This window comes from Sipha flava, unplaced genomic scaffold, assembly GCF_003268045.1.
Source record: "Sipha flava isolate LNK unplaced genomic scaffold, YSA_version1 47_pilon_pilon, whole genome shotgun sequence".
Lineage (NCBI taxonomy): Eukaryota > Metazoa > Arthropoda > Insecta > Hemiptera > Aphididae > Sipha > Sipha flava.
Genome location: NW_020273276.1, coordinates 137,164 through 281,342, shown reverse-complemented (window position 1 = coordinate 281,342; position 144,179 = coordinate 137,164).

The window sequence follows — 144,179 nt, the reverse complement described above, 5'->3', positions numbered from 1 at the left end:
TTCTGAACTTAATTTACCGTATAGAGTACGTATTCTAATACCGTTCTAACTAAAGAGCCATAAAGCGCTGAAAAACATTTTGGGAATTTAAAATTCGAAATAATGGCGCCTTATCAAACCAATTAGTACACGGAACGCTTTGTCAACGACAAAATTAATGCGAGGTCGAACACCAAAAGAGGGGAATAATAATAGTAATATTGCACAGTTACATAAAATATATTGACAACGTTAACAATATTAGTTTTAAATATATTTTTTTAGAATCATACTTACGTGGTGGAGAAATCTATTGAGATAGGTACGTCAAATGATGTCGAGCTTGAATGATATCGCTGAATTCATTAGCGTTCGAGAAAACTGATAGACTGGTCCACACTATGGTCCGTTTAACAATTGTTTAACGCGACCCGGGTAGTTATGCCACTGCCGCGCATGATTGAAAATATAATTTAAACCTCTTTTACCTTAATAGCATCACTGTAATGTTATGGTACACATTTTTTTTATTTTATCTGACGTTTTGTAATATATTGTTTATGTTTCCATTGATTTTACAGTAGAACTGTTCTATTAAACGACTTATTTATTTTATTCCTCTATACCAACGCATACATTTATCGTGCTCAAACAATCATGGATCGGATAATGCTAATGATATTGTCATATTATATGTGTTACGAAACACTTGTTACACATACACAGACATATGTAAAACGGTCCTTCTCAGGACCAACAAACAACAAAAACAAATATCAGCCAATCACAGGCCGTTATTAGAAAAACACTAAAAAACAACACTAAAGTACAAATTACGGTGAAGGGGGTGATATCAATGGATAGGTAAGGAATATACCTATCCAGGGACACCACCAAATTCGCCGAAGAAGAAGAATACTGCGACTAACATAAGGCGGAGGATACAAGACGGACCGAGGGAGAGGAAAGGAAGAAAAGAACGGCGAGGACATAAAATAACGAGATCGGAGGTAGCAACATCGGATAAAGGATGAAAATACTTATCCATAGACATCACTCACGATCTAATAAAAACAAGGAAAAAGAAGATACCACCAGACGTGACCAGACACCGGATGAACCGATTACGCGAACAGTTCACTAGTTGGTACGATAATATGTTTAGATATCGATGCCCCACCGCCGAAAAATTCAACTTCTTTGACTTCCACATCAACTCTCAAGACATCAATCAAACCATACAAAAAGACTGAATTGAATTTTGAGAAGGAAGACTTACGAAGATACCAGCAGCCGTGACCATCTTACAAGTGGTCCAGTCAATCAGAGTTCCGGAACCGCCGCCGCAACTGAAAACCCAACACACCGCAGCCACGATTACAAGCATCGTCCGCAACGGAAGCAGATAGTGCCTACCGACCACACGCCGACTACAACGAACTTGTACGGCCTGCCACCGCGATCACTCGTGACGGTATATTGTATACACGTCACACCGCACGGTGTCGTCTCCCGGATTACACCTCTCAGGACTATCTAAATAACACTATTTAACGAACGTCCTCGAAGTGCAATCGTGGTTGACAATACACAATGATCCAAGTACCCTCTCGGTAGGTCTCAAAGACCGAACGCGGAGTAAAGTCGGAGTTGGCGATCGAAGACTCGGGAAACCCGGCCAATTGAGAGATCATAAACAAAGCATTACGGAACAAAGGAGTCCCGGAGTATTTTTTACATATTTTACGAAGCTATCTGAAAACAGAAATTAAATATACAGCGACGAAAACAACAAAAAGATAAAGTGCAGGATACCACAGGGATCAGTTCTCGGACCGACCCTATGGAATATTATGATCTCTTTAACATGGACCTTGACACAAATCTGCTAGGTCTACCGGGAAATTCGTCGGCCTCCCTAATAGCATTCGCTGATAATATGGCACTTAATCACCTAAGTGAACAAGCGACAGAGATTTTAGAAGAAAGGACTAACGAGGCGATGGAAAAGGTATCGGCATGGATGAAGGAGAACGACCTAAGATTAGCTGCTGAGAAAACGGAATGCGTGGTTCTAACCAAAAAGAGAAGTTACAGGAAACCAATGTTTAAAATCAATAACATTAGGGTGGAACCGAAGGAGAAGCTTAAGTATTTGGGTAAAGAGCTCAGTAAAAAACTCGGGAACGGAACGTATATTAGATCTGCAGCGGTTAGGGCAGAGAAAACAACTAGTGCCATAGAAATGATTTGACCAAACGTGAGAGGAGCCAGACAAGACAAAAGGAAAATAATAGCATCTACTGTTCAAATCCAGCTACTCTACAAAGCACCGACATGGGTAGAAGCTCTAAAATTTCAGAACAATATAAATACGTTACTAGGGCCACAGAGAAAAATAGCTTTGCGCATAGCAATGGCATATCGGACGATGTCGACGCCAGCAGTACCGGTGGTGGTAGGGATAATTCCGGCACACCTCATGGCTAGGGAAATACAGACGAATCCAAAGTGGCATAGAAGTAAATAAGTAGGAATTACGGGAAATTACATACAGGGAATGGCAAAAAAAATGGAAAGTCAGAGAAGGGAAGATGGACGAGAAGACTCATTGAGGATGTAAATAAATGGACAAAGAGAGGCTTTGGAAATGTAGACTTCCATCTAACCTAAATGCTTACCGGGCACGGATGCTTCGGATCCTACCTGAACAAATACAAAGTGCGCGCAAGTTCAGAATGCGTAGATTGTCAAGTCCCGGTCGATAATGCGGAACACACGTTTTTCGGATGTGATAGATGGTGGCGAGATAAAAGGAACCTCGAAGTCAATGTAGAAAGCGATATCAGATCGGAATCAATCATACCAATCATGTTGTAGTCCAAGAAGAATTGGCTGACGGTGAAAACATTCGTCGCGCAAATCCTTGGTACGAAAGAAGAAGAAGAGAGGCAATCGGAAAGAATGTTGAATATGATTATAACAGTTTAGTTATATAAGTATAATAATGTGCACCGAAGGTGAAAGTAGAAGGGATAGAGCCCTTTAATATTTGTTAACCTTAACTATTGTTGATGTTTTTTTGTTTAATAACGGATGTGGATAGATTAAAGGGAAGGTTCACGACTCGGTTGAGTGCGGTTTCCCTCTAATTCTAGCGCCATGATTTACGACAAAAAAAAAAAAAAAGACCCGGGAAGCGCAGCCGCTACCCGTACAACGTGGTACGGACTACCTATGGCCAGTGAACACCAGACCGCCCGGAAATACCGCCAGCCATCCGATCGAACGGATCCATAGGAATTATTCTAGCACCTACGACGATTGGACCAACAATCGGCCGCAACTCGTCGTCGCCAAAACAGCACTTTTCAGCGCTCCCAAAATACCAAGGCACTTAATCAAATTGACCTCCCCGGATTCGGCTTGTCCCCCGGGTACCGCTTGATTAAGTCTGTACCGGCGACGGTCAATCCCCAGACCCATAACTGTATACAACGCATGACACACCCGATATTGTAATATTAGGGCCCGGCTAACACTCACAAGCAACACTCACCATCTGTTCCGACCCACTTTTCCTAGTCTGGTCAGGATACGCCGACGCTTTACTAAGCCCTTTATATTGTACGTTTATTTATGTATTATACCAGAATAGAGGAATGTGATTACCTATTACTACGTGCATTCATATTCTTTCACGATACGGAACGTCACCTCGGACGCTACGTTTCATATGCGTTTACAATCGCTGATTGATCGACGACGGTTTCGAAACGTCCGAACGTGCAACAGTATAACGATCGTTGACGATACAGTAATATAATATACTAATTATAATACATCATATGCTCACATTATTTGCTGTATAGGTTTAGAGAAACCAGTTCTGTCATCTGTCCTACACCTATTCCACGCGCGCGCGCGCGCACACACACACACACACACACACACACACGCGCGCGCGCGCGCGCGCACGCACGTCTCAGACTGTGCAAGTCACGTAAGCCATCATTGCATTATATTAATATGTGTGTATATGTAAAGCGTATACGCGTGCTCAGTGTACACAATGACAACGAAAACTGTATTCAATACACATACATTTGTATGTGTATATAATCACATGACTTTCTTATACACATTCGCTTAAATTATTATTATCATCACCGTCGTACCGTACGTGCAGTCGTTTTGTTTATTAATATATTATTTCAATAATGAATATACCTCGCCGTTATCGCGGACTATAGGAGTGCGTTACACGCATAATATGAATATATAATGTACATACGAGCTCAGTGCCGGGATGACGAATACGCCGCCTGGGGGCAGATTTTAAAATGCAGCCCTTTACAAACCTATTGTACCGTTGTACTCATTGTAAAAAATTAATTGATTAATTAAATAACAACAGGATGGAAATTGTTTAATTTATCAATATTTATAAAAATATCGTAACATCGACATTTTTAATACAATTGAACTATTTGTTTTTTTGAGTTTCTTTATTTAGTATAAGTATTCAGCACCACTTAACTTTATCCGACTTCTACTCATATTAATCGAAGAAAAACCGCTGTTGGGAAATATTAAGCAGGTTTGTTTTTCAATCAATGTGATTCGACAGTTGACGAGACTACGGCTACGGTGTACGGCACTCGAAAAACGAATAGACCATAAAATAATAAAAACAATCGCTAGGTAATGTACAAATAAATCATTTTAAATTATTAATATCATATTAATAATCTGATGGTTAAAAATTATAATACAGTTATACAGGTATACAACAAACACGTTTATGTGTATGTATCTTTATTGTTGTAAACATATTGTATACAATTTTTACTCGGAAATAATACGATAATACGAAAGAAAATAGAAAATTCTGAACGATATAATAATAAAATGCTCTTAATAGTAATACATTGGACGTTCGTTCACCTGAAAATTTTAGGTGAACATAATATTATGTTACTATTATTATTAGAAGTACACATTTTTCAATGATTCGAAACAGTTCTTCCAAAAATGTTTATAGCATTAGAAGAGTTCAACATTTTAGAAATTGCCGCCGGATGCAATTTCCCCCTTTATCCTTTGCTTGACAAAAGCACTGTACAAGCTTTATGAATGTTTAACAAATCCAAATAAGCTTATAACATTCGTTTTTCAAGTTATTTCGCTAAATCGTGCATTGGTCAAATCGATTTTTAATCAGAAATAAATAAGGACATAATATTAGTACATAAATAAAGGACATAAGGTGGATAATGGTAATCGAGTCGCAATCGTCTAAACTGGTACGCAAACTATTATCATATATTATTATCGTTATAATCATAGGCGCATTTAAGGTAAAAATTTAGGAAAGAGGGGCTATTGTCTATATTATATTACATTATTATAGACTCTATAACAAAATAAAGTGTTTTATAGCGGAAATGTAATGTTAATATATATTAATTATATATTAAAACATATATTCATTTATACCTTTAGATCAGTAAAATGATAAATGTATTGGTTTTACCATGGTGTGTATTTTTTTTTGTTTATGTACATGATTTTGTTCAAAATGCGCCTTTATGTATTTTTAATAATTAAATATAACAATTATTAGATATTAATTTCAACATTTGCTTTTACGTTGACATTTTTAATAATTATATGTTATAAGCTATAGGTTATCTGACTAAAATTGTTCATGTTTTTTGTCAACCTTAATTCTTAGTATATTAATTAATGTTATTAATGTTAAGTTGCAGTTTTGTGACAAATGTTGTTAACATATCTTTACGATATTTTTATCATTTAGGTTGTCAAAGGCAGTGAAAGATAATAAAAAAAGTGATAACTTATAAATAATATGGTATTTTTAATTTTTTTGAACTGGGATAGTTCTGAGTGTTTTGAATAATTGCAATCAATGTTCTTGTTTTGTCTAATTATAATTTAATTCCACCCCAAGTACGTATTGTATTTTCTCTATACGTATGCCTGTAATTACACTGCCAACATGTTACTACACCGAACTTCTGGACACCACAAGCGATCAATAGCAGTGCGAACAACTACAACTCTGAAGAATATTATAAATATTTATAAGTGTATTGCGCACACGCGTAGCGGTGAGTACGTAAGATATTTAAGTCTAATCATGAACTCGCATTTCCATCGATAAACATCAAACGTACGTGTGGACGCGGCGCATCGAATACCTCACCACATAGATTAAAGTGATTAAAGAAAAATAAATAAATTGCATGTGCGATCGTAACCCGACTGACACAGTCGACCAGTGGTGAAAGCAAACGGTTACGGTAAATGGTATATACAACAAAATATTGTAACAGCTGTATTATACTGGGCGGATGGCTTGCTAAAATCTCTTGCACACACGCGCCCACGCACGACTAGTTTCATTTTTACAAGTGTACATAGTTCACTCGCTAAATGTGCATACGTGTTGTACGTGATACCCATGGAAGTGGGTGCCCCCCACGGAGAAGTTGATCCACCTTCGATTTGGGAGTATTGTTTGAGGACTAAAAAAAAAAAAATTCCGTACCACATGTAATCTCAAATGAAAAATCGTCTACTGCAGTCACACAGAGTACATATAAATTAAGATTAATAAAAATAAATAATATATGCATACAAATAATAAATAAAATATGAAAATAATTATGTTTGAAATAAAGCGTCGTTATTTTTATAGCATAATCGTTAATTTATTTTCGTTTCATTAGTTTTTATTTTGTTTGACTGGGACAGTTTTTGAGCCGTGCAACTTTTTTTTTCATGTCTCAAATTTATTACTTATGTAAAATAATTTCACTCATAAGCCGACGAACTTTAATCGAGTAAACCTAAACCTATATTGCAATAAATGTTGATCAACATTATTTTAATGTTCCGAGATCTGATGTAATTTAGAACTGTTGGACAAAAACTGTTAGATGTGATTCATATGTTATGAACCATAACTAATAAATACGGTGTTAATTGTTTTAATCGCGTTTTAACGGGAAGTGATAACTTACACGGTGACGAATTATTAGAATGTTTCACCAGGAGTTTAAAAATGTTTGAATATTAATGGAGAAATAGAAAATATTTTATTATTTTTTGAAGGAATATGATACCGTTTATTTTTCAACGAGTTAGTTGTTTAAAAATGTCTCTGATTATTTGATGGAGAAATTTGATAATTTGAATATGTACGAGTAATTATATTACATCATGCTAGGTGTTGAGCGTACCTCTGGAGTTAACATCCACGACAGATATGCTGCATCCACGATGTCCTACACAGTATTTTGAAGTAGAAATCGATCCATTAATCAGTGGCGATGGTTAAAAGTTTCACGAGATCGAACCTATCATAACGGCATGAACACGCATTGGTAAATATATTTCGTTCGGTCGAGATTGTACCGTAAGACTTTCAAATATCAAACGTTGTTACGCGCATATTAAACACTTATATGTATTTATTTTTTTTTTACGATCAAAGCCAATCGAACGTATCAATACACCTTAATGTGTATAATTAAATTTATTCTGTCCAGAAGCGAATATGTCTAAATATCACTACTACAGGTAACCGTATGCCATTATTAACATAAACTGCACCATATAATAACTAAACGAACACAGCGTATTGATTTATTGATTCTACCGAATTCACCGTCGCTGTATTGTAATAATACGTAAATACGGTTTAAAATAACGAACCAAACAAAACGTAAGTTTAAAATGGCCGAATTTCATTGTCGATAAAGAACGCGATTATGTTTTAAGTACAATTAAATATTTCTAAAACAATGGGAAGCAAGTAGGTTTTTATTATAATAATATAACAAATGTATAGAGAACTATAGGAATAGGAGTGCCACAATCGGCATAAAATTCATGAGGAAAATACAACTGAAGTGTGACAATGTAATGAATATTATACAATATCTTTATGACTAACGTGCAGTCGCTGACAACTACTGTGTTCGAGGCCGCCGCCGTAGTCGGAACAGACGCAACAATAGGGTTGGGTCGAGGTGTTGTTATTTTATTTTTCATTTGCTCCTTCTAGTAATGATAATTATTACACGGACGATTGTGTTGGCAGTCTATATTATTTCCGATGTACCCACAGAAACGACGTGCAAGCAAGTAGATAGAATTTTATTTTGAGGGCCTAAAAATTTCACTATCTTCGTTCAAAATTAATACCCTTTACGTTTGTAAATACATTTTTGTATAATTTTTAACATTTAAGATAAAAATAAAACTTTAATCATCAATTATCTTTCAAACGAAAAGAATTGTATTTATAATCAAATTATAAATGATTATCATTGATGGACAGGAATGGAAAAATGAGGATGGTCAATTACCGCAAAAAAGAAAGGTTTATGACCACGAATTTGCATTAATGCCCTAAAGCACTGTAAAAATTAAGAACTAACGAACATGTATTAAAATACGCTCATGGAATTCGAAATTATAAAATTAGCTTCCTTAAGCCTTGAGATCAGTTTCAATTAGATTCTAAGAATTTGATATTATTGGAGAAGCCTAATTTTTATAACATGATATCTTATTAAACATTGTTTTATAACAATTGTTTTAAAGAAAAAATAACGTAAACGAAGTTACGCCTATCAGTTTAAAATCTTGTCTGAAACCCAAAATAGTTCAATATTTTTTGTTTACATAGTGAATTGTGTAGGTTGATTTTCGAATTTAACTACAATATGATGTTGGAAATTATAAACGTTTGACAATGACGATCGATTCATTTTTATTTAGTGAAAAATGACTAAAAAAAAAAAAAAAACATTAAATAATACTAATGGTTCTACACAATATACTACATGGTTTCTGTATCACGTACAATACAACAATATTGTTATATTATACAACACGTAATAAAAAAATTAAATTCAAACGCGCATGTTTACTACTAGACCATAAACTTCTTAGGTAACGAGCATTCACAACGTGTAAATATAGGCATTTTTTGAAAACAATTGTTGTGAATTTTTCTCAAGGTGTGCCGAATAGTTTTAGTAGAGGTTTTTTATCCTAATACAACCCGGTAAAATAAATATTATCCATCAAAATATTATAACAATCAGAATTTATTTTATAATTATTAATATTTAGACATTGTTTTTTATTTTTTTATTTTTTTTTTGTAGAGTGTGTCGTCAACTACACATCCTGCATACCTCGTGAGCACGTCTATGCGTATGCAAGGTAAATTTAGATTAAACTCGCCTATAGAAGATGAAAGGGATATTAAATAAGAACCAGTATTAATTATGTTAATTATGTCTATAGCCTTTGAGAACCTACCTCGCACACAGCAGCGGTTCCCGTTTAATAATGCTTCCCGTTGATGCGTAGCGCACGTTGACAGTTTAACCCTTGAACTCATAACCCGTCATAATAACTTACAGTAGCTAACAACCAACAACTGCAATACCCAATAATTAATTAATTTTCGAAGAAGCAGAAGAAAAATCAATGCAACACCTATCTGCGAAACGTTACGATTCGTAACAGCTTCAAAATTAATTAGTTTATAAAACTACGTATTTATAAATGTATAGGCAATAACGAAACCGACGGTTTTTCAACAACAAAACGTATTTATTACGATAAATATTTACGTATTCTCAGTGCTGGAATTGGGGGGGGGGGGCGCAGGGGGTGGGGCTCCTCTACTTTTTTTTTTTTTTTTGCGTACCCCAACTATATTTTTTCACCAGAACGGGGGGACGCCACGTTCATTCTAATTGATGTCCAAAATAATTTGTATGTGAATTTCAATTTACGTCAATTGGAAAATGAATTTTACGATTTATAATATTAAAACTATTTTTACAATTAAAGATTATATGGTGGTTATGATAAGGGACAACGTCGTCATTTCTGAAAAAATATAAATAGTAATGTCTGTGAATTTGGTGATAATATTTTATAAATTGTACAATTTGTTATTAATATTGGCGATCGACGATATCGTCATTTAGGAAAAAAATAAATGCCTTTCACCTCGACCTTAGACCAGGGGTCGGCAACCCGAGGCCCGCGGGCCACATGTGGCCCGCGAAGCAATTTTCTATGGCCCGCACAAAGCTGGTTAATTTTTGTGTTTTATTTTTGTTCAATAAAATTTTTCATACAATTTTCAATACTATTCAATTCTTTATTTCTTTATAAATTAAATCTAATCTAATCGTTAATAGTTTATGTTTATTCTATATAGTTATATAGTCAGTTTAATCTATGAAATTATTATTATTATTTAATCGGAGTTGAAGATAATGATGGCTGCACTTCTCAGTCATAGAATAAATTAAATATACTTATATATATTTAAAAATTAAAATTTTAAATATATTTAATCTATGTATTTAATACATATGTATCAAATATATCTAATCTATGGTTATAGTTACTTTGCGTTTGTAGCAATTAGTACTACGCTCGTACGTGTGACTGTTTGCGTTTGTAATAGTTTCATTTTAAAAGTAAATCCAAACATTATGGCGACTAAAAAAAGAAAAATTTGTGATGAGCATCGTTTTTATAATAATTCTTGGGTTGATTTATACTTTTTCGTCGAAAATAAAGGTAAGCCATCATGTTTAATTTGTCAAAAAATTAAATTTTTTCTCAAAAGCAATTTTTTTCCAGTAACATTCATGTTTTTTACACTCATATTTTTATGTAAAATAATCAAATATAATAGGAATACAACTATTAGTATATATCATATGTAAAAAAAAATTTTAATGTGGCACTTGATAAACATTTGAAAAAAAAAATATGGCCCGCGTGGTTCAAAAGGTTGCCGACCCCTGCCTTAGACTAATCTTCTAAGGCCGTGGCCCGCATTAAAGAGTAAAAGTAAATAAAAACAATAACCAAATATATGATTATATCATTCGATTCATGAGACTGCCTGATCGCCTACAATTACCTATGTTAATTATTATTTTATTTTTATTTTCTATTGCAACATATAGGATGTTGGTATTGCTATCAAAATGTATTATATTTGGAATTTAAATATTTGTTTAGCTAAAAAGTGGTATTCAAAATATATTTAAGGTCGGTGGAGGGGGCGGAGAAGGACGAAGCCCCCCACGGGTCTTTGTCAAATAATTGTGCACGTGGAACGTGGTTTTCAAATCGTTGGACTGAGCTCCTCTACTTAATTTTTCCCAATTTGAACACTGCGTATTCTATTAAAATAGTAGAAGGTGCTTCTATTTCCTTACCGTAATGTGTTCACACGAAACATCTAAAGAGACGTAGACGGGCGGCGAGGAAACGTCGAAAAAAAACCAATTACAATACACTAACGTTTTCCCGGATACATTATTATGTTTTTCCATCGTTTATCGCAGTTGCCGATGAAGTTCACTTGAATGTATGAAACGAATAATAAATTGTTTCGGAACGTACGTTCGTATAAACGCGTACATGTATGTGGTACACAAAAGCAAACCGTAAAATCTGCTGAACAACACGCCTACGCACGTTGTTGTAGCGTAAATAACGATTGAAGTGTTATAGTCGCGACTCCGGTACGTATTATTATACCGTTTTCTTTTTTTCTTCTTTTTTTTTTTTTTTTTGCCGTAACGTGCAGCCGTGGTACACTGCCGGCGTGTGTATACACCGCGTACGAAAACCGCAGAAACTCGTGACGTTTCGCGTTTCTACAAGTGCACACGTACAATAATGTACAAATAATAATATTATAATAATACGTGAGCGGAAGAATGTGTAATGTTCTGCAAATCATCTCAGCGACTCGCTTCGAGCAAAACGCCATTGGGAACATCGATGATGGAGTAATGATTTACACGCACGCACACATCTCCACCGCCACCACCACCACCACCACCACCACCGATCTGGCATCAGGAGGTAATCGGAATCAGGCGCGTAGCTAGACGTTTCTGAGGGCGGATGTTATTCGAAATTAATTGACAAAATTGGTCACTTTACGTATGTTTAAATTTTCACACACACATATATATATATATTATTATAATCAATACAAAAAAAAAAAAAAATCATTTTTAATTAAATTAACTTAATGCGTCTACTTTTTAAAGCTAGAGTATCCATTATTTCGTCGGTGGTTACGACTAAATCCCGATGAATATTCATAATTGCTAAACCGTTCAACCGATTTTCACTAGTTGTGTTCCTCAAATATGTTTTTAAGCGCCGTAAAGAGGAAAAATATCTTTCACTGCTTGCAATGGTTACTGGTAAAGTAATCAATATTTTTAAAAGTCGATGAACAGTAGGAAATATTTATTATTGTCTAATGCCGAAAGTACAACAGTCTACGAGTAGCCGACTACAACGTTTTGTTTCGGAGTTTAGAGATACATTTACATCCGATTAGGTTACACGTTTAGGAACACGTTTTATTTTGTGTACTATGTGGTAATATTTTTTTTTAAATGCATATAAATGCATATTATAATACATATTTTAATGATTTTAGAAACATACTAGCATGCATATTTGTGTATCTTTTAGAACTATAAGTCCCTAAGCCTAGTAATTACTAATTAATGCCGGTGTTTTACATTATTGTTATCGTAATATATATTTCATTTTGATAAATAAGTGTGAACCACGGCTTATGATGTATCTTTATCTTGATAAAACATATTAAGTATACCACGGCTGAGGTAGGGGGTGTTACTACACCTGTAACACCCCCCTGGCTACGCGCCTGATCGGAGTCCACTACTGTAAATGTTCACGTAGCTATGCGTAGGCAACACACGCGTGTCCGTTGACCGTACTCAGGGGCTATACAATATGTATTTATCGAACTTTTGTAGTAACTCGTACGCGCGAACATCATATGTATTTATGTGCGAATGTTTTATAGCGTTTTTCGTCCTCCGCGCCCTGCGACCCCGTTGATCGATTACCGTTTATACGTGGCCGCCCTGTGGCAACATTGTACGTATACCTACGTGGTGTTCGGGCATTGCACCAGCGGTGTACGATATACGCGCACAGCGAACGCCGCCGCCGCCGCCGCAATCCTCTTCGGAAAACATTACTTTGCGTACGGGTACACACCGACGGATATTATCGTCTTCATGTCCGGTACGTGGTAGTTTTTTACTTGCACAGTCCGGTCCTCAACTTACGGAACATACCCAAACGTACGCGCGCGTCCTACGTGTACGTTATATTATTATACAGTAATGCATACGGTGGACTACCGGTGGTGCATACTCAAAAATCGTGGTAGCATACTGAATGGAAAAATACCATCCACGCGTCCAGTCACTTTCAAGAACAGACCCGCGGGACCTTTGCCCCCACACACCCCTAAATAGTGTTGTATAACCTTGTTGATGATTATAACTATAATAATTATTCAACTTAATCAACATGATATTAAAATATTGAACATTAATGTCAATAAAATATAAGCTCTTGGCTAATTATTAAATATAATTATATTTAAATGTATGTAATACAAATAAAATGTATGCAAAAACTAATATTTTTATTATTATTGTTATTGTTTACTAATTACATTAATTTACAATTGGACTTAGTAATAAACTTTTGTAAACGAATGGAAATCAGCATAATAAAGAATTTTCCTTATGTTGCTAATTATGCTAATTATGCTGCTGTTATTGGTAAATATCTTCAATTATCTGTAGAGTTTCGGATGATAAAATACTCATTAATATTTAGTCAGTTAACCCTTTATAAGCTAACAGGCTAATGGCTATATCAATCTATAGTTTATTTTTAATAGTTTTTTACGTACCTAGTAGAATAGTAATTTAGATATTTTGAGGCCAATGATCCAACCAACCACCAAAAAAAATTAAGGGTAGCAGCTGTTACCCTTGAACCTTTTAGTGTGCACCTTTGCGGACTGCTATGTATACTGATTTTAATTATAATTATTTTTTTTTATTTTTTTTTTTTTTTACCAATAATCACATTAAAATAGCGTTGCGACGACGTAAGCGTTTCACAATTATGCGTCCATGGACGTATAATAATGTCTTAACAGCACATTCAAATGTAATTGATCTTTTAACAATACTGCATAATCTTTTTTCGATTGTCCAATGATGTAGCGAGATTTGAGACGAGGCATGATTCGATAAATAAAACATGAATAATACACGTAACACACAAGTGCCAGGATATATTCGAAAAAATTCAAATATACACTAATGGAAAAGAAAACAATTTGCAGTACGTCTATAATGGTTATAATATACTATTTGTATTTTTAGTTTACTAAAATTTATACTTGCAAAGATTTGAAGTGTTTACCGAATACTCACGTCCCCGTTTTCTAGAGGTCTATAGGCAACTTGTGGAACCCATCCCGTATCCGCTAATATTGCCTTCCTTAACTTAGTGCTAAGTCTTAGAAAAGTATAATATATACTATTTGCAACATTGACTGGAATTCACGGAGTGTATAGGTGAGTGAGTGGCCAACCGTACGATTTTGCATGTCAAGAGCCGTCACAATATTATTTGATTATCTTAATGTAATACTTTTTTTTTCTCATATATATATATATATATGATATATAAATCAAAAAAGATTAAATATAAGATGCGTTAATAACTGTCCTATTAATTAAAGTGGCTTTGTAGTAATAGTTTGTATAAATAAAGATGAATCTAGTACGACGTGCGGGTGCCGTAATTCTCTAAAAATTATGAAATATATTAAAAACAATAATTAAATAATTAAAAAACACAGATATAACGATTGCATGATTTGTATTTAAAAATTTGATATTCATGTAAGGAAAAGTTTAAAATATTTAAAAATCAGTAAATAGCTGTTATTAAGACCCCATCGTATTAATAAATGAAATTTCACTTGATGACTACCTAATACAAGTAAGTTTCGTTTTATTATCCATAGACGGAAATCCACAAGGACCTAATATCGGTAAAAGAGAGCCTTCCCTGGAGGAGGACAATGGTACATATGTCCAAAGCCTCACGTTTACCTTACATGTTTTTACAGGCCCCAGTGGGTTTTAGTGAACACATTTTTAATAAAACATTGTCCAGGGCCACAAGAATCCTTGCGCCGGTACTGAGGTAATATTCCCAATATTGTTTTCCTCGTATTATTTTATAACAATTCCATATGTAACCTATGATTAAGCTTATAAAGTATCAGCGTTATTATGGTCATTTAGTAGAGATTACAATTATGATTGGGGTTAGTAAATTATGTAAATATTATGTATTACTTAGAATATAAACTTTGCGAACATTTCAATTTGTTCAATTATTTTGTTCAACATCAACCCAATCACGTTTAATACCAATAGCGGATATCAACTGTCAATAATTGATAAGAAACAGATCGGAAACGATAATTTGGTGTGTGTGGGTGTCCGTCAATCACACATATCGCGGCACTGAGATTTAGACGTTTTCTACTTCTACCGTATACACCAATCGATCAATTGATGCAATACGAGTTTTGAAAACCTATTTATTTTCGTCACCATATCGCCATTGAACCATATTTTATTGTATACGATTGCATGTCAATCGAGTGGGCCCGATTTTATTTACACAAAAGTACCTTTAGTTATTACCACGTGATACAATAATACCTATGTAATATATTATTTATGGTACACGTGGGATTTGACGTGTTTGAAAGGAAATCTAATGGTTTCGGTCCAAATGTCCGCGAACGATTGCGTCGCGTTTATTTTATAATATTTACTTTGCATCGCAACTAGTACCTATGTGATCATACGCATACACATACGTGTGTGTACGAATAGAGAACTGGTTTAGCAAAATAATGACGTTATAATGGCAAAACGGGAGTTAAAACGTTCAACAGATGCAATCGCCGTGTTGGATTTCATTACGTATGCGATGTTGTTTTTTTTTTATTTTATTCATTTCCACTAACATCTTTTTCGCTGCGAATGCAATTGTCGGGTTGCGGAATCGTGTCACGTCTAATCACAGTGTACGAACCCAGAACAGTGTTCTTCTCAACGACGGAATCGAGTTCAGACCTACACTAGTTACCCAGATCTATTTATACCGTTACCATATAGATAATATAACCGTGACTGAATCGCAGCATCTCACACGGTTGCAGTGAATTCACTTTTATCGACCCCATAGTGGGCATGTGAATAAATTACAAATAAATGCAATAACATGATATAATTGATTGTAGAATATTTATTTTATGCTTATTCTATAACCAATGATGATATGTACAGCGAAAGCTCCTTATAACTGACTCCGCACTAGACAGACGGAAATATATGATTTTAAAATGGAATTTTTTTCGTGATTGGAATAATAATTAAAATCTTTGACCGATGTTTCAAATGCTGTTATTAAAATCAACAATTGAAAATGTGCCGCCCATAATCATTGAAAACGAATAAATGTTAGAATTAATTTTTCTTTTTCACTATAAATGTATAAAAGCATATTGAAATAAAAATATATTTAGTTTTCATGCAACTAAGTGACTATGATTATTAATTTACACACATACATACGTTGCGTTTTGAATATTATGAAAGTCTCCCTACAACGGAAACCGAAAAATCAGTTAATACCTTAGCAATTTTGATATGAAAAGATTTTATTATATTATACGCGAATAGATGTAGAAAAAAAAAAAAAATCAAAAAAATTTGCACGAATCATCATTGTTTGGGGGTTGGTAAAAAAAGCGTAGTAGGTTGTATGGTAATAATGATATATTACACGTGTGCGTACAGAACTATGCAGACAGTTTTGTGTGCGTGTGTGTGTGATTTTTAATGCATATCAAATATACAATAGATCTGCAATGAGTACAGTTAATTAATAAACATAAAACATCAGTGATCGAAGCTATTCCGTGATATACTCGGTACACGAATGTGGGGCCCGCGAAACAGAAGGAAAAATATATATACTTATGTTTGTCAATTTATTTTTTACCGGAAATTCGTTTTGACTTGGAGTACAGTCATTTTTTTCGTCCATTATTCATGATGACAAAACATTTTTTCTCCCCTCTGAGTTTTCTTAGAGACATACTAAGGTACACATACCGATGAAAAAGTCGTCGTCGCGTCGTGACATTATTGTCAGTCCACCCAAGACCAATACACTAAGATACCACACAACTGGACCGTCAAACTGGGTTGTTGTGTTAATTGTTATGTTGTCAGTATATATATATATATGTACTCGTATAGGCGTGTAAGGCGTTCGACGAGGGAAATGAAATTAATTTTCAACGTGCCGGACGCGTCTGTCATTCTACAGGAAAATCAAAAGGTTTTAACATCCCTCTTCAGTCAATAAGTATAATCAGTAAGATATCACCTTACGCGATGCGATTGTGTGCGGTAATGGTGGCGATGGTGGTGATGGTTAACACTTAATACATATATAGTGTGGTTTTTGCGCGTTATCTGTAGATTGAGAATAAAATTCGATATCCTGTCCAAAGACCCTTAACAAACAGCTGCAATACTGAATGGGACCAACAAATGTACATAAATGACAAACCTAAGATATTTTCCAATTCGATTTTTTTTTTATGTTTTCGTATTATTCCCCTTGAACGTAATTTTTTCTTCGATCTAAATTCTACACAGAATATAATATTTAGAACCTTTAAAAATAAATAAATAATTACAGTCTATAGAAAAATCTGTGCCTACAATAATAAACATTGAATCTATATTTTAAAATATATTCAAGACAACGAATTTCATAAGATAAAGTTTTATTATTTTCATAAACAATTGTTCAGTAAAAATAAATATAAATATAAAACTGAATAATAAACTTAAAATAAATAGATAAATTAGTACAGTAATCAGAAAAAATGATTAATCGTCTAGAAATAGAAATATATGTGCTCTTAGAATAAACATTTAAAAACAATAAATAAATATTGTAAGGTTAAGTTGTATTTTAAGTTGGATTTTTTCTACAAAATAATCGGAGTACTAATTAACTGTAAGATATAATGGCATAGAAACTAACAAAACAAAAATAATAAATTATTTTAAATTATATTCTAAACATTTCATTGACTTTACTAATCTAAAAGATGGATTTTATTTAAACAATTATATTTTTATACGCTTACACAATGGTACATAAATACATTGTGGTTTTTAACATTCCTAGTAATTATTTGATAAAATAATTAATAAAACAAACAATTATTTTATTGAATAACGACCGAGGAGTAAGTGTAATACAGTAAGTGTATACAGAAAGTTCTTATGATAGAACATAATAAAGATAACTAATATTACAAACATTAAACTATAATAAAGAAAAAAAAACATTTTAATACATGATAACTAGAAATAATATAAATTTAACAATGACTTTTAAAAATATAAACTACACAGGTGAAGGAAAAATGCGTAAGTATAGGTAAAATTACCTAGTAAAAATTTAAAGTCCTATGCCGAAGTTTAGACTTACAGTTAGGGACGGCTTAGGCTTTGGAGGGGCTCATAGGCATGGTTAGATTTTTTTATGGGCATAACATGCCTATAGGTAGCTAAATCGTAGAGACCCATTTAATAGGCCAAAAAAAATTGAATGAAACAAATACCCAGTAATGCAAAGAGCCTTACCTAGCCTAACCTTACCTTAACTGGTCGAGCAGGTTTCATTCACCTGCTACCAACAAGCAAATATATCAAGGTCTGTCAGTACGCTTAAACTGCGCACGGGTGCGTCTTCGGACATGGAAGCCTCATATCGAATACTGGAAACAGTATACCAAGCCCCGGACGAAAGGCTTACCTGGAAACTGAACTGGCGGACAGTAGACGGAGACAAGGTGATAGGATAAGTAAACTAGGACTTGCAGGACAGTAAATTTGTGTTGCGTCGTGTGGGAACAGTGTCCTTGTTCGGTCAGTCGGCTCAAGGGACGCTAAGGACTTATGGCCACCGTCGTCTGTTGAAACAACTATATACTACTCGGAATAAAGGAACGAGCGTGTATTACACCTGCGTTCACGAAAGATTAAGTGGAATGAAAAATCTGTCGATTGGCCTTTGGTAACTAGATAAGTTATATGAGACGATCTGACGAAAGGGGACCGTCCCGTTTAAGTTGACGCCTCAGATAACCGGATAAGTGATGTAAACGCATGTAAACTGTTACAAACCCGTAACATACAAATTTTTGGAACATAAAAGTTGTCCGATTACATCATTATAATGCAGTAAGAGAATCAACATGAGCATTATTAAAATGTTATATGTTGTTTTAATTAGAATATATTATCATTGGATACAATTTATCTAATCCATTAGCTTTACTCAAATATTTAAAAAAAAATTAAATCTATCAATGTATTTTTGAATGTAATTGAATCAAAAGTATTCATGATTTGTAAATTTTAAGCATAAATAACGATGTTTTTGGTTTATTATCATATTGTTTTACAATACTTTTTTAATGTTTAAAAACATTTATTTTTTTATTTTTTCAAAATGTTTAAATGCGATAATGGAAAATAATAAATTCTACACAGTGCCCAGAAAAGCTGTGAGGTGATATATTAAGTATTGATATCCCAATAGTCAGATAAAATATTATTTAATATATTTTAATAATCGAAAAAAATAATAATGTGTCACTATTACTCGTATTACGTGCTCCCCGGCTTTGGTAATTTCATACCAAAACTTTTTATTTTGCTTCAAAACCGCTTTTACGTGCCCAATAATAGTAATTGCCCTTCGATCAAAATACAGATGATTCATAATATATATTTATATATATATATATATATATATTTGAAACTTTTGTAATTAAACTGGAATATATATATATATATATATATATAAATGTGGTCACGTCGAACGGACGTGGTTTTCTATCAATGCCTTTGCCAACTTAAATTGCTTTTAAAGAAACCTAAAAATACTCTTCGAACTTTCGTTTTGTTTTCGTTTTCATGAATAATTCATCCACGCCCAAAACGTTGTAGCTATTTCTCTCAGTACGAGAAAATATAGTCCTTATTATATTATAGTCGACCGAAACCTAGGCGCACACTCACACTTTTTAGATTATCAGTTCGTCAGCAGTATCGCAACTACAAAATGTGCATGATGTGCATGCACATCGGACCCCATTCCAATATAGGTCCCTAAATCAATGTGTTGAAATTAATTTTAAAGATGTGATTGTAGAAAATTGAAGTAAAATGAAGAATAAAAAAACAATTTTGATCGTATTATTAAATATTTGTAATTGTAATCACATCAAAAATCAAAACTGTTCACTTGTTGGTAATGTCCAAAATTTAGTTATATTTAATGTAATACTAATTTTTAGAACAGAAATAACAGTGAATAATGCAGGTCTGTGGTCTGTTGAAAAATTACTGTAAACGTTGAGGGTATTTAATCGTATATAAAAATAGATTATTGATACAGACACATAATGTTCTACTGAATTTTTAATTTTTGTGCGTACGATATCGGAATATCCGAAAACCTAAATTTATTATTACATCATTCGTTGCTAGACGTTATTAATTGTTCGTGGTTTTTCTTGTAAAACTAATATTTCGTGTAATTGTATACCTTGTACGAATCAAGGATTAATAAGTAACTTGTCACGTGGTCACATCGCCCATATTCAAATGTCGTGACCTCTACCGCCACCCTTTGTAAGTAACGATACGAATGTCGATACGAGTTTTTAATTGAAGACGAGTTCGGTAAAAACTCGACGTAAGTCGTTCCATATTTCCTTAAGTTATCTGTTCCGAAGATCGGTTATTATTATAAATATTTTGTCGCGGAGCAGAAATAATCATCTTCCACTCAACATAAATCATTGTTCAACTGTGGCCGAGTGGGATAAATAAATCATCTTAATCAATAAATATTATTTAATATATAGGTTTTTTTATTTTATGGTAATTGCTCGTCGGGTGTGAGTTAGGTCGGCTCTCATTTGAAATTAAGTTCTGACTATTATTATTAATTTCTTATCGCTAATCAAGTCTTATGCCATAACAATAATATGCCTTATTTGGTGACAAATGAAATTATCTTTGTTAATATAATAATAATCGATGAATATATATTTATATATATTTTACTTTCACTAGTTTTAACATTAATAGATGCCATGCCCTCTGGTCTTTTAACTTGGTTATAGGTTGGCGGCTCTCTCCACATAGCACGGGTTGCGTTACACGACATTCGGCGTACAAACGTTCAGGAAATCATAGTTGAATTTCCAAAGCAAACGAAATAAATTATTTAAAACAAATTTTAAATAATTTTTTATGGTTAAATATCGTATAAAAAATAAGTTATAGTTGTGCAAATTCACAAAATTGAAAATATGATAAAAAACACGTGTGTATATATATTTGTATGTATGTGTGTGTGTATGTGTGTGCGCGTGCGTGCGTGCACCTTAAATATAGATGCAGGATAGGAGAAGAAGGAAGATCTGATACATCAGAATGTTTCTTATCTTAGCATATTTCCATCTTTATCCTACAAAAACTTTAAATTTTAGAAGTTGGTTTTTATGAGGTTTGCTTTTTTGTTGCAGACAAACGAATACAGAAAACATACTTTGCAATAACTGCAGCTAGTGCAAAAACATAAAATATAATAAATGAACTATATACCAGATGTAGAGTATTTATCACATTGGTTCTATAAACATAATACGATAATTCATTGTGGGTGGTTGTAACATTCTAATAGATACTTGAAAAATGAATTGATCCAGACAAATTAATTCAAATTAAATAATATCACATTTACTAACTTCGTCCGAGATTGTTTGGTTATATAGCGTATAACAAAGAATATGTCTACGCGATACATACAATACAATAATAATATTGTATTTACACGTCCGTATATCATTAGAAATTCATTAATTTAGACTTGATAACTAGACGGAAACAACAAATAATATATTAACTTGATAAATCATTTTTTATAGTTATGTAGTGCGTTAAATAAACAATGTTGCATAAAATGTTAATTTTTATTTCATGAATACATCCAACTGCATAATCGCAAGTGTAACGGAATTCATTATTTGAAATCGCGTGTAAATAATTTGTTTGCCTAAAACAGGACGAATTCAGTAGAGTATTACAATAATGTAGGTACACCCGGGCCACGGCATAAGTTTTAAATTTAATTTTTTCCAAACGCACCGAGCGAAAAGTGTATATATTGTAGTTCAGAAGCATGCAAAATCTATTATGAGTTCAAATGTTCAATTAGGTCATTTCAATTAAAAACAAAACCATTATTCCTACATAATATCCTGTTTTGTGTTTTATTTTTCATTTATTTTTCGTATAAATGCGTCCAATAATGGACAACCGAGTCAACCTATAATCAGACATGTCCATTTACAACACGAGCACACCAAATGGATAATTGAAAAATAAATCTAATAAAAAATCCTTTGTTTTTCCCCTCACACACATTTACACACAAACACCAACTACCGTTTAATAAGTGTTCGTATTGTATTCATTATAATTACTTTTTTTTTCTCTTTCGGTCTTTTATTACTCGTGTACGCCATGTATAATAGTTGTGTGGTAGTTGTATATAAAGAATACAATTTCACTAGTTCGCATCCATCGCTCGAGCCCCATTCGATAATTTACACACTACGTAGTCACGTTTGGTCACAAACATTCTGGTCGATTACAAAACACACAATATAAAATTATAGTCACGGTTACGAAATCAACTTTTATTCGCGTTTGATTATGCAAATTATGCTAGGATGATGAGACCCTATGCTGGTATGCTTTTAATTTTTTTTTTCATTCGAATTAAATTGAATTTAAGAAACCACGAAGAAACTCAGCATGGATAGTTTAGCGACTAAATCACATAAAATTAAAAACAAAATAGGAAAAGGTTTTTTTATTATTATTATTATTTTTTTTTAATAAAAAAATTAGCTTTACATAAATATTGAAAGGATTTTTAAATTAAATACGCTTCGTTCCAATTTAATTTATGAAATATTACTTTAATGTTTTAGACGTCATATCCCACAGTACTCGTTTAACTTTTATTTCCAAATTATTATAAGTGACTCATATTTGACTAATGAAATATGCTTATTTATAATTTAATTAAAAAGAAAGAAAATACAAAATGTATCTTCTTCTTTTGGGTTTTAAAAGCCATTGAGCCCATTACCGTAACACAAATCGGTTTTCACCTGTCTCTACCCTGTGTTACTGTTTCTGCATCGTGTATTCCAATTTCTTCTAAAATCTTTTTTTTACTTTGTCTATTCAACTTTGTTTAGTCCTGCCTAGTGGTATTTTTCCAATTGGTTTTAATGCCATTTTAATACCGTTTTCATTATTCTATTTAACCTCTATGCATGGCTAGCTCATACGATTCTTCTATAATATAATACTGTTACTATGTCCGAATCTTTATATAACTGTTGTAATATTATGCTACTTCTTATTTTATATTGTTGTACAATAATATTTCTTTTTTTTTCTATGTATTCTTCTTAGTATTCCTCTTTCAAAGATTGCTATTTTATTTTCATCTCCTTTGGTTGTTGGCCATGTTTCACAAGTATACAAAATAACTGGTCTGATAATTTTTGACTAGATCGATACTTGTTTTGATTTAAGTATGCTCGTTAACTCATAATAGCATTATGCTGCAGTAGTTCTTATTTTAATTGCTTCGCGATTATTATTTTTGCTATTTATTGTAACACCCAGGTATTTAACACTATGTACTCTTTCAAACTTAAAATTCTTAACTTCCAAATGTTGCCCATTATTTTCTTTTTTTGATAATACCATATTTAGTCTTTGATTCGTTGATTTGTAATCCGATATCTTTACTATTTGTTATATTGAGCTCCTTGGTACCCGTTTTTATTTCTTGCCTATTTGATACTTGATCCTAATATGATAATATCATCTGCATACGCTAGTATTTCACATTGCCTCTTGTTATCTTCGAAGTTTAAACCATCATACTTGCTCTTAGTTTTCTTGACTAGGTACCGTTTCTCGTGCTATATTAAAGAGTACTGGGGATAATAAATTTCCATGTCGGAGTCCAGTCTTAACTATGAATTCATTTAACATGTTGGTTGAATTTAACTTTACATCTCGTTTTATCCATACATAGTTTGATGATTTTCACTATTTTGGCTGATATTCCAAAGGTTATAAATGCATTCAATAACACTTTTTTTATTAACTAAGTTATATATACCTGTTCATAATGAACAAACAACAAAGATAAGTCCTTGTCGAATTTATAATGCTTCTCAACTAATTGTTTAATAGTGAAAATGTGGTCTATGGTTAATTTTGCGCTCATGAAACTACATTGGTAGTCTCCAATAATGTCTTTTGTGTAAGACGTAATCCTATTTAATATGATGTCTGATAATATTTTATACATTATATTTAACAGCGATATTCCTCGGTGATTTTGATAACTTGAGGCACCCTTATTTTTACATTTTGGAAAAATTATTACTAATTTCCATTATTTTAGTATTTCATCTTTATGCCACAGATGACAGATTCACATGATTAGTTTTCGTATTTCATTTATCAATTCTTCACCATCGTATGTCTAAGAGTTCTGCAGCTAAACCATCTTCATCCGGTGATTTGTTAATTTTTAGAGCATTTATAACTGTATTAATTTCTTCGTCTGTTGCATCCATATCTTTGGGTTCTACAGTATACCTTAGTATTGGGTGATGGGGATTTTAATTTCCCTACGCGAAAATGAAAAAATGATTCAGATTAAAAAGTTAAAGTTAAAAACCTAATAAACTTTTGCTGGTAATTTATTAATACAAATGAATAAGAAAAAATACGGTATTGTTTAATTTATTTATATTCTTTTTTGAATGTTCAATCAAGCGAAAATCACATTATAAAAATTATTTTCTAAAACTTAATAAGATTAATATTGATTAAAAGTTTTTTAAAAAAAAACCCACGTCTTTTGTTTTATTTTGAACTCATTAAATTATTTCTTACAAAAATAAAAATGGATTTCTTGTTTTATATTCTTATTTAGAGGGATTTGAAAAAAATGTCATCAATAATTTAAATACTTTCAGTACTTATTATCATTACAATAGATTAGAGGTTTCATCTGAAGTACAGGCTACAGTTCATAAGTATGTTTATATTTCATTAAAACAAAAAAAAAAACAAATTGGTAAATAACAATATTATATATTAGTCTCATTATAACAACTATTATAAATGTTGATTTCTTTGTAATTATTCTATTTTTGTGATGAGTTTCAACATTATTTGATCTTCTTACCCGTTCAAATTGTATAATTTAAAATAATTTTAATTTCCAGAGTAAACATTATACATTTAATAAAAATATATTCAGCAGGTAGAAGTAATTAATTTAAATATTAATTTTGTATGCGCTACCATGTATAAATTTATATTCTTAAAACATGCAAGCAAAATATAATAAGATTTTATTTGTATAATAATTATAGTGGTACGAAACCTCGTTATTTTAACGTACCTATAATTTTAATATTTAAAAAGCCGTTTATGAAAACATATATTATTTAAATAATGTGATAATTCGCTTCTTTAATAACTACATGATGAATTTATTTATTTCGAATTTGATTGAAAAATATAAAATTTATATGACTGCTTTAAACGTATACATTTCGTAATACGTAAAAAAAGATGTGTAGGTGCACTGGTTTATTTTTTATCCAACTGACGATCCATAAATATTTTATTGAGTTTCGGATGAACAAAATAATTATGAAGCGAATTTTGTCCGTTATTGTAAAAAACAAAATTACCATGCCGATGTTCCCGTAGGTAACATTCTGATCTATTTTTGGATACTACGGTTACCGAATTGCACAAAACCAATTGAATGATGCCACTTTTGAAATGACATATAAGATACAGTTTTACATTAGTCTACGTCATCGTTCGTCCCGTATCCATACGAATTTACGTGCTGGTGACAAATTAAATTTCAAATAAGTTTTTGTTTTACCCGAGCCCTGTGGAATAGGTACTCAAGGTTTAATATACATTCTAAATACAAAAAAAACGACTCAATAAACTAGATATTAATCAATGTTCTTTGTTTCACTCGTTTTTGAAAGAGAACGTTTTCGTTGAACCGAACATCTGACAGTTACGTAATATTATGATAAATTAACAGTGATAATATAAATAATTGTTAAAAAAAAAAACCATATCAAATACTGAAACTCTATAATAGTATAATATTAAATAAGAAAATTGGAGCCAGGATATATGTCAGGTTGGTCCAAGTGGCCGAGTTTATCGAAGAAAAATAAAAAGAGTTAAATATGAATAAAACCTTAGATATTATGAAGAAACTCGGTAATTCTATAAGATATCTTTCGTTTCCGTTGCAAATTAACAAATCATAAAACAACCATTTAGTTGACACAATATTATCGTATATTAAGATTTCTTGTTTATTATGTTCACTGAAAAATACTTATTGCGATTCCGAAACTATTACATAATGTATTTTTAACTACTTTATTATGTTGCTTATTATTTTTAAATTGCTTCTTTTTCTTTTTTTGTACGTTTAAAATAATAATTGTGTAAGGGGTGTATTCGTTAAAACGTTTGAAGACGGTACAATAATAATGAAACCAGTAATAAAATATTGCAATCGTCATGAAAATTAATTAATTGACACTGTGAAATGAATAAGTTTTAATTAAAAAAAGAAAAAAATAACTGTTTGTTTGATTAAAATAATATAATTTGTACTGAAGAAAAGAAAACGTTCCATGTATGCAATTGATTCGAAAATGTATTTAATATAAACAGAATATTAATAAATAATTTATAATATAAATTAAAAAACAAAAAACAAATAAGACGATTTGTTGATTAGATGATTTGTGTCCGAGGATAATTTGACAAATTAAATAAAATATTAGTTCTCACGTTTGAAATAATAATTGAAAAATAAATAAATAATGTATGTAATATAGTGTACTGTTCTAATAGCTCATATATTCATATTTATTTAAAGGTTTGCGCCTGAAATTCCAGCTTCATTGATCCTTCAAACCAAAAATATCCATGCAATTATTGAATAATGCAATGTTATATATATATTTTTTTTTGTAGTTAAATTTTTTTTACATGAGCTTTCATTGATATTAGTATATGAATATTTTCCAAAATTATTATATTTGTTCCTTAAATTTAGTTATAGATACTCAAGCAAACAATAATAAAAAAAGAAAACTATTAATTGTATTTTATTATATTTTGTAAAATATAATTTAGAACTATTTGTTTTTTTTTTAATAAAATATAATAAAATATTAATCATTCTAATTTTTTTTTTTTTTTTTATTATTATTTTATTATAAATCTTAAAAATTACTTGTTTTGTATAATATTTATTTGACATTAGAATATGTTGGTTGTGATGACTGATTCCTTTCAGGGAACTTTTCAAGGTATAAACGAGAAGTTCTCAATGTACTCCACCACTGTCATTTAACACCCTAAGCATATCAGAATAATTCAGTGTACTATAAATAATAAAAATATTTTAAAAATATTTTTAAAAAAAAGAACAAAAGAAAAATAAAACAACAAATGTTATACAAATTGTTAAAGTATACAATTTAATACCTATTGGTTCAATTTAATAAGGAATACAAGTATAAACTAACAAATTGTGAATTTTTCATTGTTATATTATTGTTTAGAAAAGTAAGCAAGATTAAAATTTTAAAAAAGTTTATAGTTTTTTCATGGTTTTCATTCCTATTTTAAGAAAAAATAAGTTGCAACTATGTTAGTTGGAAGGGCCCCAAGTGTTTTGGCCCATCCTTTTTCTTATATGTGATCAATATGAAAAATTTCAATTAATTCTTTATTTTTTACTTGATACTAATTTTTTAAAGACCTCTCCTCTGGATCTAATACTAATATCAATGATATGTTGTACAATAGTCAAAGGACAAAAAAAAATTGGATTTCTAACATTAATCAATTTTTTTTTTTAATCGACCCTATTAATTTTACTAACTAAAAATATAATAGCATTTACTGACGGGTTGCATAATGCAGAGTACTTTTATAAATCTTAATATATTTTAGTGATCAAAAAAATAAATCCAAAAATTGAAAAAAAAACATTCATTGAGTAATCTTAAAATTAATATGATGAAAATGGTAATTAATAAACAGGACTTGGATTTTATTGCATTAATATATGGGATGAAAATGGGAAAATAGTACAGTCCCACTACGTTCTCGTGGTTTATACATTAATGAATTTAAATTATTTAAAAAGTATATCGCAAATGTATAAAGTTGTGTGGCTTTTTCTCATTTTAATAAAAAAATATGTATAAATTTTTTTTTTTAATTTCTAAATTTTAAGGTTATATTAGGCATTTAGAAATATTGCTATAAAAACTTGGCCTTTTAAATATTTAATACAATAATATATCAATACGTTAACATATTAAAATCTAAAATAGTCAGTAGTCAGAAAATGTATACAAAAGCAGTATACTTATAGTTTTGTTTATTTTGATGTGTACTTTTTCCATTATTCATTAAAATAATTTAGTTTTATATTTTGTGTACACTTAATTGGCCCTATAAATTATAAGATTTTAATTTAAAAATAACTTAATCGCATATTATTAGATTACCAATTTTTTACTGTAAAAATGAATCATATTTTAATATATTATACACACTTATACCTACTAAATTAAAAAAAAAAACACATTTAATAATACATAAACAATGTTCCATCTGTTCTTTTTTTTGACATTCAATACACACTCGTATCTTATATCTGTCACTGATACAACATAAATATATTTTTGAAATATTATTAATACCTATTTCACTAAATATTATATTGGTATCTAGAAGTATATTTTTAATATTTATTGTACTTACACAAATTTATGTAATTTAATGAGAATTCAATAATGATTTGTTTCTTGCTGTTTATAAGTACGATAGTCCACTAATTATAGCCAATCTGTCGATATTTTTCAATAAGATGTAATTTTTTAGGTTATACATTGTTTCAATAAATGATGAAAAAAATTCAAATTTTATTTCCAATATGATATAAGATAAATATCATACAATATAATGTGACATTTATAAACTGCATGAGTAGGTTTTCTCTCCATCTCTGCGATTTCACACAAGAATAATCGACGAGTGTATCAATAAATCTAGAATATAAAAAAAATTGTGATCCAAGTGATCTAAATTATATTATAAATACTAATCAAATTAAAAGTAAAAATCACACTCAATTTTAATTTCGGTTATGAATTAGCAAATTTAAATTGCCTACTGAGGCTATCTGGTTATATTTATTATTCATACACTACCTGCTTATGTTAATTACCTCGGGTAATAGTGATAAATATCAATTTATAATTAAAGATGGTAAGATAATAGCAACAAATGATGACAAAAATCGTGGAATAAATATAATTTCGATCAATCATTATACAATAATTTAGGTTATAATAATTATGTGATACACAATGATATTGTTAACTTTTTTACAAATTTAAAAAATTATAGAAAATTAATAGATCTACCTTTGTTGGAGTTTTTAACACCAGTATTTTTTTTAAAAATCCTATTTACAAAATGGCTATTTTGGATTTTTTTTTAAACTATAAAATAAAATTTCAAATTTTCAAATTTTAGTTCTTAAAATTAAAAAATCTTTTAATACAATTTTGTTGTAGGACTTATGTATTATTAAAAAAAAAAAAATGTGTTTAATAATAATAAGCAGAATAAGGATTATAGCATTTTTTGAATTATCCTGGGTCACTCTGTATATATACAATTAACTTAATATGCACCTTTTAGATAATACATTCGAAGCACTTACGATTAAATTTTTTGAAGTACAATGATAAATAAACTTTTGCTTGTACGGCGTATCGGGGTTTCGTTTATAATAATATACAAAAACCATTTTGCTAAAGTATTTTCTACATCTATTAAATTTGATTTAAATGTATATTTCAAAAATCTCCTTATAATTATTGCAAAACTAATTCTACACGCAAGTGTAAAATAATGTATCATAAATAACATATATTTCAATGCGAAATTAAAAAAAAGGACTGTGTTACTAGACATAACAAAACTAAAACGATTAATAATAAATAAGTATCTTCGTATTTTAAGTTTTTATGATTGCCCATACATTATTATTGTGATAAACGTGTACAAGGATATGTTTTTTTTAATTTGAAGTAATATAATATCATAACCAACTCAATTAGTAAAAAATATTTAAAATTCTGAATTGAAAAACATTATAATTCCTTTGAGAAAAATGTATAAACAAAGAGTTTTTAAACAAAATAATTTTTCATATTCAAAAAAAAAGTCCGTCCAGATACAAAACTCAATTATTTGTTAGTTTGTTTCACACCTTGTTAGTTTTATCGACGATAATAAACTAAAATTCAGTATTTCACCGTCATTTTCGAATATCAATTGTGAACAGAGGCTCATATTAGATATAATATATATAAATTAATATCGAACATCACTGAACATCTTAATAAAATGTTTCAATAAAGTCATAACTCTAAAATCTCACGCAATAGATGTATGCTTGAATGATAATATCAAGTCTAAGACAAAAAATGAAGTACCCACTTAATTTATCTAAAATAAGTATAACAAAAGACACACTTAAAGATTAAAAAGAAAAATAATCATCAATATTCTTGAATGTAATACCTACTATAAGTAATATTATACTTTAGACTTAAAAGCCTATATAAAAAAATAAGTAAGAGGCCAACTCTCGTGGTTTATTATTAGTCAGCTTTTCGTTATTGTTAGAAAATTTATAGAGGTACCATTGCAAAAAAATGTGTTTAATTTTCGATTTTTTAAGATACGCAAGTGATCAAGTGACAATTTTTTACCCTAAAAATGTAAAAAGTGTTAGTTGAAAAAATAATATTCTTTTAGATATTGTTGAGAATATCATTCAGATTTTATGGATAAATAATATGATCCTTCATTTAAATATGTTGTCTTTTTGATTCTATTGAGAGATTACACGAAGTGATTAGTTTAAATAAAGGAAACAAATAAAGTAACTAAACCATCAAAACCTTTCTACACCTGAAATTATCTAATAAAAATGTCGTAAGTCAAACACACATCTCATTATTTTGTCAACTTAATAAATAAAAGACAATAGACAACACTCGTATCTGTAACATAGTACAAAAATATATATATTTTTATTTTCTCAATTTAATGAAGTGACGCAAGGGAAAAAGAACAAACGTCAACACCTAATTCGAAATAGATGAAAATTCTATATATTTTAGAATTAATTAGTTGAGAAATTGGAGACAAAGCACTGTTGTGAGTGTGAAAAGTAGCATGTTACAAATTCTGTTTTACAGCTGCTAAATGAGTGAAGTCCACAGAATTATATAATTTTAAATAGGTATTCTAAGATAATTTTAAAATATCTTTGTACAGACTCTGAAGCCAAGTATACTAGCTATTAAGACGTAAATGTATATTTGTCGAATTTATAGACGCAAAATAAATTAATAATTCAAAATAATTAAAATTTACTCATTTTATTTTTTAAATAGTCTTATATTAATCTCAAATTAATTAATTCATTCAAAATAAATAATATCTCCTACCACAAAAAAAAAAAAAAATGATCGATAAATTATTTTATAGACCTTCGTTCTTAATTGAAATAACAGTTCACTCAAATGTTCAAATCGTGATTCGTTAAAACTTAAATATTTATACTGTTTAAGTGTAGGCTTATGCAAGAATGTTATGGACGTATATGTAGTGTGATTTTATATAAAATATTTTAAATAATGAAATGGAAAAATGAAGTACTCTGATATATTCAATATTCTTATGTTATTCTAAATATATTCTTTCATTTAAATGAAGGATATTAGAAGTTTTCATTTCCCGAAAGTCATTATTTATTCACATTCCACATTTATTGTAACTTATAATTAGAAACTAAATTTATGTAAGAAATTTTAAATTCGATTTTCTGATTACGTGGAAAATAAAACATGATATTTTCTTGATGATATTTAAAATGAAAAAAATGGTAAATTACTATAAATGAATAATATTAATAATAATATGAAATAATAATATGAAAGATGGTAGTATGATTTATAAATCATTTGGTTTGTGATTAAATTATTATCTTATGATTGACTTTTATTCTTTTTATTTTAATATTTTAGTTATTATAGACTTCTAATCAGTATATAATGTGTATGCACAATACTAATTATAGTATTTATTAATGAACAAGCGGATGCAACTGAAAACTACTAGACAATAAATAATGTGATGTACACACACGTGTAAGTAGTCGAAGGTAGGAACGAAATCGTGGTAGAGTTTGAACTACAGCACTATGTAACAGTGGTGGTTAGACATGGTGTTTAAAGGGAGGGCGTGAAAATAAAGCCAAACCTCCCGTCCCATAAAATTTTTATGTATATATTTTATACATATAAAATATACAAAAAGATTAGAGGTATAAATGTATTGACTTATAAAATGTAACTTATAATAATTATATAAAATTTGCACCAAATGGGGAGGGCGATTTACCTATCTCTCCCCTCCCCTTATAACCGTCACTGCTATGTAAAGATTAAACTCAGCAGTGTCAACACTTTTCGGGGTAGGATTTGATCTTCATCCCTTATACTCGTATGTGTTTATCAATGTACTTATAATGTACAGTGATACATCGGCTGGTACTAGGCAAAAAGGGCTAAGTGACAATTTTACTATTTTTCAGGTGACCAAAAACAAAATTTTCATATTTTCTTAACTTTGGCATTGGCGGTTCGGTATTTATATATGCATTAAGAATACGGTTATTATATATTTTCATTCTATTACATACTACGTAGTTTACTACTTAGGTACCTTGCTGGTTTGACATTAATTACATTATAATATTAAGTACATTTTTTATCATAACGAATTAAACTAAAACTTACATTTTTTGGCGTTTAACTCTAATTTTTATTATTATTTTTTTTTTTTTTTTTGTGATAAATTGTGCTTATAAAATAGTTCAGTAGAGTAGACTTGTAACAATTTTATACCTAATATGTACACCTAGTACGTACAAACAAATTTACTCATATTACCACTTATATCAATATAAAAAATGGTTAGATACTCATAAGTCATATTAATATTATTATGAAAGTTGATAAGCGACAATCATAGGGGCTAATCGTCATGAATTTGTCATTTAGCCCATACAATTTTCAATAGTATCGCTTATACCCTTAAAAAAGGCGCTTGTCCTCTACTTTTATAACAGTTATGTCGCTTATCCCAAAAAATCTTAATACTTATACTTACTAAATCTCATTACTAAATGGACGGAACAACACTAGCGCTAGTACGATCGAAAGAGATAATCGACGGTTACCCCGTAGTATACATCGTATCACTTAGCCCCTTTTGCCTTTTACCAGTCGATATGTATTTATTATATTTTTTTAGAAAGCGGATTTCGTTGTACCCTAACAAAATACTTGATAAACCAAAAATGATTATGTATTGAGTAAAGACACGAGTATCAGTATCAAATAGCACGAACATAATGTTATATAAAATAATCGCAGATAATGTTTGTACACACGTATAGAAATATTAAAAATATGAATACGTCCATAAAATAAATTATGGATTTCGACATAGAAATGATTACACTTTTTTTAGCGGTTCAATATTTAGTTTTAAAATCTCAAATTTAATATTTTATATTTATTCCTTAATACTTAATACTTGTAAAAACGTGTACATTATTTAATATTAAATCAAAAATTCAACTGTCACGAAACCTTAGAGCAACGTATTCAATATTGTATTGGGGGTTCTGACCTCCACCCCCCCCCCTCATGGATACGCCACTGTTGTATATACTTTAGATCATACGAATATACCGAAAAGCTACCGAATACAGTAAACATCGTATCGAAACGAAACGAAAAGTCACGCGTTTTTAAGTCGTACGTCATCGTTGTAGCATATGTTATTGATACACGGACGCAACTTTCCGCATCCAGGGCCGAGGTGGTTGCTCCATCGGGACGCGGGCTCTACGTCACTCACCTGTGTACATGACACGGCTGGGGTCGCTGAAAGAAAGACCTTGGCCCGAGAGTGGTTCAAAATGTTGAACCGCCCATCGTTAGCCTCATCGTGGTAGAGCTGTGCCAAATATTCGGGCCCGGGAAAGGATCACCCACCCTACCCTCAGCCAAAAACCCTTGTACGTTTTGGCCGATCGGTATTGTTATGAAACGTACTGCGGTTCTTCGTATGTTGACGGCCCGCGAGAACCGTCCGCGGCCCTCGAAAAATATCGATCGACGACCCCCCCTCCCATGGTGAGACCAAACGGGGAAAAAAACCGGTGAAATCGCTACAGTTCGCGATTTCACGGGGGGCCGCCCGGTACGCAAAAGGATGAAACCGAAGCGCGGGTTCCAAATCCTTCACGTGGGGCTCCGCTCGGTCCGAACTTGGCGCACGTCTCCGGTGTCCGCTTTTTCCGGGCCAGGGAGCACGATGTGGACATCACGCACGCGTTTTCCAGTCCACCCGCAACACCCGAACACCACAATAATAGCGATAATAGGTAATAACAGTAACCGAGATAATGATAATGGTAAATAATAACAACAATAGCAATAACGTTTCGCGTATTCCGGCAACCGCGCTCCGGGTTCAACGCACTGCGACACACACCGCGCGCGTCCGTCCGTGAGAGACGCTTTCACTACAGCCCGGCCGGTCCGATAGTGAGCGCGAGCGGTGCGGTGCACGCGAAACGGCCTAACCTAATTTCTAGCCGGCCGGCCGGTTCCCTTGACCACTGCCTCTCACTCTATCACTCTCCGTCTCTCGCTCTCTCGCTCTATCTCTCTCTATCTCCGTCTCTTGAACGCGCGCAACAGTTATAAAAATAATAACGACGACGACGATCGTAATACACCGCACGTGTTGCAAAACCGTACACGTATTGTACAACGCGCGCGTTGCATTGCGCGCGCTACAGTTAATTTTCGTAAAAACGCGGTACGATACGCGGTAGAGACGTGCGCGCGCGCGCGCCCGATCGGTAAACCCGCGAACAAATCGAAACGTACGACCCGGCGGCAAGGGGGTGCCGAGAGGTGCCCACGGCCCGGGAGCGATTCCTGCGAGAACCCGAAAATCTTGCGTTTAACGTTTAAAACTACAACGGTCAATGCGCGTGTATTTCGTTTACAAAATCTTTAAACGTCCTTCGTGTTGATCGAAGCGATCGTCGAGAACGACGTCGAATAAGCGTAATATTTTTAAATTGAAAACACGTAAGGGCGCGTTATGAAGTTTCGCCCCCCCCCCCCCCCCGGGCGCAATGTGCGGTTGCTGCTTGCGACACGTCCGATCTAGCTGCGCGCGTCGTTCCGACGTGACCGATCCCGATACCGAGTGATCGGAACCAAAACGTGGTCGGTACCCGCGATGCCGATTTTTTTCCATAACCTTCGAGTTCCGAAGGTACGGAAAAAGATTTTCTTGTTTGACGGCCGTTCCTGAGTTCGAGCGACGACCCCGCACGGCGGCTGCAAAAAATATTCATATATTATTCGAGGAACAACAAACGTTTAATTCGGAGGCGTATAATTACCGTGTATAGAGTTCGGTCAACATATTTATTGTCCGTTAAATAGTTAAATCGTTAAATAGTCGAGCGACGTGCGCGTATCAACGACAAATACTGTCCGTTTACCGTGCAGTCCTTGTGTTACGAACCTAATTACCGTTATGCGATGGAAGTAGAAAACGCAGAAAGTCATTAGTTCTCGTTGTAATTACCGTATACAAAAACCGTCGACGGTAAAATGTAATGTTCAATTACCTCTAAGATATCGTTTTGTGTGTAAATATCATTGTTGATAAAATCTCGCATATTATTGCACATAATTATTCAATAATTTATTAATCAAAATAATGTATTCCTCGGCAACTAAAATGTCATTTGCACAACTTTGATGTAACCAACGTAATTCATTTTATGTACAGATTTACTAAATCGTAAATCATAGAGTTTCAACTTTAAACATTGAGTACGGTTTTGTAGAGAGTATCATTTTGACGTACCGACCATTGACATCAAAGCGCTATATTGATTTTGTTGGTTACTTGGTAACGGTTAACTGGTAAAGACGTATTTTGATTAAAAGCGTAAGTTATTATTAGACTTATGAAAATAAACAAAAAGTATAAAAAAAACATAATAATGGTTTTAATAGAAATGCCACGGTTGTCAAGCGCTGTTAGCAATAGGTTACGACAACGATGGATATTCATTTCCAGTTAAGCGATCAACTCATTTTTAACATTTTTTCAAAAAAATATCCGTACGAGATCTGCAAAAGTTTTGTGCGATTGATCAATAAAGACGAATGTGTGCTTTTAATCTAAATTAAGAACTCACATCATATCAGCTTGGTATTTGTGGTCTCGCATTTCTCCATTTTATGTGCATTCTACATCGTGAACAGCTTATGCTCGCTGCACGTATATAAAATTGTGTCAGGGTTGTTAAATTTTATGGTTTTGTTTTTTATATTTTAATCAAAATCTATTATTTTGAACAACATAAAAGATGTTTTTTTTTTTATTAATTCAAAACATTCTATATACGGAGCATTACGATTATATACTATATAGCCAATAGCATATTAAGGATTTTTCAAATATAGTAGGAGGTAATAATATTTTTGATCAACATTTAAGGCGTTAAATTATGAAAGCTATTTTTTTATACGACATTCATATTAATCAATTTATTTACCAATTTTATTCACCTAACCTACAGTATAATGTTTAATTAAAAAAAAAAAAAAGCTAAAAATCATAAAACACGCAAACGTACTCGTAATATAATACGTATACAAAAAGTATATAGCTGTACAAGTGTATTACACCGAATTAATGCGCAGGTATTATAGGTCGGTATCGAAATCAGCGAATTGCCGAAATTTATTTTTTAACACGTCCGTTATCAACAACGTAACGTCACGTTTTGTCTGTTTTCTTTATAACACTGACTATAGTATACATTATAATTTATAATGTATATATCAATTTAAGCGTAAACATTATCCTATCGTAATTGAGTGAAAATTCGTTCCGATATACCTGTCGCAGTTTCACCATCGCACTACACAATGCGCTACAGATTAATTTCAATCCACGAGTTCCTAATAATGTATAATACATATTTTTATAATATATACGTCCTTATTGTTAAATAATGTGTTATATATTAATATTATCATTATACTATAATTGTAGTAACGACACATTGAAAATACGTACTTCAATACTCAAGATATTGTAACTGGTTCAATCAGTTTTCGTTGTTCTCACATCGAGTTCAATATTTTTGTATTTCTAGAGTTTTTGTATTTCATATGGGAAATATATACATAAAAAGTTTCACAATTTCAAGAAATTAGTGTGCAATGTAGTTTAACTTGTGCAGATAGTTTGAACAATAGACAGTAGTTAAAATTAGCTTACGCTGCACTTGAAATGATATTAATAGCAAATAGATTACGGTGTTTCTAAAAATGAGAAAAAAAAATCCGAACATCAAGACTTTTTTGATTAATTTGCATTTTAAATAAATCATATGTCGTATTTACAGCAATCTTAATTATATCAACGTAAAATAAAGGGAGTTATATTTATCCTCAATTATTTTTAAAATAATTTACTAATATTTGATTAATATTGGTCTCTCGAATCAGACAAATACGTATTGTTATAACTTAACTTAAGCAGTTTAACGGATCAAGACATTTTATTGTTAAACTTGACCTATGTGTTTATGTATATCGTTTAGCTTTCATTAAAGGTTTAGTTGTGATTCCATAAATTCAAGAGACCTATGAGAAGTATAGATATAAGAAGGTTCCCTTATTATATTCTTAAAATATTTTTTATAAAATTTAGATTTATTGTACAACAAATGCTATTTTTAATGAAACGGTTATGTATATTATTTCAAAAAATTCCATTGAAAATAATTTTAGCTCATAAAAAAGGCTATGTCCTAAAGTATCTAATAGTTCGTTAATTAAATAGATCTTATGGATTGAGCGGTTTGATGTCTCAAATTGTTGTTGTTTTGTAATTATAATACTAATAAGTACATAGGCGCAACTAGGGGGGTGCTTGGAGGTGCTATAGCACCCCTAGGCTTAAATTTAGCACCCTCACTTAAAAAATAAGTAATTGAATAAATGTGTGAAAAAATAGCGTTTTTCTTATTTCATGTAGTTTCATTTAGTTTTATTTAATGTTTTCATCAGAAAGATGAATTGTTCATGATTATTAGTTAATTACATAGTCAGAAATACTTGAAAAATAAAATATTCCACTAGTCATCGCAAGATAATACTAGTGTAGATATTATATGCTGTAAATTGTATAATATTTTTTTAATTTGTGTATTTCTTAGTATTGTATGACCTGAATAAAATATAATATAATGAAATAAATAGGTATGTAACAATTTATGTTTGTTAATATTTATAAATTAAAATATTAATGTAAGTATGTATGTTGTTATGGTACATTTAATGATTAAATTGAGATATGATATTTGGGGTTAGTGTGAGCTACGTAATTTCAGCACCCCCAATATTTGGGATCTAGTTGTGCCTATGAATAAGTACAAGTCTTGTAAGAACAAGTATTTAAGTATGATTAACTGTATATACCATTCACCAGTAGGTTTTCTGTTGAGAAATTTTACTGTATCTAATAGTCAGTGACGGTGTTAGAATTTGCGAGGCCCTGGGCAAAATTAATGTTGGGTCTTATAATTTATATAAATGAAATATTTTAAGTTCAGTTAAAACAAAACCGCGGGGCCTTAATTATAATTTAAGGCGCGGGGCCTTGGTAAACTGCCCCTATTGCCCATCTTCTCAAGCCGTCCCTGCTAATAGTATTTTGTTAATTGATAGTAATGTGAAAATAGATTTCAAAATCGTGGTTCTATCGTCAACACTAAAATATATTATTCCTGTTAACATTTTAACTTCATGACGAGTATATTTTATATAATCGAAAATATCTAACAATTGAATTTTCGTAATATGTGCTATGCTCGTAAGTCAAAAACTTATTAGATTTGTTTACGTAATATGTTAATAATGCTAAATATGATACGTTAAAAAAAGTACATATTTACATTAAAAAGTAAATATGCTACATAAAATTAAAAAATACTCACAGTTGAATATATTAGAATAATATATGAACGAGATAAAATATCTTAAATCATCTGAACTAAAAACATAACATAAAATTATTTTAAGAAAGTTGCATAACAATTTTTTCAAATTATTTTGAGTTATTATTTATGTACGTATGTATTTTTCATTGAATTAGAACACGCATAGTCATTTGTACTTAACTTAAAATGATTAACGTAAACCGATTAATAATGTAATACTGCAAATAATATTAAGCACTACGCAGATATGATGTGAGAAATAATTTATCTGTGAAATATTATGAAATAAATAAACACAAGCATTATATTTTTGTAAAACAGTCAAACCTTGACTCTTTGGTAAGATACCCCATGGATTATGTGTATAAAATAATGTTTGATTAGGTTGTACGAAATTAGTTTAAAATTCGTATCTAAATTTGTTCATAATATTTGTTAATTTTTTTTTTTTCGTTCTATACAATCGTCACTCATCGGTTTATCCGACAATGCGTATGTAGTGCGTCAAAATAAAAAACCTTTTTATAATATATTTTACGATGTGTGAAAGCACATAATATAATAACGTACAACTGTATGTTATGTGAAAAAACACCGGAAAGATGGATATTCGCCAAGTTGTTTATTTCTAGATTTTTAAATAGTGTATACGTTTCTACAGCATATAATTGTTTATTATTTGTTAATCCGTCGACGTATCTAAAATTATATTTTTATCTTAACAAAACCCGAGAAATTTTTTTTTTTTTAATTATTATTGAGTTTATGAGACTGTGAGGTCAGAGAAAACGTTTAAACACAATCCGCCATATCTCATAATAATATCTTATAATCGTGTTCTATAGAACTTTTATGGGATAAAAAAAAAATTAAAAAAATAATAACTCTAATAAATGTTTTAATATTGAATATGTTGTGTAACGTTTAATTGCCAATACAAACTATTAATAATAAATTGCTGGATTTTTTTTTATTACTACAAATATTATTGTTATGTATTTTTTTTTTGTAAAAATAATCTAAAATTATAACAAAAGCATCTTTTAATTTTAATACAATACTACTAATACGACAAGATTCGTTTAATTTTTTTTTTTCTGTTAACAATTTGTTTAGAAAATGAGCTTCTAACTTGTTTTAAAAGTTGTTAAAAAGTTTTAAACTTGTTTAGAACAGTTGATTTGTGATTTAAAAACTGATAAATCATATTGTTTTAGGCTCAATATAACATTTAAAATTGAGAAGAGTCGGTAGAGAACAGTTTTTAGGCTTCATCACATGGTTACAAATCATTTGGTCAATTATATATATAAAACAGCCAAATATTTTTTCGAAATTTTATATTTTATCATAATTCAACAAATTCCTGAAAATTGCTGATTCAAAATAATAATTAATTTGTAATAAACTAAATTTTGAAGAAATTAATCTTTTTCTATAGATGACATTATGGCAAAGCTTTTAACTTGACTTAAGTTTGAACTTAACATAAATTACATAGATACACCAATATAGATTTTATAGGTTCATAAAAAATAAATAAATAAGGAAATGGGCTCTTAAGATGCAGTTGATGATTCAAGATAAAATTGACGAAGATCGCAAATAAAATATCGTGAGAGATATAGCCCTGATGAGTTAATTTGAAAAAGAATATAATATTGCGAGGATGGAAAATAAAAGGACAGATAAATAGAATATGAAACGAAAAAACTTTAGTGCTAAAATACAGAGTTTATATTTATTCTCTAAATACAAACAAAACAATACGATAAATATGTTTGAAACCTCCGAATTTCGATATGAAATTATTTTCAAACTTTTTTTTTTCTCAAAACTCTTAGCAATGCTTTCTGAGCGTGGACGTTTAACAAACCTTTGATCATTGCGTTGATTTTTATACATTTATTCATTATTACGCATTCTGGTTATTTACGAAGAACGGTATTATTTTATTGCGCTAAAAATAAACAGAAGACAAATTGATTAAATGTAAGATACATTTGTGTAAATTATTAATGTTCGTTAAACAAAATAAGTTAGAACGTTACAATAGAATTTAAATTGAAAACAAAGAGTTCCTTTGAATTGATGACGTATGGACATTGTGAATGTACTTACGAATAATAAAGAGCGAATTGTGTTAATTTTAAGTACTAAAATAAACAAAAATCATGGAAATAAATGTACTTAATTAATGTATTACAATTATGTATGAAAGAAAAACGATTAAAAACAGAGTGAACTTTAAAGCACGGTACGTGTTTCAGCTAAACATCTCTATCTTCTGCGTGAGTTGCCTTTACAATAAAATCGTTCTTAATAGATATATGCATAATCTTACACGTAATTAACATTGGACAGTAATTGACCATATGCTAATGCAATGAATTTGTACGCAAACAAAGTCAAACATACTTAAAATTCAAAATCTCCCTTCTCTACACTACCATCAATTAAATAAAGTTTCCAATCGATTAACTTTGATTTACATAAAACTTTCAGAGCATTATTCCTACTAAAATAAAAAAAGAGCATCATCAACAATAAAAACATAACTACCAGATATATATTGTAAATCATCAACGGCAATGGATCATTCACTTCGTTCAAAACGTAATGAAAAATTCTTACACAAATTCGAAAAAATTACAAAAAATAAAATAATATAATATCTAAAAGACCATGAACACAAAATATGTTTAACCTTTCATGAATTTCGACTTCACGGAAAATTAAATGGATTTCCTTTTTATAGCATATGATTCTATATTATTACGTAAATATTTTCAAACTGCTGCACAAAAAAACATTTTAACACTCTGCATGATTCTCTCAAACATATAAATACACCTCTGATTTTAAAATATTCAATGTATTTGAACATATTTATAGATAATTGAAAAATAATTAATTGCAATTTTGCAATGAGTAGCATAGGCAATATTAATATATATGTAGTTGTTTTATTATTAACTCAAAACAATTAGGAATAATTTCATAACGAAAATTATTTTATTTAAAACATAAAGCATAAAACTAAAATATATAATAATATATAATAATATTAAAAAAAAAAAAAAAAAACAACCTTTTGATTTAGTAAAAATTATAAATATAAATGAATTGGTTTTGTGATTAAAACTCTTAAAATAATAATCAAGTATTGTTAAATATTTCTGAAAATATCAATTTAAGTTATTTATTTATTTAATTAACCATTGTTATTAAATTTAACGGATTTAATACTTTAATATTCCTTTGCGTTCTTGAAAACCATTTTAATCATTTAAGTTTTTCATCGCCTAAATTCACATTTCAATTTAATACTATATTTACTGAATAATAATTATAATAATTTATCTTCTTGTGTTTTGCACTAACTAACTGATCCGAATATAATTCAATTTGATTTAAACTAAAGAATATTTAACTTTATTTACTTAGGAATTAAAAGTATATCAGTGTTGCTGTTTCAGAAATGTTTAAGTGGAAAATATAAAATTGCAATAAACTTAGTAAAATTATTAACAGGCACGTGTTAGAAAATAAATTTACATCATTACTTTTTAATGGCATCAAAACTTAAATCATCACACCATGTTGGTTTCGATGGAGGTAACTAGAAAATAATTTAAAAATATTAAATTATATTTTAACAACAACGTAGTTACCAAGTATACGTTTATTTTTACATTTTTCGTATTAAAAAATATATTAATATTTGCTTTTATCAAAATATAAAATTATTCAGAATACATATTAACTAATAACTATTAACTACGTTGTTTGTATTTATTTTTCTTACTTTATTTTTGTATTTTATTTTTTCTCTTAAATTTAAATTCTATTTTATTATGCTATAAGTCTATGAGTATTTTTTGAAACCTTATTTTCATTAGATAATTAATTTCGATGTTAAACTAACTTCTATATTCCTATAGTCAAACAATATAATATATTGTTAATATATTTTATTAATATTTTTATACCTATTGTGACTTTTGATAATCTACATGGTGGGAAGTCCGCTTAAATAAAGATGTGATTATATAATAAATAATATTTAAGTAATATGGTACGTTTTAATTCTTGCTAAACGTAAACGTGTATTTTGTGAAATCGTTTCAGTGAGTTAACAATATTTAATTTTAGAGTCTTCTAACTGAGAATAATAAGTCATGTATGTATTCAACTTTTGAACGAGCAGTATGTGAAATACATTAGTCTGATAAAACTATTATATAAAGTTGTTTTTTTTTTTACTGATACCAAAATATCAAAATATGTGTTGGCGTATGTTTACAAATCACAAAAGATACGATAATATTATAAAAGCAAATTAATATTGTAATAATATGTTGTATATACGTTTATATCAGTTCATACTGTATTATTTTAATCATCATTGACATTTAAATTTATCGAAAAATACATAACAATATTTTCTTTTACTATTTATTACTATTATGTCCATGTTTCCTTGTTTCGATAATTATTTAAATAATAACAAATATACTTCCTAAGTCACATAACATTACACTACACTGCGTTATCAACTAACCTGTGATTGTGGTTAATTCATTGAACTTTTTTTTTTTTTTTTATAAAGCTTTAAACACGAAACAAAATCGTCTCATTTACACACGATCTAAAACAAAGATTAAATGTTATTGTTCATAAAAATCGTTTAAATTACTGAACGATTCTGATTTTCATATCTTCTGTTGAAATCATTTATTTCAACAATATTTCACAATTTATGTACAAAACCGTAAATTTATATAAAACGAATAAGTACATATCATCAATTGTATTTTTTGTTGCTCCATTTAAAATCTAGTATTATTTTCATTATTCGCAATAACTGGTCTTAGAATAAAGTGAGTAGAGTCAATTTGCTCTTCTTAACACGATAGCACTTAAATTTGATTAAATTAAATTCCAACATGGAAGTTAATGTTCAGCATTTTACTGATAACTGTAATGAAATGTTTGATATTTCATCCAAGTATAAGGTTCTTTGTTCAGGAAAAAAATCCACTAATAATTAAAAAAAAACGACTTTAAATACAAGTTCCATGAAAACCAAATTGCAGTTCAGCTTGGGGAAATTATATATGTATTTATTAATTTCATTCATTCTTCCCATTGTTAATAATGACTAAGACTCTCAAAATAAACTTTCTAATCTTTTCGGTCAAATTTTTTTAATTCCCTTAATTCTTTTTCCCGTTATGTTTAGATTACAAGTTACTGCCATCAATTAAATCTACTAACGAAAGTATTAAAACAAATTTCATATTTCATGTAAATGTGGTATTCAATATCTAATCATTTAATAATAACACTATAAGCGTTTATGATGTATTTAATTTAATTTTATATTTTATGTTATTCATCGGTAGTTATTTTTTACTACATTATCAAATTCAATAGTTCCATGACCATAAATTTAGTTGCAATGGATGCAATATAACGAATATAAAACGATAAAAAGATGATTAACTTAAATTGGTTATGTCTTAGCTCACTGATTAATGTTTAAGATATGTTGAAGCGAAACATTTGGTTTAAAGTCGTTGATAGAAAATAGATAAAATAAAATAAATCAGTAAGGTCAGAATATCTGATTATAACTGTATAAAAAAAACCAATAAAACGTTATATTGTTTTTATTATAAAAAACAATGACATTTTACTTATATGTAAATAGTTTTAATTATTGCAATAAGCCACACAGAATTAAGCTTGTAATATTATTATTATTATAATTATAATTTCTAAATAATATAAATATTAACTCTAATAATACTTATTTATCTATATATCTATTGTATAAATATACGCAAAACGATAGCAAATGTTAAGCGCACTAACTTCATTAGTCTTATGTTTAAGGAAATTATTTTTAGCTCATCATGAATATTATGTTTTGATTATAAAAATGCATACATGTTTTTTTTTTTTTTGATAAGCTCGCATATCGACGTGTGATATGTTACGAATATAAATTGTAGTAATTTTAAAATAAAATAAATCTCACAAAAAACAAGCATTTGTTTTTCTTGCTCGAATGATATGCTACAAACATGAAAGCCGTAAAAAAAATCTCTTATTTTGATTATTTTATTAAATCTCCGGAAGTATAATATGTTATAGTAATATCCCCGTAATCTCAGTCATTTTACACCACATTGATCCGCTTACCGTAAGACTCAGGTCAAACGCCCTTCCATATATCCATTACGCGTTTTCCTCTCATCCACTTTAATCTGCGTCATTTTATCCTTTACAAATCGCGTGGCTGCTCTCGTTCGGATTAATCGTGCACCCCAGTTTTTCTCCGTTAAATTTTCTCGTTCGCCATTCTTTTTTTTCCTTTCATACTACGTATTAATACCGAAAGATTCCAATATGTACACGACCCTTCTCATAGCAATCAAGTGTATTCGTGATTAAATATTGTACCGGATCGCTCAGTTCTCGAATAAATTTTAATAACCTTACTGTAGATGCAGTTGATTGCAATTTTATTGTACATTTTAATTTTTTTTTCCGCTTTTTGTTTAAGATTGTTTAAAAAATTAAACAATATATATATTTCAACGAGTTTTTTTTTAGATCCAATCAATTATAAATTTAATTTAATCGCAACAGTTATTGACAGAATCTCTTAATTGACATCTATGTGTCATCTATATTGTTAACGGCAATAATGTGTATAATCGCGGTATTTTGTACAACGACTTAGAATTCTATATTATACCAAATATAGTCGAAAATCGATATGATCATTTATAGTCGATTAATTTATTTAAATTATCATATAAGCATTATAATAAATTCCGAATACTGTAAAGATAATGTGTTAAATGCATCTAATTGATATTACTGATGCAACTAAACACTTGGGGGCCCTAAAGTCAAATATAAAATGGGGCCTTGAAACCATAAATGTAAATGGTATTAAAAATCTCCAATTCCTCCTCTCCCATTAGATAATCTAAACCATTGTTTCGTTAAAAATTTCATAAAATCTAAAACAATCACTTGCATTATCAATGGGCCCCAAAGTTTTACTTTGCCACCTTACCCGCTAGTTGCGCCACTGATCGATATCTATTGTAGTGATCTGCATTTACTTGGTTGTATCGATAAGTTTAACGAGGGCTCGGCTATAGAAAGGTATCGTCCATTATTCATTACATGTGTTCTCTCTTTATTCGTAATTTTCACGTTTCACTATTTTCGTGTTATACAAAATGCCGTGCGTGAAGAATATAGTGCGCGAAATGTAATATGTTTTTAATAAATAGAAATGAAAGTAACCATGCGATGTGAAAAACAGTGTGTATTTAACTGATGAACGATAAATAAATTAATACAATACTATTATAGTGCTAAATCGAAAAAAACCTCTGATCATTTTTTCGTTAAAAAATATAATATTTTTAGTGTGTAACAATATGTGACATAGAAGACGAAATAAAATTTTGTATGAAATTAATAGTAAATTTAAAAATAACACACACTTTGAAAAAGATCTTTATATCTCATTTTATGAACCGTGTAAATTAAAAAAATAATTAAATGTGAAACTCTAAATTTTCAATAAATGTTATAACTGTTGTCAAATTGATTTCATTAAATTTTAGTCAAATGTTGATAAAATTTTGAAATTTACAATCGTATATCAAGACCAATTATCTGAGTTTCTCATTAAAAGAACATGAAGAAAATAAACTTCTGAAAAACATCGTTTTTAACATAATATTAATATCAATATTTTCAACCAGTACTAATTAAATATATATTTTCATTTTTTATTATTTTTGTTTCATTTGTAGGAATGCATATTCTGTAATATTTGATACTTTGTAATATATTTATTTTTGTACCAATAAAATAGATTATCATTGGTTTAATATCATTAATATTATTTATAATAAGCAAATAGATTTTCCTGTTATGCATATTGCCATTTTTTTTAAATATATAATTATTATATGAAGTGGTTAGGAAATATGTGTGAAAAAAAAATTATACAATTATTGAAAAAAGGCTTTGTATCTTGGTACTGTATAGAATTCTTAATAATTACATAAAATGCCATAATTATACACATTGCCGCTAATATGCTAATATGTCATATATTTCTATTAAAAAAAAAAAAAAAAACACATTGGTAGTTATGTGATCAAATGAGCATAGTTGTGTGAACAGGAAAAAATATAATTACATGTTCATTTACATTTTCAAATAATTTACAACGTTTGTATAAGATGTCGTAACATAAAAGTATAAAACTTTTAAATGAAAATCTAATAAATGTTTCTTATTTTGTTTAAGGTACAAATTTAAAAAACGAATTTGTTTCATTGCCCATTCAATTGATCAGCATTTGTCGGAAGTGATTCGATTTATTATTGGCGTAGAAACATTAAAAATTATTACAAACCAAGAATAGGCAGTATGATCATCGATTTACAAGGTTTTGTACGAAAACGATTATTTGTGAAAAGAGGTCTTATTTTTGGATTCCTAAGCTGAGACTCTAAAACATATTGGTAGTTTCGCTACATAAGCCACAAGAATTTAAAGTTGTGAAATTGGCTCTCTAGCAACATGTGCTGGTCACGATCGGTTCAAAAAGCCCAATGTTTGTATGATCTCAGATGTTGTTCTCCTAAAAACTTTGAACCTGTTGGCAGGTTATACTCGCATTCTTTTTCGGCACCAACAACGAACACGAATTGAAAATAATTCGATACAAAATGTATTAACACACACACATACACACATATACACAATCGTTTATCATTACGATAATATGGGCACACATTCAGCTGCCGAATTCATCTTCCGATAGTCTCTCGTCGCGACGAGCTTATTAACTCGGCGATTGTTTTTCAATCACATCCCCGATACCACAGTCAACCGCAGCAGCGTGTCTCCAATATACGTTATATACATATTAAATGGTTTGAAATGATTGGTATGTTTGTGTGATTCGCATTGATCGTCTGTTCGCTGTGTTCCCAAACATGACGCGCAATCCGTCCAAAGTGTAGAGTAGATTTAGATTTTTGTGAACACTCCTCGCGAACCCCAGTTGCAAGGCAGTGATTAGTCCGAATGAGTTAGTTACCGAGAGTTTTTTTTTTTAATAATAAGCCTACTTTAATTAAAAGCCGCAGTATTCAAATTTCAATTTATTCGACAAGTTGTATCGATACGAATCACCCGCAATAATAATGAGTGATGGCGGGGATGTTTTGGTGGTGACTTTACCAATAAACTTCAAAACATATTCATCGGCGAATTCAAATCCAATAATACCTTCCGTTCTCAAATAATGAAAATGCACAGTAAATTTAAAGAAAACGCGCGTACACAATTCACGTAAATATTCGTCCGCGGACCTAGTGAACACGGGGGAATTCGATAACCTGTCCGGGTCGATAAAATTATAAAATTTGATGGTACTATATCATCAGCGAACAATATGAACACCGTGCACATTGCACTCGGTGCGTTCAAGGTTTTCGGAAAAATTTTTACGCGCGGCCACGTTCGGTTGGTTTGTCGTGCACGCGAGTTCTCGATGTTCGCGCGTAGTCTCGATGCTCTCGACCGCCGTTCGCCGCGGAGTACGGCCCCGTGAAACACGATCGTGTTTTAAAATAACATTACCCATACCATCATCGTACCACAATGACATTATTGTACTACGGTCGACCGGCATTTGGTAACCGTTTCTGTAATCGTAAACGTGTTAAATGCAATTAACGGAAACCAGATGAAACGTTAAACGGACGCCGTTGTCGTTTTCGCGCTCGCAACGCATCGACGCAGATCAGATCGTATCGTCGTAGCAGTCGTATAAGTGTGCGCAACAGCTTATGCTAAAAAAACACGCGTAGGCTTGTTGTCGCTGTGCCTGTGGCCGTCGCGCCCGTCAGCGATCATCCTGCCGCGATGGCGAAATCACGCGACGGTCGTTGACTTCATAAACGCGCGACTGCGTTCACTCGCAACACCTTCACCCGGATCGTCGGGTCTCTCCTTCATCTCCCTCTCATCCACCCGTCGTCACTGTCGCGGTCCTACGGTTTGTTTGTGTTTTTTTTTTTTTTTTTTCGGCAAAACCACGTGTCTCGCAACACGTAATCACTGTGTATCCGTTTACCAGCGAAACGTCCGAGCATCGATCAGGGGCGTATTTAGACTTACTTCTAGGGGAAGGACGACTCAAATTTTTCTTTAATTCAGGCTCAAAATTTACAAATAAAATTTTTGGTAATATTCAAGTCAGGTGAATCTTTAATATTTGTGTTTTTTTATTTTTTTTTTTAACTAGCAGGATACACTTAGAATGGACTTTTGTTATTTTTTAACACCTGTCTGTGTTTTGAAAGTTTCGCTTGTGTTTTATTTGATTTTTCACCAAGTATGGACCAGGGCTTAAATCAAAATAATATATATTGTTTACCGTTATGGGACATTTAAACGTTATATGCAATTGAGCGTTTAACGCTATAAATAATTTAAACGTTATTAAATTTAAGTGTTTGAACGTTATACAAATTTAAAGTTTAAAAAATTTTCTGTTTTTTCGTTATTTAATAATTGTTTATAAACGTTTTGGTGCCCTGTTATGGACACTAAGTATCGTTATAAAATGATCCACATTAAAAAAATTTGAAATGTTTATCTCACATATGATCGATCCAGAGGGTAGAAGATCGCCCCCATCGTCCCCCCTAAAATACACCCCTAGCACCGATCGACATAACGTATGCACGCGTGCACAAGTACGTGCCCAGGTCATAACGTTATTTTGATTCCACCCGAATCGCACAACGACGCCGTACGACGGAACCGAACGCGATGGTGCACAAATATCGGGCGAACATACAGGTGAGTCGACGTCGTTTGTGCTCACCCGGTCAGCTTTGCAACCCGATTTTCTAATGACCAACTGACAGCGTTGCGAAAAGCGACGAGCCTACGAACGTAAGACCATCGTCGATTCTGTGGCAGGTAAGTCCGATGTCCGCACGAACTCGCAATAACCGTCATCGTGCACCTGACCGTTGAGTTCAACATAAATTACAATAAAACATCACCAATCGTACTATTTTTTGATTTTCCGTGTGTTAAATATTTATATAAACTCGTATTACTTTCACTAATAAATGGAAAACAAAATTAAGTATTCATTATTAATTATCGTTATTAATTAAGGATGATAATGGAAATCAATAAAGCTGATCACAACCTGTTTTGATCGAAGTTAATCGTAACGGGAATGTTTGTTCCGACTTGGTTCGAACACGATTGCACACTTGTGGCCCATATACGTGACCATATTATACCGCATCGGATGTGCACGGTAGAATCGTAACCTTGCAGGTAAATTATTATCCGTGTGTTCGAGAGGAAATTTGTAAGTACCTAACCATATTGGTATGATACGTGTAACAATTAAAATTCACTATACATTTTACGCTCTATTGTAAAATAGAAGTATTTGGATTGTTAAAAGGTCTTTGAAACGTTGAACCTTATGTTGCCTATATGAATTTATTTACAATAAAAATGAATCGATTGTTGGTCGCTCATGAATAACGCTTTATATCTTAATACGCGAATAAATATTGAATCCTTAAACGATTAAATGTGTAAAAAAAATCTTGGAACAATCACAAGGCATCACTCATTTTCATCTTATCGAACATACAACTTTGTGGAACGAACTATTTATTAAAAGTTTTGCAACATACCTGTTTATTGATTATTCAATATTGATATTAATTCAAAGCCCAGATCCTATAAAATTTGCATATTGTTCCTAGAGCTTACGGAAAAGTAGCACAGACACTATAATATTTATTTATTTATTTATGTTGTATATTAACGGGTATATACCCTTTTACAAATTATATAAAGGAAACATATCAGATAAAAACTAAAAACTAAATAAGTGTAGTAAAACCTAACAAAAAAAAAAACAGATAAAATAATATAAAAAATAACTCTGAATTAAAAGTAATAAACTAAAAATTATAGTTACATTATAAACATTTTTTTTTTTACATATCAATCAATCAATATTTTTTAATAATAACATAGATTTAGATTTAAATCATTCGCGTGAGAGAAAAAAATATGTCGAAATGTATACAAATTTTATTAGCTAACATTAATAATATTGTGATGCACATTCGTTTCTAAGCGCTATCTTGCGGTCGTCGAGCTCGACATAATTTTATTTCGTATATTCTTGCACATTTCGCCAATACATATTAACCGTTTTTGTGTTAAGCAATTTGTAATTTTGACTTATTTCCAAACTTTGAACGTTGTTTCGGGTTTAAATACCGAAACACTAATTATTATACGAAATCATCGAATTATCTCTCAACTACTAATGGGACTATAACTTAAAAATAATAAATTGTTTATCATCATACTGTTGGACGTGTTAGACGCATCTCAGTATGATAAAGGTCGCGTGGCATAAAAACGTTTAAGTAACTTTTGGTGCAGTAAAATCTGTATTGTGCACATGGTCGGTCAGAAATAGTTGTGTTATAAATATGCTTGTTAAATTACCCGACTTGGATATATTTATATCCGTAGTTCTACATCTGAAACCGTTTAGGTAAATTGTGCAAGTATCCAGTTTATGAATATATGATATCTGTGGGGGAGGGTCACATAACACAAACACACACAGATATTCAAAAACACACGTGTAATAGATCCACAAACATGTAGACTGGCATTCCAAGGACGATTCACGGGATATAATAATAATTAGCTGTAACGAGGCATCATTAATCTTCTCTCTAAACCGTATACGATACATTGATACCGGCAATGAAATACGAGATTTGTACTATAATTTAAAATGCAGTGTGTGTGTGTTATGTATATACATAATACACACACATATATATATATATATATATGTGTGAATATGTATGTTTTTGCTACAAAAACTGTTCATCAACGTGGTCGCAATGTCATCTGTTCGAATCACTGTGACGTATTTAGGCGCAAAATATATGTAGAAAGTAAGATATTTGTTAATAAGTTGATAATTAAAACAAAACAAAAAATTAAATGCTTAAACTACAGCCAAATGAACTAATTAGATTATTTCAAAAATAAATCAAGGAAGTTTTTAAACAATCACAATGTTTCGTTTCAAATACTTAATATTCAGTCATATAATAACAATTATATACATACATAGTAGGTAGAATCCGTTAAATACGCTCTCCTAGGGACCGGTTAAATATAATGTACTAAACGGAAAATCGTGTTATACGGGAAGAAGGGAGAATTATAAAAAAAAGATTGTACACATAGGTACTATGTGAATTACTTTTAGTGTAAAGGAAGTCCTCAATTTTATTAAGATTTATTAACGTTTCGTTTGCATATAGAGCGCATTATCCAAAGCCAATTACAAGTTAAATGTTATCAAAATCAAGGGACTAATGAAAATGTGAGTATTTAGCAGAAACATTTTAAACGTATTCTAATATATATATATATATATATTATATACTCGTGTAGTAAATTATCAAGTATACTATATAATTACTTTTAAACTAATATTCGCACTAAGTAAACGTAATTTAATGATAAAATAAATATAAACGGGTCACTGATTATTCCTGCTTATGGACGTTATTTCGTTTTCAGTCGCTCTATTAAAATATATTATTACACACGTATTCGAAAGCTTGACGGCAAACAAGTTTTGAATCGAATTGTAAATAAGAAGCCGCCAAATCGGAGTATTTAATTTAAAACCATAAGCACTTGGTCCTAATGTGATTGTCATCAAATTCTACTGTATGTTATCGTTGTACCGGAAACAAATGTGTTTTGTTTTGTTTGATTTTTTTTATTTTTATTTTTTTTTTTTTTTTTTTTTTTTTGGTGGGCAGATTGGTTTTTGGCTTAATAGAAAAACCAATTTAAAAAAATTTAAATTCAAATAAGGTCTCGGATTGTTCGCGAAATTCATTACTTCGGCGACAATCGGTAAAAATAATGATACCTGAAAAAAACCGGCAAATTTAATCTTGTCGTTTTCAAAACATACTTATAATATTTAATTATAATTTTGTACGTTACGTGGTGTTTGCATATAGGAGTTGTTTTACGGAGTGAAGTTTGTTAATATTCAATACGTACACACATTGAGTGTATTATATTATATTGCACGAGGTGGAAAATAACAATAAACATCGCATTACATCTTTTTATTATCAATACACTGTCAGACGTGTGCGAGTATTAATTTGCATTACATTCGATACGGCTTACAAAATTAATATTCCTAGATCTGTCCGATTGTTATTACCGTTCGAACGTAAGAAAAAGAATATTTTTAACGCGCACGTGAACGAAATTTAATTCGAAAATCTCTTTTACTTCGTAATGATTCGATGTTTTATTTTCGAAATAAAATATTTTTTGTTTATACACTATATTTTATTGTTTTATTTTTTATTTATATTTTATAAAAAAATTAAACAAATATTATATTAAACATTAGTTTTTTATCTTAAATATTTGATCAACCTACCTTATGTAAGATTATGTAGCTCGTGTTGGAAATCTATAGTTGTAATTTGTTACTACCTGATACATATAAATATATAATTTATGTAAACACATTATAATAAACGATAATTTCACATGAACCGTTGTATAAAATCGATTTTTTTTTTCATTTAGAATAAATATTCTTAAAAAATATTATTTTACACAAGTAATGTTCTAGATAAATAAATACTATTCACAATGAATGACTCACATAATTCTTGAAAAATAATTTTTAAGTTCAATTCCTTTGATATTTATATTTCTACTTAAAATTATTATTATTCAAAAAATAAAGAATTAAAATAAATTTGTCCCAAATAATCCATAAAAAAATAATGACAAAAAATATATGGGCATATTTTAAGCATATTTTCTAAATTCTATTTTCTTCATCAAACGTATATTATACATTTCAGATTTTCGAGGACCTTCGTTAACAACCGTTGACGACTGAACTATCGCTCATTTTACTTTACTTGGTATATGATACTCATCTAAGATGCACAAAACTAAACTACTAATTATAAAGATTTTATTCATCCAGTAATGTTTATATAATTTTTTTTACTCTTTTCCTCTCTCAGTATAATTTATTGCTGCCACTAAAGTTGATTCTATTTATGAAATTGACTCTGTTGGTTACACGATTTAGTGGCTAATTAAAGCTCACGTTTTCATTAGAAACGCGCAACCGTGTGTAACATTTATCCGAAACACACAGCTTTGAGTCTTTCATTGGTCGTTTGATGTTTAAGAAACATTATGTAAATGGTGAAAACGTTCAGAGAAATATTGTCGTTCATTACACCTTCAAGTGTTATAAAAATAGATTATATATAAGTACAAATTTAAAGGGAAACGATTAGATGAAAAATAACAAGTTTATATAGTTGAATAAGTATTTTTTAAAATATACTAAAATAGAACCCAACATAAATAATCATGAATAAATACAGATTATTGTGACCTTTAAAAAAAATGTTTGCGACAAGTTATATGGAAAAATTATGTAGGTATTTTTAAGTACCATATTTTGTAAATTATTTGTACGTATAAATTAAAAGTTTTTTTTTCATTAAAATAACCCTCTTTGGGAGATTGTTATTAAGTGCTAACTTTTTAAAATAACAAACATCATAATAATATAGTTTGTTCATGATTAACATATTAACATAATATTTTACACTGACATTTTATTGAGTAAAATTTTAATAAACAAAATTAATACTATAAAGGTAATTAATACAGTATATTATCATTATATTATTTTAATACCATACAGTACCTACTTATAACTCAAAAACGAATTAAGATTATATTCATTAGATTGCATTAAAGTTGTTAACAAACTTAAATTTATAAACCAAGACATTTAATTAGTTTATTAATTGTATATATCCATTACTTCTAATCAATTTTAAGAGGAGTGAGATTAATTTATACAAATAATAGTTTTAAAATAAAATACAAATTAGTAAGCTGTAACACTCCTAAATGAATATACAGCTAAATAATTTTTAAATAAAAATGAATTAATTCATAAATAAAAGCTTAGCCTGGGTATTATTTTATTTGTAATATACATTATATATACCTAATAATACTCCAAGCTAACCATTTATTTATTTATAAAAATAGTGTAATATTAGTATATATTAATATTTGATCTTATTTTCTAAAACGATAATATGTATAGTTATAATAATTATTGTACACCTAAAATCATTAAAAATAATATAATACTCATCTAATAATTAATTATATATTTAATTAATTACCTATGCATAAAAGTTATGTTAGCTAAATATGGTAAGACAATTGAAAACATTTGTTTGAACGTGGTATTATTATTTAAATGACGATAAGTGTATAATTTCTTTTTTTTTTTTATTAATCACTATTTTTCATGCAGCATTTAAACATCAGCTGTTTGCGGAATGTAACGTTTATTATGCGTACTTTTTACTATAATAATATAAACGAAAATAATAATTGAAATTAAAATTACATTTTTTTTTATAATAATATTCGATTGTCGTTCGTCAAATGTAACTATTTTACATTATAATAATTGCTGGTAATGTTTTCACAGTATTAAAGTACGTTGATGTGACACGTTAAATTTGGATTTTTTAAAATATTAATTCGTCACCAAGTTTATTTCCGCCAAACAGCTGTCGTTTGTAGTGCGAAATAAATTTCTGCTCGACAAAAGTAAACGCGATTCGTAATGGTTAAGTCGACAAAAGTGTATAATTTCGCGTTGTTCGCTCCGTTATCGAGTTAATATCTCCAAACGAAGGACCATTAAGTTAAAATGTTGAACGCATAATAAGCGGGTACCGATACTTACGGGTGACACACGACGTTTTAATGGATTAACAGTACATTGTATATATTCCGAGGTCTATCTGCATTATCCGTGTTCTTGACAACGATCGTCGTGGCGGCCATCAGCGTTCACGGATAGCCATCCGTATTGCACCACTGACGAGGGGCGAATTTCACCCCGGGCCCCATTACCGCTATCCGATCCGGTGTGACAAAAAAAAAAAAAAGAAAAAACTATTCTGTTCTCCAGATAATGACCAGTAATATAATATAACCGTACAATAATCGCTGTAGTAGTTATCCTCAAAATTGTGAGTGTACTTGTGTGTGAATGTATGTTTGCACGAGTTCACGTACAAGTGTGCGATCTGTGGATGTGTATACTTACAGAAAGATAGATAGGGAGAAAGAGAGAGAGAGAGAGAGAGAAATTATAATATATTATTCTTGGTGTATCCCCTCGAGGTCTGAAACTATATAATTCGAACCACATGTGTGTATCGGTGAAGTCTGTTAATGATGCGATACCGACCAGAACCGACAACGCAAAGTATAAGTAAAAACTATTATGATTTATCAATACGATACCGAATGGTGTTCTTTTTTGTTCCATTTTTATTTTCTATCTCTATACTTGTTTTATATTTTTATTGTTTCCATTTCATTCTCTCTCTCTCTCTCTCTCTCTCTCTCTCTCTCTCTCTCTCTCTCCGACACACATACATATAGTCTTATCCCTTCTCGTCCGTCATACCACATCCTTCTAGATAAACTGCAAGAAAAGTTAAGAGATTTGGATTGGGTTTGTGTTTTTTATAACATTTATGTGGTGGATTTATTCGAAAATGATATAATGATTATGTTATCATCTTCCTCTTCTATGTCTTCTTCGATGTCACTTGAACCAAATTCTTCTAAAAGATTATCCAACTCTACGCGTGGAAATTCGTCAATTTCATCACCAGATGAATTATCAACTTCCAAATCATATCCATCAAGTGTCGATGGAATGTCGTTGAAAAGTAATTTTGACATTTCGATTATATATTTTATTATAATAACATAGGAAAGACATTTATATTGTAATTATTTTCATAAACGCAGTTATATGAAAATTCGTAATAAAAAAAGAATTATCATACGTCATGGAGGCCTACCGTACTCTATAGTGTACCTCTATATCAACTGATATTAAACTCGTAAAATTGTGTTTATGATAACAAAATATGACTTAATACATTCGTTACTACACTATCAGGGAAAAATCACGGCTAGTTATATCAAGTGCAATATATCAGATAAGCAATAAATTATTGTGGATCATTTAATCATCATTGTTAAATTCAGAATTACATGCATTATTTTTATCAGTTTTAATTCTTTCTAAAACTATTTATATCGGGTTATATAAAATTATTATATATACTAAAATAATATTCTCACTTAATCATACCAAATTATTAATAAGCTTCTACGTAATAAATTATTTAAAAATGGGTACATTACAGCGACCCTGGGGTTTGAAAAGCTTAAGCTATATTACAGCTCTTAGCAATTATACTTATTAATTATAGTATAATTATTATTTTGAATCGTTTAAAAATATGGGGACAAAGCCTCAACTTATAATTTTTGGTTAAAAATGATAGGGCTGAATCCTCCCTCATTTAAATTCCCTATTTGCGCCTATGCAGTGTGTGACTTTTTCCTTTGTGAATAACTTAAGTCAAGATGAGTCAAAATCTTGCACTTTACATAAACAGAATAATGTGATAGGAACGGAAATTTCATTAATTGACAAAGTTTTACTTCAGTGAGTTCTCTAAATTTTTTCGACTGATTTGTTTCATACTACGAATAACATATACGTTATATAGGTACGTAAATATACCTACATTAAAATTGAAGAAATTTTGAAACGTGGAGCTATAAATAGAAAAATATAACAGAAAAGGGGATATACCATCAGACTGATGAATAACAAAAGAGAGAAACCTCATAGTATTGGAAATACACACATGTTGACATTTTTCCGAGAAACTGTATAGACTATATTATATACTATAAATATATGTTACTTGATACCTACAATACCAGTTTATGGAATACACACCTAGGTCCATCGTTGAACTATGTTTTGATTAACATTAAAATAAGTTCTGCTCCCCTTTTTTTCTTTTTATACGAATCAAACTCAAATGCGTACAATGATATATTACATAAGTTGTATAATATGTTTTTTTTTTTTTTTTAGTTGGGTTTCGTTTGTGTTTTAATTTTGAAACCAAATACCTGCAGTTAGATATATTATTACACATATATGATACATTTTTTTTTTTTTATTGCACAACGAAACAAATGTGATCATTGAGAATAAAAATAATTTCTAAATAAAATTTAAGTTTTTTATAACATTTAGATATAATTATATTTCTTACATAAAAAAGTAAAAAAAACAGATATCAGAAAAATTATTTTTATATTTTACCATTTATATTAAAGATAATCAATTCAGTCGATTCAATGAATGGCATCAAATATTTGCACTATTTTTAGTTATCTAAAATGCAGTGATACCAATACATTTAAAAAAAAAACCAAAGACCACCACCGAACTAGTGAAATTAATACCGTTCTAAAACATATGGATATCAATCCAATATTTATAATACCTTTGAACCATGGATTTTCTTATACATATTTGGTTTTAGCTTTTGCAGATCGATATCGTTTTCGATCGAGCGAATATTACTACAATATCATCTGAGAGTAATAATTATTGATTTAATCTCAGCCTTAAATTACACGTTGTTGGGTAAAATTTTTGTCGACACGACGTAAATGCTATTAAATCATTATACCGTACACACGTCCGTAATAGTTGAAATAACACATAAATAACCACATGCGAATAATGTATGGGAAAACATCATGTAAATCATCAGTGTTCGTTGAATAATATTTCTCCCGTATAGGTGAACTGTGTTATGACTGTGCAACCGTGGGAAGTCGAGAATACGCGTGTAGGCGTAGGTCTAAAAGGTCTAAAAGGGGCTTTTGTCTATCAAAAACCTACCCGTTTGTGACAAAAATAACTACAAAAATATGTGCACTGAAAAATATGCACACAACGGCAAACGTAACATAATTATATATTGGTTAATCGTTCGCGGGAAAAATGCAATTTGCACTTATACAAAAATGGCGTTGAATTATTATTCATTATTAATAATGGACAAAAAAATGACACAGTGATCGAATTCATATTAAGATTATTTTAATACGACGCGTATTGAACATTGAAGAAAATTGTAAATAGTTAATAAATCGTAAACACAAATTTCGAACACAGTTTCGTATTTCATAGCTAAGACGTGGAATTAAAGATTATCTTCGCCCGTAGTTCATTCTGAAATTGTAAAAGTTTCAACATCCAACAACAAAACGTACATTTTATGGTTATAATAATAATGTATAGTTTGTAATGCATATTATTTTTAATGGCATTAAAACTTTCTGTTGTTCTATGCTTTAATCATCTCTAAATAAATTATTTTTATTACATCAAAGTTGTTTACGTAACCAAATATGTGTTTACAATATTTTATAGAACTTGACGATAGTAACTTCAAGTAGGTATAAGCTAATTGAAACATAAATACTAATTGAAAATCATTATGAAGATAAAGTAATGTACTCTTCTAAGTTAATAGTTTATAAATATCAATTTTAATCAATTTGTTAATCACATCTTAAGTGTTGAATGTATATTTCAGATTTATTTTTCAATTTTTTACCCAACGTCAACATTAAATTTGTCTAAATATATGTGTAACACTGCAATATACATTTTTTAAGCCTTAAGAATCTATTATGTATTTGATTCAAATAGTAGAATATTTATAAAAATTCAATTTGATAGTTAATACCTAATGTTTGATTAGTATAATTGTTCAATTATATTTTAAACATATCGTGTTATTAGATGTCCGGTGACATGTTTATGATTAAAATATTATATTACATTTATTTTTTTTCAATTCATGTCACTAAATCTCATGGTTATATGATTTCATGAGAGCATGACTTGATTGCTTGAAGACTATTCGCTGAAAACGATAATTCTTAATGAACGAATTATGTAAAGCCACAAGGGAGAAAAATCGTTGTACAGACGACGGTCAACCATATCAATACGATGATTCCGTTTCGCTGTTTAAAAAAGCAAGTTTTATAAGCGTTGTTCGTTGGTTGACAAACACTGTCTGGATAAAAAAAGCTCATTTAATTTAAGTTATATCGACATATATTTGTCAATTGCTACAACATCATCGGGTACTAATCACGTGGTTGTCGTTCCTAAGCGAATTTCTAACCCGAAAGGGTGTAAAAAAGTACGTGAAATGAGTACGTGTGGAACAATAAGTATAAATACTGTGTGAACTTGAAGTTATCGAAAATAAATAAAAAAAAAACTTTAACAATCATTCCTTGCGTTCGGCGGTCGAGGAACAATGATGGGCTTAAAAATGTTAAACAACTGGTTGGAATTCACCGTACCTTTATACTCCGTGATAACTGACACATTGCAGCGTGACTAGTAAGTTTGGTAACCCTTTATTATTATAATCACTCGAGTCGTAATTGATGGCCATCGCGTAAGGGAAAAAATGATTTGAAATAATGACCATCGTTAGCAACATTTGGAATTTTATAATTTTCTAGAAATTAAACACAGAATTCCAAGGCCCATCACCGAAAAGCAGAAGATAGGTTATATTTTATGCAATTAAAAACCGATTGCCGACTTTGTGCAGGATAAACATATATTTTATGTTTGGATGATATTGATTAAGATTGTTTTTGAAACGATTTGTATAACTGTTTTATGTGGTGTATTGTGAAACGGACTACAATTCACAAAATTAAGTTTCCTCTGACCAAGTCAATAGTGAAATAATTAAATTTAACATAGAAATAGATAAAAAAAAATAACGTATTTTTAGTGAATATGACAGTATATATAATATATAATTAACAAGTTATTAAACTGAGTTTATAAAAAAATACTAACAAAATATATTCTCGATTATTATTATTATGCGTGTACATAGTCTTGTATAAATATATGACTTTGTAATAAGTTATTAAAAATGTACTATCTCAAATTTATGTTTAATCTCAAGTATTATTGAGAAAATTCATTATAATTAATTGACACGAAGTTTATTCTATTAAAATTATCTTATGATTTCTAAGTTTTGTATTACCTTAAAATAATTTAGTAAAAAGTTATAAGTATATTATAAGTTTCATAAATATAAAGTAGTTCAACTATTTAAATAGTCAGTTGAATAAATTTGATTACAAAAATAATTATTACGTAAATATATTTTTATAAAAGATGACCTAATAATTTTAATTATTATATAGTTAAGTACAAATGTTAAATTGGAGTATTTTTATAAATATAAGTGGTATTCTATTATTAATATAATATATCTGTTTCATATAAATTAATAGTAAATATATTTATTTGATCCCACTAATTTTTTTATGAACAATATAAGAACAATTTCAATTTAATACATACGAAATCTCAAGTAAATACCTATATTAATTCTTTTCAATTCCATTATTTTATCAACTATTACTATACAAGCTATTGTACTTATTTTTGTTGCTCAGCAATACTCAATAAATATTTTCATTGTCATGGATACGGTTTATTATATAAAATAAATTAAATTAAAGACTTATATATAATTATAATTATAATATATTATTTATAGATATATTATATATATTTATATTTATAATTCTTATATAATATAATTAACTTACAAGTGTACAACCATATTCTATTCTAAATTAAGTCTTTTGCTTATATTTAATTTCTAAAAATTTACAATGAAAGTTTGAATTAGTTTTTATAAAGACTAAACTTTTTTTTTTTTACTTTTGTTGAAAAGTAACTTAAAGTTAATTAATATTAATTATTTTAATTAAAGTTTAATAAATTAAAATAATCATACAGAAACAATTTTTAATTTAAAAGTTCCAAAATGAAGTAACGAACAATGAACCTAGTTATATAAACTCAACATTTAACTTGATTTAAATTAAATTAAATTAAATTATTAACTCGTTAATCTCAATATTATATCTTATAACTAGTGTAAGGCTCTCTGTGCTTTTTCGAGTTTTATTTGTTTTAACTAACTATATTGGTTGTCAGCTATGTCCACGATTTGGCTTATTCTCAACAAAGTAGAACAAATTTTTCTTTTTTTCTTTTTTGCATGTTTTTTAAATATTTCAAACAATGTGCATATAATTTTATACTTAGAGTTATTGAGAATCTAATGAATTTTAAATAATATTTATTAAATTATTTAATGAACATTTTTACTCGTCAAATTTTAAAAAACCATATTATCCATCCAATACCCTATAAATTTTTTGTTCGAACGAGTAAAAATAAAAAATAAATGATCCACCTATTATTATAATAATATTATCTATCTAACGGCATAAATTCTGAGACAGTACGACAATACAAAAGAAATTTTATTCAATATAAATCCATTATTCGTTCTAATAACCGATCGTTGAAACAACATATAGTACTTAATGCAATAATAAACTAATGAATAATAATTTTTATCAAAAAATATTAATATACAACCACCAATCAGTTCCTGATTTTTATTTTTTGCATATCTCACGATTGTTTATCGTATATAAACTCTAGCTCTTCAGTTACAAGCCGTATATATGTGGATCAATCATCGTGGGCTTAAAATAAAATAATAAACTGATGGTCGCGTACCGTTTACGTGATTTTTAAACTTCGAACTCGGTGTTTCCACGTTAGAACACTGCCACCGGATTAATATAGTACAGGTAAGATACTCCGTTACCGTTGTGCACTGCAACGCGTGTATGATAATATCATTGTTCGCTTAACTTGGCAGAGTATCATTTCTCACCGTGATTCCGTGAACTTATGCTATATTACTTTGGAACCCTGTGGGATATAAACGTGCGCACCGCAGGGATGGGTAATTTTTCACGCAAAAGACGGACCCGTCCCGCCGTTAGAGTGTGAATTTATTATATTACTCACCGTCTCTCGTAACCGTTGGTAATAAAGTGAAGAAGAAGAAAGAGAAGAGAAAAAAACAACGATTCCTATCCATTACCGTGACGGCATCAGCTGATTTGCAACGATATTACACATTTCCAAAACGGCGTCTCATTTTTCTCGGGAAAATTCGTGTTAAACTTGAACTATTCATGATCTTAATATAACGTGACCTTGACGCTTTGATCACCAGATAACTTATATTCGGGTAAAAACGATTCACGTATGAAATAATTTTTCAACAGAAATGAAAATAATAATCCGTCTTCTAATAGCTTAGATTTATAGCAGTAACACCCTGTAATACGTCATTTTTTACTAAAAAATTGAATGCGTTGTGGTTACGAGTATATTTTTTAATAAAACCGTTTTTGTACAGTAGTATATTTTGGTGAGAAAGTAAAGACAAAAACGTAAAAACCACTTGGAAACTGTGGCCTCCGTCTTCTAACATTCATTTTTTTTTTTTTAATTAATTTCTAATTAGGAAAATGATGCTACATCTTCATGGATATTAATGATTTATTTGTTTAATTATTAATACCGATCTTCGCTCGAAAATTTTTATTCGAATGCAATGGTGCGGTTTTAAATCGACAAAACAAAGAAGATGACTACTAGCAACACAAAATCAACAACCAAACACAGTATCTCAATAGTTCGAAAGATTGATCTTATTGAACTAATTTTATGTCTTACTATCTATCTCCATATCACATCGGGTACCTTTGAGTTATATGGTGTACATACTTTTCGTAATATCTATTATGTAATCCAGATATTTAGTTTTTATCTACCCGATAAGTAATCGAAAATGACTCACAGATTATTTTGGTTTTAATCATGCAATGATATAGTAAATTACTATATTTATAATATATTGATGACTTAAATAACTAACTTACAACTTCACTAATGTATTAATTATGTTTGTATTTACTTAAGTTGATGAGACATTACTTAAAGCAACATGCAATACATCAACCACACAGTAATACGATTTCGATTTTCGTTGAGAGAAAAATCGATCCGTCTTCCAATAAATGAAAACAGATGCAAGTACATGAGTAAGGTTGACTGGAGTAGTTTTCACTTTGTTCAGAGTTCAGAACTTGGAAGTATTTGAAAATCTTTTTATTCTAAAAGGTAATATTAATGAAACATCAGAGATTTTTCTGGAACGTTTTAGATTTTAAAAGTGTTAAGCCGAAATAAAGAATTCTCAAATTGTTTACTCAATCTCAGGAGACATAGGAATTACGAAGAAATATTATAATTTACGATAGAAATTAATTAAATGAGAAATTGTACAAAGTTTGATCACAAATATAATTTAGTCGTTTGAAGTCTTCTCTAGAAATAAACACTGTAAATCCATTTTAATTTAAGCCAAGTAACAGACTTAAAGTATTAAAATTATTACAATTATTGAATTCAACAATAAAATAATACGTTTCTGATAATACAAATACAAACAAAAAGTAATAAATAAGTTATACGTTTTGCAGGAAGTGTGTCTAGGTGTGGTTTTGATACAATTTCCTTAATGGTGTATAATCAAATTTATAAGATTAATATCTTAAAAAGTACGACTGTACTTTAATTAAACGGTTATTTTGATTAAGTTTAAATGGGTTCCAAATTATGGATACATTTTCTAAATTCGCACGTACTAGGAAATAATACAAATTTTAAAGACATCGCATGTTATTGTAATCCACATAAAAATAATATAAAATCTAAATATCACTGACTCACTGATCGCTTTATCTCTAAAACTACTTTACGTATGCACTTAAAATTTGAAATAGTAGTTCCTCTAATGGTTTCACTGTTCAATAAAAAAGGATTTTTCGAAAATCGCATTTTAAAGTGTCTAAAGAATTTTGGACGAACAAACTTTTTTCATTTTTTGATTACCTGGGAAATATTTGATTTGTTTAATATGTTAATTTTAATAATCATCGATTAAAATTAATTAAGTAAGTATTAATTAATTGATTAAGTTATTAAACAGTATGAATCAATAAAAATCAATATCATTCGAATATACAAATATTTTAGGCTTTTTTCAATCTAACATTTTTAGGTTAGGGATTTGTGTCAGTTTTTTAATCTTAAATACTAAAATATCCCCCGGGGGAGACCAAGTAATTCAGTTATATAAAAATGTATGTTTATTTGTATGTCATCTATGCCTTCCTTAACTATTTGACATGTTCGGCGGTTTATGTCCAGTGGATTCTACTGATTTTGATAAAATTTGGTACAGAGATAAATTAGACCTTGAAGAAAGGCATAGTCGAAAAAAAGTAAAGAGAAGCATCAAGAGACCTGATAAGTTTTATCACCGCGCACAAAAAAATGCCTGGCATTTCATCGTACGGTTTATTGTTTTAGTCAATATTGAAATGAACACGACTTTGTTTGCAGGCAATCCAAACAAAATAAAAACATTTCATGCTATCTGGTTTTTATAACTCACTTAATTCATTCATAAATGAAAAAAAAAAAGGGAAAATACTATACACGAGAAATTAATGTGCACCGTCCATGTTATTTGCAACTTAATTTTTAAAAAAAAATGTGATAAATGCTAGGAGAGTAAGAAGAATAGTATAACAAAAAAAATGAAATAAATGGTTTTATTTTCCAAATCGATGATTACCATAATCATATGGTACCGATGATCCTATAATAGTTGGCTTTCACGCGTACATTAACGAAATTATAATAGTTAATGGAATCATATAAAAATAATGAATGAAAATTTTTGCATAGTATCATATTTATAAAATTTAAATATAATTATAAGCAGTTATAAAATAATTTGTATCTTGAGTACAAGTAATAGAATAATAAACTGTTCTGCTGACACCAATTTAATTTTTTATTTTATCATGTAAAACGTCAAATCATATAAAACATTTGTTTTTATCCTTATAATTTAGCTGCGGTGAATGTTCTTTCATATTTACTTTTTGCATAGTATTAATAATATGTATAAATAAATAAATACTTGGTCTGAAATATTATCATATTTGTAAAATACAATCAGTTTTGAATTAAAAATTCATGGTCAGGTGTATACAAAATTAATAAAATAGTGACTGATTATGAAGAAATAAAATCCCAAATTAATTTTTAATTCGAAACCGGACGTACTCTACAAATATATTAATACTCCGGACTAAGATTTTATTTATAGGCTATTTTTAATTTGTTTATACATTATTTACGGGTATTAACCATTTAATAATTTGTAATTTTAATTTAATGTTAATTTTTTATTAAATAATATCTAAATATATTTTTGAATATAATTATAAATGAATCACCAAATATATTTTTAAATTAAACAATTATTATGTATGGTATACAGTGTATATTTTTCAGTTTTACCATATTATATTTAATATATTAAAGTGTTATAAGGTTTAAACATTCAGATCAATGCTTGACGATACAAACTCTGAAAGACATTCCAACATTTCGTTCTATCAAATACGAGATTTTTATTTTTTCTTGGATGTTTTACTTAATATACTTTATAGTATTTTCAAACGATTTTGATAACACTACGTGCGCGTTTACACTTGCGCGTGTGTGTGTACGTTGGGGAACTCTATGTACAGTTGTATTTCAATTGAAGGAGAATATTTGTATTTTATTTTTGTATACTTGCAATAAAGAAAAATTGAATTCTTTATGCTGTGACGTTTCCTGGCCCCTTTTCACTCACTTACAAGATAACAGTGAAAAAAATAATAATATTGATCAACAAACAGAATACATATAATATCTCTTGTATATAAGTATGATGAAGTGTACATTTAAATAGGATAATTTTTTGTGAAAATAACAGCATATACTCGTTGTGAGTAAACGCTTTACGTCCCCTCCGTATTGCTTTCGTACTCAGATTTTATTGCTCTCTTCTTTTCCATCTAAGGGGGGTTCAAGTCGTGCGTACCAGTAAGTTGGCAGCTTGTCTATAACGAGGTCAAAACGGAAAACGCACTTATTTTTATACGCTTCGCTCCACGTCGATTCGAAAAAGTAATATTCAAACATGAACGAGAAAATTCAACAATACCGTTTTTTTACCGTACGCCGTTTAACTTGTATTATTTTATCGAAAAAAAAATGTACATTTTACTTTAAAATGGAAATCGTAAGAATCCTGCGAATTAAATTGATGGAATAAATTATTTATAAAATTGAATCGAACTATGAAATTATATTGATTTACGATTATACCTGTCGATTATAGTCAAATATTTGAATAAAGTCCCTGTTCCGATAAAACGTAATAACGAGGCGAACGCAATATAATAACCATCGTTTTCGTTTAAACAAAGAAGATTGATTTCCATATTATTACTACATTGAAACTTAATACTCGACAAATATACCTATCGAAGATTTTTACATGATACATCGATTTTATTTTAAATGTACGGTAATAATAATTGTTGATTTGCACGTAAAGATTTGTATTATTTTAAATCAGACCGCTACGGCTGAAAGTGTGTTAGACGATTAGCCAATAACAATTACAAAAATTATACTCCAGAATACAGTAGGTACAAACTTTGGACAATTTTTCATTACTATTTATTTTGAATAATATACCCATACTGCTCAACGTGTTTCGTTGCATCGACTGTTTCTTTGTTTTTTTTCTTCTAATTTCAACCGGGTACACTGTGTTGACTTGATATAACTCGTTTACATAAGTATTTATAATATTTTATTATACACGATTCTCGCAAACCGCAGTGTTATTGCTACAACCATATTATCCCCGACCATCGGGCCGTGATAAGAATACTGTATGAACGGTAAGTAATATAAAAATTTGTCACAAAAAATTACTTGCACGTTTCTGATGTTTCAATACCGTTCCGTTCGGAATATCTATTGTTATTCGTGTGGTCGTCCGTCGCCTCGTTTTGACTTTCATTAGCAAGGTTACTTATAAACCATCGATTGATTGGAACACGGAATATAAGCGTTGATAGTACGGGCTATGAGTACTAACAGAGAATCGTGTTCAAACATAATAATATTGTCATATCGATACCGTGTGTAACGCTCAGTGGTTTTTCATCACCGACATTGCGCGTCACTTTTAAAGTTCTACGAATCCGATAATACTGTTGAACTGATCGTCGATCTATAACACTGATCTCGAGTTTCTAAAATATATACAACGTACATTGACATCGCATATCGAGAAATTAGAATGTGATCAAACCAGCTAAAGTTTTGGCTAATAAAATTCAAGTATTAGGAATATATGTTTTCAGACTGTACATACAAATGTATTTAAAAGTATTAATTATTTTCCGCAATCTCAATGTACTCCGAAGTTATTTGTTTTTGCTTAAAAAATAATTATTGTTATATTAATCCTTGATAGTTTAACCGTTTTTTTTTTTTTTTTTTATTAATATTTTATTATTGACAATTGACAGTTGTTTTATGCATATATATGTATGTATATCCACAATTTCGAGTTATATTGATAAAAGTGATGAAATTATTTATTAATCATTACGGAAAAACCTAGTAACAATAAACAATAACTATCGTTGTGTATAGTTTAGGTAAAATATGCTGAATATATTGTTTTAAAAAATGCGTTAGTAGTTACAAAAGCTAATAAAAAGCTATATATACAATTCCTTCTACAACACGTCAAAATAGTTTTGTAAGATTAGAGGAAAACGGTACCATAAAACTCATTTGGAAGCATAAGATCGAAAAAAGTATTTTCCAAACTTTGTTCGAAAATTTAAATATTATGTGAAAAAAAAAATACATATAATTATAACTTTTACATTTATTGAGTACATTTAAAAAAACACTTAGACATTAAAGTTGTTTTACTATCATACACACATTTTGCCTATATTTTTTTTTAAGTAAATCATGTTTTTACTATTACGATTAAAACCTAATATTTATAAATTGTAGATATAGCAGTATGGGTAGAAAGAATAAAGGCTGGAAATCACGTTTGCACCCCCAATATTTCACCAATATTGCTTGTACAACGAATTACGGTCTCATTTTACAAACATATCGTTGCACAGAATTTAGTAATTTATTGTTTGTATTATGCCATCATTAACTGTACATTTTTTTTACAATTGCATTTGTCGTATGGAATACCTAATGTCTTGTGGTCATTGTCTCCATTCGCCACATCGAATTGTTTACTGATAATATTTCAACAGTCTGGCATAATTGATTAAGTTGATGATTGCAAAACAATATTTTTTTTGAATTTTCAATTACTATTTGTATGTTTATTAAATTTATAAAATACCAAATATGTTAATATTATGGTTCTAAAGTTGAGCGGACAAAAATAATGCCCATTACGTTGTATTGTAATCCACGCGTTCAGTAGGCAGTGGTTAAAACTTCATTTTAAACTTTATTGAAATAGTTTTTATTGATCTAAAACATAGTTTCTCGTATGTAGGGCTTAGATATTGACATCGGCTATCAGCATCGGCCTACCGAATCACTGAAAAATTATTGATCGAAATTATTATGATGCTAAAGTGGAATCGAGTCTCGGGTTTATTGTTGACTCCGCTGTATCGGAACACAGAAACAAATCCGTTAAGATTAACAAGGTTCTCAAACAACAGAATTGTGTCAAATCTGTTAACAAAAATATATATTTACCAAAGATAATTACGGACTATTTTATTCTAGGCTTTAAAATAAGTGATGTTCAACCTTTTTTCCTCGGCGAGTCACTTTGGTAAACAATTGTTTTCAAGCGTGTCACCAAATATAAAAGTAAAAATAATGTCAATATTAATCATATACACAGTAGGGATACAATATACAATGTCATGTAGGTACATATTGGACTGGTTTTCATATATTTTGTTTACTATTGAAAAGATAATAGATTGAGGTTCATGTTGTAGGTAATTTGATCAGTTCGCTCTTTGAAATGCACTTTTAAATCGTAAAATTTCTGTTTGAAAATGTTCGAATATAAAATTAGTAGTTAATAAAAAATTGTATTTTATTATTTTTTATTTTTTTGTTTTATTTTAAAAATGTATTACGGGCCACATAGAATACCTTTATGAGCCATGGTATAGACACCACTGTTTTAATAGTATCATTCTGTCTTAAATGTATCGTTTCATCAAATCAGATATTATAGTCTTTTGAAATTCAAAGTTATATGTTTTAACTACTTTTAAATAATAGTATTAATATTAACGATAGATCATATAAAATAGAAGAACAATAAATGTACCATTGTCTAAAATGTGATGAATACCATTAATGTTTGGTTTATTATATGGTGATATTTTTTCAATTTTTATGTGTTTATATAAATTATAAAAGTTTTATGAACAAAATTATATAGTAGGCTAAAATAGTATAAATAATAATTTATTTAATTAGAAATAATATGAAAAATTACATTTTATATATTATTAATATTTCTATTATTATTATTATTTTAATCGTTAAATTAATTTACATTTTATTTATTTCTCGTCATGTTCAGAATTATGGCTACAATGGCACTCTAAAAACACGTGCATTGCAATGCAATTAAAGATTTTGTTTTTTTTCCCAATACTAAAAGTAATCTTAATAAAATGTTGATTATCTTAATATAATTTAATCTATATGCTTTTTGAAACTCTGTATAGTATAATATAACTATAGGCTATACTTATAAATGAATAGCTAAAATTATATTGATTTGTATTAATATTGTTACAATTGTAGACTTACAGGTATATAAGTATGTTTGTGCGTGTGTGTTTATTAAATTTACACTACGTTTATAATGTTATTTATTTAAGGCTTTATATTTAATTATATGAATTAAAAAATACCACACGCAATATGCATTACTTTATTTAACTAGATATGTTTTCCGCTAAAGTGGTGTTATATTAAACATTGAATTCGATTATTTTCTATAACTTTAATATTGGTAAATGGCACCTGCAACATTTATTTTATCGACAGTAGCTAAAATAGTATATTTTATTATGAACTTGTAATGGTTATGCTTTTAATACACTAAACTGTTAAACTTATTCTTATAATTCTTCGATCATTTGAACTTGTATCTCAAATAAAAACTCAAGCTCTTACTAGTGTATTTTAATATACAAATGCATATTGTAATATATTTAAAAATATTTTTTAAAAAAAATAACATGTTAATTAAAATCAGCCATTTTTTTGAGGTTCCCAAAAATAATCTCAGAGCCTTGAAAAGTTCAACCTAGTGCCAATACTCGTACATTATTAAGTTTCATTAATATTTAATTCTTCAAGCGAAACAAGCTGGTTCCGTGCATGGCACATGTAAATACGCGGTCTAGGTGAATTTTATTTACATAACCTATACCCAATGAAATTACATTACCTTTACCGGAAAATGGGATCAATATTTTACCTTAACCGAATTTAACATGATGTTAAAATAAAATTTGCTTCCCTGTTTAAATAACCTATAAAGGCAATGCTTTTGAGAGTTGTTTGTATCTGCAATTTTATTATGATTTCAAATTCTAGAAGGTTTATGGAATACATCGACTATAAAGACATCTGGAGTCGATAACATTGCATTAAAATATTTACACAAATGTATTTAACAAATGCTTAAACGTATCGTAATAAAATTAATTATAAATGCGAGGAAAAAAAATTATTCCATGCTACCTATTATTTATTTATTTACTTAGATAATCAGGCAAGAATATCATACAAAATAATAAATACTCTTATAATAGAAAGCAAAAATAAATTATCATTAATCGAAAGAAATTGATGTATACTTAATAATTGGTTATTTATTTGTAATCCACTCAAGACTTCTATCATTATTCTGAAAATATAAATCAATTCATTTTCTACAAATCTTTGTCCCAACTTAATGGATTTTCAATTGAATCAGTAGTACAGTTTTTTTTTTTTTTATCCAAAAGCTCTTTGTTATGATATTTTTATTTCTTGTTTTAAACACTAGGTGTATTAATATTATTGGGATTCAAATATAATCAAGATGAACATAATGTGAATTAAAATACTAATTGTATTAAAACGATTATTTTCCGTTTGTAAGACTAGATTAAGCTTCAGTAAACCATGATTTATCATTTAGTATTTCAAATTATATTACTTTTATAATAACAATCAAATTTAACTCGAAATTATAATATGTAAAATCATATTTTGGGTATGTAACAAATAAATTAGAAAAATACATTTTATCCATTATTATAATTATATTTAAAGCATACATACATACATCGATCAATGTAGAATCTACATTGCAGATTACTTAATATGAAATATTACTAAACATGGGTAACAAAAAATAAAATGTTCTACATAAAAATATAGTAATAATATATCTATTTGGTAACTCCCAACATTATTATAGACTATTATAGTTATCGATATATTTTATTCTGCTAAAGTGACAATAAAAACATAATAAAAGACCTTCTGACAATCATTTTACGTATTGATGGGAAATATTTTATGTTTTGCTGTTAAAGTATTTTTTTTTTACACTAATGGAAAAACCTTCAAGGGAAAAACCTGATCGTTATTTTATAAATATAATCATTGTACATTTTTCTTTGTTCAATGTCAACACTAAACCGATGAGTGCATATTATTTTTAATGATTAGTGAGTAATAAAATTGTCATATAAATAAATTAATGTGATTCATATAATAATACTGAATCCAATATCGTTCACATTAAGATAATTAGTTTAATATAATTATTATAATAGTTAATATATATATTTAGTATAATATATAAAGTGATTTCAAATTTTTCATAGTGGATAGTAATAATTATAATACTAATTTTAAATTCAATCCTATAGTTTAAAAATATTTTAATATCTCTACGGAAAACCTATGGAAAAAACTTAAAAATTAATTTGTATTTCTGTTGAAACCCCATTCATAAAGCAATATATAGTTTTTTAAATTTGTAAAATTTATAAAAATGAGTCCCTATTTCCATTGGTCACGTAATCACGAGGAACGGCTCGACCGCTTTTGCTATTCCTTTTTTTGTTCTGATAGTTAATGTAAGGAGAAGGTTCTTATGAAGGAAAAAATTAAGAAAATGCGCGGAAAATTAGAAAATTTAAGAATATCTTTCGTACTACTTATAGCCCAATACACGACACATTTAACCAAGAGTTGAGACGCGAAACCCCATATGGTTTCGAAACATTAAAATAAACTGTCATAAGAAACGTTCCCCTTTTAAATTAGCAACAAAAATATGCCTACGATACTCTGATAAAAGTAGTGAACGATGGAACTGGTGGAGTTTTTTTCTTAGATGCTCCCGGTGGAACTAGAAAAACGTTATTAATATCATTGATTTGACAACGATTGGATCGCAAAATGGTATCGCACTTGCAATTGCTTCATTAGATATATTCAGCTACGTTGTTGGAAGGCCGTCGAACAGCTCATTCTGCTCTCAAGTTGCCGTTGAACATCTAAATGAATGAAACACCAACTTCCAACTTTTCGAGAAATTCTGTGATGATCAAAGTGTTGCAACAGAGCAAATTTATAGTTTGGTATGAGTCCACGGTGGCACACAAAAAATCTTCGGAAACTTTAGACCACACATAGCAAGATATACGAAAGAACCAAAACCGGTTTGATGGTGCAATGATTTTATTGACAGGTGACATTCGCTAAACACTACCAGTAATACCACGATCAACGATAGCCGACGAACTTAACGCATATTTAAAGTCATCCATTTTATGAAAAGATGTTAAAATGCTCAAATTAAATATGAAAATGCTAATCGAATTGCAGAGCGACCAATCTGGAGAAGTTTTTTCTAAACAATTGCTTGATATCGATAATGGTAAAAAACCTGTAGTCTCATCGTCTAGATTCCTACCAATTTTTGTCACTATACTGAAACTAAGACCGAACTCATCGAGAAGTTATTCTCAAACATTGTTCAAAATTACAAGGATCATATATGGTTGAGCGAAAAAGTTAAATTGGCTGCAAAAAATGTTGATGTCAACGAAATAAATGTTCAGATTCAAAATAAGATTGCTGGCAAATTAATGAAATACAAATTGATTGATTCCGTTACTAACTAAGATGATATTGTCAACTATCCAACGGAGTTTTTTAATTCGCTGGAATTGCCTGGATTACCACCTCATAATCTGCAATTAAAAATTGGATCGGTAATCATTATGTTGCGAAATATAAACCAGCCACGTCTTTGTAATGGAACCCGACTTGCGATGTAGAAATTAATAAACAACGTCATTGAAGCCAACATTTTTGAAGGAAAATACAAAGGTGAAGATGTTTTAAGTCTTCGGATTCCTTTGATTCCGAACGACATGCCATTCGACCCTAAACGGTTGCAATTTGCAATGCGGTTAACTAGCATTTGCAATGTCGATAAATAAATCTAAAGGGCGTCGCTAAATGTTTGTGGCATGAATCTTGAAAATTCATGTTTTTCACATGGCCAGTTGTCTGTCGCCTGTTCCCGTATCGGAATACCAACAAAACTTTTTATATACGCGCAAGAAAAAAAAATTAAGAATTTAGTATATTATAAAGCATTACAATAATAAACACTTTTTTTTAAATATTTTTTTTATTAATTATAGCAATTCGAATTCAATATTCATAATTAAGACAGAAAAACGTCTGTTGGGTCAGTTAGTATATACATATATATTTATAAATAAGTGTAATTAAAAGTGTATAACATAATGTATAATATGTACATATACATTATATGACTGTAGTAGGGTATAAAATAAAATAAAAAGTTTTACGGTTGTAACGCGGACAAACGATTTCCGACTGAAACTGATCTAATTAATAATATTGTTGCACCATTGTACAAGCCCGGGTGTAGCAGAGTCTTAAATTTTTAATAATAATAGTTCGTGGCCAATAAAACATATAATTACTACTCACAATGTTTTTCTTAATTATGTGAAACGTGGAAAAAAAACAAAACAGTAAACAGCCAAAACGTGAATGAATAATATTCTTATTACGGAGAACGGTTGTATTGTAAAAGTCGTACAATGGTATTATGAACTATCAAAACGCCCTTGAAAACCACCCTGCCAAGGTCGTAGAAATGATTTAGTACACCGGACCGTCAGAAGACCGACGGTAAAACAATATTAACCGTACAGACAGTTAACTCGCGCGCATAGCTGCGCGAATGGAGGTCATAAATTTGAATCGTGACCGAAACACGATCCCAACAATTATTACATTGGACGCGTAATAAATGTGTACGAACGCATCTGGTCGGTTTCACGGGCCCGCGAGTACTAGCGTTTTGAAAAGCACGAATTATCAACACTACGTGTGCACTGCGTACATCGTATAATGTAAATTGAAATATCCGCGCACGTATCGCGCATAAATATCGTAACTAGGAAAAAATCAACTTATGAGATAGTAATTATCTTATTGAAAACAAAAAAAAATAAAAAACCCAAGTAATGATGTTTAGTGTAACGACTTAAACGGAATAGGCGCATTCGCGTGTATGTTCCTGTATAACACTTACGTGCCAGAGAACACTCGGACCTTGTAGTTAAATACTTACTTCGGATTTTTATTCGATTTGAGAACCGTGACGATTATGACCAACGACATTAACTATTTACAGTAAATAAAAATAAAAATAATATCTGACGATAATAATTGCAAATGAAAAATTTTTAACGACGAATAATTAGGCAAAAGCATGGTCAATAAAACACAGTTAGTTATAGGTCGATGTTATTTTAACACTTGAAATATTTCAACTTCAAATTTAAAATAATGTGCATAATATTATAGGTATTATCAAAAAAGGTATAATCTGTATGTAGTCACAAATGTTTTAGATTTTCTATACTCGCATAAGATCGTTATTTTTTATTTATATTCATTATTTTTGTCGTATCTTTAAATTAATTTTTTCAACCTTACGCGACTCAATTTATACTCTACAGCTATTTTACGTATTGCCACTTTTCCAGTATAAAATTACTTTGTTTTTCAACTGGATTTTTTCTCCTTTATTGGAACTCAATTTCACGATTCTCCCGTGAATTCTGGTTTCGTGATTTTGTGATTTCTCATAAAAGGGGACGTCGTCGATTTGTTTGTCGTAAAGATAAATTCCATTAGAATTTTGGGAAGGAAGACAAATGCGAGAATGCTATATCAACGTTCAAAAGCTATTAATGGATATCAAAAAAGATATCCTCGGTAAATACGTCGATTAGCGAAGAAGAATTTATAGAGCCACACAAACCTTCTCGGTTCAGCTTCCAATACAATTGCATTTAAATCCCTTCATAAAGTCACATTAGGTACAATATTTTATTATTTTGGTGGATAATTTTATTTTTTGATATTCTTGTTATTGTTAATATTATTTTAATGATATTGATAGTAAAAGTTATTTTTCATAAATAATATTTCAACTTAGATTTCATAAAAAAAAAAATAATAATAATAATAATAATAGTATACTTATTTGTTCGAGATACTAAAGGCTTTCAACGACATTCTATTGAGTTGGATCTCATCTTATTTGTTTTCTTGTCCAATACAATATACTTGTATATTCAATCTTCTGAAAAAATCTATAATACTTATCAACGAACTGGTTTGCCAACGCCATCATAAAATCCTGAGTTTTAAGATTTCGTATATAAAAATAACAGTCAAATGTCATACCCTATACTTCTTAAGTTTTCACGTGTTAAATGATGAAATTTGAAGTTTTTTAAATTTTTCTTTTATTTCCAAAACGTGTACATACACAAAAACATACACACATAAGACTATATGACTACGAAATAAAATTAACAACGTTCAATTTAATAGATTTTCATAAAAATCTAATCAAAAATTACAAGCATCCGGTACGTGCTGGTTATGTGGTAAATCTGGGAGTTTTAAGATTTCTAATAATATAAAATACTTAATATTATCTAATTGAAATCATTTACATTTAAATAAATTATTTTTGACTAAACATTACATGACGAACTGGAAAGCCACATAATTAAATATAGCAAAACCGCATGAATACAAAATACATATTATTGTTTAATAAACACTATACAGTTTGATTTTCAATTCAATAGCTTACGTTTAAATAAAAACAGGGAACTATGAACATAGTATTAAAACTCGATTACAAAGCCAAAAATTTGTACGACAAAGAATTAGTTAAAAGCACCCCTGAAAAACAGACGAGAACTCCGTAAACTGGATATAATTTAACCGTAAAATATTTTTCTATAAGTAAATCATAAATCTCAAAGTGAATAATCTTCACAATGGATGATGGAAATCCATGAACACCGTGGTAATACGAGTAACATTATAAAATAAAGTTTTAAAAAAATATATTTTTCTTGCGAAAAAATTTAATTTTTCACATATAGTTCACAACGGCGAAATGTTATTGATAATAATGTTATTACCGATTTTTCTCGTTTATAAAGTTGCGCTTAGAGTAAACAAACGAATAAACAAGTAAAAACTGTGAACGGTTTTTACAAAACGTAATTAAAATCATACTCATAATGTTATGAAACAAATTATATTAGTATGTTAACATGTCTTATAACGCATTGAAATCGAATAAATTAGTGTATTAATTTAAAAACTTTTTTCGTGTTATCAGATCCGTAAAAATTATTTTTTGTCATCTAAGTGCCAACCCGTGGCAGAATGTTTTCCTTCGTGTAGATTATTCAACAATAACTTAAATATTTGTATCTTTTTTTTTTTATATTCCGTCTCGTTTGAGGTGTAATTACTCTACTGGTTAGAGTATACAATATAGAATTCATATGATTTATCCTTTATACGATGTAATGCATTATGGTATCATTATATTATGTTTCGTGTCTATAATATGATGTTATATATTTTAGTATCCCACAAAAACTGCTTTTTAAATCATCAATTTTATTACTGCCCGATAAACGTGCGTTGTGTATAACTTAACCGTTTTTTACTATAACAATAATAATATATTAATCACTATACATGGTTTATATATTATAAGACTTCGTGGTCGTAAGCTTTTCTTCTTCTTAAATGTGGGCCACTGATATTGCATTATTTCGTACACAAATAGAGGGCAACTATTTCAAAAGTGATCATGTACCTATTTTACTGTCATAACTATAAGATTCATTTGATGAGTGGTCACCACATTGTTATGGAGTTTAAAAAATAAATTGTTCTATGATAAATGTATGATAAATAATATAAAATTTATATATATTAAGATAGTAGTAATTTGCTTTGGAGGATCGCTCCCACCATTAAATCGATGACCTTACACTTTGAATTTTTTCAGATAATATAAAATGTTTATTTGTTTATATTTATTTTTGTAAACATAATATCGATTATCGATTAGGAAATAACAAAAACAAACATTTTTATGTCAATCCCTATAGATTGTATACATGTTGGAATAAAAAACCATATGCAGAACTAATAATAAAATAGTGGTATTATCATAAATAAATTAACTAATAGAATAATTAAACGTAAACAAAACCAAGATCAATTTAGTAAATTATTTTAATATATCATTAATCTTAAACAACAAACAAAATAATTATGTAGCACGTAATATTTTAAAATCATACAATATGAAATTTCTCCAAAACGGAATCATAAGTAATCGAGTTATTTTTTTTTAGTAAGACTTATTGGCTTACTCATAGTCCGATTAAAAAAATATTTAATATTTAAATTTCGTTCAAAATTATGATATTTTTCTATTTAAATTTATATAACTTATATAAGTCCATGAATAATTTAATACATAATTTAAGCTATTTGAACATTATAGGTAGGTACATTCTAAATAGAGTTCAAGTATGTGTTAATCATAGATAAACTATTATTATATAGGCATAGCTAATTAAATAAACCATAGGAATAGTTACCATTTTTTATTCAATACGGTGGTAAATATACTCAGCTGCTTAATATGTATTTAAATACAAAAGAAAAAATATGATTTTCTTACTACTTTCGACAATTCTATCATATTATAATTGTATTGTTTTCTAAATTAAAATGTAAAAAACATTTTTTAAAAAAAATAAAAGACATTTTTTAAACAAAAAATAAAAGACATTTAAATAGCAGGAGTTAGTAAATACTTATGGCCTTCAATGTAATTAGTAATCTATTATAAACGAATTTGAATTAGTAAATATTACCGGAATAACATGAATTATAACTTATACTAAAATATTTACTACCTAGGATAACAAAACTCTTTTAATACGTTTGCATTCAAATGTTCTATAATAATTATATTAAATTAAATTTTGAAAGTACGGGAAATTTTTCTAGAATACAAGATACATTTTAAAATGTAATGTACACATTAGGGGATTTGTTGATAATATTATGTTTGATTGCTTTTAAATACAAAACATTATAAATAAATAATACAATACGATTTGATTACTTTACACATAGTTTTTAAGAAATATAATATTCGGGATAATCCTTTCTGACCTCTTCATCTCAAACAGGTTTTCACCACAAAATGTAATAAATTTAACTCTATCGGATCCACGTGAAAATCTAGCTTAATTTGTGTAGATAAAACGCACCACGTATCCGATTACAATATATCATAATGAACACAATGTTATACCACTAATGATTAATTTGTTAAGCTCTCGGCCATAATATTTTATTATATACCGTTAATTACAAAAACGAACATAGAGGAGTGACAAATTAAAACAATGCTCGGTTCTATCTTAACAATTTGAAATCTATAGGTGCACGCTTAACCTTAACCCAAAATAACAGTGCCAATGCTGAATAAACAATGTTTGTATGTTAGTTACCATGTCAGATCGAATGGTTTTTTTTTCTATTTTTCATTTCTATATATTTATTTATTTATTTATTTATTTTTTTTTTTTTGAGTAAAAATTATCATAAATAAAACTGTTTTTTTTTTTCTTTTTTGAGCCAATTCTGTGACACAAGGTACTTATTTTTCAGATGCAGTGCATTATACAGTAAATAATCATGATAATCCATTAGTATCATTAAGCCTCTGCTATATATTTCTATAAATTGCTTTTCATGTACATAAATTGTAAATCATAATTAGACATTATTTTTAGTAATATTAATTTTAACTAAAATTAACAAGTTTAAAAATATTTTATATTACAAAAGGTTGTTATTTCAAAATATGTTGCTTGATTTGTAAAACTTTTATAAAATATTTGTTAACTCTGTGATTCCGATAATTAACGCATTTAAAACCATAAAAACATTAAAGTATATTACCCAATGATTATTGAATAATACAAAAGCAACTTAGTTCATAATTTTTAATTTCCATCCTAATTATGTTTCATTTCAAAAGTAATATTCAAATTGAAAAATGGATATTTGAAACTTCATGATTGAACGTAATCGTAGATTTGTTTCGATTTACCGCAGAAACAACCTAATCAAATTTCAACTCGATATGATTTTAAATTAATTTAACAACTCGTTCTTTTATTATTGCTGTATCATTTTCATTGAAACGTATTGATACATGAAATACAAGTATTGGGTTTCAACAAAGTTTATAATGCTCAAAATATAATGTTTCGGTTTTCATTTTTAATAATATTATTTTAAAATCCTATCGACACTTCGGAATATATATATTTTCGTAACTTTTATAAAATATAATATAAAATCAATTGATTACAATTTGTATGATGGTTGGACTTACTAATTTTTGAATAATATTCTTATTATTTATTTAAACAATTTATGAATAGAATTTTTATTTTTGTAATTTATAATTATGAAATCATAAGAATATTTTTTTCTATTTTTAAGATTTGCTTGTATAATAATAATTGTAAGTTAGATTACAGAGCGTATGCATGATGTGATTGGTCAAATGACCAATGGTCATAATATTTAATAGAGAATAATTTGTTTTTTTTTTTTTTATTCAGGAATAAAGGTTTCAACTACTGGGTCATTAGCTCGTGTTTCAATGTTACATTATTTTACATTATTTAATTGATTAAATATAAGTTTTGAAAATAAGGAAAGTTATTTTAAATTTTAGAGATATGTCCCATGGCTTTGAAGAAGTGATGAATCTGATTTGAATTGTGTTCTTCGAGAGCTTCTTCCATCGTGGTTGGATGATTTAGAATAGATCTTGACTGTGAGAATTTATAATAATTTTTGTTTTTGTTTTTACTACATTATTGAAATTATTTGAGCCGAGCAAAAGTTTTTTAATATTAAAAATCATCCCAAACAACATTTGTGTAAATATTTCACCGGTCCAATATATGTTAATTTATTCAAAATTATTGAATTTACGTAGTTAATTTCAAACAATCAACTACTTACGAAGTAGATGACAAATTATTAATATTCTTATTATGTTCTTAGAGTGTTCTTTGGTCAATGAATATTGTTGTGTAACACCATGAAGAAATATTTAAATTAATACACAGGAAACCATATCGAAGGATGAATATTAGGAAAAATAATAATTATAAATCCGAAACCATTTTTACATAGTTTATTGGAGCCGTAAATTAATATTATCGTCAATACATTATTTATGCAGTTGTAAGTATACATGGAATAAAACAATGCATTATTGCGAAGCACGTTCCACGAATGCACAGCCCAGACTACAAAACATTCGTGAACAATGTTTTTCAATTAGAATTCATGAAATAATCAAAATGTGTAATATAATATACTAAATATAACGGCATGTAATAATAATAATTTCAATAAGAATATAAAAAGTAAAATAAAATAAATTAAAGGACACGCAATACCTAAATATTGTTAAAGGAAATTAGTGGTCACATTGATTATCTTTAATATGTTTATTGCTTTACTCAACAATTATAATTAAATATTGATGAGGTAAAATAATAGTATAGAATACCTATTTTATTTTATTTTTTTTTTCCAAAGAGAACCATGAACGGGAGGAGCGTTAGTGTTCTCAATACCTCCCTCCCAATATAGATTGTATCTTCAATGATGTTTTTTTTAAATTGGTTTTCACATATATTAGATCAATTATACAATAATTAAACTTTTAATATTACATTGATGTAAGTTAATTATTAACTTATATTAATCTAATATTTAATGTCTTTAATTCAAGTATATTTAACAATTTAACTCTATACCTTTCTTAAAAAGCAGTTTAAACATGTTTTTAGTAAATTATAATAATTGCAAGTCGTATAAGGTACATTAGATGCGTCATTTCAATCTAACATATTCGATAATATTTTCATATAGTTTTAGTGATATGGCAAGGGTATGGGCGAACTGTGTTTACGCCAGGTGCGCGAATAGCAAAGGGACAAAAAATTATGCAATAGTCGTATTTTTATTCTACCTTAAAAACAACATTTACCATTATTCTTTTTAAAATTTGAAGATTTTTTCTAGTTGTACACAGTACGTATGAATTTAATGATGATATAATGAAAACAATGCAAGGGAATTCATAAAGAAAATTTTATATGAAGAAATTGTCGATGAATTTGTCAGCCTTGAAGCGAGAAAAACAAATTGTTAAATTAAAAATTTTCACTGTAATAATAAATAATAATTATAAATTGTATTTCGAAAAACTAAATTAAATTAAAAAACATTAAACGTTACATTTTTTATTGGTATAAAAGCGTTTTTTTTTTCGAAATTTGACAGGGTCACTAGTGAGTCTTCCTGTGTCAGTACATATTCCTATATAAAAGTTCATTAGAAAATATTATTGAAGTATAATATTAGTTTTTTGTAGTTTATTTAGAACCAATTTATTATAATTTTATGTAATTTTAATTAAAAACAAAAATAACAATAATTCAAATTCAAATGATAAACACTGCGAAACACATAATATATTCATAAAGCGTATAATTTTTGTCTGAACATTTTAATTAGAATGAAATCTTTTCACAAATCTTCGTGCAGTAAGGATATTTATCATACACATTTTAGACACATTAATATTCTGATTTGTCATCAATTTCCATATCGGTCTTCGCCAACGACACCAACGCAGTTGAGCTATAACGGACGAGTCGATTAATTTCATTTCGATAAATATAATTGATTTGCACAAATACAAGCGCACGCGTACACGCATATTATTTTTTACGTCGTAGACAATTTAACCATAGGCGAATATATTATTTTTATAATTCATTAGTAGTTCAGCGCGCACGTCGAGCAACTTCAACGCACGTGTAATATTTTGAATATTGAAATAAACGCGCACGAAACAAATAATCTATTAAATCGTATGGTAAGCGATTTAATTTTAGACAACGTTTCAGGGACAAATTCAGGTGGTGTTCGTTCTATTCGCGGCAGCATTGTGTTATTGTGTACGTTATCGCACGGTTTTTTTTTTTTTTTTTTTTACGGAGAGACCGAAAAAAAAAATAATAATAATAATAAACAAAAAAAATTGAAATCAGATCTTAATCAATAGGCGGTGTGCACCGGGACGACCGAGACGACGGAACGAAAACTCTCGGCGGGTTTAAAACGTGTCGAGTCGAACGCACGCGTGTTCACTTCGTGAGGTACGTGCACGTGCGTGCGAGCGGAAAGAAATGGAAAAGAAAGAAACCGACGTCGTCATCGTCGATAACGTTTTAAAGTGGTCCCGAACACAATATTATTACAGCTCAGCGCCGTTTTGCCGGCGAACCGGGTTTCGGTGGCTCCAGCGAGGAGCGGTGCCCGCCCCGTACCCCGTCGCGGCGCATAAAACGCTCGTACGTTGTCATCGTCCATGGGCGTCACTGGAGTCCAAATTTCGATGGGCCGAAGTTTATTTTTGGAAAGCGAAAAAATAATTTTGTACGGGTTCAATACGACAACTGGCTAACTATTCTCCGTAAACCTTGGTATGACGTATGGTGTATACCGTCTCGTCGTCCCTACTAACCGCAAAATAAAATTGTTTTGCATACAAACACGATAACGGAAAATCTATGTTCGCACACACTCGGATTGTAAAAATCGAATACATTTTTAAATTCCACGACTTTTTTCGGGGTAGCGAAGACATATCGTTGCTGCCCCGCGGAAAATTCTGGAAAAATAAAACGCACTCACGACGTGATGGTCAGGTACACCAGTCGTCGAACGGTCACATTGGCAAACGTCAAACGTAGACCGCGCCTATACCGGGACGTTGTCCGCCGCGAGCACACTTTTCGCGCAACCACGATAATAAACGGATTCGAAACGATCTCGCACGCATTATTACTATCGATCGTCACACGTCCAGTAGGTGTATTGTGATCGGATACGCGCGTAAACATTTCCGAAGTACTCCCCGTCGAACCGGAGCAGAGATTCAGCAAGCAAGCTGTTACGTTAAGTCGGTTCCGTTGTGCCGTCGACCACGGGCTTAAGGTTCGGTAAATTGAGACCCATTTTATTAATTTTAGGTAAACCGAGTACCGCCTAAAAAATAAAAAATAAAATGTAAATCGAGTCCCTTGTATAAAAAATAAAGCGGTAATTTGAAATACATTGAAATGCTGTTTTTTTTTTTTTATTATTTTATTTTATTTAACACACTTTTAATTATATTAACACAATTGTATACTACGTACGTTAAACTTACATTTATCAGTTATCACATATCACATCCAGCGTTGTTGTAGATAGTAAGGTACTTATATAAATGTTGCGTAATAATACGGAGCGAAATAAAACAATATCGTACTCGGTGAATTTATAACCATATCAACGATTATATTTATAATTTAAATTAATTTAATACGTTAAATATTTTAGACGGAACACAGTTTGCCGCTTTAACTGTTATACGTGAGACTCGGTTTACCAATATCAATATTATTATTGGGACTCAGTTTACCTATTCGGAAAAGAGATAAATTCGTTTGGGACTCCTCGATTTATTTACGCCCCGTAATCGCTAATCGAACGCAACAATGACATCCCGTGATTCAACACGTTACAATACCATACGTTCTCGTATCATTACAACTTGCTTTGATAGACATCGGTTTTTTTTTATCAGACATTTTCTACGCGTTTCGTCTTCGAATAAACACACGTACACAATCCTAGTCTCCGGCGCACGCCGCCATAATTGCTTTCTAGTTTTCCGACGGCAACGAGAAAACCCGTGCTGATGGTGTTCATGATACTATCGTTACTATCCACAATATGCGTAACACCGTGTTGTGTATCGGTAAAAATAATATTGTCAACTGCAATTTATCGATAAAACGCTTCGTTAGAGCTCTAATGTTTTCGATTACCCGCAATAGGTTTCGAACGAAACGCAATGATGTTCTGAAGTGCGCCGATGTGCGCACGGGTTAGGTTACACGGCACACTGGCCTCGCGACGTGCCGTTTGCATTCGATAATATTAATCTTGAAAGCACACTCTTTGTGTTTATATTACAACGATTAATATTGTTTTAATACGTATAGAATGTTTTTCATTGTAATTCTAACCCACGCCAAATCCATTTCGGTTATCTTAATCACCACTGCGTGGACTCCTTAATAAACCAGTAGCGATCGTATCGACAACACGAAAGAGGGTCTTTGTAATTAACTTTGGGCGGAATAAAAAATAAAAAAAATATGAGATATTCTTTCTCGTTATTAATTAAAAAAAAATAAAATAAAAATAAAAATAAAAAGCAAGAAAGAAAAACATTATAATAAATACAATTATAATATATATTCTCTCTACACATTATACCGAGTGAACCCCTGTGGCTATCGGCCGAAGGATTTACTGGTGTAATAGAGGTAGCTGGTAGCGGAGAAAAAAAAAAAAATAATAATAATAATAATAAGATAAAAGTTATAGAAAAAAACATATACCTAAACCGGTTTTCGAGTCGGGAGATCGAAAAGATGCCGGAGGCGATCAGAGCGTTGTAAGCAGTCTTCTTTACGATCGTTTTATTACGTTGTATTCCGTAGGCTATATTTCGGCCTAAATTTATTGCCAAGTAATATCGTACACACGTACGCATTCACGCACACGTGCACACAAACACATACATACAGACATATATATAAATATATTTTATATTTTCTACTTCGCCCAAACTGGAATTATAATAACACACACACATATATATATGGTTTCGTGCGTGTACCTTTTGTGGCCCACACGAAGGTCGTTGTTATATATACTCGACCGTACACAAAATGTCCACCGGGAAATATTGTTATTTTGCACCAGTATTTATATAAATTTACATACACTTCTTGAACTTCGTAATGCGCATTTGACTGGCTTCGTTGAACAACAGTTTCACACGGACAAATCTCCTGATCGGAAAAATCAATCATAATGTCCGTACGGTTGTTAATACTTCATAATATTTGAAAAACCATTAAACTTTAAAACTACTGTTGCACACAATGCAATTTAATCTCAACGTTGCTGTACAATATATATATATATATATATATATATAAATATATTTTTATCAAAATGTTAATTCAAATCCTAGTTAAAAATATAAAATTGATTGACATGCGAGAAATCGGGTAAACAAAAAAACGAAATGATTCATGTTAATGCAATAATAATCGATCAAAAATTATACCAGTTATAATTATTTACTTAAACATTCTTCTTTCTTAGCTTAACGATCCCTGTAGGACCTAGGCTGCCACAAGCAATTCTCTCCATCTTTCTTTGTCAAATGCCAAGTCAACTGTCACTTTTCTTCCCAACATCTTGATATCTTTCTCTACCGCATCCTTCCACCTCATTCGTGGTCTGCCTATCGGTCTTTTTTTATGTATGGTCTCCATTAATACTTTTCTTATGATGTCATTACTAGCTTTTCATATATCTCCAAACCATTATATTCTCTTAATTTTCATATAAGACGAAATATTGAGTTTTAAATATAGTCTGTATAGTCATTATTTCTTCTCTCGAAAATTCTTAACTATGTATTATTTATTGGGCCAAAAATGTTTCTAAGTACCTTTCGTTCGAATATTGCCAATCTGTTGTCATCATCTTTCGTTGAGGACCATATCTCACATGCATATGTAATTACTGGTCTCAGATAGCTTGTATAGAGTAAAGTTTTTGATTTTCTTGACAGTAATTTGGATTTTAGTAGTTTACTTATACTGTGATAGCACTGGTTTCCACTAGCTATTCTTTCACTTATTTCTCGGTGCATGTTATTTTTACTATTTATGTTAGGGTGACCATACGTCACGTTTAAAACAGGATTGTCTCTTTTTTTATCATAATGTCCCGTTGTCCCGACAAACGTTGAACGGGACATGAACGGGTATTTTGTCCTGTTTTTAAAATAAGGTCCCGTTTTAATCTCGTTACTTCCATAAAAATTGTAAACCGAGAGTAAAAGAAAAAAAAGACATGTTATATAGTATATATATAAATATGTACTACGAACTCGATGTACTACTACTCTCACGAAATTGATATTAAATAGGAATAGTTTATCAATATACAGTACTATTTATAAACAATGATATTTGGTCTCTTTTATTACAAATCCTACTCCATTTTCAAACTTTCCGTTTCTGTTACCACTATAGAAAATGGTTTTATCATCTTTTTTTTTATTTCCTTCACTAAGCCATCTAACCTCTTGTAAAGCTAGTATAGCAATATTTTAATTTTGGATAGCATCCAGCATACATTGTAACATACCCGGTTAATTTAAAGTTTTAATATTCCAAGTCCCAATTTTGATGCAGTTTTCCGATTCCGGTCTTTGTCCAGTTCTTTTCCATATCCGAGGCTTGTTTTGTGGTTTTTTAACATTTAGTATGTTTTCCAATGCAGGGTTGTTAGCCCTACGATCAACCTTCCTTGCCTTGGTGGATAGGAGCTCGGGGCCCCGGGTTTGCCATACCCGTAACACGTGTAGTGTTTTCTCTGGGAGAGGGACTTGAACATTATAAACTACTAATAATATCCTGATATTTACTTGCAAGTTTTTGTTTTGTTGTTATTTTTTCTAATAATATTTCAGTGTAAGATATATTTTCAGACAATTCAAAATATGTCTTACACTGAAATACTATTAGAAAAAATGGTTTGAAGCTCGATTAGCATCATATTTTATAAAATAATCACACTGTCGTACATATACTAAATCTCACATAATACAAGTGATTTATATAACAATATAATAGTAGTACAATACATCATATTCTATAATATTTTAATAAATTTAAATGGTAGTTATAACCGTCAATTGACTCCGTGTCTATAGGTTATAAATCGATCCATTCATGCGCAGTTTTTTTTCCAGTGAACTGTATAATTATTACATGCTCAATACGTTTAAATGTCGTACATATCAAACATTAGTTGTACCTATACAGCTTTATATCTTCTATCTAAGCCGTCTATAATAAAATATATCGTATATTACAGGTTTACGAGACAATGGCGTTCACCACTATAATACACTCAGTGCTGTATGAAATGTTGTTTTTCAAGATAAATTACGAGAAAAACCAAGAGAGAGAGAGAGAGAGAGAGAGAAAAGGAATTACTATGATAGAAATGAAAATATAAGAAAGTTGTACGATGTACGCGTAATTATAACGGAACATAAATGACGACAAAATACGATGAACTACAACGAAAACGAATTGAGTATAATAATATCAAATACGGTTGTCATCTGTAGATAATAATCTTTTACCGTATAATTTTATTTCCGGTTTGCATCGGATCCAAAACGCTGTATGTATTTTGATTAAATTATTGCCATCGGTGTTCTAACGAACAGTGCGTGTATGTTTTTGTGAATCTATTTGCACGCAAGCAGCAAAAATGAAATTACACTGAAATGAAATAAACCACATTTCTAAAAACCGTTGCTGCACGCTTATGTTATAGACTCTGGCGTATACATAACTTTCAAGTATAATGATGAATAAAACTCTCATAAACGTATTGGTATAAAAACACACATCACTTTACATATCATATAAATATGTTTAAGTACTGGTTAGTACTGGTGTTAACCACGACCAATAACCATTTTTTCATCAATTCCCGTCTTATAAATTTCTAAAATATCGTTGTCTCTGTTTACTAGACTAAACGAGACAATTTCTTAAATGTTCCATACCTACTACGCAGCGCAATCGGTCCGTTTTGGTCTTAGGAGATGTCTGTTGAAATCAGTTGTATGCTCCTGGTCCCCCAAAAATCGTCGACGGATAGCTACACTGTGCCATTCATTTTAACATTAAATTGAAGCCGAGGAAAAGTGTAGGAAAACAAGTACTGGACTACAAAGTGGTCAGAAAACGATAAATGGTAGTTCGTTTACCGTGTGTTTTGTGATTAACGGAGAATTCAATATATAATATACTTGCATTTATGGAGGGGCTAAACCCATCTTAGTGCCTCCTTCCCTACTATCCCCAAATCACACCCCTGTCATTTGCATGCGCGCGCATTTCCACTACAAACTGTGCTGTGGGATCTCAGATATCTGAACGGTAATCCGAAGTTGTGAACGAACATACAAGCGCTCTTTGTACTCCGCACCATTCTCTAGCACACAATCATCATATACTAACTGCGTCCCTGTACTGCAAACAAAATCAACGTGGATAATTGACTGTACATAGGGTGGTTTTGCGTCATTTTAACGCATGAGATTTCGATGAATTTTATTATACATATTTATAAAATGACGAAAAATAAACAAAAATGTTCGAAATATTAATTAAAAATTTGTATAAATGATTAAAATGTTGTAAAAATGTAAGCAATGATTAAGAGTAGTAATGTTCAAATTTCAGTAAATACTCGGCGAATATCTTGTGTTGGTGTACTGGTATTGTGTCTATTAAAATGCGTGATGAACATTGCAAACACGAATTGCATTAAAAATAAATTTGATGAAATTGATTATATACAACAATAAAAATTAATATTAAAGTAGATATATTTAATCAAAATTGTCTTGCATTGATTTCATACGAGTACAACTTTAATCAAAGTATTTTCTTATCATGTGATAACATTATTATATCATAAAATATCAAAATGTTGATGCGGCAGGTCTCTTGTTTCTGGTTTGTTGAAGGTGATTTCTAAAGTAAATATATTAAAAGCTAATCATTGTCATCGTATAACAATGATAATAATAACAACTGATCAACTCTAGGGTTCATATTCGTTTAAGATGAATTAAATTATTCAATTGGCTTTGAAAGTGTCTGAATATCTATTTGTTTTATACGAATCCTCGCCCCTATCGACAAACTATGCAAGAAATTTCATAACATTTAAGACCGTATTATATAAATTAAGACTATTGTTGTGTGTTACACCAACTTTAACAATATTTTTACAGCACGTGAGTTTCTAGTAAACAAATAAATGTTGATGATTTATTGTACAAAGTTATAATACGATAGAAATAATATATTGTATATGTCGTACAATAATATGGAAAAACCTCCAAAGTGATAAATTACACGTTACCATAACGATATGTACCTAATGCATATTGGGATAGTGTCAATTAAACAAATTTATGTAACAAGGAACTATAATAGAAATATCACTAAATTTGAACATAACGAAGTACTTGTTCATCACAATAACTTTTAAATATACCTTGCTACACGCATAGTTGTATTAGGACTATATATGGGATTAAGCCACTTGGCGGATTTTCAATATTAGTATTATGAAGGTTTTTGTAATATAAGATGAGCGAAAATATTGATTTAAAAATAGAAATGTTTAAAAAATTATTATATTTCTTATGAAAATTAATATTCAAGTGTATATAATTATTTATAGTTGACAGTTTTATTATTTTAAAAAATATTTATCTTGAAACAATTTCAATAAATATATTATATGATTATTAGGTATGATAAAAAATACGTTTAAACTCATATATTCCACTTATGTATACGTATTTAAAAAATCTATAATAATTTTATGATATCCATTTATTTACTTATTCATATGTTATTTAATAAATTTTATCAAATGTAAGTTTTGAACGTGATCATTTAACAATTTTATGAGTACTTACAACAATCCAACTATAAATATTAAACATTTCAAGTTGAATTTAAATTTAAATTGTTACAAATTATTAAAATTCGGATAATAACAAGAAAACATAGGTTAGTCAATTTTATAATACGATTTAAAATTATATTAATTAAATGATAAATTAGCCGAACCAAAAGAAATGTGAAACTGAATATGTAAATGAGTGAAACGTACAAGAACTTTGAAATTAGTAAGAAGAGCACGAGTTAAAGAGATTAATGAATTAATGAACATTAATGAAATCATTTTTAAGTATAGTAAAAACAGCCAGTCAAGAAGAACAAAATAAATTTAATAAGTACTGAAATAAAGCCAAGAGGAGGGCAAAAAAAAGTTCAAAACTTAATTCGTAATGTTAAGATATCGTTTTGTATATTTTAAGCTAATGACTGTCGCCAATACTGAGAGAATTCTAAAAAAACTAAGCCATAATATGTAACATTATGTATCAGGGATTTTAGAAAGTTACTATTTCCCATATACTCGTAAGTTACAACAGTGACCTACATTTTTTTTTTTCTGAACTGCACATTTATAATTTATTTAATTTACTCTATTGAATCATACAACTAAGACTTAGTTGTATCGTTAATTTTTAATTAAACTGAGTTATTTGCTATACGCCTTTACTATATAATCACACAAAATAAAATTTTCTGCGAAAATGTATTGTTTTATTCGGAGTTCACCGAATTATAGATCCCAAAAATTGGTGTTAGGCATGTAATTTATTTATTTATTTTATATTTCAATTTGTCCATAAACGATTTAGGCTTGTGGTTTGTGTAATTATACGGTTTTATTCTATTGTGGGGAGAAAAAAATGTCATCGATTGTAGTAAAATGTATGATTGTTACGATACATAAGATTTCATTTTTATTATACAATATAAGCAGATGTAAAGATCTGTTGTTTCATTATTTTTGCCGTTTATCGTAATATACACCCTAAACGATAGTTAACTATGGAACGCAACGGTTGAACTATGACACACTGTGTGAGAATTCTGTTATAAAATTATTCACTGACGGCGTCAGACAAATGGGTTTCGTAGTATGCCGTACAATTCAACATTCGGATTTGTAGCAAACACTGGTTCATTCTATCGGAGCCAATTTTGAATGTACCCGACAGAGGTTTTTGTGGGTAGGGTGTAAGTTTAGGTGGTGTACGCAGAAAATAATAACATAAGATGATCTAGCTGGGTACATATTTATACGAAAATAGAGAGAATGAAAGAAATATGAGGCAAAAGAGAGGCAAGAGAAGTTAAGGTTAACTTTACCTAACCTGATACGACGACGAAATCAATTTAATTTCAGTACCTATGATTTTAACTGTAAAGCAAAAATGGTGACTGCAATATTTCTGACTCCGGTCTTACTGCAAGCATGTAACGAGATGATGATACAGGGACAGTCATCGTAAGCTTTGCGTCCATCACTCATCATCTCGATCAGCAGAACACGAACGTTTCAAAGTCTTTTTCGTGACACTGTGTAGTTATGTTTTACATTTATTTGTCCACCACATATTCAATATTTATTTAAACATATATAATATACCATTATAACCGTAGTCACTATACCGTACTCCCATAAGATACACGATTCACTCGACGCGATGACGATGCAAAATAATAAAGTCTTATTATCCGTTCTGTATATTCGTCTGGTTTCGGGACAATATCTCTGTCTCTCATTATTTATCTTTATCCAGAACGCTATTACACGTACGTATATATAGTTTATTTTCAACGTATTTTTCTTTGTGACATGCGCACAACTTGTCCATCGCGTGGTATTTATCAATGCGTGCATGCGCTCTTACGTCGACACTTCGGTTCAGTAGAGCAACAAAGTACTTATATGCGGAAAACGATTTTTTAAATAAAAAAATTACTAACATTTTATATTTTCGATAAGACGCATTTTACTTCTCTGATAAAAAACGATATTATGATATGAAAAACTGTAACTTCGTATGGTATCTGTAGTGCCTGAAGTAGTTGATCCCTATTGCTTCATTTAATTTCGGTTAAACACATAATTTTTATTTTATTTAATAATAATCTTATGAACGTTTACAATCCATACAGTTATTACAATAAGTAAATTGTTCAATAATGGTTATTAGTAGGGGTTATTAATAGTTATTAGTTATTAGTTATTAGTATTATTATATATAATATTATTATTAGTTATTAGTAGTTATTAGTATTAATAATGATATTAGTAACTTGAGGGGTAGACCAGAAAGATAAGGCGCACCATGAAACCTTAGTTGATTTGAATTAATTTGCAGTAGGGCCCTAGACCGAATAAAATACGAATAACTTTAAGATAAAATTCTTTTGAAATGTTACCATTTTGATTACGAGCGTCGTCGATACACATGTGAAATCGTAACAGCTGCACAGTACACACAGCATTAACGGTGCCAGCGACGGGCCAGGTAGAGCCATAGCCCTACCTGAAAATAACTGGCCTTATCAGTGGCCCTACCACTGACCTGACCTTAGACATAATAATATAATCATTTTTCATAAGCAGAAAATATTAAATAATGGTATTTATCTTTTGTTGATATTTCATTTTTGTTGGCCCTATCTTATAATTGTTGGCCTCCCGTTGGCCCTACCTAGCAAAAAAATCCTAGCACCGTCACTGACACACAGTAACACTAGTTGAAAAATTAGCAACTTTTGGTAGGAAAGAGTCTTCGGTTTAAACGTTACAAGACTATCTTGTCCAACGTAACACATTAAACAGATATTTTTGTCGTCGTTCACCCTCTATCTATTTTTTATTGAGTCCAAATCTCTGTTCACTTGTCGATAAATTAGGAAAATCAAATATACATACATTTTATAAGAAATTCGTTATTTATATTATAAATACCGTAATCCTAAGAAAAATGTGTTGATTTATATAGTATTGTAGTTTTATGGATAGTGAAAAAAATACGTTATCGTATATTTCATCACACTTTGATTTCTATAAAATAGTTACATAATAATAATATATAAATGAACAGTAATTCAATCAAACATATAAATAATAAAACTAAAAAACTTCACAAAAATTCCCTCTTTTATAAAAATGCTGGTCTATGTTTTATTAATTACATTTTATATAGGTTATTATATATTTATATAGGAAATTTTAAAATAAAACACAAAGAACACATTTATAGAATAAAATTAAAAAATACTGCCTCTAATTCAAATTTTGCTAAACTTGTTTTAAACAATAACCATGATGTACAAAATCAATACTGACTTGGAAATATTAAATACCCAAAATAAAATTTAAATTAAATCAGTTTTATAAGAATTACGCATACACAACGAAATAATGAAAAATAATTTTAATAGTATTTTAAATGTACAAATATATTTTAAGAACAATATAGAATATCAATATATTAATAATTAATAATAACTAAGGTATATATTTTTTAACATATTTATGTTTAATAAGAATTTATTTTAAATAATCTCTCCTGTTAAAACTAATTATCTGTTTACAAAACGATTAACTTTTATCAATGTATTCCTCCCTTTATTTTTTCATATTTAATCTTGACTTTATTAACTTTTTATATACTTTTCAATAAATTTCAAAACCAGTCGTACCTTACAAATATATAAATACCCTAAGCTAATCATTTATTTATTTCTATATAAAAACAATTTGTTTATTTATTTATATATTAATTTACGAGTATTCACCATTTACTAATTTGTAATTTTTATTTAATTTTTATTATTTTATTAGTTATATAATAAATAAAACGCGTGACCAGATTAAAAGAATATATAGAAATTTAGATGTAACTTTGTTAGTGGAGCAACAAAAACGTTGAACAGTAGCTCATCGAAATTAATTTAACGTCATGTGCATTTTAAAGTCATATTGTTTTTTGAACAATATCTTAGCTAAAACGGATACATAATATAACACGCACAACCATGTACTGTACCGATATATCTCATCTTATATACGATTCATTTAGACTACAGCTAGAGTAGTAACAGCACATAGGATTTAAACTGTGAAATCTATGTGTTTGAAAGAATTTAATTTAATAATTAATTAACATAATATTTTAAATGTACTCATAAGCTATTAAAAATTACTTTCTTCAGTAAGTCCAAAACGAAGTAAGATTTTGACGAATAAATAATATCGTAAATAAAGATAATAATAAAAACCCTCCAGATTATTGTTTATGCGACAAAAGAGTATCAACACGACACTGTCGGTATTTTGATAGTATATAATTATAACGTAGAAAATTGTACGATAAAAATATAGTTTGACCATTTTAATAAGCATTTAAGCTAAAATTAATCATTATACGTGTATTTAAATTGTCAAAACGTCAAAAACAAAAATAAAATCTGAACCATTTTTAAAACTGCTTTAAAATAAAATTTAATAAAAACCGAATATATTTAAATGATTAATAAACAATTATAATAATGTATTATGAAACTTACCAACCGATTATTGCTCTTTAAAAGACAGATGGTGTAATATTTATTAAAAAATTTATTATTTAAGAATGATGTCAATGTTTTATCGAAAACTCGAAAACGTTTTTTTTTCTCATATAATGATAAATAACTATAAAAACTATAATAAAAAAAAAAAAAATAAAAACTATAAAAATAGTTAAAAATTAATTATGTAAAAAAAAAATAATGATAATATTTATTCTATTCCTAAACAATTCGAAATAATATTCCTAAGTAAAGTTAAAAGCTATAATCAAAATTTTTCATACAACATTACATTAATTCGTGTTAATATAAAATATTCTATAAAGTTCTTAATGTATTTAACAACTGTTGATTAACTAACAACAATACGGTGGAAAAAAAATAAGTGTATGTGCTTTGAAAAAGAATCCCTTCGGTACAGATTTGTTTACAGAAAAAAAAATCCTCTTTAAAACAAAAAAAAAAATCCCACAACAATGCCTGTCATTTTAGCAAAATTTTAAGCTTTGAATGTTGTTTACGAACAAACAATTGATTCGAGAATCATGGAGGAAAACTTAAAATGTGTTTGACGAAAACGAGACGAGCATTATCGTTGGTGAACGCTAGTTTCGGTTGTCAAGAAGAAACAATACCAGACAGTCTTGGTTTTTACATTAATATCGGGTTGCTTTCACAAGAAAATAAAGAACAAAAAAAAAAAAAACAACAAAAAGAAAAGCAATACCATAGCACTATTTTTAACGATTCGATGCGGACGATTACGATCACCATCAAGTCTGCAAAGAAACTTCCTCACACCTTTATCTCTTGTACGTATAATAATAGTCACCGCATCAACTATTGTTCCCAACACGAAAATTATCTGAACTTGCGGATTTCTCGAGGTTCGGATAAACTTCTTACAATAGGACATTAAAAGTTTCAAGCCTTTATTACAGTACACGTGGGTTTTTTACAAAAACACACACACATATATATATATATATATATATTCATAAATTTCCTTCGGCGAACGATAATCCGGATTCTTGGTTAAATGGTGTGAATAATGTTATTAGAAGAAAGTAAACTTTTGAATAATATCGTTCCGTATATATACATATATTTGATATACATGCACGCACATGAATACGTAAATTTTAATTATATACGAGTAAAGTTTTCTATATTGTGACCGAGCAATTTGTATTCTTACATACACCGGTTGAAAAGTTTTGACAAAGCTTTTATAAAAAACAACATATATTTTTATATTTTGTATATATAAATATTTGTACCTATACATATATACGAAATGTTTCTTTTGCGCATAATGAGTTTCATTCCATTTTTGTAATTATTATTTATTTTTTTTTTTTCAATTGTAACTTTTCCAACAAACTTGGCATTTTGATGGTCTTTTAATTCTTTTTTTTTTGTTATTGCTTTTTCTATTTGCCTTTAAGAGAGTTATTTTTTAAGTTGTCACTAAAAAAGAATTCAGTACAAAATTCTATACATAATATTTGTATTAATTGCTTTATGTGGTTGTAACTTAATGATATCACATGGTTAAAATAATTTATATAGTTCTTGTATGAAAATACAAATCTTAAAAATACATTGAACAACATTTCAATTAAATATCACACATTCAAAACTATAAATAATATTTAAAACTAACTGTTAGTTAATATATATAGTTAAATAATATATAGCATAATAAATATAGTTAATATAACAGCTTTGTTTATTTCACATGTACATATTATATGCATGTAAAATAAACAAAGCTGAATCGCTTTACAACTTAAAATTAATTATATAACCGAGATGTATTATAATTCTTAAGTTAAATGTTTAAGTAATATTAATTAAATATATTATTTAATTTTATTGTATGTTTATACATATTATATTTGTGTTTCAAATTTACTGATGTAAATATACATGAAAATATAAAACTGAACTTTATTCAGTTTGTTCATGACTTAAAACTATTCCATACCTACGAATAAGTAATAAAAAAATAATAAAAAATAAAAATGCACGATTGTATACATTTTGCATATTATATAAAATAGTTGACAAACTTTTTACGAGGAATTTCCATTTTTTTTTTTTTTGCAAAAAAATAATACATGCTTAACTTTTGTAAGCTAATTTTATTTGTTTGATTTCTTTTAAAATCAACGTCGAAAAATCATACATTTTTTTTTTAGTTTGCTCGAATAAATTAAATACACCAAATTTATAAAACAGTTATTGAATCATACAAGCAAGAAAAATTATATTTCATTTTAGGAAAAAATAAAATTCAAATTATGAAAAAAGCCGTGGTTACGTGAAACCTAACCTGATTTACATAAATTATACTTGTATAATACTACCTAAATATCATGTTAAGTATCTGTATGGCTAGTGAAATAGAAAATATTATTTTGCATCATAAATTTACAGTATCTAACCACTTATTTGAGTATATATAGCGATAACAAATAATAAATAATAATACTATATAAATCGTGATATACTTGATATTTTATTTTGTGAAAAAAAAAACTACATAATTTATTGCAAATCTTCAACTGTAGGTATATTATTTATAATATTTCACTACGCAAATGTGAAAAAAATAATATTTATAATTTGTCATTTTATGTTTAAAAATATAATAATAACAATACAAAATAAATCAATTTGGCTTATAATTTAAATATTTACTATGTTAATCATTCTATAATTGTGAATTCATATAAAAAATATGTACATGCATTAGCTTTATTTTTTAATCTGAAGTTAATAAAAAAAGCATTTTAACACACCAAAATAACAATAATTACATTTGGAATAATATGCAATTTAATTATATATTGTAACACGGCGATGTGTACAGGCAATTTAGCTACATCTGTGTCTTTAAACATTTCATTGTCACGTCACAATGTTTTGCTCGATACAGTTACTTAAAAACGCAGTAATAACGACATTAAATATGATATCGAATAATTATTTATTTAAATACTAACCAAAAGTTGATATAAGTTACATTGCGAGATGATTTTTTCGAAAATATTAGTACACGAATATAATTCAGTGTTACAATATATTGACTATATTTTTTCTTGATTAATTTTATTCTTCGATTGGCCGTCATTGAAATCAATAATACCAATTAAATCAATCTGGACATAATTGAAATTTTCTATTTTATATCTGCACAGGTGTAAGTTTATTAGAATCTTATCTTTCACGTATTTCTGTAGATTTTTTTTTTTACATTTGAAACATTAAAATATAACGTTAACATCGTGATATTAGAATTCAGTAAATATTTAAAATGTCAATGAATATGGATCTTTGAGTAACAATGAAAAACAAATTAATTTTTATCGAAACCGGTATTCCGTATATTTTGCATATTTTTATTGTTATTTTTCGTTAGTTGAGAAATTCAAAAATTTAAATTTAGAATTAAATTAAGTAATGCTTCCCATAAAAAAATTAGACCATTGGAGAAATTCATAAGGTCAAACTAATATAGAATTTAAGCCAATACAAATAATAAAATAAATAAAAATAAAACAATTAAAAATTACAACATAAATACACTATGGTAATTCTAATAAATTTTTCGCTCCATTCAACATTTAAAAATAAAAATGTCGGAAAGTTATTCGAACATTACTATTTAAGAAATAGGTTTACATATTTTTCAGAAAGTTCAAAGTAAATATAAACAGTCATACGAGTATGTATATATAAATTCCTTAAAAAGTAAAGCTTCATATATAAATATATATTTACATAACAATCATTAATTGTAATTGAATACAAAACTTTAACCAATTTTATTTTATTGTTATGAAATTCAAAAAGGGTGGAAAAAATAGTTGCTTCTAAATAGCTTGTTAAAATTTAGAATAAGACAATGAAAAAACTATAAACACGACATTTATGTTTAAATTGAAAAAGGGATGCTATGTAATACAAACATAGTACTGTGGTTAGGTTTATTCGTAAGTTACATGCGTATGATACTCGTATTTTTTGAACGAAATGTATTTGAACTAAATTATACAATTAAGAATGTCCTTGACATTTAAAGAAAATAAAAACATTAGGATTTTTAATATGTCAGAGAAATTATTTCAAGTTATGTGATAAAATAAAAAGAAAAAATATTCTTCTTGCAAATACTCAATGAAAACAAAAATTATAAGTCCATTTATTGTTTTTAAAAATCAATCAATATAATTTGATTGAAATTAAAAAATTAAATAAAAATGAAGCCTGGTTTCCCATTACATTCGAGCATAAGTATTAATTTCATCGAATTTCGTATCAAATATGAAATGCATCATAATATATAACTGTATTGGTACTACTGCAGACTGCGTATAAAAATTCCTCGAAATATTTAGTTTAAGTTTAATTCATTCGCCGTCTTCACAATTATGAGAATTAAAATACCTTAGATGATGAATTTATTTATATTTAAATCCTATTGTAAATAGAAAATTTACGAATAACTCTCAGAGACAAGAATATCATTTTGCTTATATTATTTTTGTGAAATACTATATTATAATAGAAACAATTACTTCATTAGAAAATTATACAAACCCTCTCTCTTTCCCTCCTTATCCTCTCTTTCTCAGACATATAATTTATATTTTGCATAAAAACTATTATATAGTAGTATCTATTATATTGTTATATTTTTAACAAACGTCATACTTGTGTTTTAGTTTTTTTTTTTTTTTTTTATTATCAATATGGGACGAATCCAATATAAAATAAATATTTGTACAACAAATAAACAATTTACAAAAAAAAAAAAAAACGGTCACATAAATTATAAGTATAAAGACAAACAATTATAAAAACACGCCACTAATATTTATAAGGAGTATATAAACTTAACTGGATAATATAGAATATGAATGAATATTATTTAATAAAGATATTTTATGAAATATCATATGAAAATATATAAGATATTATTTAATAACAAAATATTATTTGTTTATTGTATAAAACAAAATAAGATATTTTAATTATTTTTGAATATAAAACTTGTATGCCTTATGAGCAAATTAGTTTATAGATAATCATTTACAATTATTATATTACACCACATTAGTATTTGATTTAATAAAAAGTACATTTAATTTAATTTTTATAGCATTATAATATCCCTTAATTTATAATAAATTGACATTAAAAAAATAACTGAGCAAAAAATACTATGATGAGAAATTCACTTTATTTTCATTAAATTGAATTACATTAAATTAATAATAAACTATTATTACTAAAATAAAAAAAATAAATGTTAGCAATGAAAATTTACAATTAAGTCAATATTATATTAATTGTAAATTTATTATTATGATTAGATTGTGAAAATTTTAACTGACCTTTAAATTAGAATATTCACTTATTTTGAAATATTAACAAAATAAACAATAACAATTTTAAAAGCACTATAATAAAATAAATACAATATTTAATCTTTTACGAATAAACTGTATTTTATTTTTGTATCAAATCATAAATTTATTGAGTTATTCATTAAAATATTAGCATTAAAAAAATTACATAACAAAATTGAAATTTGAGTAGTTCAAAGGATTATAAACGTTATTGATTTAAGAAAAACATTTTTTACAATAAAATTAACATACTGGATGGGTTCTTATATTAAAATAAAATTGATAAATTTATTTTTATTTTTAACGGAAAACTGCATTCAGCTTCAATTTTAATACAAAAATACGATTTATAATTTTTATGCGTGTTAAACAAGAAAAAAATAATAACTTATATGATAGATTTTGCTGTTATAACCAAATTAATTCAGACTTTACAAAATATTAATATAATTTTTACTATAACTTCCTAAATTTTCTCTTTATTCCTAAATACATAATCATCAAAAAAACTTTACTTTATCATCAAAAAATAATAAATTATTTACAATATATTTTGTTATTACCGCATAGTTACGACATTTCATATTTGAATGCCATCAAATGCCATTGTTAACTAATTTAAATAAAAATATCATGGAAAAATTCAAGAATTAATGGTAAATCAGTTTTTTGAACTTCACCAAAAATCACTGCGCCTAAAGATTGTCTACTTTGCCACGCAACGCCTCAATTTAGTAAATATAAATAAACAAGCGATTTGAATTAAGTTTAATTTTAATACATATTATTATCAACTGTTCAGTACTAAATGTAATTAAATTATGTATAATGTTTTGATGATTTAGAGTTATAATCACTATATGATTAATTAAATAAATTCTAGTCTACTTTTCCTGTACCTTATCATTCTATAATAAATATTTTCATCATACGAGTATAGATTTTTTCAACATATGTTATATAAAAGTGTAATCTAATACAGTTACCGTCTAGTTATAATTAATATATCTAATATACCAACATAATAACTGAATTTAAGCTAACAAATGGCATATTTATTTTTCTTTGCTCAATTCAAAATTAAAATACATATTACAAAATACAATATAATAATAAATCATTCGTTCTTATAGTTTTATTTATACTTTACAGAATAACCATACCATGATCATGTAAAGTGAAATAACTTTAACTAGTTTACAGTATAATTTATAAAAGTAACATTGACAACTACAACACATTTGAAAAATAACAGAATAACTTTTAAAACAAAAAAAATAAATAAATAACAAAAGCTTGATCAAAAATGTGATTGATTGTTTTGCTTCAAAACTTTTGTGTTCTATCAATAAAGCTAGTAATAACCATTTGGACGAAATATATTTTATCATCGATATAACATAAATGTGTCTATTCCAATGGTGTGTGTCAGTAAAGAATTCACTAGAAATCATCGTACGGAATCTACAAATCTTGATTCAGAGTTCAAAACAAATGTCATACAACTATGACATACCATTATTATAGTTTTGTGGTTTTACATGTTAACATTAATAATAATAGTACTCTTTGGCAGAATAAAAATAGAGTTAACACTAACTGAATACTTTTCTTATAAAAGTCGAAATTGTATTGGTTTAGCAAAGAAAAACTTGTTTTTGCTATAATACGTTGGTAGTGATATTAAACATATAGTTAAAGTTATTGTAAATGATTTCATGACTAAATACAAACATTGATAAAAAATTCTACAAAAGTTTAAAAAAAATATTCAAATTTGTATATAATATGATATGAGTATCATACATTAAACCTTGTGTCACCGAATCTTCTATCTAGAACTATATCTGTTTTAAATAAAAGCTTGGCGATTTACAAATAATAACATTTTTATTTGCGGGTAAAATAATATTTCAAGCAAAAGTAATGTTTATTTTGATATTTATTAAAGAAATATTGAAAATAAAATATACACTAACAATTGAATATTGAATATAATTCAAACAAATTAATTGGCAACACTGCAACGTATTTAGCTGTAAAAATAATTATATGTAAAAAAAATTCTATAACAAACAACAAATGATTAATATCGAGCCTCCAATTTTTGAAATGTGTTATAAAGCAAAAATATTAATTCTAACTCAATATTCTCGCTGCCAATCATATGTTACGCAATCATTTTATAATTGATGGCTTGTAATTCTCTAAAATGACTTTTAATCATATTTGAAAACAAATCATGTTATTCTACATTAATATAATATAGAAAATTTTCATTTTTGTCCATGTTATTTTTTATTAATATTATCTAATAGATCTAATTATCTAATATAATATAACTAATATAGATATTTTTAAATGTCATTTTCAAAATTTTTTTTTTATCTTTAGGAGATTAAAAGTGGTAATCCTCTGCCATACCTTATATTTATTTATGTACAATAGATGGATTTAAGAAAAGAAAGATGCTATAAACTGTTATAAATTTGCAATAAAGTTTATAGGAAAACGATATTCTAGCACTTTTTTCATTTATCTATATAAAACCTACTAAAACCGAATTAAATTGAAAAATTTACTTATTCAATTTTATAATAAAGAAAAATGTCAAAAATTAAAAATAACAATCTATTTTTAGATCTTTTTCTTACTATTAGTTGAAAAAAAATCCCTATTCAACACGTGTTCTGGATAGAAAAAGTGAATTACTAATTCTATTTCTGTTAATTAAAATAAAACAAAATTTATCAAAAACTTTTATGTAAATAATATATAAGTATTAAACAAAAGTAAAATTATTCATGTATAAAAAAATACAAGCACAGCCTGGATTATAAATATATTTGTAAGGTACCTGAAAACGAATTTCTAATTCAAAACCGATGGTCGTAATATACAAATATAATAATACTATATACTGTATAATACTATATACCTACTAATAAAGGCTAAACTTTTATTTATTTATTTTTATATAGAAACAATTTGTTTTTTTATTTATACATTAACTTACAAGTATTAATCATTTAATTATTTTTATTTTTTATAAGTTTATTAAAACTATTTAGCGATCATTTTCAATGTAAAAAATTAAAATATCTGTAAAGAAGGAAATACATTATTGAATATACTGACTTGAATACTTCAATACTTGTACTAAAAGATTTATTCAATAACTATTCGTCAAATAATCAAAAATTTAAATAATTTAATTTGTAACTGAAACCATACATCAAATATCTTTTGAATACTAAAATATGATTATTAAAATCACTTGAATCAAATTTGAAGAAAAGTACAGTTTATTTTCATAATTGAGTTAATTTATGGCATGGGTTCTACTACTAAGTAGATTTCCCGTCTCATATTATTCATGGCATATAAAAAAAAATTTAAAAAAATAATATTCTACCCTATTTACTTATCATGCAAATATTATTGCAGATTGTAAAAAAAATGTTTTAATAAAAAAATAAAATAAAATTATTGTAATAAAATAATTAGTAGCTTCTGAAATACAAAGTTAAAAACTAAAGACGTTTATCTAACATATAATGTTTACAATAATAAATTTGTTTGTTTGTATGTTTAAAAAATATCAATGTGACATTAAAATAAAGTTCAAATTACACAAATATAAATAATCCATAAAGAAATAAATCATATTGAATATTTTAAGTACCCGCTGAAACCATTTAATATTAATATTAAATTCATACATTATGTCAAACGTATTATGAATATAATATTTTTTTTATTGGGAACAAACAATTTGAAATTTAATTAGGTATGAAATTTATTCAAGGTCATATGTTTGGAAATGTTGAATGAAGATAGTTAAATATAACATACATTATACGAGTACGTTCGCTACTTTTGTCCCGTTATTACGAGTATCAATGCAGCTGTGTACAATCATCACCTTAGTAATTGATTGCAATTAATTAAATTATTTTGTTATTTATTTTTTTTTTTTTTTTCATTATTCTTTTATTAAAATATAATTTACAATTTATATAATAACACATAGTTTAAATCATGAAACTCGTTGACTTGACCCTTTTAAGTGGAAGTAAATAATTTAAGTTAGACCTTGGATATGTGTCTTTGAACTTAAGGTAACGGAAGACTGGTGAGGACGAGTCAGGGTATTAGTAAATTAGAAGAACTAATGTTGTTAAATTTGTTTATTAATGGAATTAATGGCTCGTTAAAATGGCTATTAAAATATTTAGAATAATAGTATGAAGCTATAGTTAGCATTTCTAAGATTTTATGGCATTGACGTGGTATTTATAACAATGATATAAAAGCTTACTTAATGGGCAACTAAGCGGGTTTAAGTATTATCGGTTTCTAAATTTGTTCGGCTGCAACCCATATAATACCCACTGTAAAGAAAATGTTGGAAAAGATTTTAGATTTGTAACATATTGGTTGATGTACAAAGTTTTCTTACAACTACATAGTCTAATGTCGAGAGATTTTCTTTTCATTCAAATGGAGAAATCTGGGTAATAAAGATACTTGTAATAGAAATGAACACCGAGGTGTTTTATTATATTCTGATAGACAAACATAATGTTTTAATTGAGTAAAACATCAGCAGGCGAGTTCATCAAAAGTGAATACAAGGATATACGATTAATTTTCATTCGTTAAAAATTAAACCAAATTTTAAATCTCCCATTTGCGTACAAACACGTCTATGACATTACATTAGATCAGTGGCGTATACAAAAAATATTTTCGGGAGGGGCTACTATGGACAGAGTTAAATGACCACTGATATCTAAGAATTACTAACAATACACAGTAGGTACTTATCTACATTTTATTTACAGAATGTTCTAAAATGATTTGTCGTTGGACGCAAATTCTAAATAAGCATAAAGCACCATTAAAATATAACATAAGTTTAAAATAATTTTTAAGTTTTTTAAAATATTTTGGGGGAGCCCAAAATATAGCCCAATAGGCCTCCCTCTATATATACCACTGCATTAGATGATTGGTTATGGAAGAGCAACATCAATGTAAATATTATATTGTTTCGTGTTCAAGCTTAAAGTCTTCTAATTTGCGATTCAATTGATTTTTTAATTTTATAACGTTCTGCAATGGGTACTCAATAAAATAAAAATTAAATGGTGAGATAAAAAGAGACAACCGACCGATAAGAAATGAATTCTGGTTAAGAATATATTATTGTACAAGACGTTATCACATTGTTGAGATATGTTATGATTTTTTTAGAGTAACTAAGTAAATATTCAATTTTTTCGTATTGCAGGTGAAATGTTTATAGATTATTCAAAAAATGACTGATCATTGATACTAAAAAAAAATAGTTTAACCAAATAAATAGTATTTAAAATTTTAAAATGTGAATATGAAGTTATCAGTTTGAATAACGCAGTTAGAATTTAATAAACAGAAGGACACACATTTTAATATGGTTCTATTTAAATCCTTTTTCACTAGCCTAATATTTATTTTAAATTGTAATAATTAAATTCACCTATTTTGAACGTAATAATAAAATGAAGTGATTATAATTATTAAATCAATTATTGCCGTTTTCAGAAAAATTATCTCGTGAACATTAAAAAAAAAAAATCTTGTTTTATGTAAAATATCAAAATGTACCATATAAAATAAATAATTAGAATAAAAGTAATTAAAACAAAAACAAAATATTATATTTTCAAGTAAAAGTATTTTGTAAATTAAAATGTTATTTTTACATTAAAATTTTCGGAAATAAATAAAACTACAAATGGTCTAAATTACTTAATGAAAAACAATACTTATACATAAAAAAACATATAAAATATTAGTATATAGAATACATAGTATATTAATGTTGGCTTGAAGCATATTATTTCTTGAATACCTTCCAAAAAAATTAATACATTTCAAAACTTTTTCAAATTTATATTAATCATAAATAATATAATTTTAAAATGCATTATAAATTAAAGTGCGTGTACATACATTGAGGGTTTATATACAATAATACTTAATACAAAACATTTTATAATACATTTTTCATTACTTCAAAATGTAAGCTCTACATTCAAAATATAAATCATTTTCTGTTTATCTTTAACAGTTTGTAGACTCTCATTGTTGCTTTTTGGATACATTTTTAAATAAAAACTTAGGTCGAACACTTTATAAGCTTTATGCAAAATACCAAGTACAAAATTATTCGTATTCAAGATTATGCTTTGAAAAAATTGCATTCCGCGATAGTTTTTAGAACAAGACTGATTTTAACGTCTAATTAAAAATATTTTATTTGTATATATTTTTGAAAAAGGAAAATTTTTTCTGAGGTACTATTTATAGGTGAATCTCTATTTATGTTTTTATAAAGTAATTGCCAACTCAATAACTAGTTTTTATGCAACACTGATCATCCAAACAATATTGTAGATGTTATACTTAAATTATGTTAAATATATATTCATAATACTCCAAACACTACTTTTCTTCGAAATATATATTTATAAAATATTATTATTATTCTATTAAAATGTTTAAATTATTAATTTTTAAAAATAATAGTTTGTATAAATGTGATTTGTCATAGATAATCTAAAATAAGGAAGTTATTTCCGTATAATAAATTATAAAGTCTTAGTCACTGTTTTGATTTTTTTTTTTTAATTATGTACGTTATGTGATATTTTTATTATACAAATCTTATTAAGTAATTTTTTTTTCTTATTAACTTTGTTCGCACATTACAGCAATAATATTATTAAGTAAATTATTTAGTGACTCTTATTTCTATTTTTTTTTTATATGTGCTGTATACTCGAATTAGCTTAGAATTCGGTCATCTCTGGCGATGATATAACATTAACGAAATAAAAAACGCTAAGATACAAGTGTTTTTTAACATCATACCTCTTGCATGGCTTAATAAGTTCGGCGAAATTTATAGCTCATTCCACTTGGCCGTCACTACGGTGACATAGTTTTATTTTTTATCTTCATGCCGGCCAAGAGTTTTTGCGATATTTATCATTGCGAATTCAACAAGAACGCATAAAGAATGAAGAAATTGACCTAACATGTTTTTCTCCCATTGCTAGGTAAACATTTGTCAAAGAAAAGCTACCCAGATCGAGTAAATAATTAAAAATTGTGGTCGGCAATTCCACTGCACTTATGTTTCCTACATCTCTATGAAAGTAAGATCAATATTATGTTGCCGGACCAAATGTATACCAGTGAAAAGAGACAGAAAGATAGGAACAACAGTGTTGTCATTTTCTGCACAGTATACGAGTAACTTTGACCCAATCGTTATCATGTGTTGCAAGTTTTAACTCGGTTTTGGCCTTTCGGACGAATTCTCTAGTACTTATTCGAAATGCATTATCTTGGGTAGGATTTTAACATAGACATCGGGACTAAGTCCCCGGACGTTTAGCTCTTAATTATACCAATGCAGTAAACACGATGATAAAGTAAAATATACGATAAATATAATATTTATAATACATTAGTATACATTTTTTATTATACTAGGGAAATTACTATACAATTCGTATTACATTAGCAGTCGTACTAAATATTTGTACTTTTAGTGGTACTCTCCATAAAATAAAAAAAATACGCAATTGTAAAAATTCGATAGTCAATGGCAGTCGATAGATTAGACAAATAAAATATCAATTCAAATTGCAGCAATACAAGAAAATTAAATTAAATTAACACTCTTAAAAATGTACGGTTTATCCTATAATCAGTATCAACCAGAAAAATAAACGATTTTTTTTTTTTTTTATAATCGTATATAAAATGTTTTTGTTAATAAATTATACAATTTATCATCACGTAAAAATGCATACATCTAAGTAAACAGCTTACATAAATGTGACTTTCAAATTAGGTTGTTCTATTTCTAGTTAAACTTTATCATTTAAATTTTAATAATTTATTAGTCAACGATAAATCTACATATTTTAATTGTATTTTTTTCTCTAGTCGTAAACAGTATAATGATGATTAAAAACATAGGTAACAATGATTTCAAAATTTAATATACGTGCTCAGATAATATATTATCTTCTCACATCCATAAATTAATCAAAATATATCACACTATCAATATACTATGCGTTATACATTATGTTGTGTACAACTTATGTTGATTTTATTTGAAAATCAACTATAATTCATATATTTAATGAATTATTAGTTTGATAATCATAAAATTCCAATAATGAAATAATATAAATCATATGGTGTTTAAAGCAAACAAAATAAAACAATTATTTGATGATAGATCTGCTATTGATCAATGTGTGTAATTATAATATTACTCATTTCCGCCGCAAACATTGTTATTCTTATCATGAGGGTAAACAGATTATATTCTACATTGACATGAAATTAAAATTTTTGCGATTAATAACATTTTTAAATCTAGAAGAAAAAAAATCGTCGTATCAACATCAACTAACATGATTATTTCAGGCGTCATGTCATTTCTACAACTAGTACGATGAAAAAATAAAATATCGATTAACGAACAATCAAAATTCATCTAGCAATAATTAGATGGATAACGAGTTAATCAATGAACCATTACATAATTGATCGGTGAAATTAAAAACGATTCGCAACGTCCTATATTCTTGAAAATTCCAAAAAATATAAATCAATAACATCGTTGTTCTCCGCGTTTGTACTTTTCTACGATTCCGTATCCGTTTACCGCACTCGGTTCGTTTCACCACTCGGCACGCGAAACATAATGTTTCGAAAACACCAGTCAGAGCTGTGTGTGCCGTTATAGATTCACGCGAACATATAGCTGTGGCTTATAATATAATAATACAACTCGGGTGTCAAAAATCGTACGGATAATAATTCAAAGGTGTGCGCTGCAGCACTACGCGCTTTACAATCTTTAAGCGTTTGGCATAATGTTTTTTCTTTTGTGTTAAAACGTATAATATTTATATTAATGCGTTTTGTTTTACTTAACGGAACGGGAAGTTTATGGGAAAACTTTTGCTCGTTCGTGAATTTATGACCTCCGGTGGAGTTGACAGTGAACAAATTTGGCAACATTTACCGGTGTCGGATTCTTGTAGGTTCTCTGTGCAATCTGACGACAAGAAGCGTTGAGGGAAGGAGGAGGCGTATACATATAGAAGCCCGCGTATGATTTTCTAATAAAAATTAAAACCGAACAGACAAACAATAATAGTATTATAATTTCCACCGAAACAGAGTACATTAATAATAATAATTACGTTCGTTAATATCGTCGCATATCGTGTTCGTTCTGCGTTCGAATTTTCCGTTGGCAAACGACCTTTGATAGTGTAGGTACGCTGCAATAAGAATAACATTAAACAAGTACACATTATAGCGATTGGTGGAAAAAGACCGAACACGCGTATACGATAAACGCATCATAAATAGATTTACGATAATATTATAATTATTATGGACACCGCACCGTTGCCGGACACAACCTTTCATCTCGCACACGAGTCAAATGATCGTACAATCACGTGTACGTGGATGATAATCCCCTGACCTGAGCGCATCAGTAACGACTTACGTGGACGAAAATACAATAATTATTGTAATTAAACATTGTTTTTGTGGTTTTTTTTTTTCAGTCACAGGCACGGCGCGCGGACGTGTTCCGCACGGTTGTTTGCGTTTAAAAATGCACAAACCATACAAACTATGTTTCATGACGATTTCGCTTTTCATTTTTAAACCCTATACTTTCCATATATTCGACGCAGAGTAGTGTTGTCATAATCCGTTAATTATCGAATTCAGATGTCTATAATATTGTTACGCGGTTAGTTTTGTATCATTTTCCTTAAATATTCGATTGTTATTCATTGGACACATAATTGTTGATTCGTAAATGTAACTACTTATCGGTAATGAATAATTTCGGCGACGTGGTAAACATGTAGTCGTTGCGAATAATTTCACATTAGTTTTCGTGACTGAATCCGACCGAAAAAATAAAAATAAATGAATAAAAATGATGAAACAAAAAGAATTCCTGGCTTAAAACCTTATACATCAAATGATCAACGTTATTCCTTCCCGGCCAAGACGATCGGATTTCCTTAGTGAATAACAAAAACGACGTGCGATTACCTTGGAACCAATTTTAACATTCGGCAAGGGAAAAATCCACTGCTCGTGTCCTACAGTATTATCGAAATTAAATGCGTCAAACTTACAATAATATTAATAATATCAATGATAATGATATACATCAAGAGTGGACCTAGAGATTCGAGATCGTTAATAATACTCCATGAACACTGGGTGCACAACGGACTATTACCAGGGCCAGTGGCGTAATTGTGGGAGGCAAGGGGGAAAGTCCCCCCCTTTGACCATTTTTTTAGAGATAAAGGTATAATTCCCCTCCCGCCGCAGATAATCCATCAGTACAAATAGCACCTTTTATTAATGAACTCTCATGGGTATTATTTAACAATATTGGTATCTAGTACAAGCTACCTACAATTTATGTTTATCTAAACCATAAAATGAGTTGAAAGACTTATGTAAAATCAAACAATTAGATATAGTGTATAAAATACATTCAATAAAAATATGTTTTAACTTGTGAGGGGGAGGGGTGTCAGGGTTTTGGTAATAATAAATTTATTATATTCCCCCCCCCCTAGGTTTTTTCCCAGTTACGCCACTGACCAGGGCTGTATTTACATATTTTAAGGCCTGGGTCAACCATATTTTTATGCCCCTCCCACGAAAAAATGAAATTTTTTATATTTATATACTTTTGTCTTACATCTTTAATTCTTTCTTTGATTAGCCTAAATTTGTTAATCACGCAGATAATGTTATTAATCGTTTTTAATTATTTACTAAAATGTATTTGTTATTTTTATAGTTTAATATTTATAATATTTATTGATACAATATTATGTGTACACGAGCTACAGCAATGTCTGGCCACCACTCTAAATAGATAAAAATTTGGCCACCTGGGGTAAATGTTTCCGTTGCCCTCCCCTCAAATACGACCCTGAACATTACGGTACATGGGTACATGGTCGTGTTTTTTTTTTTTTTTTAAACGTTTCTTATCAACCGAACCCACGTGGATCGATCGAGAACCCCGTTAATATTGTCGCGTACCACCGGAAAACAGCGGCACAAACGGATATCGTTGGGCGTTTTACTCGAACACGATCACAAAACAGCCATCGCATTATAACAGCGACATCAGTAGCAGATCCACGATCTGTAGGTCGGGTTGTTTCAAGAGGCCACTTATTAGGACCGAAATTGGATTGTAAGTGCATGTTACAAATAAAAACACAATATGATCGAATAATATGTTTTTTTTTTTTTTTTATGTTTATTCATAATTATCAATGATAACATTTAAACTTATTCTATTGAGGGTTCCGTCTGACATGGGGTCCGGCGTAGAGATGTTTTACTGTACTACACGATTAAGCCAGTGGCAACTAGGGCGTTTGCCGTCGGCCCAGTATTTACTTCGGTCCATAGTCAGCACATTTAAAGTGTTCGAGAAACCACAAGTGTCAGCTGTGGGTCAGCTGACCTCCCGGAACGTCCCCCTGTGCCCGCACACCCGTTCCTACGCGACGCCGGTTCGGTTGAGCCGAACGATTTTGTACGACGACGTCACGGGCAACCGTTCGCAAAACCAGCCGGAACGGATCCGACGAGAGGACCGTTGTTGCGATCGTACGCGTCCCGAACAAGGTCGCGGTGCCTCCCACCAACAGCGCGCGCAATCGTTTAAGTGCGACGCGGTGATTAGTCATCGCCGGCCGAACGCAGCGGGTTCGGACGGTTGACGGCCGTCGCGCGTTCCCGTTCAATTCATCGATTTGGAGGCGCGCGGAAAAATCTATGCGGAAAAAAATAAAATGAAAAAAAAAATACATCGTGTCGCGGTACTATTCGCGCGCTCCCGGCCGGTGCGTTTTCACGAGCGCGCCTACACCCGGCGGCCGTGGTCGTAGACGTAGAAAAAAAAAAAACCCAACATGCGCGACCTAGTGTCGAACGGTGGTCGCAGGCGCAAAAAAATAACCTTGTAATGTTTTCGTCTAGAAATTCGACGGGGAGAGAGATGGGGGGGAGGGGTGTGGGGTGGGGAGGAGACATCCGACGGTAAATAGGTACGTGCCGATACGACAACAATTGTAATAATTACCCGTCGCGTTCAAACACAACACTACTGCTCACCGTTTCGATCGGAAACCGTATCCAACATATTTTCCTACGCATATCTAATGCTTTACAGTTACGACCTGAACACGATAATGATTTGTATTCGAACGCTAATGAACGAGCCGTATAATTTCGTCTTTTATGCGAGGTTAATTAAAATCTCAAGACCGAAATGTTTGAATACGTTCGAAAACACGTTCGCGCGTTACTAAACGTAATATGAACCCTAGTATTTTTTTCAACGGTCGTTTATAGGTTTTATTTTTTTTTTTTTTTCTTTCTTTAATTGAAGACTGATACGTTTTATGGACCATATTGAAGAGTTGACGTCAATTTCTTATTATTTAGCGATGATAAATACAAAAAATAATTAAAATAATTTTACTGTTATGATTTATGGACTCGGCATAACACTTTGACAATATTAGATATTTGATTAGAGTAATGCCATACACCATTATGGCAATATGATATAATTATCAGGTATCACGCTCAATGGACGGTTTGGACGAAATCGAGAATGAATCGACTCGTATGGATTAAATTACTGTGCATAACATTATCTTATTTTCATTATCAATCCGTTTTATGCAAATTGAACACAAGAATGTGATGAAATTAAATAAATATCAAACTTCTCAATTAAATCGATCGTTTAGGTAATTAAATATGTATGTTTTGTAAATGCACATTGCACGTCGAATTATTAATACAACTAATAATATATGTATCGGGTATATGATTAATTATTTGTAAATATATACCCATAATTTAATAGCATATAAAAAATGTAATTGAAAAACTATAATTAGGTACCTGTGCACGTTTCACTTGCATTTTAAAATACCTACACGTAATAGGCTCATCTACCAAAATAATTTATCTGTAAACGACGATAATAATAAAATATAATAAATTATCAAAAGAAATTAATTCCATCTACATATACTATATTTCATAAAATATGATAAAACACTACGAAACGCATAATCTGTAATATTGTGTATGTATAGGTATGTATGTGTGCATGTGTGTGTACGTATGTGTGTGCGCGTATACGTGTACGCATGTATAATGTATAACATACTAAAATATACATTTATATATATATATATATATCTCAATATAGAAGGCGCTTTTGTGAAAACTAGTGTTCAGCACACTTCATGTATCATAATTTTCCACGAGCCACTAATGCTTTTTACATGTTTTATATGTTATGTCCGTTTACGGGGTAATGCTAAAAATAAAAATAAATAAAAACGGAAAACGTTAGGTCCGATTGACCTAATTTAGAAAAAAAGTCCCGTTACATTACGTATTTCCGCATTTTCGATCGACAGAAATATAAACAAACGTTCGTGCTCAATATCAGTTTAAACGAGACCTTTTATCCAATATACCTACACTTTCTACGTCACGATCAGTAGTGTGACAGGTGTTACGTTAATTAGTGGTCGACTGAATTGTTTTTTCTTATTGTTCTGCGAAAGCGGTTTTCATATTTTATAGTACGTCCTTGACTAGTTTTTCTTTATATGTGATGTACACACACTACAATATTATAATGTAGTTATTTTCAAACGAACATGTACAACAACTAACGTTTTAATATTATACTTTTGTGATATTTCGTTGTCGAAATATGTTTTTATATGGTGAACAAATTGAATAAAAGTAAATATGTACTTTTGAAAAAACACGAGTGAAGTGGGCTTTTCACATCGATTAATATTCAAATCGACACTCGTAATCACTGTATCGAATGTGATAGAGTAATTATCATTTTCAATTGAGCTCAATGGGAAAATAAGATTTTAATTTTCGTCATATTGTTTAAGTGTTAAAAACATTCGTAAATAAATAAAAGTTTCATTGCCGTCGCATTAATTGTTTTTATACGGCATACAATATCAAAAAACCACAGCTATAAAAATATATCAATGTATATATCAGTATTATTACAGCAAACCATAAATTTCCGAAACGAAATGGACGGATAATTTTATACGAAATTTTCGTTTCGGAAACACTGTTAAATTTATGACCTATAAAACAAGGGAATCTATTATTTATACAGGAAATACATGCGTGTATATTTGGTGTGTGTGTGACGAGGAAAAAAAACCTATGAAAAATTACGTACCGGAAGAAAATTTTCACACTGGTACAGTTCCCGAAAAAACATCGATGCTCCATCGTATATAAAATTTGATTACACAATTTTCCACGTGCTTAAAATAAATACGAAATAAAAAATTTTGTTTTCCGAGCTCATGTTGTATTCATTTTTTACTTAAATAAATGAAGTTAAATACAAAACATACCATTTAAATAATTTAATTATATAGTAATACATACATATTAAAAACAATTAATTACAATAATAATATTTCCAATAGCTTCTAATTTTTATTGAATAAGAAATCAATATAAAACACAAAGACTAAATCAAGTCAATGGTACAAAAGAGGTGGGAAATAAAATTGTAAACACCTAAGAAACAATTTATAATGACATCGGCTGTGATGACATACGGGTTATAATGAATTCAGAGATCCCGGCCATGTTCCTATGTTTATACTTTAATTTGTATCGATTGTGTTATGACTACCGGATAAAACCGGATAGCATTTTTTTTTAAATATATTGCGATATCTTATAATTGTTTATAAATTACGAATAGCCATATTTGTAAAGTACTTAAATCATAACTCATGACTAAAGGAAAACATAAAAAAAATACTCGATTTGTTTGAAAAAAACAAGTAGATACCTACTTGAACTATGACAAAGGTTTTCAAAATTTCAAAGACGTAAGAAATTATTTAAAAACATTTTATTTTATGAGAATTCTTATAAAATCAATATTATTTGAAGGTAAATTATCCGTTAACATACATATTATATTTAGTAAACATTTTTCCTGATAATTTTTTTTATAATTTTAATTGAAACACTGTCAACTATTTTAACCTATTTTGTTCTAGTTCCTTATGTACGTAACAAGAAATGATATCAATTTTTTATCACAAGTACTGTTTAAGTGACAAAAAAGTATTGTTCATTTGTGAAATTTGATTCAGAATTTTCTTAGGCAAATAGATTTGTGCATAACCAGCGAGAAATATTTTTACACCGAATACACCGATATTTTTATTAAGCTGTTCTCAACCTGTTTCCATCCAAAATCTACCATATTTCATTATATCATTGCTCTTGTTTCCGTAATCGATTCGATTTCTTGCGCTACAATGTTCTCATATTGTATTCCGTCCTCGTTACCGCGATTGTTGTTTAGACTGATATAATTTCAGGTTTTTGTCATCTACTGCCACGGCTTTGATATATGCAAAAATGTTATTGGCTTATACGTCGAGCGCAATTATGTTGTGCGTTTTCACGTGTTTGCAATACAACGAGGATTTCTACACAGAATACACGATATTGTAAAAATATGTATTTAATAAAAGTCTATGTGTTTCAATAACACTTAAATAATTATTTATATCTTATTAAAATATTATTGCTCACCTTAACAAACCTACTTCCTGGTAAACAATGGTTTCTGAAATTTTGAGTTATAACTAGGTCAAAAGTGCAAACTAATTTTATATTCAGGCTCATCGCACTAAATATGCTTCAAAGTTCAATCACTCCGTTATATTATTCGAAATTGTTTTTACTGTTAATAAAAAATTTAAATATTTAAAAAAAATTGCTCTCCTTTTTAAATCTCAACGGTTTTTTTTTTTTTTTTGTTTCGTTTGTCCAACATAACTGTGTTTGTTATCGTTCCGACATTATCGCTATTGATTAAAACGAAATACGATAACTAAATGAGAATAATATAATATACAAGACGATGGATTCGAACCAAATACAAAGATCAAAACCATCAACTGTTAATTTTGGGGAAATTATAAAAATAATTGTTTGTAGTAACCTTAACATTTACCCAAATACCCTCAGTAACACTAAAAAACTAAGAACTATATTTGAAAGCCTTTGTAAAACTATATTTTCTATTCGATGTTTTGGTATAACAACTAAACAACTATCTTTTGTAAAATAATTGAAAACAAAATATTCATTTCTACCTCATAGTTTTCTAAACCAAAACTTCATGATGGTTATACATACAAAAATTAACGTAGTCAACCATTTATACATTAATTTTTGAAAATAAATACACGTAAAAATTAATCGATTTACTTATTCTTAACATAAATTATTTACAATCTCTATTATTGTAATTATATTAAAAACCGTATTAATATTTAACGCAAATGATAAAATTTACTACTTTACTGGTGTCATAATAATAACATATAATTGTATTATCTCTATCAAAACATGTTGATAAATAATTATAGTGTTTGAATAAACACAACTTCACAGCTCATAATAATTAAAGCTTAAGTCACCAATTGTGTAATTTAAATATTTAATATTGTATCAATAATACTTAATATAGATTTGTATCACGTGCTTTTCATGTAAGTCAAATAAAATAAAACAATCTACAGAACAATTAAAATTAAAAAATATGAGAAAACTAAATATCCTTAAGTTTTTAGATTAGCAACTAGTAATGGATTAATTATATTTATAATCAAATGCAATTTTGATTCGTTTTTTAGATAGTAAAAACTCAACTCAATGTATAAACAACTAGAATTAAAAACATTAATTATTTGTAACCATAAACATCTATGTTATTATTTTTTATAAAACAAATACTCAAAAATTAACATAATTAATCAATGTATAATCGATTCTTGACCAATTTTTAATTAATCACCACGGAATCAATTTTGATTACTCCGATAATTTCTCATTAAATGTATAAAAAATATATTTTATAATATAGCGCCAAACTAACTACAACTGTTGCTCATACTTCACAGCAAAATATATAATATTATAAAATAGGAAAATTACTATTTCTATTTTCTCTAATACTTATCAATAATTACCATATTTCTCTTCAATAAAACGTCAATCAAGTCGATTAAGTTAAGTGGGCGTATTAATAATTAAGTATATGATTTATTTATATTCAAATAGTCCCATAATTACAATTCAGTGTAATTAACTGTTTAAAATTACACTACAATGTGTTAAAAATGTAATCAAGTTATTTGAATTAAAAGTTTCTAGAGTTACTCGAAGTAGATCAAAATATAGATTTATTTTATTTACAAAATAAAAAAAAAAATCCAATATAATATATTTATTGAATTAGTAATCCGGGCTATACTAATCTATAATAGTCAAAACACTTAAAAATAAATAATATTTCTTGATGTTTGTCCATTGATTAATTTTTTACATTATAAAATTATAAACATATAATACAACGCCATCTTTAAGTAAATTTTTGCAACGCAATGAACATTGCAGCTATAAATATAATTATATCCGACTATATTTAACTTTTTTTTTTTTTCTTAAATAAGATTGTTAATTATTTTGTTATTTTATTCTAATAGTTTTATTTTCGGTTACATTCATACTCCTCGTTAAATATACACAGTGGTAAAATGGACAAATTAGAAACATAATAATATATGTGTATGTAGAATAATAACAAGGTGTTTGCAAAGTATTTAAATCTTATTCTAGCGGAAACTTTGGGAACATAAATAACATGGAGGCATGCACGCTAAAAACGTTTGTTAAAATTTCATAAATTAACTATTCACCAATTGAGTTCAAAGCGTCAAAATATACATCAATTTCGATAACAGTGGCCTTATTTATTTTCGTACAAACTCATACGACGTTTCGATAATATTTTGATACTAAACCTTTTTGTTATCTTTTGAAATAGTTTAATTTCTTTCTAGAAATCTTCAAGTTTTGGAGGGAGCATTGACCCTATGCGACACCCCGCCCCCTCAAAACCACCACAGATTTATACCAAAAAGAGATAAACCTACGCTTTCGATCACATATATTTATGTACATCACAAACGACTACTTATCATTGTAGCCAACTGGACGTACAGTGGGGTATATTCAATAGCAATTAGCCCAAAATTAGAAAAAAAAATTCCATTACTGGATAAAAATAAGCATTAGATTTGCAGCGTCTTACAATAAAACCTTTAAACACATAATATCTATGCACACACGCGTATTTTCACAATACAAATTAAGATCTATGTCGTCATATCACTACAATATTTCTCTCATTCGAATAATGGAATACCGCGTTCGCGTTTATATTTAAAACCGCCAACGCTACGTTTGAGCGTGTGACTACGAACACAAAGGTTTACGATTCCAATGAATACTGTACTTGTTAAATAAGCAAATTTGCGGACGACCGCAGGAATCGTATTTGCAGTTCAGACGAGGAGACTCACGGTGTTCTTGTTCCTGACACAACATCATCGGGTTATGTCGAGTGGTTGCGTAACCGAAGTGGCGATGAACCAAAATCCCTTATTAAGAATAATGTTTATTATTTACTTACCCGTTGTGAACAATTATTTGTTTTTTTCGTCGGACGGTTTTGATTTTCAATAAAAGACATTCGGCGTTTCCACTCTTAGACGTCTTGCCAATAATGACCAAAGTTACCATAATATTATTATTGTTTAGTTTGTAACGGGCACGAAGGAAAAATGACTTGGTAAATTTTGTTTTCTCGGATGATTTGATATCTTCGTTAGATAATCCGATAATATACATATATATTTATATATTATTTTACAATCCTACGTAAATAAATGTCTCATTCGACGGTTTAAAATTCTCAATCCACATGAGTAGATCGAATATTTTGATATGCAATACGAAAAACGTTTAAAGTTAAGTATGATATTTTTAATTAAATTATCATATCAATTTCACTAACACCAAATTATATACTATAATATTATCATGATTTTTTGATTTTTAAATTATTAACCAACATACTTGATGTTAATTTTCAAAATTTTGAGCCTATGGAGTACTTCAAGTTGGAAGTTCATCTTTTTTAATGGTCGCATTTTCCAAAAATTATAAAAGAAAATACTTTTAATTTGGGTTATAATATGTACTCTCATATGTTACTAAAAGATACTTTCAACTGTTCTGCATATAAAAATAACACCTCCAAAATACTTTTCGTGTCAAATGTTTATTCTAATGAAATGTTGTAAGAAACTTTTGATGCGTTACTACTCACTAGTATTCCAAAAAACAAAATAAAAATAAAAATATTAAAAAAATGAATATATAATTATAATTAATTATGCCTACCGTAACTTTAGTATACATTACGTGCTACCTCTAAAAAAAAGATAAATAACAGGTATTACGTTTATTGTTCATGAAATATTATTTAACTAACACTTTTGTAATTACCTACCGTAAAAATTAAGTAGTATGTCATCATATTTTAATAGTTATATGGCAGTAGATTTGTAAACGGAAAAATACCATAACAGTCCAAAGAAACATAATACGAACAAAGTGCACACTATAAAATGCGTTAATAGCTTTCAGTTTTATGTTGTAGATAATTTTTTATTGATATTTTATAAGTTGTAAATATATGAGTCAATTATTATTTACAGCTCTTTTTTAATATTCTTATAAAATTTAAAACGATTACGTTTAAAATTATGCTACTGTGCTTTTGTTTTGCGGACATCTAATTTATAAATGTATCGTATACATTAAATATGTATAAAACTATGTATTTATGTCTTCTGATATGATAAAAGTGTTGACGAAGTTTGTATGAAATTAACTAACACGCGTCTGTCTATTCAGTAATTTAGTAAAGATGACTTCATTGATAGCTATATACCAGTTTTATCTGATTGTGCTTGTTTATAGTTTAAACATAACTGTTATTTAATAAATTTACATAACAATACAGATCACTGACCAGTTAATTTTGGCTACTCAAGTATTATATTATTAATTTACTGAAGTACATTAAATAGAAGGACAAAATCATTGAATTGAAGTTGATGTGCATTAAATTGAAATTTAGTAGGTTTTAAATTTTCTATACTCATAAAAATATAAAAACTAATAAGATGATTAGTAAAAAAAAAAAAAAAACGTCGACAGTTCGTAAGATTTTAATATAGTATATGTATATGATATATATATATATATATATATATATATATATGTATATTTAAATAAATAACAGTGTAAATAATCTATGATTATTTTTTTTTTAGCAAATAAGACAGATCGATTTAAAATATATTAATAAACTATTACACATCACTCATTCAATCTAAATGTTCAATTTATATAACATGGATTCGTCGTTTTTACCCATCATCAAATTCAAAAAACCTTCATGAAACATCTTATTAAATCTGAACACGGAAGGCACTACATCAATTTAATCCAATATTCTTAGTAACAGTCTCGGTGAAACAATTTGCCGGGTGCAAATTTTTTTTTCCGCGGGCCCTATTGTATTAAATTTAAAGAAAGGTGGTCAGTAAGCCGCCCCTCTTCAAGTAATTATTTTTATATACATTTTATTGAACACATTGAATTAAAAACATATTTTTTATTTTTTATCGGAGTACGTACAATCTGTAAATTTATTTTTTACAATGAGCATGTTTGCTTTAATAGTATAATGGCATGAATAATTTTATTAATAAAAAAAACATAATATAAAATTAATAAATTATTTAATCACCTTTGTTTAATCACTTATATAAATTAATAACCAAACCTTAGTAAAATTGAAGCTTACGAATAAAAAATGTTTAAAACAATTAAATAATTTTTAAAACCATTTTTTGTGGCTTTTTCTGCTGAAAGTATATGGATTTTTTCATCAAAGATAATGTTTCAACCAAATCCATTTTAATAGCCAGCATTAACTCCAATTTGTACCAATGCACCACCCTTCCACCGGCCCAGCTTAGTAATATCTGTAAGAATAAATAATACTAAAAAAGGTACGAAAAATGTTCTTCGAACATAAATTGTTTAGTGATCTTATATTTACCATTTTTTTCCTTGTTTTACTGTATTTTTAATTATTATTAAGACAATCAAATATTTTTGTTACACATTTTAACCATTATTGTATGTTTTACTTAGAACAACGATATTATATTGACGATTTAATTGGGTTGTTTTTAACAACGTTCGCCTACTTTTAATGTGTAGAAAATAATATACATATGTACCTATAGGCTATTGTTGTGTCAAGATGTTGTTATCATAATGCGATACACAAATGATCGAACAACATGCGTTTGTTGTATACACTATAGTGTCGGGCTTGCATAGTTGGTGTATTATTTTTAATAACTAGGCTTAGGAATTTCTAGCATTCGCATGTTATTTTTTTTTTTTTTCGAAAGATAAATAAAATAAAATAGAGAATATAACAGAATATGTGTTGTGGAAATGAGAATGCTTAAATGGATGAGTGGAATGACAAGAGAAAATAGAATAAGGAACAAATATGTGAGAGGTAGTATTGGTATTACGTCAATAGATGAGGGAAAATAAACTAAGATGATCATGTGGTGAGGGGAAGGGAAATAAAAGCAGTAAGATTAGTTATGAAAATGAATGTTTTAGGGAAAAAGGAAGAGGAAGATCAAAAAAGAGATGGTTGGATACGATTAAGAATGATATAAGGGTTGGTGATGCATGCGTAGAGGATGTAGAAAATTGAGATAAATTAAGGTTTGGGACAAAGGTAGCCGAGCCCAAATAGTGAGAAGAAATGTAAGAGAGAAATGTAAGAGAGAAGAAGAAGATAAAAGATTAATAAAATAGCCGGTTCAGACAGAGTTACAGTTCGTGTTGTAAGGAATTTAAATACTTTTATTTTGCATATATTTTTATACACTATATTTTTTTAATTTTTAGACCATATTTTAATGGTATAATACTTTTAAATGCTATAAAAAGTATTCATATATCTTGTATAACTGTTAATATATCTTAGTTTATGTCACTTATTTATTTTTTTAATTGTCTGAAAATCTAGTATTTTTTAAGTATGTGCCACTTTCTTCCATCGATATGGAAATAACCTTTCAAATAACCTCCACAGATTTACGTTTGAAAACATGAGAAAATGTCTTAAAATGTACAATGCAATTTTCAAGGTGAATAATTAGTGAATAATGTAAATAATTTAGATTTATTTTAAATTCATTGTTCTGTTTAGTATTTCAGGCCCACCATCAAGCATGGCTCTGAATTCGATCAAAATCCAATTTTTTTTTTACGCAAATACCGTTAAAAATAATAAAAATAAAAATAAATTAATAATTACAATAAGTAAAGTATATGTTGATTTTTCCGGAAAATAAAAAAAAAATGTAATCGTATTTTAGTGCATATTTGCGTGGTTTTTTTTTAGTGCTAGAATTCCCTAAGCCTAATGCAATAACGATTCGATTTTATTTTTACGTTTCGACGCATGACGGATCGACAGCGGCGGCAGCGGCCGGGACGTCGCGTGGCAGAGAACTTAACTATAGCCAAGTCTTACGCGCGGCGCACACGTGTAGTGTTGCCGGTGATGCCGTCCAAAACATGACGAGGTACACGCTGCGCTTCAGTGGCGACGGGCCAAGGCCTTGGTGCGAAAGCGCGTGGCCAATTAAAAAAAATAAAAACTTTCGATCGATCGTTATACATTTATAATCTATTTATACATTGGCGGTAGATCATTTCGACTGTACCATCGATGTATCGTTTCTTTCCGATTACGCCCACTAGTAAGATAGTCGTTCGCGAAAGACATTCAAGCGCTGCTTGGATAGGCAAAAAATAAACACAAATATTAAAAAACCACATCCGATAAGACAATCGCATGTTCCGTACACCGTTTAGAACGTTCTCTGCGATCACTAATCAGTCATTGCATCGACGTTTATTATCGTACATGCATACAGATATTAAAATAACGAGATATTGGAAATCTATTGAAAAACGTTCTTATTCTCGAACAACACCGGTTTCACATTAAATATTTTACATATTTTTAACTGTTTTTAATTTGTTTACCATATTTCATGCATATTTGGACTTATACATATTTGGAGCAGCGCATATTTTTGTTCTGACCATCCGTAGTGCGATTAAGGTGGATTGATAACAAATGTGAATCCGATAACGAATAAAGTATTTTTCAAATATGAGTTCATTTTAGTAAACTGAATCGGACTGATCATGTTATTGATAAATATGACTAAATAACGTCGAGGAGCTATAAATAATTAAGTTTTCTTACGCCCCATTTTTTTTTATAATAATATCTAATAAAATATTTATTTTTATTATATGTACATTCAATTTTAAATGTATTTAAATAAAAAAAATGCATATTTTGTAAGATTTATGAACATGTTTCGATGGTTTTTAATGAAGATTAATCCTTCCCTAGTGATTAAATATAAGTCACATTTTAATATGACATGATTCATATTTATAAGACATTTTTTTGAAACATATTTTTTTTTTTTCAATATTTTGCTATACATTTATATATAATATTAGTAATTTTCAATGTAGATGCTTATTTTCACCGAGCAGTAATAAGTTTCAGTGAACTCCTCGGAGAACTATCCAAAAGGATGTTTCTTATGCGTAGATGTAGAGGAATTGAATCTCCTCGCGTCCTCCTGCCAATTTAAGCCATGTGTGGAAGGCAGTAATATCATTCACTTTCATTCGTGACATTAATAGATTCTTTGATTACTATTATTATTATTGTTGAACTCTATTGTTTTTAATGTTCACTTACTATTTACGTTTACCGTCGAACAATTATTGTACGTGGGTAGTGGAGAATGTGCCAAAAGCTGTAACGATTTTAATCGTTTTCAATCGACTACAGAAGTACAATATCAATAATGTTCGTAAAAAATCTAATTCGAGCTATAAATGTGATTTAAATTCAAAACATGGTTTCATATAAGTTTGTAATTAATACAAACTTATTATTATTAGTAGTATTATACTACTCACATATTATAAATTATTTCGGTGGTATAACATAACTAATATTACTCGCGCTTTTAGTTGCTATAACATACTTTATATCACTTTGATCTATATTATACCTATATACAGTCATAACAATATTATTATTGCATTTACACAATTATATCACAAATTAGCTCATGTAATACGGATTGCAAAATTTAGGAATTTTAACACGACTATCATATCTGCGTTATCTTGTACACGGTAAAATTGTTTTTTTTTGTATTTTCACAAAATATAAAAAGAACATTTTTAAAAATAAGTTTTTTTGCTTTGGGCATAATTTTTTACTGTATTTTCGAAAAATAAAAAAATGTACACGAAAACAAATTTGAAAATATAAAAGGAGTACATAAAATGTACACATGGTTTCTTGGTCAATGCATGGAAAAATATTTGGAATTTAACGTGTTAAGCATGTATAAATGCTAGAAAACTAAGTAGTCGATAAAATAATTTTACTCGTTTCAGTTATATGGGGAAATGCGTTGTTTGTCTAGACTTTTAATCCAATATATTCAACAAATCTTGCTTTAACTTGTAAATTAATAATATATTGTTTTTTAAAAGTAATTATTTTAATGTAGGATTGTGGATAAAAAAAAAACCTAAAATTCAATATTTTAATATTGTCATTATATAATATGTCATATTAATCGAGGATTGGCAAAGAATAAAAAAAAAAAATCAATTCAAATGTTTTGAATAAACTTCATTGTATATTATGTACATTCATGTTTTTTTAATCCTGAAACAAGTTTATCAACACACCTACATAAACTTACTGAAATAACCGGACAACTATCAAGGGTAAACAGTCCAGCTTTCATAAATGGCAGTCCAGTGACCGTGTTTTCATGGTTGGATGTCATTTATTAAGAATTTAAATAAACGTGAAAACAATTTGACGTTATCGAATAAATAATATAAAAACAACACTAATATAAAAACAACTTATTTATATTTACATATTTGTACAGTGTTTTTATAACAATATTTGTATACGTCATATTGTTTAATAATATTAGTTCCTGCAATTCTTAAAAAAAAATTTTCGAGATGCAAGCATTTTATCCTTAACGATAATGGATACATTTATAGATAGCTACACAGCTACTAAATTTACATTTTCTTAACTGTATGTAACACACCAATATTTGCTTATCCGATAAAAAGTGTTGGTAATCAATTGCCATTGTTTAATATTATATTTATATTTATGCTATATAGATTTGTTTAAAAATATTTTGAGTTTTGTAATACATTTAATATTTTTTTATAACTCATCAAACAATATGTTTTTATATAACCTATTTATATATTTTTTTTAAAAGCAAGATAAAAAAAAATTATAAATAATAAATATATTTTTTCATGAGTACCCAACTATTATGAACAAAGTGTTTCCTCCGTTTTTCGTGTGTCCAACAGTAAAATTTCCCTACTAAAATAATTCTTAACGTTTTAAGCTCAAAGTACAATAAAATCCATTAAAGTTACTTATATAAAATGGCTAAGTTAATTTTGTTTTGCTCAGTTGTCGTTACCATACGTATTTTTAAATCTAATACGACATCATTTTTAAAAACATGTATTTCCTTATCACAATTATTACTTTGTGGGTGTTGTAAAAACTATTTCCATAATACGGTAATAATGACCAATAAAGTCACTTAATTAATTAATAACTAACAACTTGTGCACTTAAATATAATCATGTACCACATAAATCGGTTTATATTAATACAATTGTGTTATATTTTAATTCAAGTAAACAAGTAGTTTTCTATTACACTAATGTATAATGTACGTGTATATATATATATATATATATATATACACGTGTATTGTACGATTTTTCATCAGTTATAATTTTTTAAAATCTAAAATGAAAAAACTTAAAAAATTACAAATAGTTTTATAATACCTAACTTGGCCGATAAAATTGGCCGACAGTACCTCCGATAATTGTTCAATGAATGCAAGTTATTATTTATAAAATATGTCCCTTCATTTTTGTGTTTCAAAACAAGTTATGCCATTATATATTTATTAGTAAAAAAGAGAAAATGTCACACGAATTATTTTTGTGGTTAGGGAAAAGTGTGGAGAATTCCACACATTGTTTCGTCAACTACTAGAACAGAATGCAGATTTTTTTTCTATTATATGAGAATGACTAAATTAACTTTTTATCATATATTGAAATGTCTCTATTATATAATTTACTGATATGGTCCCATAAAATCCTTCTTTTTTTTTTTTTTTGACTAAATTTAATAAATGTTCACAATCTATATTAAAAATATAGTATTTGTGTTTGATCCGACTACGAAGCTAAACGACGACCAAATCTGCCGAAAAAAATAAACGAATTTGAATTTCGCCCGATGGATATCCGACGTCAATGTAATCATCCTATGCAGTCGGAGGCACTGAGACCACTTGTATAATATTTACTTTATTTCAAATTATGAAGTTGGTTTGTTTAATATCGGTCATTGGTCGAATTGGCCTATGTCGATTATACTGTAACCGTAACACTATGTGGTTCAAAAACAACTTTAATAAATAAGAAACATATAAAGACCATAATTTTTAAAAACACAAAATTAAAAAATATTGAATAAGAAAAACATTCAAAGAACAACATCAACATAATTATTATTTTGATTCAACAACATAATATTATTTTAACAATGACTGTAAACGTTATAAAAAACGATAATCAAGCATTTTTATTACAGTGCCGTGTAATGAAATTTTAGAAAAATAACGGTTATTTTTAGCACTTATTTACAATTTATGAGGAAAAACATAAAATAAATCCACAAATCTTTATACGGTTAAAAAGGAAGTTCCCATTATAGATTTTGTTTATTTTATACCGATTTAAAAATACCCAAAATATATTGTTATTATGTAAACACCATAGAAACTATAGGAGTTGTAATGTATTGAAAATGAATAATGTCTATGGTATTATAATAGATATAATTTATTATCATAGAAGACTACATAAGTAAATATTTATAATGAGTATACGTTTTTATAAACGATTTAATTTTCAAAATAAAACGTCGAATCGATTAAATTTAAAAAAAAAATCTAGATTTATATCAACCATATCAGACAAAAGTCAAATCTGATTTCAAATTTTAAATTTATTAAATATTTTTAATTTCAATTTTTTAATATATATAAAAAAAAAAAAAAAATTACTGCACTAAAGGTTAAACAAAATACTGTTACTTCGAACCTATTACATTTAATTTAAACGACATAATTAAGAATTTCAACGATTTAATTATATGATTGGTTGATGTTTTATTTTATTTGTATTAGTGCTTACACAGTGTTATTAGTAACACTTATGATTGTAATCAAAAACGTAAAAAATAGAGATTTAAAATATTATTATAAATCACCATTGAATATACATTTTTCATGCAGATTGGTTCATTTAAAATAGTTTTAAAATAAAATAATCAGATTTATTATCGTTGAAATATTATTTTGTTTCAAAATATATTATTAATGAATTATTCATAGTTCCGAAATATTTTCTTAAACTAATTAAGTTTAATCAATTCAATGAAGTAAAATCATGTTTTTAGTATAAAATAAATATAAATAAGGAAATTCAGCCTTATAATTTCGTCTTCACTATAAAATAGTCTTATTTTCTGTAAAGATAATATTTTTACTATTAAAATTAAAATGTTTTGCTTTTTTTTTTGAATACCTAATTTTTATCAATTATCTTATATTTTACTGTCATTTAATTTAAATGATAGTTATAATAATTTATGAAAATATTCGTTAATGTTAAATTCAAATATAAAAATACGGTACTCACAAATGAATTGAAAGGCTAAAATATTATTTTATACCATTCTATTGTAATTCGTTAATAATAGATTTGATGAACTCTAGTTTTTATATTTATATGTAAACCGCCTAACTTACATCAAAACATCGTATAATAGTTTTTTTTAAATTTATTTTGCTTTTGTTTAATATATTACAACAAATCATATTATAGTTACAATTATAGTAAATAAGGAAAATAACTGTTAATCAAGTTATCTAATAAATAAAATATATTGTAATAGAACCATTCAAAACAAAAACAGTTTCTATATAGGTAATATTCATAAACGAAGAACTATACAAAATTAAATGTATTAATCAAAATGTATAAAACCAAAAAAAAAATAAAAAAAATAACGAATCTTTTAATGTGCATTTAATATATTTAAGTTGTTTTAAACAAAAAATGTTTTTTTTTTAATGAGATATCTTCTTTTTTACTTTTAAAATAAACTATAATTTAAGGTCTAATAATTAGCTTTAATTTTTAATAGGATCAGTAAAACTTTAAAAGTCTAATTCAATATGAATTTATTTATAAATATTATTATTATTATTTTAAAAAAAAAATACATATTTATCAAACTTTATAAAATAAAATCTTGTTTTTAAGTAATAATATTTTTATCAACAAACAAATCAAGAAAGTAATTAACATTTTATTTTCATGTCCATATTTAAGTACCGTAACAAAAACAAGATAAAACTAAACATTCTAGTCCAGGAGCTTGACCTGAATTTGAGGTATTTTTTGCAGAAAATATGTATTTTTGTCAACAAACCTTCTTATTGTACTATGTTTATGAGTTTTTAACCAACATTACACAGATTTTAGATTTGAATATTATCTAAACAAAAATATAATACAATTATATATTTTAACAATTTTAGTAGATTGATAAAAAATATTCATAAGATGTTTTATTTTCAATTTAATATTATCACAGACTGTACAAGTATAATATCCATTAAAATGTATTAAAAATACTTCTTCCATTAAAAAGTTAAGCAACTTGTCAATCCTATTAGTTTAAAATGTAATGGCCAGCAACCCAGCCGAAAATTTTTTTTTTATTTTGAACTTAATACTTTGGCTCTCACCAATACTTACAGTTATATATATTATTAATTAGAATATTCGAGTTCTAAATAACAGTTAACAATGAAATATGTGACGTATTTTACCAAAGACAAAAACAATAAGAATTGGATTTAACACCAGGTTAATTAGACTCATCATTGTCCGTAGGTTGATAGATGGATCGGTTAAATGAATGTTATCGGTAATATTTATAATGAATTTCTATATAAAATGGGCATTTTCTATTCTAAAAATTACTTATATTGAAATCTGTTGTGTAAAAGTTATTATTTTAATGCAATGTAAAATATAATAAAATATAAATTACGGATTTAAACAACAAACTTGAAAGTTGATATACAAATTGACTAGCAAAATATGTACTAATATTAAGAAATACTATTTTCATTAATTATGTTTTTTTCTTAATCAGTACGATCAATTAAACTTGTTTATGTTATTAATAAATGTTATTTTATTATAACCTTTTATAAAAAGCTGAAGGAAAATATGGCACATTACAGAAAAAATATTAGTGTTAAGATACCTTAAACTTAGAATGACTAAATAATAATTAAATTATTCAAAGAAATTTTATACAAAATATACGAAGGAAGTTCGAAAAAGTTCAATAAACTTATTCATTTTTTAAAATATGAATTTGTTCTTTATGTACATTTATATTTTAATTAACTAAGTATTACGTAATAGTTATTAACAAGACGGTTATTTTCAAATAGTTCTTATTTATTTGAAGTTCACTTTACTTATTTAATAAATATTTCCTCCGTTAATATATTATCGAAGGAATTCTTTGTTTAAATGATCAATTGTTTAGTACCGAATAAAAGCCTAATCTTTACATAAATTAAATTATAGTAAATTTTAATATTTTTCAACTTGCAACGGACATTTAAAAAAAAGTTTCTAACAGATATATCAAAAATTAAGAATTATAATTAAATTGTTTTATGTAAAAATAGTAAACTAATAATTTAGATAAATATACAATTCTTACTATTGACACCTAAAAATATTATTTTGTTTGCCAACATAAATTAAAGTAATCAACAGATGTTTTCAACTAATCTAATAAACAAATTATGATTTAAACTCAAAACTATTAGTATGAAATACATGTTTGTTATTCGATTAACTATAATAATACATTTCACATCATAACAAGTAATTTGATACAGTATTACTCAATAATATAGTTTATAAAAACACTTGCACCGCTTATGAAAAATTGAAAACATAGTCTTCGGTTCTAAATGTTTCAGATTATGGCTCAAAGTAAAAAATTGAAATAAAAATTTTTAATTTAATTTTAAATTTTAAAGAACTTTTATGAATATATACTTCATTTAATTATTATTTAAGAAATAAAACAGCCTATGGTATTTTTAAACATTTTATTATAGTATAAATAAAAAACATTATATTTTATATAGTTGCACTAAAAATAATTTTTCAAATCAATAGGTTGGAAAAGTTAAAAATAAAATTTGATATCCCACGTGTCTTAAAAACGTTATCGTTTCTAAACTTGTTGACAAGAACTTCCAAATTTAGAAAATAAATAAATCATAAAATATGCTAACATATACAAAATACATTAATGCATACCAGGTCAAAATTATATTTTAATTTATTATCAATGGACACAATATTATAAATTAGTCCGCCAAAATATTTTCTAAGAACTATAACCAATGGAATGCAATAATACTATAATTCAATTTTAAACAATTATACCATCTTTAATTTTTGAAGAGCTTATAAAACCATTATTTTTCGTTTTTTTTTTTTTTTTTATATTAGGCTTTTAAAAAACATTAATCTAAAATATTATTTATTAGTTTAGCTAAATATTAATTAAAACTTTCTAATTAAATGTTACTTTTCAATTTTATTGAACACTATTATTTCTTATTGGTATTAATGTCTAGCTATGTTTAAATGATGCATTACGATATTTTTTGAAAAACTTAAAATATCATTAATTAAATTATAAAAAAGTTATAACCACTAAATTTTAAAAGCATACCGATGTTATGATTAATATCTATTTGGAATACATATAAGAATATATTTAAAAAGAAAATGTTTAAAAACTAGTTTTTATTTTATGTAAAATAACCATTTATACATAAAAGTATATATAATATGTAAAATTTACATATTATATATACTTACATTTACATTGTAAATGTATATAAATGATTAATTTCCGTATATATTTTTCGCTTCAGATACCATTTTTTATAAAACTAGGACAACTAAAATGAAAATATCACAACTAACGTATGAAGAATAAAACTTAAAATCACCATAAATCTGATTTTATAGTATTATAATAATCATTATATTTACAAACGTTTCGTTTACGTTATAAATGTACTAATGTATTACCGTGACAAATAAGTTTGAGTATTTTCCTAAATTGAAATGCTCTAAGTAAACATTAAAATTGATATCAAGATTACAATAAAACTCCTTGTATTATTTGTTGTTACCATGAACAGACTATTATACTTTTCAACTCGTTCCGTACAAAAAAAAAAAAATGCAATAAAATAAAATAATATTTCAGAAAATTATGTTTTTCAAATACTATGGTATTTGACAATAAACATTAATTTTATATTTCACAGTTGCAAAGTGAATAAAATAAAAACTATAATACACATATACCTACCTACTAATAACAACAACATTATTATTTCTCAAACTGTCTACATATTCTATCGTATCATTAAATAGATTGTATTATTAAATAGATGTATTATTATAATAACTCATACCTACATCAGTAAAAGTGACAAATTTAAACTTTTGATAGTTGTATACAGTTTTAATTTAATAAAGAAAACTTATGCTTCACGTAATATTAAACAAAAATATATATTTATTCCTGTAATTTCTTCAAATATTTTATTAGATTACACAGCGTGAATTCAAAATATACACAAAAAGTAAAAAAATAAATAATTTTCCATTCAAACATAATACAATATTGATAAAAAAAAACAAAATATTGTCAACAAAATAGCACACAATACAGCGTTTTCAATATTCGTTACTAATAATTTAAATTTCATTATATATTTGTTTAATGTTACATTTATTTTATTGAATATTTGTCGTGTGAAGGTGACTTATATTAAACATTATTATACCTACTATTATTAGTTGATTAAAATATCTTCTCGCACACACTCCAACAATTATGTACTTATAAAGTACTGTGTATGTGTAAGTATAAAATATTGCGTTGTAGAAAGACGTCCCACATATGTGTGTTGTCATCAAATAGCCTCGACAAACCTTCAGCGCGTGTACCGCACCTTTACAAATTAAATAATTAAAATCGGAATAATAAAACGAAATGATTACAAAAAAAATAAAAATATTAAACGTGTATGACCGATACAATAATGACAATACAGTTATTAAAATTATTACCTTTACAATATGTAAGTGGAATTCGTTTGAGTTCATTAGTCAACGGCTTTTGGCAAGAACTTACTATTCGGCTGCGGGCCAATTACAAAGGACGCACGCGGACAAAAATTTGCATGACCCGCAACCCACCCTCATCACTCCCTGCCGTCCGAGCCAAAATACATATAACGTCATAATATGCTGACTATGAAACAAAAACAACACCATTAATAAGTTTTTTTCTTTTAATTTTCGAGTGATATTTTCGGAGTACAATCAGTAACATCAGTTTTCAAAAATCTATTTTAACTAAAAATAAATGCATATCGAATAATACATGCTTATCAATGCATAATAATATTTTTAGTGATCCATTGAAATTAATGTTTAACACATCCCAAGAGATTTTATTTTTCGTTTAAAGCTAAACTCATCGGAATTTTTTTCCCGTGGCATTTAAATAACACATCCATTGTCTTGTAACATAAATAATTTTTAATAACTGAATTTACACAAAAAACGTAATCGTTGAGCTGTAATATCTTTTAGATTAAAGCAATATAATAAAAATTCCCATAGCATACAAAATTACACGGAAATTTATTATTTTCATATAATAATAAATGTACATATATTTCAATTAAAAGTAATACATATAAATCATTATTAACGGCGTAGAATAGTAATGGAAAACTATTAAAAATGATAAATTATTAAACTTCGTTATTCCAATATTCTGAATAATGTATTAATTAAAGAATAAAATAAACTTTACAAAGAATAATAATTATAATCCTCTTGAACTTTATTACATAGGTATGTTGATAGTATTTATATTTAAAATAAAAACCATAGGAATAATTATTTTTAATCATTTTTATTTTAGTACCTATTCATATATTGAATTGTACAATTAAATTTTAAATAAATATAATCGCTAAATCAGTTCATTTTACACCCACCGATGAAAATTTGTAATTTCAAGTATTTAACAAGATAATTTTTAAACAAGACCAATTTAAAAGATAAAATAATTATGCCCTAGACTTTTGAGCTCTCATCTATAATTGTGTATTTATTACACAATCAAAAAAAAAAAAAAAAAATTTATGAAGTTAAACTTATTAAATACAATTTTATAAAGTTATTTATGTACCAGAAAATATTATTAATATCGTTGACAAATAATAGTTTCATTCAAAATTTAAAATTATATTATTAAAAAAAAAATTTGAATACAATTATTTTTACTTTCATTGATACTTTTCGGTAGTTGTTTATAAATAGAATTTGGCAAAATTAATTTTAGTGTGAAATAATTTTACGTTGTGTTTATAAACGTAATAATAGATCTTATAAATCTTAAAAATTATTAAGCATGCAATAAATAAATTTTTTCTTTTTAAAACAGTGAAACTATTCAACAAAAACAAACATAAATATTAAACTGATAAATTGTTCCACATGTTTCTCTAGTAAATTTTAGCTCGGATATTATTAATATCAATCTACAAACAATTAATTCAATAAAAATGCACAGGAGAAGCTCCTTATTTTAGATTCAAAATGAAACGAAGAATAAATTGGTTATATCAAATGTATGTGTTTTTTTTTGTGTATGTGTACACGATTATTATTTAAAAAATAATATTCGTAGAAACATGAAATTTTCATTGAATGCTTATATAACCGTTTTATATATGAAGTATTATATTCAGAAAAATCTTTTTTTTTTTAAAATTTGAATAAAATAATTTTGATTCAACAAAAAACTTTGAAAATTCAGTATAAAGTTTCTCATACATATGTATTACTGTAAAATAAAAATAAAGTGAACTTACTCGTATATCATAAAAAAATTTAAATTAAAATTTTAACAAAACGATAAAATTCATTGCAATCTACTACACTTATGTAGTCAAAAATTTATAAAATTTTCAATTTTTATATTGATGGCTTGAAAATTGGATACAAGATTTTTCATATTATTTTATTTGATGTCAAGAAATTTTGTCGTAATAAAATATTTTCATTTATCAATATGAGTTTTTTAGTTAAAGATATCTCATAATTTCAATATATTTTAATGTAGTTTGTGCTATTTATAGGCACTTGAAATTTTCGATTTTCCAAAATGTAAAATGCCTCATTTTTTGCGGATGTTATAACATTAAAAATTAATTATTCAAAAGTATGGTTTTACTATCATCTTCGAAATCATAAACTGATCGAGAGGACCTCTTTTGCCCAGAATTGGTTTTTCAAGATTAATTTTACATTGGTGTCAAGTTTAAAAAACGAATACAACAATCCCCATACCTCACCTGAACTCTTAGTTTCTCTAAATCTAGGATTCTTGCCTTTTTTTTTTTTTTGTAAGCTTTCCAATCTCTCAATTTTTTTTTTTTTTCATAGAAATAGACATTTTTAATCTATTATAACGAAATGCTAAGGTTGTTAGGATTTTTGACATACTGTCCAATATCTTTAAAAAATAACAATCGGAACCCATAACGTGGTAAAAACTCCCCAGTCTGTAACACTGAAAAGTGATTAAAGTGGTCGAAAGTGATTGCATACAGCAGTAAAAATAAATACTTTGGGATCGATAAACCATTATGTCGACGGTCCCCAGATAGCTGCAACTACTGCTCTTATGTCTATGGCACACGTGCGGCACGCATACGCGTACGTATCGTACTTTGGCAAAGTTGGATTGAACATATACAGTGTGTGAATAACAACCACGCCTCCTGTGCCCACTCAAACCATAACATCACACTGGAGAGAGTGAAGTTCTATGCCCACAGGATTAGGTTATATACATTACAAAAACAGTATATTCTCGAGTCAAGTGTTATGAACACAAAGCTGTCGTACGCAAGGCATTCGAATATCGTTTTCTGAAAATAGGATATTTTATCGGTACACTAATATAAATATTTATTGATCAGTTGATTCGTATAATCGCTCAAATCAATGAATTATTTTTTCTAATGTCGAAAAAATCAAACTCTTTAAAATGTATGTGATTTATCTATCAAAATCCATATTATCGAGAAACAATAATAAATAAACATTAAAATACAGATTAAATTATGAGTTCAACTCATTTAAAAGTTATAAAAACACATTTAACCAGAAACAATCATTTAATTTGAATGTAAAAAAACTATAGATGCAATATATACATAAAAATCAATAATTTTCCTACAATATATTATAAAAATTATTGTTTTTTTAAAATATATTTTTAATTTAACGTATACAGTTGATTACAGTTCAGGTAGATAAAAGAAAAAGAAAAAAAGTTTTTTCGCTATTCATTCAATGTTTTCAGCATTAATGATAAAGAATCAAATGTTATATTCTGTACCAAAATGAATTCATCGAGGAATCATTAAACGTTAATTTTGCAATAAATTCAAATTAAGAGTAATCGCAATTTGAGTATTATATATTAGGCACATCAAACTTGCATTAATCTCTACAGAAAAAACAACAGAGCGTGAAAACTAACAATAAAACAAGTACCTACATTTAAATATTCATAATATACTATACTCAGCCACTTAAGTCACTCGTTAACATTACTTTAGTCAGGTTAGTGTTTTTTTTTCTAATTCAACGGAAGCCCACACATATCACGAACAGAAGATTTTTTTTTAATTTACAGCACGACTACATTACCTTTATATTTTATTTATATCTAAATCAACGTTTAGTTTATTTATATTCTCTCTCTCTCTCTCTCTCTCTCTCTCTCTCTCTCTCTCTCTCTCTCTCTCTCTCTCTCTCTCTCACTCTCTCTTACTCCTTACTTCTCTTCCTCTCACACTCCTTATTTCCCTCGCTCTATCTCTTTATACATACATATATTACTTACTGATACACATACAATGAACATAATGGACCCATCGAGAGACTATATAATATTCTAGGCTGTATGCATGCATAAAATAAAAAACTTCTTTACGCACACGTCAATGCAGATAATATACAATACGTGAATCACTAAAGCGTATAAATTGTAAACGACCTCGTCATTAACATGAAAATCAAAACTGTACGAGAAGACTTCTCAGGGTATAAAATGAAAAACCATGTAACGTACAATTGATTACTAGAATATCCGTTGGTGGAATCTTCAAAAATAACGTCAAAGAATGTCATAATATTGTGAAGTCACTTGAAAGTAGATGTGATAAGAAAACAAGTTCAAAATATATGTAATTCTATCAAACTTCAAGTCAACAAATAATAGATGGAATAGTTTTGGTTAAAATATTCTCAACTACCCATAAAAAATGTTACATATTCCAGGTGATAAATAGAGCATCTGAAATTTATCGTATAACTTCATAGGTTCTTGCACATCTACATCATACTAAAAATACTGCGTACTGTGAAAAAATAAATAAATATTCAACATTAAAAATGGTCATATAAAATATGGTCACCTTGGAAGTTAATGAGAACTGACAAATTGGAAATAATACTAAATAATAATTCACAAAATTTGACAAATCATGCGATTTGTATAGTTCTTAAAAATTATAATCAAATAATAAGTATAATTTTTTTATGTCATCGTTTATTTCAATATATAAATATGTTTAATTAATTGTTTTATTTGTAAAATTTAAGTGTGCATGCACACGTAATCTACACATAATTATTTATGCATTTGCTAATTATTATACATAAATAAATGTATTATAAAAAATTGATATTTTACTTATACAAACTAAAACCATTTTACTGCTCAAACATATAAACATAAATAACTTTGTTTAGTTTCAATGTATTTGCCTGAAATGATACACGATAAGTCAAACATAAAACAAATGAGCGGAAAAGGTACACAAATTGAATGCGCAAATTATGATGAAAAACCCTTAGTAAAAGTTGCGTTAAACTTTTCAACATGTTACGAGTATTATAGAAATATTATCAATTCTTTTAACATAACTCATAAGTATTTGACGAATGAAGTAACTCAGCTTATCACATATGATAAATTAACAAATTAATACCGATGTTATTAGTTAGTAAATTGTATTCAAGTACGCTAAATAGTACAACAAATTATAATTTTAATATCAAAATCTGTCACACAAAATTATATTTGCTGTGCAGATTCTGTCAACTAACAAAATAGGAGCACAGCTCTTATTTATTGACTGGCATATGTGGAATTTTTCCAAAAAGCTGAAAAATAGCCCAAAAGAAATGCGCGCAATCATTGCCGTCAATCCTGGGGTTCTGCGTTATTAGATTTAAACATTAGCCAATAAACAGTGACTTCTAAGACTAAAGAGAAATAATATATATATAACTGCTTATTATTAGCGACGTCCGGGTGATTATTTATACTATCGATCCGCGATGGGAAGGAAAGTAGCCTGCAGTGGGGTGGAAAAACACTCCGGTTGGACTGGCCCCAAAAGTCGATCGTATTGTGACATTCTAAACTCGTTAAGCGACTTTTTGGTTCTCCTCTTTTATATTTTTCTTCGTTTTACGAGCCGTGTGACAGTGACTTTTCAACGCGACTAAAACGTTGTTGACAGCTGTGCGCCTATTAGAGTGGCAAGTAGAAAGTTTAAGGGTGATAGGTAAGAGAGACGGACGGACAGGCGGCGTATCGGGGAAAAATACAAGTGTGCAAGTTTCTGGTGAGACGACAGTGACGACGGTCGAATAGTAAAGGAATTCAATCGAATGATATGATTTGAACTGACAGTTTCTGTCAAATTCATAGCATTACTGTTAATTCAAACTCCTGCTCTTGACATAAGCTCATTATAGCACATTCTATTATACCGCGTGTAACGAGTCCATTATTTGGTGTTAATAATGAATGGTTATGATTTAACGTTTTTATGGATAAAATAATAGTAAAACTACTATAATATTGAAATGTATTATTCAAATTAAAATTCAAAAATAATAATAGGTATAGACTCCAACAATGGACGGTTGATAATTTATAGAATTGGCATCGAAATATTTAACTAAAAATAACATTAATAATAATAATAATATATCAGTTTATTTTTATTAATTAATAAGGACCAAAAAGTATTTACAGCTAAAACTGAAAATAATTAAGAAAAACATTTTCGATTTTCTTAGTAATTTTAATAAAACTCCGAAAATATTTAAAGGCCTTCCGGCAATCTCAGCAAATACAAATTAAAATCGTCTATATTCAAATATTAATTAGTAATTTTATGTTTTTAAACGCATAACTTTATAATACGACCTGACAATCATATTCTTATAACATCTAGAATATCCTGATTTTAAATAAAGAAAATACTTTGATTATTTTTATTTATAGAGTACTTTGCTTAATAATTACAAATAAAAATTACAGAAACATATCTGATCATATCGGCCGGAAAATTTGACGACAAAAAATTATCATTTATGTAACCAATAATATTAATAAATACAATAATATAATTAAAATATTGAAAACTTTTATAAAATATTGTTAAAATTATATGTTTTAAAGTACATAAGTCTTCAGCTTATTGAAAATGTAACAATCTCATTATTGTTGACATCGTAACTTTAATAACATATCTTTAAAATGTTTACACTTTTAATATTTTTAAATAAAGTTATAATAAAATCAAAAATAATTACATAGCCATTAAATAGTTCTAAAGAATTGACCTAACCGTATTCAATATTGTATTTGAATAAGACTAATAAATTATAATCAATAACCTTTCAATTGGAATGTTATATCTAACGCTGAGTAAATACGATTTATTGTTTACACTGAGTTTCCAATAAAATATGATTGAAAACAATCTCCAAAATAACAATTTAATTTAAAAATTATTTATTATTAATTAAAATATTTACTGTTATTTATAAATATTTCTAGGTACTTAAGCTTTTTTATAATAAAATATGAATTCTTGAATAGTTTAATAAATAAACGATAACTCCAATCTGAAAATAAAGTAAAAAATGAATCAATAATAAAAAACGTTTAAAAGGATCTTAGGTAATTCAATATTCCGAAAATTGTTACTTCTTATTTTAATAGTTTTAAACTTTAACATCATTCTGTTATATTCCTTAATAATTTGATTATCTGTTCAACACCCATTTCTCGAATAACTTTTAAATTCAAGTAAAATAAAAATAAATGTTTATGATAATAATCAAATTCTAAAAGGGAAACAATTTACTTATTTTTATTTCCTTTCGATCATCACTGGTATACCTGTACATTTAACTTATATATCTGTAAGATAATTTTTAATTATTATATTGAAAACCTTGTTAGAAACTATTTTGGAATTGGGTGAGTGCTATTTTAAGACAATAGTGATAAGTTTCCATAAAACCATATATTTTTGAATAAAAACAGAATCCGACGTTGAGAATCACATACACCATACAATAAAAAAGTGATATTCCGTGTAATCGTTTTTAAATTATATCAGTAGAACATGGTTTAGAGAAATTATTTGATTATAACAAATACTTAATCAATTTAAGTACAATTAAAATTAAAACAAATAAGAAAAAATCATACTCTACGAGCGTCAGAGTTTCTGATTTCTAAAAATAATTTATGGATCTAGAATTATATATGTACAACCATAAATTATTATTATTTTTTAATATAAATATTATAATACATAATCAAAAATCAATAAATCCATTTCAACATAATTAAAACAATAAACAATTTTAAACGACACGTGATAAATATCAACCACGTTATTAGTCGGAGGACGTTATACATGGAATTTTAATAATAAATGAAAATTAAATTAATTTAATTACAAAAAGAAAAAACAATATAATGCGCACATCACTAACTACAATTAATGTGAACAATAAAAAAATTGGCGAATAACTTAACATACACAATAATGGTAACAAAAATTTCTTCGAGCACATGAACACACCGCAACCTGATTTAATTTATCCTAAAGGATATGTATTAAATAGACATGAGATTCATAGTGTAGAATATTAAAAATTAACAATTATTTCAAATTTTAAAATATAAATCTATTATAATCAATATAATTTTATTGACGTTCAAGATTTTTCATCTTTAGCACAAGAAAATCTATAGAACGTATCATAGCTCACAATATCGAATTCAAAATATTTTGAGTTTCGTAGTATTGATCTAAGGATAACTAAAAATACTGTTTTTGCGTTAATTTACACGCTAGTAATCACAGTGTATTGAAGTCGATGAATTGCCTTAGACGACTATAGAAAATCCACCAAAATTAAAGCAGTCTGTGTGTTATGTACTTCATGACACCACTAGGAACAATTTATTTTCTTTGATCACGACAGATTATCGACGTTATAGTTAGAGTTGTCGGTAACTAGTTGTTGGTAAGATAGTATTTATCATAGGTTAAAGCGATAAAATACACTAATTCTAAATAAATAAGTTTCGTAGATTGTACATCAATTTTAATTAATTCATTTATTAAAATATGTACTGATAATTACTAAAAAAAAATTACATTTTCCCAATCTACTAATTTCCAAATACTTATTTTAAGCAAAACAGATGGAAACAGATTTTTTTTTTCGTTTTTTTGAAACTCCATTTTATCGATATTATATTAGAATTTTTTTTAAATTTTTTCTACAAAATGTATGAACTAAAACCAAACTTAAACAAATACACGGTTTTAAAAACTATAAGGTAAACATTAAATAAAGACTTAATACCTTCTAAATACAGTTTTAAATAATATAGGATACTACTTTACATAGTTAATTCACTTTTAGTACCCGAAAGAAAAAGGGTTTAAGTCCTATTGCATAACGAATACATTTTCACGCTGGTTTATCAGTTAAAACTGGTAGTTTATTTTCCATCCTAATTTTGTTTATCAAGTATTTAACACAAGGGTCCTATAAAATTAAATAATATTTAATCGAACGTCTTCTATGGGTTTAGAAATTAAATCTTTACGATGTTTTTAAATACATATTATATTCAAACATAATTTAATGCATATGTATGTATATCTGATAGTATTGGACCTATTATAAAGCTATTGATTTTTATGCATTCGTATTAAGATTGGATTGATCGCTGACTTTATTTTAATTGTACTAACAAAATTAAATTATCCGAAAACAACTGTTAACTTATTTTTGTTTTCAAGTTCATTTATTTCCCTATCTATACGCCACATGATCGGTCACCACCCAATAGCGTGATACAATTACTGTGAATTTTTGAATAATTTATTGAGAAAAATACTCAAATGACTCACAACAATACATGCTATGATTTTCTCATACTATAATAGTGTTATTTTTCTTATACTGCATTGGCACAATCACTACGGTAATATACGATAGACGATACAACAAATGCAAACAACAATGATAAGACAGACACTCATGTATGATTACAGTAAACTATAATCTGTATTATTATAAACAGTTGATCAAAGCATTGTTGAATAATTCGACATTATATCGATAAGTGAACAAACTGAAAACACCAAACGGCGCACACACTCTACTAATATTGATCACATAAATATATGTAACCACACAGTTAGTTTTCCAATTAATATTAAGAATATAATTTCCAATTCATTGTGCTCCATAACTAGTAACCAATAAAAAAATGTAATTATTATATGTTTTTAGCGTTGTATATTTTCACTCATAACACTGCAAAAATAATAAAACTAGAATGCTAAACTAATAAAATAATAAACCAATACATT